The 144,179-nt window shown below is 27.0% G+C and overlaps 2 protein-coding genes and 3 long non-coding RNA genes across 7 annotated transcripts; 1 reads left to right on the forward strand and 4 right to left on the reverse strand.

Annotated features, from left to right (window-relative positions):
- Positions 1-33,914: 33,914 nt before the first annotated feature.
- LOC135930986 (uncharacterized) lies at positions 33,915-84,996 on the reverse strand. 3 transcript variants are annotated; one of them, XR_010572903.1, is made up of 3 exons: positions 83,583-84,996; positions 35,860-35,988; positions 33,915-34,134 (listed from the first exon to the last, which is right to left on the reverse strand). It is a non-coding gene; the product is annotated as an uncharacterized LOC135930986 (long non-coding RNA). The 3 variants fall into 3 exon arrangements; XR_010572901.1 differs by having other exon boundaries at positions 35,841-35,988; XR_010572902.1 differs by lacking the exon at positions 33,915-34,134 and adding an exon at positions 34,186-34,287.
- On the reverse strand, positions 55,412-55,860 carry LOC135922242 (uncharacterized). Its single transcript, XR_010570807.1, has 2 exons — positions 55,830-55,860; positions 55,412-55,542 (listed from the first exon to the last, which is right to left on the reverse strand). It is a non-coding gene; the product is annotated as an uncharacterized LOC135922242 (long non-coding RNA).
- Positions 84,997-88,332: 3,336 nt separating the features above from the next.
- LOC135922460 (uncharacterized) lies at positions 88,333-89,123 on the reverse strand. The gene is made up of 7 exons (XM_065456827.1): positions 88,996-89,123; positions 88,875-88,949; positions 88,766-88,827; positions 88,656-88,715; positions 88,540-88,605; positions 88,427-88,492; positions 88,333-88,378 (listed from the first exon to the last, which is right to left on the reverse strand). Exons 1-5 carry the CDS (start codon positions 89,087-89,089, stop codon positions 88,570-88,572), a joined length of 327 nt encoding a protein of 108 aa, XP_065312899.1. The 5' UTR covers positions 89,090-89,123; the 3' UTR covers positions 88,333-88,378; positions 88,427-88,492; positions 88,540-88,569.
- A 14,084-nt stretch (positions 89,124-103,207) lies between these two features.
- LOC135923515 (uncharacterized) lies at positions 103,208-103,528 on the reverse strand. The gene is made up of 3 exons (XR_010571238.1): positions 103,409-103,528; positions 103,319-103,373; positions 103,208-103,277 (listed from the first exon to the last, which is right to left on the reverse strand). It is a non-coding gene; the product is annotated as an uncharacterized LOC135923515 (long non-coding RNA).
- Positions 103,529-110,094: 6,566 nt separating this feature from the next.
- LOC135930923 (surfeit locus protein 4-like) lies at positions 110,095-132,957 on the forward strand. Its single transcript, XM_065467724.1, has 6 exons — positions 110,095-110,250; positions 110,292-110,421; positions 110,464-110,597; positions 110,856-110,899; positions 118,968-119,237; positions 132,138-132,957. The coding sequence occupies exons 1-6, from the start codon at positions 110,200-110,202 to the stop codon at positions 132,352-132,354; spliced, it is 846 nt and encodes a 281-aa protein (XP_065323796.1). The 5' UTR covers positions 110,095-110,199; the 3' UTR covers positions 132,355-132,957.
- Positions 132,958-144,179: the final 11,222 nt, after the last annotated feature.

Here is a 144,179-nt window from a genome sequence, read left to right on the forward strand (position 1 = left end):
TTGAATTTTTTGACGGAAATAGGTAAAAATATATAGTGTAAATATGTTAAATTAAAATTTCAGTGAAGATGTACCCTAGATAAGTGACAATTGTCATAATCGTTATTACTAAAGTTGTTTGAATTTTTTTGACGCAAATAGGTAAAAATATAGATTGTAAATATGTTAAATTAAAATTTCAGTTATAGATAAGTGACAATTGTCAAAATCGTTATTTCTACAGTTTTTTGAAATTTTTTTGACGCACATAGGTAAAAATATAGATTGTAAATACGTTTAATTAAAAATTCGATGAAGATGTATAATAGATAAGTGACAATTGTCATAATCGTTATTGCTAAAGTTTTTTGAAATTTTTTGACGCATATAGGTAAAAATTTAGATTATAAATACGTTTAATTAAAAATTCGATGCAGATGTATCATAGATAAGTGACAATTGTCATAATCGCTATTTCTAAAGTTTTTTGAAATTTTTAAGATGTTAAAATAAAATTTCAGTGAAGATGTACCATAGAAGAGTGACAATTGTCATAAACGTTATTTTTTAACTTTTTTGAATTTTTTGGGTAAAAATATATATTGTAAACATGTTAAATTAAAATTTTAGTGAAGATACTACAGAAAAGTGACAATTGTCATAATCGTTATTTTTAAACTTTTTTGAATTTTTTTGAAGCAAATGGGTAAAAATATATATTGTAAACATGTTAAAATAAAATTTCAGTGAAAATGTACCATAGAACAATTGTCATAATCATTATTTTTGAACTTTTTTGAATTTTTTTAAAGTAAATGGGTAAGAATATATATTGTAAATATGTTAAATTAAAATTTCAGTGAAGATGTACCATAGAAAGTGTCAATTGTCATAATCGTTATTTTTCAACTTTTTTGAATTTTTTTAAAGTAAATCGGTAAAAATATATATTGTAAAAATGTTAAATTAAAATCTCAGTGAAGATGTACCATAGAAAAGTGAGAATTGTTATAATCGTTATTTGGAACTTTTTTGAATTTTTTCAAGGAAAATAAGTAAAAATATATATTATAAACATGTTATATTAAAATTTCAGTGAAGATGTACCATAAAAAAGTGTCAATTGTCATAATCATTATTTGTGAACCTTTTTGAAAATTTTTAAAGCAAACTTGTAAATATATATATTGTAAACATGTTAAATTAAAATTTCAGTTAATCGCTATTTAAAATATTTTTGAATTTTTTCGCCCAAATGATCTGGTTTTTAGCCCACACCCTTCTATCAAATTGGGCTGGCTAGCTAAATAATTTAAAAAGTACTAACGGACCTTTGAAAAATTTTAACAATGGGCAGGCTAATAAACAAATTTTATTTGTTATTTAAAATTTATTAGGTAAACATTAAAAAATATATTCTTCATAATTTTTTTTTAAATACCAGATTATCGACAACTGTTGTGGATGTTATCGTCGGAAAAATCAATGAGATAAAAAAAAACTTGTTGGATTTGATTTGAAGTTATAGGGTCGAAGTATTTCGTCTTATAATTGATCAAATTATAAACATCAGAACGGTTTTCTGCAAAAAGAGAGTTTATTTTGAATGTGCTATATTATCCTAGGCATTTTGATAAAAATAATAGTAAAGGTATTTCTGAAAAGGCCTTGGAAAAAGTGACACAACAAATATATTGAATGTTAAATAACGTAACGAATTGTGTTCATTTGCCTGTGAATTCAAAGATTTAATAGCAGAATTAAATGAAACGGACGATATCGTATGAGCAGGTGAGGAGTCTAATGAAAAAGTAGAATAAGATAATAACTCAGAATGTGATAATAAATTTAACAATTGTTTAATATGCCTGTATGAAATTCTTAAAAGATACAATATGCACACAAGTGCATACACTAATTTATTTTTCACATATGAATACATTTCTTTATCATTTACTCAAGTTAATTGCGAGAGAACATTTAGTAAATTATAAAAAATAGGCAGAGAAATAATATAGACGAAGTAAAATTTGAATCGTTTTTAATGTTAGTTGTATGAGAACTTTTAGTGGAGATTGAACTAAAAGATATTGTTTATTTGCGCAAAGGTTCAAAATGAGATTTATCAACGTAAAAATTATATATTATCTTAATTCTTTTATTTAAAAATCATGTAATACATATAAAAAAAACATTTAAAAAAAAAATAAATATTGTTATTTTAAATTTTTTTAAATGGTATTTTAAAAAAAATAGGAACGCTTTTGAACACAAAAAATTTGGATTCATTTTGCATGATAATAACAAATAAAATGAATGAGTAAATATAAATAATAAAAAAATTTTTTTATATTATCATAAATATTTTGATCATAATTTAAATCGAATATTTTTTTATGCTTATTAAATTATGAAATTTTTAGTGCGTATAGCGTTGAGACTGAACCATTTATTTGTTATTAGATTATTTTAAAAAATAGATTTATTTTTGGAAAGAGAAAGTGGGTAAAAAAAAATTTTAAATTAAAATAATAATTTTTTTTTAAAAAAAAAACTTACTGGTGCCATCGAGGCGCTATAATCATTGAAATTTAAGAATAACATACAATTTACTATACTAATTATTTATTTTTTTATTATACAGTTTTTTAAATAGATTTTAATTTACAAATAGTTTACATGATATTTTTAATATATATTTTTAAATTACGTATATATGTTTTACTTTTAACGTTCAATAAATTGATTTAAATAAATAGTGTTAATCTTTAAAAAAAAATATATATAAATAATATATTTTAAATTGAAATAATTTAAAGAACCAAAAAATCTTACTATTGTTACAAATTTTAAATAACAATGGGAGAGAGAGACGGGGGAGGGATTGGTCATTTATTTTCTATTTTAATCTTTATTTTTCAGATCTTTTCTCAATTTTTTTCTTCTCAATTATCATTTAATTTTTTTAGTATAACCTAGCAATAATTAATTTTGATAAATAAATTTATAACTGAGTGCTCTTGGCATATTATATTGATATGGGTGGAAATTTTATGTCCCCAAAAACTTTTCTGCAATTATATATCAGTACCCCCCCCCCCCCAACACAAAATCTTACGAAAAAATATTCGAAATAATATTATCTAAATGTCAAGAAAGGGATTTATTTCCTGATCCATTATATATATATACATGGATTTCGAAAAGTTTGTTATGAACGAGGTTAAAACTTTGTCATTAATATGTTAAATTATTTATATTTGTTTTTTTAATTAGGGGATCACATTATAATCAGAAAATGATTTACCATTTGTGTCAAAGTACCCATAGGAAACTACAAAAGCTAGGTCTGGAAAGCCAATACAGAACCGATGAAGCCCTAAGCTTCTTTTGTGACATGAGGGACGGCTTAGCATTTGTTCCTTTATGTGATATTGGCAATGCAATGGCATTCCTGAGATCAGTTACTCCGACCAATGGTAAAGATATTCTTAAATATTTCGATAAAAATTACATTAATGGAGTCAAGGGAGGTCACAAGAAGCAATTCTCAATCCCAGACACGTCGAATTGGGCCTCGATTTCCTCCAGAAACTTGGAACGTGAATGGGAGCACCCTATCCGATGAAGAACCCACAAATAATCAATGCGAAGGTTGGGATCAACATTTTTCTTATACATAAAAATTTAATATAAATATTTATAAATTATATTTAGTACTTTTAATATACTAAAGAAAAATAGATAATTTTACAAAAATGATAAAAATAAACCTATAAAAGATTTCAACTAAAAGATAAATAATTCACAAAAAAATTAATTAAAAAAGAAGATTTTAAATTCTTATCAATTCAAATTTTGCTTAAAACTTTTGCATGAAAACCACAAATTAATTGTAACAAAAATAATATTATACACCTATTCGAAATATTCGTCCTCTAGTCGACTTAAGTTCACGACTCAAGTGGAAAACTCATGTTCTCGACTCAAGTCGACTTGAGTTCATGACTTGAGTTCACAACTTGAGTTTACGACTTGAGTTTACGACTTAAGTCGACTTGAGTTCACGACTTGAGTCGACTTAAGATTACGACTTAAGTCGATTTGACTTCACGACTTCAGTGAGTCGACTAAAGACTCAGACTCTGAGTCAGAGCCGGGTGAACTCGACTTTTTATAACATGGGGGTGCAGTTTTACTACTTGAAGCAATTACTACAAAGGTGTTTACCCCCATGCAAATTTTTTTAAAAATATTAGGCTTGACCCAGCCCAAACCCGGCCTGTACCCGGCTCGAACCTGGCCCGGCTCGGAGTTTGGGCTGGTACAGGCCTAATATTTTAAAAAATTCGGACCGGGTCTGGTCGGGCCTTTAAATTTTTGTTAAATATATCTAAATTTATCCATTTTATGTATAATTTTTTATGTAAAATAAAAATATTTGATTTATTTATAGAAACTAGACGCCATATAACATATATCTTTTATTAGGAATTATAAAAATGAATTTCCATATTTAAATAAATTCGGACCGGGTCGGGCCGGCAAAATTTTTTTAAAAATATTTCGGGTTAGGGCCGAGCCGGAAAAACATTTTTAAAGAAAATTTCTGGCCGTCACTAGAATAAAATGCTTCGTAACTCCCCCCCCCCCTCCATTTTAAGAGCCAAGGATTTTTTTACTAATAATTATATACTCATAATTTTTCGATTGTAATAAGGAATAAAATTTATTTTCAAAAAATTTGTTTTAACTCGACCCGACTCCAAATCCATCTATAACAAAAAATTTTAAGGCTTTATTCAATAATATACAATATTTTAAGATAGTTTACATTACGCAGATCAGAACGTATTGATAAAAAAAAAGGAAATGAAATTCATTATTATATAATATACTATATCATTTTTTGATTGATGAATTTATTGAATAAAATAAGATAATATACAATACACACGCAAATAATGGATAGTAAATAATATTATATATGTTTATAAAATATCATAATACCAGTCCTACAGTACAATTACTAGATGATATGAATTGTCCTAAGAGGATCTAAAAATTCAATGTGAGCGGGTTATTAATTGATGTTGCCTAGGTTGGTTTATAGATAGACGATAACCTCGTCTAGTATATATATGCATAAATAGTTTAGAAAAAATCCTGACATTTTTTCATACTCGGTAATTCAAAATATATTTCGGACCTGATTCGGACAGCCACAAAATTTTAAATTATTTTGATTTCCTAATATTTTTATGAATACCTTCAACGCATATAATTTTTTAGATTTTTTTTAGAAAAATATTCTTAGCAGTCAAATTAAATAAAATAATTCCGTAAATAAAATTCTCGGATTAGATCTGAATCTATGCAGAATTTTTAATTTTTTTTCCGGATCGAGCCAGACTTGAAAAAATAGGTCCAGTGCAGAGATCTACTACAAATTGTAGCTACATAATTAAATGTTTATTCATACGTATGGGGTAGAAAGTCCGCTCTCAAAACATTTTCTGAATTATAAAAAAAATGATAAATGTTTTATTTAAAACCTGATGAGGCTAAAATTAGGCTATATGATATAGCTAGGGTTAGTATACATATTTTTTTAAAAAAAGTAATTTTTCTCATTGTGGAAAATGTTTTTACAAACGGTATATAAATATTTTATTTTTATACATAATATCTGATCTAAAATGGATCATGTTTAGATAAATGCTATTTATTAAATATAAGTAAATCAATTTTTTAAAGTAAATATTTGGAACACGTGACTGTTACCTTAATGATTTTCCGATAATTACATCTATCCATTTTTAAAAAAAAACATCTCAGAGGATAACCGATAACTCAAATTATAAATGAAAACATTGTAAATTAAAAGATTTCTGGGATCGAAAATAAAACGGTAAATTCGGGAGAAGGTTATGAAAAGTTAATGCCAATTTAACTTTCATTACTAATAAATTTTGGACTCATTTTTTAAACGTTTGAAGGAAAATTCGTTAACAAAATAAAATTGTTTGAATTCCTTTGAGGATAAAATAAATTTAATCACATTTTTATATTTGTTTGTTGAAAATATATTTGAAAATATGTTTTAAAATACCAAATTTCGTTCTAACAAACCACTAAAAAATTATATCCAAATCTAATGGATTGACATATTAGTAATTTTTTGATTATGTATATATTCGAGATCTGCAAAAGTGGGCTCGGCCCGTACCCCTTAACCCGGCTCAAACGGGCTTCGGGCCGGGCCTATTTTTAAAAAAAAAATTGGATTCGGGCTGGATCGGGCTTAATATTTTTTAAGAAAATTCGTACCAGGTCGGGTCGGGCCTTAGAATTTTTTTTTAAATATATCTAAATTTATCAATTTTATGTTGAATTTTTTATGTAAAATAAAAATTATTTATGGAAACTACGTAATTAGTAAAATTAGTTTCTGTATTTAAATAAATTCTGGCCGAGCCGGTAAATTTTTTCAAAAAATATTTCGGGTTCGGGCCTGGCTGGCAAAACTTTTTAAAAAGATTTTGGGTTCGGGCCTGGCCGGGTTAAACTTTTTTAAAAAATTTGGGCCGGGCTTGAAAAATTAGGCCCGATAAGTTTAAATATTTTTATCAATTTTATTTAGATGCGCTTACGTTTAAGAGAGGTGCGTCGGCAGCGTGTTTTAGGTGCTGCAGCTTTGAAAAATTAATGGAAATTTATAAAAATGTATCACCTTATTTTTAAAAAGTAGCTCCAGGTCATTTATAAATTAGCACCTATTTTAAAAAATCTGATAGATTTTAAAAAATTGCTAATTTTAATAAAATGTTGTTAATATTCTAAGACTATTCTTGTAACAGGAGGATCACTTTATAACTAATTATAATTTTCTCTCTGCAGCATGGTGCAATAAAAATAAAAGGATGAATTTAAAAAGATGAATAGGAAAGACCGGGGATGGTTGGGACATTTTTCGTTCAAACCATAATAATTTTAATATTAATTGACTAATCTGAATAAGTGAAACATTTTTTGAACCCCAAAAGTATAGGCTATTTGAAATAATTATTCGTATTTTATAAAGATTATATTTTTTTAGAAAATTGGATTTAAAAAATAAAAATTTTTTGCCCTAACCATGACAGACTCTGTGCTCTTTGGGACACACATATGTGATAGTAGGACATTCATGAAATAGAGGTATAAATAAATTTAAAATCAATAATCCAGTAAGACTAAGGACTATAACACATTTGATTTTATAATTAATATTGTAATTCATAACCAATAACTATACAAAAAAATTTTTAGCAAAATCTGGGAAATTTATTTAAAAAATTTTTTTTACATTAACATAGTGAAAGATAAGTATTTAATTACATTTATTGCACATTAAAAATTATCAAATTATTTGGCACAACTTCCGTGTGCCCATCCATCACTAGTAAATGATAAAATGAACTAAAATGGCGTGCCCCAATTAAACTATGACCAACTATAACAGAGTCCAATAACTTTATAAATATCATCCAAAATCATATCAATTCATTTTTATTGATTCTGAAAGTTTGTCAGATTGAAAAATAGGGTTTAAACTTTCCTAAAATCTATTTATTAAGGTTTTTGAAGCTCTATTTATAAACATAAACGATAAAATTTGCAAATATTTTTATTACTTTTGATATGCCATTACAGATTTACTTCTGTAAAAATTAAAATACTAAATATTTTTCAAATATTTTTAGCCAATCATGTATGACGTAATTATCTATGTTAGGCTCAAATTTCCAGTCTTATAAAATAATAGATCAAATTATAATTGGAGTGTCCTAACGTTCCCCTGTCCTCAATGTACTCCAGTCTCCCCTACTCTTTATAAAATCAATACGATTTTCCCCTCGGATATATACTTGCCGGAAAGAAGAATAACTATTTCTTTTTAATTATTATTTTTGATCTTTTTTTAGCTTCAAAGTGTATTGACATCGATAGCAGAAATGTTTATGTTGGCATTGATAGGATTGCAACAAATTTCTCACGCTTTATCAGACTCGTTAAGAATACTTTTAAAAACGTATTAGACCCGATACCGATTCAAATACTAAAAGGACTGGTGGATAACACATATATACATTTCCCCAAATATATTCGATTTCGATATACATAAAATAATCTTCTCAGTTTTATTTGGTAATTGGAAATATTTGATAAATCATTAACAAATACTATATTAAAAATACAATTACATAAAATTATATAAAAAATAACTACTAAATATTATTATTTGATTCAACAATAAAACATTAAAGTTTTTACCAAGGAAGCATCCCCTCCTATCAATAAAAATATTTTTAGCAACTCTGAATAAGCTTTCAGTCGGTCTCCTAGAAAGAATGGTAGTGTTAGGTTTTCCAAAGACCTAGTCTCGCCCAGCACACTTAGAATGGTGATTAACACTGTTGTTATTTTAATTACCTTTTTGATACCACTATCGATTTTTTATCAGTTTTTAAGATAGTTTTTACAAATACAGATACATAGTCTAAAATATATCTAACTAAGATGCATAAAAGTATTTAGATACCGATGCATTTGATATAGCTATATTTTTATAAATGTATCTGGATTAATTTTTCTAAACTTATTTTAAATGTGCATAATGCATAATTTAGGATTCTATTGCTAATATTTAAATTTTGAAGTGAGCTAAAAAAATTATTGAGCTGATATCACATCTTTATATAAATATATAATTAAAATAATGATTGTTAGATTTTAACAATTCATACATAATATAACTAATTTATAAATATTGTTAGATTTTAATAATAAAACATTTTCAAAATTTTTATCAAGGCACTCCCGTTTACCTGTAAGATATTTTTAACCACACTGAACTCTTTCTACCAGGGTACTTTACTGCAGAGTGGTTGTTATATTTAATGAATAACAACTTTATATTGGTATAATTATAATCATTAAATTTATTAAAATCCCGACACTCATTTAAAAATAAATTATATTTGATTAGTGTCAAAATTTATATCAATATTAAGGGGTGACGAAAAATATAATATTAAATTATTTGATTTCCTAGAGATTGTTTTAATCTATAAAATTATGATAGGTATATTTTTTTAAATGAATCTAAATAAAATAAATTATAATATAAAATTTACCAGGTTGTAGTCATCAATTGCGTGTAATAGAATTTGTCTGATTGTTTTTGTAATGAAATAAACTTACATGTTATTAAATGAATATTCAAACATTATTTTATAAATATAAAAAACGTAAAATAAAATTATATCAAGATGTATCCAAAAATATAAATAGATACCTTTATAGTATCTAGATACAGGTAGAAATACTTTTTATAAACGTGAACCTATATACCGACACCACATTTTTGTATCTAGATACTTTGTCCCTCTTATTTCTATATTATATTCCTCCATCCCACTAGACCAAGGCGCACCATTAAAACCAATAGTGAATAATTTCATTGCAGTCAACATATATTTTAATTAGCTTTTATTTGATACCCGTATGTATCTTTTATGCTGTTAAAAATATTCCTGACCCTCCAAAACTTAAATCTGCTTACGTAAAGTGAGGACAATCTTTGCAGTCAAAAGATTTTAATTACTTTTCATTTGATTCATAGTTTTGTGTTTTAACTATTCATCAACCACCCCTCCCCCTTTTCTCACCACATGAAATTCCAGTCATTATGCCTAAGTGTAATATTTTCATTGTAATCAAAATATTTTTTTAGCTTAATTTGATAGCAATATTTTTTAGATAACAATACTGAATTTTTATGTTATCAAATTTTAAAAAAACTCTTGGTCCACAAAGACCCGTCTATTTAGAGTTAATATTTTAATCGCCTTCCCCTGTTAAATTAAATTATTACTATCTTACTCCTAACTTTATTTATCTTACTTAAGTTTTTAATTACACTTTATAAATTACAAAACATACAATTTAATACAATCCTGAACTTTTATTTCAATTTTTCCCATAAGTCAAAAATAATGTAAGAAAAATATAACCCCAATTGTATTCAATAATTTTATATAAATAATATCGAAATTTTATATTATCTTTTAAGAATCCAATAATTTTAAGAATTTTACAATGTAATTTAATAATCACAATGAATTTTTCAACATCAAAAAAAATTATATATTTTTTACATATCATAATAATCATATATTTTTTATTATTATTTGATTCCGACCAATCAACAATATGCAATATTGTTGATTGACGGTTGCCTTATATTAAAATTTAAGGCTACGACAATAATCACCTCCACCCCCCCCCCTCCACCAGATCTAATCAAATCCATTAAAGCAAAAGGAATATTTCATTTGAGTCAAAAGAAATTCAACTAACTTTTATTTGAGTATTTGATACCCATCGATTTATTTTATTGTTAAAAATTATTCTTAACTAAATCCGAGACCTGTTCACTTAGCGTGATGATTAACATTGCAGTCAAAAAAAGATTCCGTTTTTTACTTGATTATATCGAATCTTTATGCTATAACTCACTCTTACCCCACAAGACCAAACCCCATCCATTAAGACAATGGTGAATTCTTTCCTTTTATTCAAAAGATATTCTAATAAGCTTTAATTTGATACTCGTATATCGTTCTTTTTTGTTGATGAAGATTTGTGATCCCTCAAAAAACTCTCCTACTAATATTTTATAGTTAACTTTTATATAATACCCATATCGAATATGTTATAAGCCCCCCCCCCCTCTTCTAGACACTTATTAAGACAAAATTGAATAACTTTATTGAAGTCAAAAGATATTATATTAGCTTTAATTACATTCGTATGAATCTTTTATTGATAAAAATACCCTTTACTAAAAACACATATCAAATTTTTATGCTATAACCCCCCAGACCAAATCTCTTAAAGAGTGTATGCTAACATTACAGTGGAACAAGCAGTGGCGTCATTTTCTTTTGCCATCTTAGAGGGCTCAACTAAATAAATATGGGGGTTTAGCCCCCCCCCATATTTCCATTTTAAGAGGGTTTCAACTCGTTTTCCCCAAGCCTTCGGGATTACTTTTAATATCTTATATTCTTTTTAGATTGAGATTTCCAAATCCTGAACTAGTATTCAAAAATCACATTCATTTATTCTGCATATATACATGTTAAAATAAATTGAAGACATTGTAAGCTCTGCCATGATAATATATTATAACACAAAATATTTAAATGTATTGGAATGTTATAAATTATAAGACATTTAACAATTATTTGACAGACAAAATAAGTTTTCCTTATTGCAAATCATCTATTATTGAATAAATAAAAATATTATTTATAATAATTTTTTTCAATGATCAATAATCCAATGAATTTAATCATTCCTACTCCATGGTCGATCTTTATATTTTAACACGCTTTAATGCCGAATAAGATCTTTCATATGAGCGTGAATTAAATAATATAATTAATTCAATGCTAAGACATTTATATAGGTGTGGGAATACAGGGGCGGACTGGCGATGCCACGACCTCGTGGAAAAATGTTTCCTATTATGTGGAATTTGCCCCCATACCACCATTTCCAGGTCATCGGCCCGCATTTACCCGGCCTTCAGTTGGGCTTCCTTTAATGGCTTATTAATGTTTTACATATGTTTATTATTTCTTTATTTTTGGGCAAAAATGTAAAACGATGGATTAAACACAATATTACAGTTATCACATTTTTATCTTAAAAAAAGACTCATATGAAATGATAATCACATATTTTTAAAAATTGAACATATCAAATCATACTAATTGAACATATCAAGCGCCTAACCAATCGGGAGGGGGGGGGCAACGCAAATTTGGCTGTTTTCATAAATATCATTTTAAGCTAATAAATAATAAATATTTTACCCCCCCCCCTCCACTCCCCTGCCCCGAATCAAAATTTTACAAATATTTGAATATCAATTTTCCAACATAAAACTTATTATAAATAAATTTTATTAAAATTTCCTTTCCTTGTGAGTACATTAACATTATTCAAAAATATTAATAAAATGGAAAAATTTTTAGTCAAAGAGATTGAAACCAAACGGTTTATTTTATTATTATATATAATTATTTTATTAACAAAATTATTAGTGAGTTAGAATTAATAAGTATTTTTAATAATTATTTAATTATTAATAAATATCTATAATTTTTTAAATATTTTTCATTTTTACTTCCATTTTGTAGGACAGAAGAAGTAGAAATACAAAAGTTAAATAAGGCTTAGCATGAAAAAAAGTAATGTGTCGTAAGCGATATCATTATTGAATTCAATTGATCAATCAGAGTTTATCATTGCTGTTAGTTGCATCAATAAATTATTTTCCTATAGCTCATTACTTTGTAGAAATTTACAAAAACCAAATTTAGATTTGGTTCAGGTTATTAATTTGGCGGAAAATATATATGAACAGGTAGATACAATAAGAATGAATGTAGATGAATATTTTCCTAATATTTATCTAGACGTTAAATAGAAGGCTAAATTTTATGATATACCACTAATTAAACCTCGTCTAGCACATAGGCAATTATTGAGATGTAAAATAAATATTAGCTCAACTGAAGAATATTATAAAATATCCATTTTCATCCCATTCTTAGATACTTTTTTATCGCAAATAAAAGTACGGTTTTTAAATAATAAACAAGTCTTTAGCAATCTACAAGTTTTATTACCCAAAGATCCTTCTTCGGTTTCTAATGCCAAATTAAATATTTAGCAAAATTTTATTCCTATGATATTGATACAGAAATAAATTTATTCAGTGAATTCGGATTGTGGTATAAATATTTACTATGTTTAGCTATTTTACCTGAGCATGCTATTGATGCGCTCAATCGGTGTAAAGAAACCTTGGCTCAATTTCCTAATATTTTGAAGTTGTTTTATATTCTTACATGTTTGCCTATTACAATATGTACGAATGAAAGGACCTTTTCCAACTTGACGGTTGAAAACATATTTACGAAGTACTACTTCCGAATCTCAGGTAAATGGGTTTATCAACAGAGATTGTTCCAACGACAAACGAAATTCTTGATGAATTGGCAACATTCCCACGAAAATTAAAAATCACATTATAATTATAGTATTTAGTAAAAAAATTTGTATAATATTGTATTTGATAAGAAGTTAAAAAATACTTGTCTTTTAAATTATTTTCTAGTCAATATTTTATACACATTACTATTAGTATTTTCAATAAAAAAAATATATTCTATTTATATTGTATGAGAATTTAAGCTAAGGCTAGTTTCTAAAGCAAATTTTATAAAAAAAATGACATTAAACTTTATTTCAACTTTACATTTAAAAAAAATTTATTAAATATAATATATCTAACTTGAAATAATAAAAAATAGGCTTGTAATATCCATAAGCACGAATTAGTAAATAATTGTAAAAAATAGAAATATAATTATTATTAAATTAATAATTTAATAGAATAGCTAAAATATAAGACCTGGTCGAAGGCCGGAGGAAAGCTGGGCGAAAGTCAGGTAAAGGGAGTTTGGGGGCTTCGCCCCCAAAAATTTTTCACCCCCCCCCCCCACCCCCCCCCCCCCCCAAGAGAAAATCCTGGATACGCCACTGGAACATATAAAAACATATTTGTATCAAATGCGCAAATAAAATATATATTACACATATAAAATAATATTAATTGCACTTATAAAATTATTACTTATTTCACTATAAAATCTACAAACAATACATCATATTGCACCGAGTATAAGATACATATAAAATCAGGTATATTGCATATATAGTTTCCCAAATAGAATAAATAATGATAAACGTTTATATTATTTTTAAGCTAAACTAATAAATTTCGCATTAACGCACAGCTTTGGCGCAAATAAACAAATATTCAAGTTCTAATTGCATCAACAATTTTTCTTCAACGTGCATCAATATGAATGCCTCTAATTAATCGTGTCACATATATGCCCTTAGCCTATTTTTTCTAATGTTAAATTTGCTAAATGTTTTCACAATTTACTAATATATTGGCAAAAAATGGATTGATGTATTCAGTTGCATGCAGAGTTGGTCAGAAAGTTACAAATAGCCTTACTTACATAACATAATTCCCATGTTAAAAATACAACGAAGAGATGTAACTATTATATTTGTTTGTGTAACATATAACGTTTGTTTTTTGTCACTTTTATAACATTTTTACCTTTTTTTTATACAGAAATGAACGTTTTTTTAATATAAAAATAATTTTTTAAATATATAAAATATTTTTTTGTATTATTTCAAATGGTCGATTTACAAAAAGTATTGAGGTTAAAACTAATCATCTTGTGGGATGAGGTTGCCTATGAAGCTAATGTAATTTGCCTTGTGTATTATGGCGAGTCTTTGTCTTAAGAAGAAGCCTTCGCGAGGTTCTCTCGTAAGTTGGCGAATGTGAGATCCAAGTTCCTTGAAAAAAGATAAGGCACATTACCTAAAAGTTGTAAGGGTAGTGGAAATGATGGGAATGAAAATGTATTCATGAGAAATTTCAGAATATTTAGCTATTTTAAGTGACTCTTTTTTCTCAAGAATATTAAAGTTTTGGTTGGATGGTGCAAAAGTATCAATACACGAGTAATCCCAGACCAAGAATTGACTGCGCTTTCATGGAATTTGAGAAATCCCGTCAAGCCGTTTTCCATCAGATCTGAAAAGACCGGAAGGTTCAAGAATAGAGGGGATTTGAGCAGATCTCTAAGCTTTAAGGATGATTGAATTGCATTGATTATGTCTAACGATATGACCTTTACACGGACAGTTAAGATTATGTCTACCATTACCCAAAACGGCAGAACTGCAACCTGAACATGTGTGGGGTTGGGTAATTACAATTTAACCTGATGTTAATCGCGTGAGTGAGCTCGTTTTGGTTCAGTTGTAATTGCAAATTAACAGAAGGAATAGCTTCAAGTAACTCATGGCTTGAACTATTAAGCAGTAAGGATAATAAAGGACGATCAGATAATTGCATATTGAAGAGGAGTGATTCAACGCAGAATGTAATAATAGGCATATCCCAGTCCTTTTTATTCGATTCAGGAAGAGGGTGATCAGCAATAATTCGTGCCTTCCACTCGATGATTGCATCGTTATAAGAAGCGTCAGGTTTTAACGAAAGAGAATTTACTAATTTTTTGTTAAAGACAACTGGATATGAAGGCTGTTAAGGCGAGATCGGACGGAGATCTGATACCAAGACCCCCATCTTGGTGGGTAAAGAGGCTTGAATCCATGCAATTTCATCGAATTTAAGGTTTAGAATATTTTTGATAAGGGCTTTAATCTCATTTTCATAAACTCCGAGAGGAATGGGGAATTTAAAAATGGCGGTTGAACGAAGCGCATGAAGAATACGAGGAATATTGAAAAACTTTTTCACGAGGATAAAGGCTTTATGAGAGGGGAGTAGGGAAAATAAATCAGCCAACTCAAAAAGTGAAGTGTGGACTGAAGGAAGGAAGATATAGCAGAGTTACCACTAACAGGGGCACCTAAATGATAAAGTCCATCATGGGGTATTTAGTTTGAATTTATTTGAATTAGGTTCGATAAAATTGATAAGGATAAATTCAGATTTCTCAGGATTGATGGAGAGTCCGATAGCAGATCCAGCCTCCTGATAATATTCACGGCTTTATTGACCTCAACGTTGGAACCACCAAGGATACCATTATCGATATACCAAGTAAGTAAGGATAATAAGCAGATCGAATTAATGGATTTAATAAAGTCATTAATACCTAAACAGAAAAATAGGGAACCTAGAAGGTCTCCCTGTTGAATGCCCTCAATGGAAGGAATTTTAAAGGTATCAAATTGTAGGGTGGAAGGCTGTTGATAACAATAATAAAAGAAATTTGTGTAACCGGGAAAAGAGTACTAGAGGAACTCAGGAAGTCATATGTACCACCGCTTCACAGCCACCGGGGATCCCAACACCAAGTTGGAAGGGGCTTAAGAGACGTGACAGGGTTGCCATGTCTCCCCCCATCAGCGGGAGACTCCCGCAATTTTTTAGTTTGCACGCAGACATCTCTCTCCCGCAAAACTACCACAATTGGAAATCCCTGCAGAAATCTACCGCAATTTTTTAATTTCTCCCGCAATTTTTTTTTTGTATTAAACATTTTCAATATAAATAATAATTTTGAGAGACATTAATTGATTATTTTTATATTTTTAAAATTAATTTTAAATATATTCGAAAAACATGTCTAGTTTGTAAATTTCTTTCTATCCTGTTTTATTTTTATCCAATAATAAATCAACATCATTTCATTCATATAGGTCAGTACAGGGGTATATCAACATCGATTGCAATACAAAAATATTCTCAAAAATAATAAATAATACAGACGCAACTACATTTGCGGAAATCGTATACATCTATCATGTAGTTCAACATTCACAGAGCTATATCATCACAATGTGGGTCGAATCTTTTCTCATGATATTTAACGACTCCAAAATAGTGCAAACCTTACTTGTGGCAGAACAAAAATGAGCAAGGCTATCACAACACAAGTGTTTTAGTACCTGAATCCTAGAGGTCAATTCTAGACGATTTGAAAGATGGGCATCCATATACAATTCTAACAGAAGCATCTAATAAGGGAAATATTATTTCAACAATAATAAGACATTTCAATAAAACTGTTTCGGATAGTGAAAAATCCAACGATGTAGCTAGCACATAATGGTAAAAATAGCTGATTCAGGGTTATCAATGATTTGCATGTCAGCTTCTGCGCTAATAATGCCTCTGTAAATTTTGGCCAAAACCAAAGTTACCGAATTGAGGCAGCACAATAATGAATTAATACCAAGTGGCTGTATATGCCATATATTACATAATTCTTGCAAGAAGGCAATGAATGTACTATCTGTGGATGTCGAAATAATTGTGATGAAATGTTTTAACGAATTTAGTTCATCACCTAAAAGAGTTAATGAATTAAAAGAGTTGGTGAAGTGGTCTGACTTGGAATGGTGTGAGTTGTTGCGATATATACCTATCAGGTGGTTATCATTAATACCTGCCATAGATAGAATTTTAAAATTTTACGAACCCTTAAATATTTCTTAAATAAAAATTTTAAAAGCTGTCCTAAAATTTTGGAAAATTTTTTTGAAGATGAAATGGCAGAAGCTTATTTGGGATAAGTTTCACATGTAGGAAATCTACTTCCAGTTAATATTCAGTTGCAATCAGAATATTCTTTATTAAAAAAGATTTACAAAATCATGCTACAGCTCTGTTCATCTCTACAGTTAAAAATTGATAATAAATTTTATGGCGCTATTGCTAAAAATATTATATTAAAATGTTCAAATAATACTCTAATTAATACATTTTTAATGAAGCAGATATTTTTAAGACAATTTTAGAATATTTACAATCAAAATTTGATTTTAATAACTCTATTTACAAATGTATAAATATTATGACCTTGGAACAGAAACCATCAATTGATGGTTTTTATAATTTAATAAATATATTAAAAATACCAAAGACATTGATGTCTTGTTTGAGAAGATTGTAATTCTCTCTATTTTTTATGATTCGCCAAAAATACTTAAAGTTAGATGGTCTAAAAGCAGAGGAGAAATGGGTAGAATTTTTTCGTAATAACGATAAATCCCCATGCTTGGAAAAAATATGCGAGTATGTCTTCTCCTTACCTCATTTTAATGCCTCATCCGAGTGCATTTTTAGCCTGATGCGGTCTGCCTGGAAAAAGGAGAGAAATCGGATTGCTTTAACAACATTAGAGGCCGAGCTAATGGTTAAACAAATATATAATATGTCATGCCAGGAATTTTAAATATCTCAATAACGACGGTAAATATTTAGTTTTATTATTTAAATCTCAAATAAAATATAAATAATTTTTAGCAATGACGCCATAAAATTTATTGTCAATTTTTAACTATTAAGATGAACACATCTGCAGCATAATTTTGTGAATCTTTGTTAAGATTCTTCTGATTGCAACTACATATTAACAGCATGTAGTAGATTTCCTACATGTGAAATCATTCCTAAATATACCTCTGCCATTCATTATTGAAAAAAATTTTCAAAATGTTAGGATAGCTTTTATAATTTTTATTTAAGAAATATTTTTTTAAAAGTTTATAAAATTTTAAAATTCTATCGATGGCGTGTATTAGGAACATATCGCAACCAACATTGTGCTGACTCAATTCTGTAAATACATCTGTTTTTACCAAATTCACTGAGGCATTATCAGATCAGAAAGCTGACATGCAATTTCTCGAATCTGCTATATATACCATTATGGTTGGTTATGTCTTTGGATTTTTTACTATTTGATTGGAAAAAATTTAATAGTTTTATTGAAACGACCTTAATTTTGTTGAAATAGCGGAGGATCAAGGAAAATGTTTTAATATTTCCCTTATTAGATGCATCTGTTAGAATTGCATATATATGCCCATCTTTCAAATCGTCAAGAATTGACCTCCTGGATTTAGGTCCTAAAACATTGATGATTTCCTTGCTCTTTTTTGTTCTACAAGTATATACTAGAGTCGTTAAATATTATGGGAAAAAGATTCTACCAACATTGTGATGATAAATATCTCTGTGAATGTTGTACTACAAGATAAGTGATTACAATTGCCGCAACTGTAGTTGCATCTGTATTATTTCCTATTTTTGGAGTACCTTATTATGTATTTAAACGTGATACGTGATAATTGAGCGCCTATCCCTATAATGTTATACACACACACGCGGTAGATTTCCAATTGCGGTCGTTTTGCGGGACATTCGCATAAAATATATTTTTTGAAAAATTAAAATCGTTTTTTTTTATAAATTTTATCTTGTTTACATTCTTTTATATTTAAAAAAGTTCTGGTTTTTTTTTTATAAATTAATATGTTTTAATAAATCAAGAAGTTATTTTATTTTGAAAAATAGTTACCGACTTTGTATTTATATAAACTAATTATAAAATATAATAGGCAGATAATTAAGCCATTCAAAATCCCGGCCGAAGGTCGGAACATTTTAGCAATTTTTATATTTCTACCGCAATTTTCATATTTCTCCCGCATAATACTAAATTTCTCCCACAATTTGAAAAATTTGACTTGGCAATCCTGGACGTGAAGCATCATGCTTAATTCGAGATGATATCATCTTGGCAACTAAGCGACGAAAGGTAGAACCAATGGCAATTGGTCTGATATCATTATTGAAGTGCGATTAGCCTAGCACCAAAGAGGATAAGAGATACAAAGCTTGGAACTTCACCATTTAAAATTTTGTTGCAGAAGTTTGTTAATTTAGAAAGAATGGAAGTTTGTGAGCATGTAGAGGGGGAAGTGATGTCCTAGAGAAAAATGGGGCGTATGCCATCAAGCAAGACCATGATCAGAATCACGATGAAAGGAAAGAATAGCTTTCCTCACTTCTTCTGAAGTAAAAGAGAAGCACAAGTTGAGTGAGGTTGAGGGGAAATTGGGATAATGTTAGCTGTGGAGTGTTTTTAACATAACTTTATATAAGTGGGCATGGAAGTCTCATCCAGAGAGTCATGTGTAGACATAAATCTGAGTGCCCCTTCAATATTAAGATTGTCAATTTTCTTGCAAATCAGATTGGCCTTCATCTCAATTGGTGAGTGTTTTCTTTTATTTAAGACAGGCTGTGACATTTTGTATTAATGAAAATGAGGAGCCTTAATCGAAGCAGCATCCTTGATTTGCTGGGTAAGGGATTTATCTGAATTTTTGTCAGGCACTCTGAAGGTATTATATCCAGCCATTCATGCTCATTGCTAAAGTATAGCAATAGAGAGGATAGACATTCAACAAAAGATTTAGCAACAGGCAATCTAGCACCTTTGGGGATCCTTGAAATAATATTTAGTTTGGGATGGTTAAGAAAAAAATCTGAGAAACTGGAATTCGAATTGTGGAGTGGTGGAACAGAATTTTCTGGAGAGATAATCGAAATATTGGTAAGGAACAGAGGAACGAGCCAGAGTGTGGACATCTGAGTGAAGGAGGTCCATGAACTTGTAAGCATCCATCTTTTCTAATATGTTCTAATTTTTGACATGAGGGACAGATTTGTGATGACGACATAAAGATGATGATAAATTAAGAATTCATGTTGTTGAAATAATAAATTTGAATCCATGAATAAATATAAGAACCCCAAAACATTTTTGAATAATGAAATTATATCAGATTATTTTTGAATTATTTCATAAATAAAAATAAGATTTCAAAACATTTTTGAGTAATAAAAATTATATCAGAAAATTTTGTTGAATAAGAAAATTCTGAAACATTGAAAACAATATACATATATAAATAAGAATGATCAAAAACTAATTTCTTGAATAAAGAAATTAAAAGGTAAATCAAACTATGTCTGATTAGTGTTGTAAACGAACGCGTTCAAAATGAACGCGTTCGTGAACGAAGTTCGTTGTTCAAAATGAACGCGTTTGTGAACGAAGTTCGTTTTTTTGATAAAAGGTGATGAACGGCGTTCCTTTTTTTTTGACGAACTTTGAACGTGAACGCGTTCCTTTTCTTTGATGAACGCGTTCAATTTTACGTTCGTTCAATTTTAAAAACACTTTTTATTTTTATTTATTTGAAAAATTAATATTAATCCGCATTTTTTAACAAAAAAGTCTTATATTTTTATTTATTTGAAAAATTAAAATTTAATCCAAGTTTTTAACAAAAAAGTCTTATATTTTTTAATCAGCTGTTTTTACTTTTTCCTCGTTCATATTGCAATTAACGTACCATAACGTGCTACTGCTAGAGAAGATAAGATTAAAGTTTATTAATTTGAATATTTTATATTTTAATTTAATAGATTAGCATTTGCATGGATATAAATATTTCATCATCAGATTCTGAAAATCAAAATTCAATATTAGATGAATTAGAATTACCATGGCCCAAATATCAAAAATATTTCACTGTTTTAAAATCAAAAGTTAATTCAATAGTTACCAAATGTAAAATGTGTCTAAAAAGTATTATATCAGTGTCAACATCTTCAAGCTCCAATTTAAAAAGACATCTGATTGTAACATTAATTATTTTATATTATATAATATGTATAACTATATAGCCAGTTAATAATTTATTTTAATTGTTCTAAGTAAAAATAATTACATAATATATATATAGTTAATTATAATAAGGCATTTTAACATTAGTATTTAAGAAAAAAATTTTATAAATTTATTTTTTTATCGCTCTATTATATTGTATTTATAATTATATTATCAAAATAAAACTATTATTTTTTTATCATGGCTAATATATTGTGTTGAAAAATATAAGGCATTTATTTATATCAAATTAAATTAAAAAAAAAATTTATCATAAAATTTTGAACGCATGAACGCGTTCCTTTTTTTGAATTTGAACGTGAACGCGTTCGATTTTTTTAAAAATGTTTACAGCACTATGTCTGATCGGTTAACAGACAACAAGGAAATTCAATAGAACTGCGAATAGGATTTCTTCAATTTCATATCTATTGATTGTGGGATTTATTTATATATCTTTTTTTTATTTTTAAAAAAAATGACAGTCATTGAAAAAGTGATTATTTCAGCATAAGAGGACGATGATATTATTTTGGTAAAAACAAATTTTGTACAATTGTGAAAAAAACAGATTTTCGTTTTAAAATATTATCACCGTTTTACTATAACATTATATTAATTTAGAAGATAGAACTGATAAAAAGGATTTTTTTTTTATTTCCACAGTTGTCAAAGATAAATTGAAAGATATATCTATCTATCATTTGAAATAAATATATAACATAAATATCCAATAATATAAATAATTATTCATTACATTACATATTTACCAATCTTGTATATCCCTTATGGCAAATTTGAAAGACCAAACAGGGAAAAAAATGATCATTTGAAAAATTAGTTGAATTTTTGATAATCTTTGATTTTTATTAAATTAGACAATCAAATATTAATAAATTAGTTTTCGTTTCGTTATCATACTGCTTTTTGTTTTAGACTTTACAGAAAAATAAATCATTAAATTCTTTATCGCATTTTTCAATTTTTAGTTATTCGTGTTTTAAATTATATAACGAAGAATCTTTTTTGTAACTTATTGAATGATTAAATTTGCTTGACCTTAACTTTAATTTTTATTATTTTTATACTCTTATTCTTATTTTTTGTAAAACTAATTTTTTATTTTATTTTGGAAAAGCTTTTATGTTATTCAAATTTGTTACATTAAATTATATAATACGGATGCTATTTTGTAAAAAGATATAATATATTTTAGAAAATAATTTAATAAAAAATTCATTTTACCTTTCCACCACCATATTAGCATAATTGTTATCTAAATGAAGATAACATAACTATTAGTTTTTTTTTTGAAGTGACGATGGTAACTTGGGTTATATTTCATTATATAAAGTAACATTAACATGCACAACACTGATTGTGTACATATCATAGCATCAAAAATCTTATATAGACATATTAAACATTGAATACTTGGTTGAAGTTTTGTAATATTTCAATTACCTTACTATCACAAATTATATCAATATTTTCATTAACCTGAACAAATCTTTGTAAGTAAAGGCAAATGAAGACAATTCATGTCATAATTTGTCACTGAATGCATTTTCTAATTGTGAAACTCTTTTCAAGGGCCAAAAATATCTTAGATAATTTCATCAAAATGGATACAAAACTTCGCATTCATTATAACTCTTTATTCACCAAAAATCTTATGTTTGTTAAACTTTTTATGATTTGATCAATTGTATTCATCTAGTTCACTATACATCCTCCTTGTTAGACTTTTTCAATTCTTAGTATTTTATTTTGTATCCAGTTGTTATCTGGCAACATTAAATCAGGAATTTTATATTTAAATTTGTAGCTTTTTTTACAGGTTTATTTTGAATGAATGTGAAGGTTATAAAAGAAACAGATGACTTGGCTTCTTCAATTATTTTTCAAGCTGATAAATTTTCAATTTTGTTTGAAAATATATGCAAGCCGCCCCATTATTTCAAAAAAAATCAAAGATTTAACGTTATAAATTTGCTCAGATTCTAAATTAAAGATTTAGCTAATGATAAGTTTGGTTTTTACCTTATAGCAATTGGAAGTAGGCTCTCTTCATCATATAATTAACTAAGGTTTTTTCATGTGCTCACCACCTTGTTTCATCTATTTTTTTGGAGACTTAGCAGCCTCCTATAGCCAGATAAATATTTTAGCCAGGATCAACTGCTGTCTTGTACAATATATTTGCAAACTAATCGTTTGCTATTTTAATATTAAAATCCTAGTTTTACCTATTACAGCATTAATAACTTATTAACGGTTGTCTTTGATATAAAATTATTGAGAACTTCGTCCCTTGAATTTTGATTCATTGGGAATTTCAGCTTTCCTTTTCTACTTTGGCTTTTGAAAATAGCCTTTTGTTATGACTTTTCATCTCAAGGAAATTCCCATGATTTAAGTTTTTAATTTTAAAAATGATAGGTGTTTTTTTTGTAGTCTGATCCGCTATAGGATTTGTTTACTTTACAATATTTTCAGGCATATTATGGATATTATTGTATTTATAATTTTAAAGCTAATTGAATTCCATCTAAATAATAAATTATAAAATAATGTATAAAATTATAAATTAATCAAAACTTGACTTTTATTTAAACGGAAAAGCAATTTTTTTGAAAAAAATCCATAAAATAGCAATATCTTAATGATAATCCTCAAAAAATGCATTAATATGATATTCTAAGAGCTAAAAATGGAAAAATGATAACTCTATATAAAATACATGAATATGATAGACAAAACTTATATGATAAAATGAAATAATATATATATTATATATCATTTATAACTGGTCTCTTTTTTTTCAATTTTACTGATTGCCATCGACATTTCTCGCAGCCTCGTGTGCAAAATGTCCACTTGATCTTATGGCCAATCCGGCCCTGTGGAAATATATAGTTGACGTCAATTTTAAATCTATTAATTATTTACACTTTGGTTCGTGTGTTTGATTATAAGCTAAAATATTCCTTCACAATTGCGTATTCTTCCATTTGATCAGGAAGATTGTGATGCAAAATAAATAATCACATCAGAATTTTAGGAAGAGTGATGTAAAGTACATATAGCTTTTAATGTATTTGCGTTTTCATGGAAATTATAAAAATAAATTACAAAATATATTTGCTCCAGTAAATAATAACGAAAAATAAGAATTATTTCTAATTCTAACAGAGAAACGATATGAGATTCATCAACAGCCAATGTTGCTGGTATATCTGAATCTAATTTTTGCAAAATAACTAGAAAGATTAGAACACATTAATAATAATTTTTAAATATAAACATATAAATAATTGTATCAAATTGTAATGTATAAAATCCCCTTTTCCGCCATATTACGGTGGTGAATATTTTCTAGATGAAATTATTGCAGGAACTACCAGAGTAGAAAATTTTGATTTTCTACCATAGCATTTAAGATGTGCCTACCAAATTAATTTAGTGGCCACAGTTGATACTGTGGAAACTTTAGAAAATCGAAGCTTTATTATATCCTATCATTTCAAAAGTGTCAATCTTTGTGGAATAAACAAAATATGTTTACAAATATGGTCAATAATATCATTAAAAAATTGGGAAAATATTTTATATGTCCAAATATCACAAATTAGAATTCATATTATGAATTCATGGTATTGTTAGATAAAATATTTAGCCCAGCAAGATATTGATCATTTATGTGATAACATTGGGCCTATGCGCATCAACTCTAAGGAACGCAAATTTATAAGAATATAGCCAAGTAAATATCAAAATAATCGTTAATTTTTCAATAAAAAGATTTTAAGTTATAGAGTCTCTGGCAAAACCCATGAAGTATTGCAGTTAAACAGCTCGATATGTGCCAATTATAAACGGCTACCTCAATATTTTATCCAGAAAAATATTACGCAAGCCTAAAGATTTTGCTTATAGATGGTAAATAGACTTAGACATCTAATAGCGAAATCTCGAGGCTTATGCAGTATTTTTCTGGCTAATAATGATTTAGGCATTTTTAAGGAGCTCAAATCGATCATTTAACAATGCTACCTTGAAAATCCTCTCAAACTCCGACATTAAAATATATGAAGAAAGATATGGAGGTTTTTTCGGTATCCTTTGTGGAAGCTCAAATTGCTTTTTGCGTTTCAATAGCTCCTCCCTCCCACACGCCACACCCATATTAAGGAACTACTAGCTATCGTAGCGGCAGCAATGTTCTGTAAGAACTCTTGGGGAGGTGTCCCAGAGATCTTCACCTATAGTACAGTAGCCCAGGGAATCATCAGTAAAGGAGGATCACTAAGTCAAAGTGCGAGGTCATTGTATAAACTCTAATCAAGTCCATGGGATATTCCATAAGTGACACTTGCAAAGCATATCTCTTGGGTCGCTTTAGTAAAACAATTTAGTCGACAGACCAGGCAGGAAAAGGAAATAGGTTCGATCAGACCAGCGATATACATGGGTATGTAACGACACGGGGTTAATTGACATTAACCAAATAGGGGAATTTTTGGCTCAGACGTTAACGCCCATCATATTCCGATTGAGGAAATTGCGGATTCTTATTGGGAGGAATTTGATTCAAACTTTTTCGATATCATCCTACAATCTTTGTGCCCCTTCCCCCATAGGAAATTGTTCGCCAACCTGGAAACTCAAAGTAATTGATCAGAACTAAGAGTTCCCAGCATAATTTATATATATAAACTATGTTGTTGCTACATCAATTATTTTTTCACTTTTCCAGTTTAGCTCACTAAAAATTTCCCACAGTCCCTCTTTTACAGCCATTATAATTACATGTTCATTTCTTTGTCGTCATTTTTATTGCGAATTAATACATTATATAAATAAATAAACATTTGTATAGAGATATTGTAGAAAATAACTAAAGATGGATGCGGATAGTTGGAATTTACCAACCGGTAACATCTACGGGGTCTGGGGGGCGTCCTCGCGCTCTCAGGCGTCATATGTATTTGGGTTTTTTTTAACTCCAACTAGTTCTAAACTCATTTCAAAATTAAATGATTTTGCAGATTTCGAATTTTTCCAACCTCTAGATTCTTTTATACCTAGAATTATTAAAGGTTTATAATTTGATAAAAATAAATTATATAAATAACTTTACTACAAATTTTTAAGTGCTTATAATTATAATAATATTATGCTGCTATTATTCATCCTGCATTTAAATTAAATTGGAAATGGATAAAAAGGGACCAAAATAGAAAACTAAATGGATTAATTTTACAAGGAAACAAATTTTAAACAGAAATATACTTACCATCACACCAAAAATGATTTCCGATGATTTAGAAAATTTTTTGAAGTCAACCAAATAGATTAAATGGAAGAAAATATATTAGACAAATATTTTTTAACAAATAAACAATTCGAAAGTTATAGTATAATGATTTGAAAAATATATAAAATATAATACCCCTTTTCCCTCTAGTCTCATGTTGAGTGTTTCTTTAGTATTACTAAACAAGTTTTATGGGAAGAGGCATGGTTGTTTATCAGATTCAAATTTAAATTTTTTTTATACTTTTAAGGTCAAATTAAAGATTATAAATTTTTTTGATAAACCATTTTCTTTAAATAAAATGTATGGATCAAAAAAATATGATTTTGTTTTGTGTATTTTATTTATATTTTAAAAATCAAAAGAGCAGTTGCTCTCCTTTTCTTTAATTAAGAGCTGGAGCTAGCTCCTTTAAAAAACTCAGTAGCGAGAGTGGGAATTAGCGTCTTTTCAATTTTAAAAAGGAGTGTTAACAACTCTTTTAATCTGTCATTATAATATGAACTATCATTGTTAAAAAATAAGTATAAGTTAATGATTTTTTATAATGATTATAATGATAATTTTATTTTTTTAAAACATGTAAAATCAAAATTATTTTTAAAAATTTAAGCACACCAAATGCCTTCAAAAACTAGTTTAGAGCCTTTCAATAAAATATGCGGAAGAAAGTTGATCCATGATAGTTAAGCTATGATGTCTTTTAAAATTACGGCATTATAAAAGATATATCAATGTATAAAATATAATTAGAATTAGAAAATGGTTACAATGTTATAAAACAACTAACTAATTTGTTGATAATAGTTATTACATTTATCATAAAAAAAAAATTTTTTTAAATTTTGGTCAGATAAATAGAAATGTTTAGTAATTAACACAATTTTATTTTCAGAATTTTTCATTTTTTAACCAGGTAATTTTTCATTGTAATACGTTATACTAATTTTACACTTACATCTAAGTTCTTCCCTACTTTACAATAGTTCGAAAAAGAAGTAGATTGGTTATTTTACATGTTACTTTTCAAAGATACATAACGAAAAAAAATATGCCTAAAATTTGTTTATAAAAAAATAGCAAATGAAGACTAAATGTTTTATATCGAAAGAAATATCGAAAATAAAATAAATATGCAAAATATTTTATTTATAATCTTTTTAATTAAGAGATATTCTTATAATATGAAAAAAATTACAGGAAATGGAAATAAAAAAATGAATATAATACTTATTATTTATAAAAAATACTCTATAATTACTTATTTTATTCTTCTCCTTTTTTGAGTTATTTTAAATAAACATGCGCAGTCTCCCTCGCCAGTCAAATTTTAAAATCATTTATGTTCACGTCATGCTAGTGAATCAAGTAAATTTTTGCAACCCTTTCTTTGGATATTTTTATAAAAGCTTAATTAAATCCTAATAACTTTGATAGATAATTCTTTTCAAAATGTGTTTTTAAATCATGATCAGGGTTGCCAGGTTTGCCACATTTATTTGCAGACTACCACAATTCTAAAAATCGAAAATTTCCGAAATATACCACAAATTCTCCTATATTTTTAACTAATTAATTTAAAAATCGTCTTTAAAAATTTTATATAAAAATTTCTTATATCACTCCACAAAAAATGAACCTTTTATTACCTCTTTTCTATTGAATCCCTTCATATTAAATTTGTTGTGTTTTTTCTGATAACCAATAAAAAGTATTAGCTAATTTGTATAAATTTTAGAATGACAATTCTCATTAAAAACTTTTAAAGAAAAAATCCTTCTCATATTTTTATAAATATTTAAAAAATAAATCCGCAACTAGTATTTTTTTTTAGAAATTGGTTTACTTTGGGGAAAAAAGGGTTTGGGAGCGAAGCCTCCATAAAAAATTTGAAAATTTACCACAATCGAATAATTTTTTCATGACAACCCTGTTCATGAAACTTTAAATTTACATTTATCAATTTCATTTGCACGTTTTAAAAATTATAATTATATTAAATCGATATCACATGGCTCACTCATAATTATTTAACAAAGACAATATTTTAAGTGAAAATAATGAATCTAAAGTAAAAGTAAGTGATATACTATGATTTAGAAGATTAATAAATTTAATTTATAAAATTTCTCATTTATATTATAAGTACATTATAATATAATCTGATAACATTTAATAACCTTTTTTAAAATTTTATGAAGAAATAGATTATAATTTATTAATGCTGAATTATATGGAAAAAATAACCTAACTATCAATTAATAAACACTTAATATTTCAATTCAAGAAATTATATCGATAACGTGAGAAAATTAGTTCTCAGGTGGGGAAAAAATATAAATAAAATCTGATCAAAAAAAGTTAAAAAATAAATATTTTTAATTATATTAAGATTATTAAATAATAATTAAAAATTTTATCAAAAGAGGCTATTTATTTGAGTTCATTGAAAAGGAAAATCTTTGAATTGTAGACAAGGTAAACAAAACATGACATCCATATCTTATTTTCCCTCACTTTCCTATTTGAAAATTCTTTTGTTAATTGTTTAAAAATTGGATTAATGATTTTGGATATCAATGAAAAGAATGATAGGGAAATCCCCAAAATTACTTATTTTCGAGTATAAAACCCCCATGGTTTTTGCAATAATATTAATTATGCAACTTAGTTTTACAAATTGTTTGAATAGTAAAATCTAACTTGAAAAAAAATGCAAAAAGATATGCGTCGAGCGTGAGCAGTGGCGAAGACAATTTAAGGGAGGGGGTTTAACGTCCGCTTTAACTGGAAAATATGAGTAGGTAAAAATTTAGTTTACAAAGTATTTTGTTATATCTAGAAAAAATTTGCTTTTATTTCTTTTTAATTGATAAATTCCCTCCTTAATTTCTAATTCTATAAAATAAACTCAGAAAGTTCTTCTCTATTTAAAAAATTATGTGAAAAAACTTAAAATCTACCACTAAATAAAACTAGATAGATTTCATTTTATAATAAAATTTTCAAATAAAAAATTTGTTATAAATTATATTTAAAATAATTATAAAAATGATTGCTTGCTAGAAATGATATAATTCGTATGGAATCGGCGTTTGACCCTATTTTCAATTATAATAACGCGCTTAGTATTACTTTACTAAACAATCGCTCAACCTTAACGCTGGTAAAAAAAAACCTAGGGATGTGAACCCTTTGACAAAAAAAAGGTCCGGGTTGGGGTTCAGGAATATAATTTTAAAAAAGGGTTCCGGGTCCAAGGTTTGAAAAACAATAAGAAACGTTGACTCAAAATAACACAATTTTTTTTTTCATTTATTTACTTTCAAGATAATTTAAATGTTTTATTTAATCGCACAATCATAACATCTTCAAAGATATTATTTTTGAGATTTTCACGTAAATCTGACAATATGTATTTCAAAGAAGAAACTGCACGTTCTACGTTGACATAAATAAATAGCTATTCATATAATACATTATAAATTTATAAATTATTGTACTTGTGTCGCTGGTACACCCATTGGCATACGCAGCGGGGGGGGGGGCAAATCCCATCAATTAATTTCGATTTCAAGTTTTCCGACGTAATATTTACTCATTATTTTCAAATAGTGGCGTAATATTTATCTACCATTTTCAAATTTCTAGTCAAATAATAATTATTTCTGAAACTTCTTGTACAACAGGGAAAAAGAAATTGCAACCTTGTCCAGAGATAGAGTCTCTGCCATCAGCAGTAACAGCTTTTAAGGAGTTAGAAGAGTCAATTATTTGCTATTACTGAAATATCACAATGGCCTGAAAGAAATATTTCCTCAGAAGCAAGAAAATTATTGGATTCAATGCTTATTCCAAATTTTATTTCTCATTAGAATGTATTATTTAATTATACAACTATTTTAAGTATTACTTTTCAAAAACATGACTGACTTGATTAAGAAGATGAGAATAGCGGAGAGCATCTTATCAGAACTCAAGGAAATTAGGGCTAATGTTGATGAAGAATTTCACATTTTATATTTTATTGTTGAGTCAAAGCAGAGCTATACGTGTTTAATATTTGTCTCCCTCGACTTGTAGCAAGGCAAGCTCATCGTTAAAACATTAATATAGGATCAGTAGAAGAGTATATCTTAAATACAAATACATTTATAACCCAAATAAATGAATTTTTAATTCATCATGCAGCACTTACTAATCTGCAAATAACTTCCACAAAAGCCTTCCCAACCTTTTTTAGATGGTGATAGAAAAAAAAATATTTGTTAGATTTTTATTATGAAGATGTTAAAGTATCTTATGATGCCTTATTAGCTGAATAACTATGTTTATAAAATTAACTATGGTTGATATAGTCCCAAAAAATGCTATGGATGCTTTGCATTATTTCAAACACATTTTAGATTAAATTCCCAATGTATTAAAAGGGTTTATAAACTCTTCCCATTAGTAAACTAATGAGAGAACATTATCTTTTTTAAGAAGAATAACAGAGGCCTGCAGAAGTATCATTTGCAGGGCACGGCCCGGATTTTTTTTAAAGATTTTTTACTGCCCGGCCTTGGTTTTTTTTTAAAAATTTTTAGGCCCGGCCAAGCTTTATTTAAAAAAAAATTTAGGCCCAACTCGGCTTTTTTTAAAAAAATTTCAGGCCCGGCCCGGCTTTTTTAAAATAAAATTTTCAGGCCCGGCCCAGATTATTTTAAAATAAATTATATTTATTTTTGATTTTTATAACTAATAATAACGATTTCAAATATAAGCTATTTTAAAAAATACAGCCCGGATTGGGTGTTTTTTAAAATAATTCAGGCCCGACCTGGGTGTTTTTTTTAAAAAATTTCGGGCCCGGCCCGGGTATATTTAAAAAAATTAAAATACTGTCCTATTTTACATTGTAAATGTATAACATACAAAATGCAATTATTCCTAAGAAACTTTTTGTGTAAAGGCTCAAAAAATTCAAATTTCTATTTTGGGTCATTTAAGTGATTTTTTACATATAATTTTTTTTATAATTCACATTAATTTTAAATTATGTATTAGAAATAGTTATTAGTCCTAATAGATTTATGCTTGATATTTTTAAAAAACAATAATATTTCAAAAAATTTTATTACCCCCCCCCCCCCCAGACCAAATTCCTGCGTACGCGCCTGGGTACACCCATAACGATTCTAGATAGGATTCATAGTTCTGGATATTAAAATTTTTCTTCCCAGAATTTAAAAATATTTGCATCCTTATTCATTCGCTTAACCTGTGAAAACTTATCGATCAAAGATGCAATAGAAATTTGTGGTCCCCCTTTCATCTGATAATAATTTATTTTTTCTTATCTAAAAGTAAATTTTTAAAGTCATTTCTGTGTTATCACTATATCAAAACAACCAGTGATGTGGTAGAGTAACCTCCAATATGTTGTAACGTAGAGTGCTATTTATGTCATAAACTTTTAAGATGATCTTTAGCCATCTGTTTTTGCTCAATTATCAATATAACTTGATAACAAGGGTCTAAATATCTAGAGGTATATGGGGGGAGGGTTATTTGAACCAATTTTTGCCAAATCGGATAGCATAGCTCCTATGTTTTTTATTTAGATATCATAAAAACAATATATGAATAGATACCTAAAACTATACACTATAAAGGTGACTTATAAAAAATTTTAAGAATATAATCATATTTTTGAAATTTTAATTTTTACAAAAGTGGAAATTTTGTCCAACAAGCTCCAATATCGGGGTCAGGCAAATCACCACAAGGAGTTTACTAAACCACTGATTTTTTAGGCTATAGTTAATTTAAGTGCATTTTTATTTAATAATAATGATACGTATAGAAAAATTTATTGTTTTATTGTTCAAAATATCATACTTATAAATTGAGGCTAATTATATATAAAAATTGAAACTTAATTTTGGATAATTTAATAAACATTTTGGACATGAAAAAATTTATCGAAGTATGAACATGTACCATGTGCCCATCCTTGGCACATTCTGCTTTGGTACAATTCTTCACTGCTATGATGTTTTATGTAATTCAGTTTACAACAAAGACAAATATCTATGTGAATAATTTTTTTTACTATTTTTTTCTTGCAAATATTTCACTTTCTCTCTCTTGTGATATCTCATAAGTTTAACATAGGAAAACCTAAAATAAACATGCCAATAGTGGTAAATTTTACAACCCAATTTGGTGCTCAGGCCTGCTCTGAGAACGAACCCAGCATAGATCCGAGGTTCAGACCCGGGGTACAGACCCGAGATACAGACCCGGGGTTCAGATGAGTGGTCCAGACCTGGGGTTCAGACCCAGGGTTTAGACCCGGGGACCAGACCCGGGGGACCGGTGGTTTAGACGGGGTTCAAACCTATAATTTAGACACGGGGTTCAGGTGAATAATATTATTCCTAAATTCAAATAAAAATTGTAGTATAGAAATATCAAAATGCAATGACATTTTCTGGGGTTAGATAGTAAAGCCCTGCAAGCAACTCAGCTTAGGGTTAAAAAAAATTTAAACAGGACCACCTAGGGCTCAAATACCAAAAAATAGGATTAAAATGAGTTATTATATTGATTAGCCGAGCGATTATTTCCAGCTATACCATCCTAATTCTGAATTAGATACGAACTTTCTGGTAGGATTTGTTTAATTTTATCGCTATTTTTTAAACACGTAAATTTTTTCCCTAATTTTAGAAATGTATCAACATTAGTTCCTAAATTCGGTATTGAATGTAGAATACTTTTGAATCGTTTTTATTTATGGGAGAAGGGGGTGGGGTTATAAACAAGCGTCTTTTTGTCCTACCTATTCTGAAGTCAAAATATATAATTTACACTTTTTATATGGTTTATGTAATTGCCATAATTGGGTAATGGCTAAATACAGGCGAACTCGGCTCAATCTTCAGGTGCTTGCCGAAGAAAATCCGTTAACATTAGGGCGTTTTAATTTATATTAATTTCTTCCAAATTCGAGCCTCTAACTTTTTAAGAATCTCCGAAAAGCCAGAGTGATCGTTTTTGGCTAAAAAAACTTGGTCTAGCAGAATTTTTAGACGGCTAAAAATATATTTGATTTAAAGAATTTTAAAATTAAAATTGTCATAAAATTTAAAAAATAATTACATCTATTATATATATAATCGAAGCATTAAATAATTATCATAAATTCCAAATTGTATATTTTCTATATTGTCAAAACAAATGCAATCATAATAATATTCTCAAGATTCCATCGTATAAAATTTCATAACATTTAATAATCTTTTTCATAAACAAAAGAATCACATGACTCGAAAAAAAACATTAATCATATCTCGAAAAAATATTGTCCATATTAAATTCTAATAAATGATCAAAAAGAAATATAAAAATTATTATTATTTATTTTTATTAAATTTTCTTCTTTCTGTTTCAGGAAGTTACATATTTTTTCTTGACCATACATAATTTTCATTGAGCCGTAGCTACCCATTTTTTTCTTAACCATACGTAATAGTTGTCATTGTGCTGTTGATTATCATTTAATTTGACAGGATGTGTGTAGCTTGATTTATCCATTGCATCATTGGTCAGTCATGATCATTTTATCTTAAGCTTGATATCATTAATCCAGTATCATTATAGTAGATTGGACAGAATATTACAAAGAGTAAGTCAAGTTTTTTTTAAATTATATCCAAAATGTAATCATTATTCATTCTTTTTAACAGTATCCCCAGATACACTTCTTCCCTATCAATCATAATCCTAAATTTCAAATATTAAACCATTTAACAAGAGATCGTTTATTATATGATAAACTACTACTTTCCCCCTTTCCCTGGATCTAAAATAATATCAAATGACCAATTTTGTTCCTTTATATAACCTCCAAAATTTTAAAAATCAAATATTCTATAGCATGCGGGGATAGGGTAGGGGGTATTTTTTTTTCTCTCATGTATACACCAGTGGCGTAGTCATGATTTTCTCATGAGTGAAGGGGGGGGGGGGTACTGTGATAAATTTATGTGTAAAATGAATATATTTGATACCCTTTCCCTATAATTATAGTCTAATATTTTTTTAACAAATTATTGTTACTTTTCAGAAATAGTATTATTCTGATAATTGGCTCATACTTGAACTTTAAGCTGCAAATGGCCAATACTCAAAAATAATAATCCTCTAATAGTAAATGATTATAATTCTATTTTCCTACTCTTTTATTTAATTTTTTATTAGTACAATATAGGGTTTAACTTCATAAATTAATTTTTTTAGTCAAAGTAGTGTAGCCAGGATTTTCTTATGGGGAGGGGGAGGGTTTAAATGTTTTTTAGTAGGCTTTGGCCCTAATATCCCATTTTTTATGAACACTCAATTTCTTATATCTTAGATTATGTTAAAATTATCTGAAATATTTGCACATAATAAAATTTTAGAGAGTATTATAGATTTTATTTATTATATAAAAATAAAAATACTTTAGCATATAGTATTAATTGCATAATTTTTAAGAGTTAATACAAAAATTATATAAATGTTATAATTAGGAATTCAATTTACGAAAAAATTTGATGGCTAAAATAATTAATAATGTTTTGATATTTGGCAGGGAACAAAAACATTTCAATAAAGAGTTGCCGACTCTTGTCTTTCAATGAATCTAATGGGACAAAATCTTTTTAGTTTCTTTTTTTTGATTCTTTGAGTCAATTTTTAAAAAAATCTATTTTTATGGGAGTGTGGAGAGGGAGGGGGGGGGGGGTTTGAACCCCCAACCCCCTTCTCCCATGCCTACGCCACTGGTATACACTGATAAGATCATAATTATTTTAAAAAATAATAATAAACAAAAAATTTTTTTATCATAAAAATAAATCGAATATCATAAGTTATGTATTAAATATTTTCAGAGTTGGTTCTAAATCACAAGCTTCCTCTCTTTTTTAGCTATAGATATTCTATTAGTTAGCTACTATTTTTGTAAAAGTAAGTACCGATATATTTTTTTAAAAATGTAGCGCGCTACTGTTAACAACATAGATTATGGTGAATAGTTATAACGATGACGAAACTAGTGAAACAATTGAAAAACATATATCTCTCACTTAATTTATTCAAAAGGTAAAGCAAAAAAATGATATTCAGCAGCAAGAGTGGCATGATTATTGTACTTCATAAATATATTCATCTATGCAAAATCTTATTCAAATATCCGCTTATTAAACCCAATAGCGAGTATCAAAATAGCGATATATGATTATATCTTTTTATCTATTTTATATTCGTATTATAGTTATAATATAAATGTATACATCTATATTATAATTTTACGATGTTGTTACGTCATGTCATCACTACGTAGTGTCATCGTGACGTAGGGTCATCGTGACGTAGGGTCATCGTGACGTAGGGTCATCGTGACGTCATGTCATCGCTACGTAGTGTCATCGTGACGTCATGCTTTATTTATTTATTTTCGTAAATAATTGTTTTATTTTATTTATTTAAGCAGAAGTGGATAGAATGATGAAAATAATTATAAATTCTCTATATCAAGATATAGAAATAAACATTATTAAATTATTAAATTTAACTCTTTATATAATATTTTTTTTAGATATATCTTCATAAGCTTATATCAAATGTTGCGGATGCTCTTGATAAAATTAGATTTTTAGGTAAGTCATATATTAATAATCATTTACATAAATTATATTCAAATGCCTAACCTTTCATATCCCTAAGTTTATTTTGGTTTTCAAATATAATTTTTATTTTATAAGATTCTGTTTATATATCTATTGGTAGTTTAATCACAAAAGTTTGATTTTCTAACTAAATATGTCTTTCCTTGGATATTTGGGAAAATTCCGCTTGCTTTAAACAACTTTTTCGCAAGCCTGGGCTTGCAGGCCAATGAAAGTCTGATATTGATTGTATTTTTAACATTATGATTTTATAAATATTTTATTACAGCTCTCAACTACCAAAATTTTCATGATCGTTAGTTGGGCTTGGTGAATTTTTTTCAAAATTATTATGGCCTTGGACCTTGCTTGGGAATTTTTTTAATATTAAATATTAGGCATATGATCAGTAATATTTTTAAATATATATTGACTTAAAACATAGTATTTACTTGGTTTTAATGGATTGGACCTGGCCTGAAGAGATAGGTGGGTTATAAAGAATATAAATTGGATATTATTTTGAAATAACTGGTATCAACTATCATAAAAGTAAGGATTCTCATTCCCCGTCAATTTTGTCAGAATTTTATTGTGAAAATTTATGAAATAAGCTAAAAAATTTGTTGAATCTCGATATCACATTTATCTAAATATAAAAAATATCTACTTTATTGCTAAAAAGTTCATAATATGCACGCAAACAATTATTTGATTTATACTTCATATTAATATAATATAAAACAAAAGGTTATTTAAATAAAAATATAATAAATGGGAAAATATTTATAAGAATCGCTAGTTAAGATTACAATTTGATTAAATAGGATATATTATCTAAAAAAATAAATACATCCATATCCCGTTCGTAAAGGGAATATAAATTATCTATTAAAATATTAAGTTGAATATATTTTCGATTTTTTCTTATATTCAACCAGCTATTAATTTGTATATATTTGAGCTCACTCGAGTGTTGGTGACTTTTTAAAATATTTATTAAAGAATAAATATTAGGATGCGCGCAGTGTGTTTTGCGCTTCAAGCTATGATGATAGCCCTCTAGATGGTTGTTTGTCCTAGGACCATTAACTTGATATCTAATTATAAATTTATTTTGTATATACACATTAAAATTTTTAATACCTTGTCCATAGGCTATGGGGAAATAAAGCGTTAATGGAAAGCCATGTCAAATCCATATATTGCATAAATTGTATTAGCAAAGTATTTTCAAGTGACATGGCAAGACAAGACACGATGACCTAACTTCTGAAATATCTTCCTCCCGGCAAAAGGGTAAAGTAGTCATACGTCTGACTACTTTGTGGACAGTAGTATTGTCTCTATATTCTTTTGTTAACCCTATCCCTGACATTTTCGCCATATTGCTTGGGAAAAATGAAAGAAACAGCCTATAAAAACTTATAATAAATACATTACATGTAATAAATTAACCTTTAATGACGATTGTAAGGAAAACAAATCTTAAAGCTGATATTGCCGCAGCCTCATAATCAGTCTCCGTATCTAGGATTAAACATAATATTATTTTCACCACAGAATCTTAGAATTACTTGAAATAATTCTATATAGGTGGCCCTGGTTTTATCGGAAAGAAGGGCATAGACTATAGGTATCATAGTCTCACGATATAAGACATGAATTGTGTATAGTTGGTAATAAAGTCTTGGCACAACATAAAATGTGCCATCCATATATATGGTATCGTTATCACATGTTTCAATGATTTTTAGCATGCTCGATGTACCAAATACCAATATATCCCCCCTATTTGTGGTGATATATTCGGGCAACAGAATTATATCATCCATGGACTGTGGCAAAGTGGGCCGATTTTTTTGTAATAATCTATCTATTTTACTTTTTATTGAAATGTATGTGGGCATTGCCTCTATATATAAATTTATATTTGGGGTTTCCAAAAATCATTTGTTTAAAACTTTTTCATAAATATTATGCCGAGTTTCTAGAGGATTTTCAGCAACAACATCCTCTAAAACTTGATATGTCCTAAGCTTTTCAAAAACACCAATTTCATTCTGATGTTCATGCAAACCAGAGGTTATGTAGATTCCATCAAGTTTGCATGAAGCCTTGCAACCAACTATTCTTCAATGATAATGAACTCAATCACTTTTTTGATATCATGCCTATATAAATAATTTTGAAAAAATAGAAGTCTTTTTCCTTTTTGAGAATTTATAAACTGAGGATCTTATTAAATAGAAAAATTATATATTAATAAGGGCTCCAACATTATAGGAAAAATCAGACAGAACAAGATATTTAAAAACAAATAAATAACTTATCATTTAAAGATGTTTTAAAATTATTTCAAGGGCATGCCTAAAATTAATTTTAAAAATCTCTATGCTATATTAAATATATAGGGTTATAATATTATGTGACAATATGTATTTAACTAAAGCCATTTATAAATATATTTTTACCAAATGGTAAATCTTTAAATCAATGTTAAAATTATTGTAAGGATATATATATATAAATACCTTGATTTGCATTAGAAGTTTGAAGGGCTATTGAAACTTGGGCTAATTATTTTAAGTTAATTTTAATAAAAGTATACTAAAAATACCTTGATGTGTAATGGCTAGGGCAACTGAACTTGAAGGTGGAGGGGCCAGGGTTGGGCAGTATCGTGGATATTTGTATCAAAGATAAAAGATATAATCTTGTATCCAGTATCTAAGATACATATTATTTAAAAGTATTTGTATCTTAACCAACTTTGTATTCAAAAAGATACAGATACTTTAAAAAAAATTTATATTGGTTAATTTAAATAGTATTAAAATTTAAAATGATAATGTTTTAAGATTTAAATGAAAAATTTAATCAAAATTTAGATCAGAGACCTGCAGCGTATTTTAAATTTTTTAAATATACCCGGGCCGGGCCTAAAAAAATTTTTTTTAAACATATCCGGGCCGGGCGGGGCCTAAGATTGTTAAACCCGGGCCGGGCCTTAATATTTTTTAATTTTTACATTATGAGTTAATGGTTATAAGATTATATTATATCATAGTTATGATTAATATAATATTGGGTGATGGTTAACACTACCTAACAACCCGCAGATCGATCTAATTATTAATTTCCTGCAAATTTATTCAAAGTATTAATATATTTTTTTAAAATTCATATCTAAATTTTTACAACATATTTAACCAAAACAATCAAATAAAGGAATATCTTAAATAAGCCCCAATATTCAAGTATTATTAATATATTTTTTTATAATTCATATCTAAATTTTTAGAATATATTTTACCAAAACAATCAAATAAAGGAATATCACTTCTTAAAGTTTGTAATACCTTTCAAAGCGAAAAGGAGAAATAAAATTGATTTTACTTAAATTGAAAAATTTGTTTTACACAAGTATCATTTTATTTCTCTTTTTCTATGTCCCAAATTCAAGCAATTACGTATGTAGTCAGGGACAGATCGCAAAATGACGGAAAACTATATAAAAGATTATATTAAATTACAAGAGGCTCAGAGTAAATGAAATACCATCAGTCAAATTACGACTGTTGTTAAACAAACTGAATCGTTTTATGATAAATGGGGCGATGGTAATTCTGGTAATATGTCAATACCCGATGATGAATATTATAATTACATAAATAATAGATAAAACATTTAAGGTGGATAATTTGTTAGAGTGGTGGGCGGCTCATCAAAGCGAATTTCCAATTATAGCAAAATTGGCAATTCCTGCTTTAAGTGCAAGCTGTGAGCGGAATTTTTCCACTACTGGGAGAATTCTTGAAGAAATAAGAAGTAATCTTCAACCTGAAAAGCTAGATATGCTTCTCTTTCTTCATGATAATTTGTGAATTTTAATATCTTTCTTGAGTATAGGGTTTCGTCAATCATGCTGGTTTTTTACTTTGCAAACTGTCAAATATTTATTGCATTTATTATATTTGCCTTGAGTCATGAAAGTTTTTAATCCAACATTTTTCATTATTTTTTTTTACAATATTATATAATACAATTATCTTCTTTTGTTAAAAATTTATATTATAAAATAAATTATATTAGTATTGTGCAATTAGATTATATTTTCAAAATACTATTTATTATACATGCATTTTTTTAAATAGCGATTTATTTTTATTTTATAAATTAAATAGTAAATTAAATACAATATATTATATTCTCAAAATATTTTCCATTTTTATAAATTAAATATTAGTTTGAATAATAATAATAATTTTTAAAAATTTTATATCTAGAAAGAAAACTTAAATTGGTGCGGTTTCATCCGGTGGAAAATTTGAAGTGATAGAACGGTAAATATTATTTTATTTTAATCATATTTATTTACAGATTCTATGAACATTATATCTCAATATTGATAGTAATTATAACTTACACTAAAGAAATTAAGCTTAAAATCTGCCATCACCCACCTTTAAAGTAATTAAAGTATACTGTAATTTTTGGGTATAGGCTTTTTCTTTGTCCCACGCCTTTTAAATTAAAGCCTATAAAGGTTTAAGCAACATTTTTCGAAATGTTGTGCCTACATGTACGTGCGGCTTGCCCACAAACATGTGGAGGGCTCCTCATATTTTTACTTTTATACCCAAATTAAATTGTTCCAATTAGATGGAAATGAGGAAAACCTAGCGTAGCTCTGTTAAATCTTCAACGCTAGAGGGCAAAAGCGCTATATATCACGTATCACGTAATATTAGTTTTATTTTTTTTAAATGTAATATAAAATATAGTATATGACAAATATTATTACCATTTTTATGAATATTAGTTTTATTTTTATAAATGCAATATAAAATATAGTATATGCTCAATATATCCATTTATAAATAACAGTTTTATAATTTTTATAAATTCAATATAATATTCTCAAAATATTAGCTTTTTACATGTATTTTTTAAATAATAAGCGATAATACTCGTTGAAAAATATGGTAAAATACCTCATAGGTAATTTTTGTATATACCAGGTCGAATATAATTTTAAAAAATTCCGAGCCGGGCCTGAAATTTTTAAATCCGGGCCGGGCCGTAAAAAATTTTTTTTAAAATATCCGGGCCGGGCCTTAAATTTTTAAATCCGGGCCGGGCCGTAAAAAATTTTTTTTTAAATATCCGGGCCGGGCCTAAAAAATTTAAAACCGGGCCGGGCCGTGCAAATGGTACCTCTGCAGGTCTCTGATTTAGATATTTTAAGATAATTTTTGATATATGACGTTGGTCGTCATATAGCAATTTGCTAACAATTAGAACTACATATTTGAATCGTTTTATATCTGTCTATTTTTAAATTATGGAAGAAGAAAATAGAATAATATGTTTATCTTCGTCTTCTGATGATTCTTCAACCGAAAATTATAACAATAAATTTAAGCTAAGCATACTTAATGGCAAATTTTTTGAAGTACTTCAAGATAATCATAATAAAGAAATTCATCGTGACTTTGGTATTGATGAAAAAGTTATAGCAACTGTTACAGATTACGGCTCTAACTTTAAGAAAGCTTTCAAGGAGTTTGGATATTCTATGGAAGCTGTAGAGAATGACTTTGACATCAATGATGATGAATGTATAGAATTCGAAATCATTGAAAGTTTTATTTAATATTTCTTTAAAATTTATTATGATATTGTAAATTTAGTAAAAATTTTTATTCAAATAATATTATTTATTTAAGGGTCTAAAGAAGCCTCAATAACATTGCCTCAACACATTCGTTGTTTGTGCCATACGATAAGTCTAATTGCTACAACAGATGTCGAGAGAGCTATTTAGGATTCTCCTAACATTTCTAAAATTCATCATCCTGCAATAGCTAAATGTACTAAGCTATGGAATGCAAATAATAGGCCTAAAACTGCAAAACTTATCAATGTTTTAGGAAAACAATTAGTTACACCTTGTTGCAATAGATGGAATAGTTTGTATGATAGTCTTCATAGTTTAATTAAATTTAAAGGCGAACTTCTTAAATTATGTCAAAAATTAGAATTTCCTAAATTAAGAGATATTGAAATTCAATATTTAGAAGAATATTGCAATATAATGGCCCCATTGGCTATAGCGATTGACAAAATACAGAGTGAAATCAACTGCTATTATGGAGAATCAGCTCCAATTTTAAATGTCGTTAAAAAAAATTACAAATTTAATTCAAACCAGTCTACAATTTTGCAAACCATTAGCTATTGCACAATTTTAAAAGTGCATTTTTGGCAACTATTCCTCATCCCTATTTTAAAAATCGTTGGATTGATGGTGAAAAAGAAAAAATATACCTTCAGGATTTGTTATTACATGAAGTTTATTGTTTTTAAAAATAATATTGAAATTAATACTTCAACAAAATCTTCAATTGATGAAGATGATGATTACTTTTGCCTTAAAAGTACCACATCCAATTCTAATAATTCAATAAATGATATTGAAATAGAGGTCCTAAATTATATGAAAGATGGCAGGCGGAGTATAAATATGTTAAATAGTTATAAATATATAAAAGAAATATTTATTAAATATAACACAATATTACCCTCCTCAGCCCCCGTTGAAAGATTATTTAGCTTTGCTAATATGGTTAATAGACCTCGTCAAAGAATGAACGATAAATCATTTGAAAAATTAATAATATTAAAAAATAATGCTGATATATGATGCTGATTTATTATTATTTACTAATTATATAATTATTAAATGGAATATCGCATTATCTTTTATAATAAATTTGTTATTTTCTACAATTTATTTTAAATATTTTTTTATAAATTTATATTATAGATAAGAAAATAAAGCTTTATACATTTTGATTTTGACTATTTAAAGTTTTTAAAAAAGTATCTTGTATACTTTTTTTTAAAAAAAAATACAAGTATTTTGTATCTTATATCTTATTGAAATTTTTCTAAAGTATCTAGTATCTTGTATCTTAAATTTTTTCTTTTAAGCTTTCACCTTTTCTGGTGGTAAGCTCCTTAACTTAATTGTACGGATATATATATAAATACCTTGATTTGCATTAGAAGTTTGAGGGGCTATTGAAACTTGGGCTAATAATTTTAAGTTAATTTTAATAAAAGTACACTAAAAATACCTTGATGTGTAATGGCTAGGGCAACTAAACTTGAAAATGGAGGGGCTAATGCTAAATCTTTTAATCAATGTTAAAATTATTGTAAGGATACCTTGATTTGCATTAGAAGTTTGAGCAGCTATTAAATTTTGACAGTCTAAAGAATGCTGAGTGGTGATAATTAAATGTTAAAATTTTTTTAAAATTAATATATTAATTTTTTATTTAAGATATTTTAAAAAAGTTTTTTTTTCAATTTTTAATTTAAGATATTTTAAAAAAGTTTTTCTACAAAATTTTGTATTAGGGATAAAATATAGGAATTCTACATTCCGCTACGTTTATATATTGGGCAAATACGATAATAGGCATGGAAATTTTTTTAGCGATTTAGAACGGGAACCATTTTTATGTATTAATTGAAATCAGCTGGAGATGTCATTAACAGATGATAATTTGTTTTACTTCCAAATATAATATAAGTAAACATTTTTATAAATAGTATGGTTATATTTTTAATTATTATTTTCCCTAGGAAACTTGAATCTCAATCAATAAAAAAAAATAGCAAGAATTAATGACTTTATATAATTGTAATTTACTAATATTATATTTTTTTAAATATTATAACTTACCTTGATATAAATTGTCAATATAACGAAATTATAACTTTTATTAATTAACTACTTATATAATTTTATTGATCAAACATTTTATTTTATAAAAAGCATTATTTTTATTTTCATTCATTACAATAATATAGTCATATCTTTTAAAATAAGTTTAAATTCTTTGCTTATAATATGCAGGTAAGCAATATCAACAATTTTTATTCAAATTTGTTAGCAATCTTATTATTTACTGTATTAAATTATATATATCTAAAATGAAGATTCCATATAAGAATATCCAAACAAATCAGACGCTGACACACTTTTTTGGGTTCCATATAAATTACATTTAATTTTATAAAACTTAAAAAATTAAGAGTTTTATTTACTTATGAAATATGGAACTAAAATGTGTCATCATCAGATATATTTAATGCCTGGCCCAACCCAAAATTTTCTAATATATATTGCAAGAACAATTTTTGCCAAGTTAAATAGCTCTTAAAATAGAAATAAATGTACATATATAATATGTTTTCATATAGTATAAATCAGAATATTAGCTCTAAATTTCTTAAAGCTTTAAAGTTTGAAGATGGAAAATATATATGAATCAAATAGAAAAGTCAGCATTATAGGCTTAATAATATCAATGAAAAGTATTCTGGGTATTGGGAATGAATTATTATTAGGACCTAATCCCAAACTCAAGTATTTTATATATTTTTCTTATTTATTTTCAAATATTTTCTTACCTCTTAAGACTAACCATAATTATTATTAATTTTTTTTTACTTTTCATATTTTAGTTACGTTTTAACCTACAAAACCTCACAAGATCACCTTGAACTATTTTTTAGTTGTTTACGCAGCAGAGGAGGTTTTAACAATAATCTTTCTGCATTAATTACGATCGGCCGTAAAAGACATCTTGGTAGCAAAACTGGAAGCCTTAACAACAGATAATTGTATTCCAATCTATAATACTATGTAGAGATTTCCAGAAAAATACTGACAAAAACAACCATATTAATCTTTATGAAAATTTGTTAACATTTGTTCCAAATATTTCGACAATATCACTCTACCTTGAGAATGTATCAACCTATATAGCAGGGTATATAATACGTAAATTAATATCTGAAAAAAAGTAACATGTTATACCTGTATAACAGCGATGATGGATAATCATAATCATAAAAATAGTGATGTTTATAATTTGATAAAAATAAAAACCAATCAGGGGTTAATAATTAAAATATATTTTCAAAAGGATTGTATCATTTTTTTCTAAAGTAAATCAAAATATTTTTGATGAACTTATTGATCATATTCTTAATCAAGAAACACTATTCACCCATTATCAAATTCTTATAACATTAATAATTGAACATTATTTGCAATCCGATTTTATCATTATGGTGTTAATCAAAGTAAAAATCTAATATCAATATTCGTCAGAAATTGGCCAAAACAATTTTATTTAATGGCCAATAAATAAATTTGTATATTATGATTAAATTAAGATTAATTTATTTAATTGTAATATTATTAGACTTATATCGTGACCATATATTTTTAAATGTTGATATTATATTTTGTTAGGAATATTTATTATATCTTATAAAAATTTTAGATTTATATTGTGTAAATTTATATTGTGACTATATACTTTTAAATATTGATATTTATATTTATACCCATTTGCGTCAAAAAAATTAAATAAACTTCAAAAATAATGATTATGGCAATTGTCACTTATCTATAGTACATCCTCACTGAAATTTTAATTTAACATGTTTACAACCTATATTTATACCAATTTTAGTCAAATAAATTAAATAAGCTTCAAAAATAACGATTATGACAATTGTCACTTATCTAGGGTACATATTCACTGAAGTTTTATTTAAACATATTAGCAATACTTATTTTAACCCATTTCTGTCAAAAAAATTCAATAAACTTCAAAAATAACGATTAAAACAATTGCCACTAATCTAGGGCACATCTTCACTAATATTTTATTTAAACATGTTAGCAATATTTATTTTAGCCCTTTACATCAAAAAAAATTAAAAACTTTTAAAAATAACGATTATGACAATTGTTACTTATATATGTTACATCTTAATTGAAATTTTAATTTAACATGTTAAAAATACATACTTTTATCCATTAGAGTCAAAAAAAAATCTAATATTTTTAAAAATACCGATTATGATAATTGTCATTTTTCCAATGAACATCTACTTTGAATTTATGATTTAACATCTTTACAATATAAATATTATTTTTACCCTTTATGTCAAAAAATTTCATAAATGTTAAAAAATAACGATTATGAGAAATGCCACTTTCCTACATCTTCATGAAATTTAAATTTGACATTTTTACAATATATTTTAACCCATTTGGGTCGAAAAAATTCAAAAAAACTTTAAAAATAGCAATTATGACAATTTTCACTTTTATATGCTACATCTTCTTGAAACTTTAATTTAACATGTTTACAATATATATTTTTACCCATTTGCATTAAAAAATTCAAAAAACTTTAAAAATGTTGATTGATTGACTTTTTTATTTAACTTAAATTGTTATTATAGCCTTAAAATATATTTCGTTTAAATTGTTTTATATATATATATATATACCTTATTTTATATTTATTTTTAGTATCATTTTTTAGTTTTAGAATAAAATAATTATAACTTAAAACCGTTTTTATCACCATCGTTATTGTTATATAACATGGTGCCCCGGAATGATAACTCACAATGATATATAAAAAATCTCATATATATTGTGCATATTTTGATAAATGATACACACACAAAATTATGACATGGATGATTCAACTGGGAACGAGAATTACTAAACTTAATATCAAACCAGACGAATCTATCATGGATACGAGTTGTTATAAATAGAAATGATTACTAAAATTGGGTATATGAACTTACAAGAACCAAAATGATAGTTAGACAATAGGTTGTGAATTCTATAAAGTAAAACCAATGACGATTTATAAAATATTCTAAATCCAAGTAAAAAAAAAGGAATTATTATAAAATTCCAATATAACTTAATAAAATAATTTAATAAATTTAAATATAAATCAGTCATAATTATATGAATACTTAGATAACCTTAGAAAATATTTACTTAATAATGAATTAACAGTTAAATTTCTTCATGACCTGCCCATTGATATTTATCGTATTTTTGATTTCTGGGATTATGACCAAATGTGGGAATTAACTAAATTGCTTAAAGATAAATTCTTAGCCACAATTAAAAAATATTACGTAAATAGGCCGCATTAATTCAATTCCCAGATCATTATAGATTTCATATTGACAAAATTCCGTCTAAAAAAAAATTAATACTAGTGACATAGGTATTATAATAATAATAGAAATAATAATTATAACAAAAGAAATTATAACGATTATAAACCTAATGAGCATTTTAAAAACAACTTAGGACGAAACTTTGTTAAAAGATATGATATTAAATAATAAAAATTGCAACAATAATAATTTTAGATATTATGAAAATTGTAATTGTAGAGACTATCCCATGATGAGAAAAATAAATTAGACAATAAATATGATAAAGAAACACATTATAATAAAAGAAATTATAAATCTCTTAGTAATGAAAAATTGAAAAATATTGAATTAAAACCAAATATTCAAAATGAAAGAGATTCTTATAAACTAATAGAGATATAAATTATATAATAAAATTTGAAATATTCCTGATTATAGAAAAAAAGGAAATAAACATTAAAGAAAACAATGAAACAAAGATTAAAGAAAATAAAAAAATTAAAAAAAACTCTTACTAAATGCGATAAAAACAATTGAGACTTATAAATTTGAAGACAATTAAAAGTATCACGAAGCCATATAAAAACTAAGCGTCTTCATCCTAGAATAATACTCAAGGATGTGATGAAGAGATCTTTTTCTAAAAATTTGAGGCTCAATAAATTATTTTTTACTAAAAACATTTTTATGAATAATTATTATTACAAAATACTTTTTAAATTAAAAAATAAGGGCATAAAGTTTAAATTTCTGAAGAGAGAGATGGATGTACAGACGCAGCGTCTACATGGCCGGGGAGGGTAGGAGACAAATGCCTCTAAAATATATTGGCATTTTTGGGGGTAGGTATTGATTTTTGGAAGTATTGATTTTTTGGGGGTAGGTAATGATTTTTGGGGGGTAATTTTTGATTTGAATTATAATCTTTTTAAATCCATTAATTGATACGATTATGATGGTTATCGTTGATTTTCTGACAAATGTCAATTAAAGTAAAGATATTTTTCAATTAATAAATAATATAAACTTTCTTTGTGAACCATTTTCATTTACCATTTTATCAAGTTAATATTTACACATTTCCTATTTGGTACTTTTCTTAGAGGTTAATATATTATATTATGTTTTTTAATAAATTTATAGGTTTTTTTAGCAGGATAAATTTTGGAGGCAATTTTTTTAGTCATGCTTAAAAACATATAACAACAAGCAAAGAATAATAAAAAACATAATATGTAAAAAATAATTAATTATTTTATTCTAGATGCCAAATAACAGAACCTTATTTAAAGTGAAATGTGATTATATTAATTGTAAAACTTCTAAAATAAGAAGTGACAAGATACATGAACATTATAAACATAAACATCCTCATGTAAAGCCAGCTGATATGATATTTACAAAGGTAGCCATCAAAAGAGATAATAATATTTGGGTATCCTTAAATTGTGATATTCCATATAATATAACAAATGGACTTGAAACCCAGTTGCATAAAAAGATAATAACATCTTACTTCCGTAAAGTAATATTTTTAATTTATTATTGTAAATAAAGACAATAAATATTATTGAAAATATACCTTATATTTGTGAATTAATAGAAACTGATTTTTTATTTAAAATTTTACCAATATATTAAAATAAAATTAAAGTAGGCAGGGTATAGAATAGTAAATTATATGTTTTATTATTAAATATATTTTTTAACTGTTTATCACACTATTTTTATATCTATATCTTTATAAAGTTCAATTTAACAATATGTTTAATAGGTAAATTAATGATAATAATTTAAAACCAAAGTATTAAAAAACTTATTAAGTTAATATAATGTAGTAAAATAATAAAAGTAAGGTAATGTTAATTTCTAAGAATTTTTAAATTTAAATCTTTTCATCTTTAATTGAATTAAGATTTCAAAGTTCTTTTACTTTTTTTTAAATATAAATTTTATCCTTAAAATATGAATGGATTCAACTAATTTCAAAATATTATCTGTGTGAATTTCATCCCCTTTATTTACATTATGTGTTATATTATATTAGGTATGTTTATATTATTATCATTGTTTATTTAGCTATTAGAATTTCTTTAGATAATATACTTTTATCATAAATTTCACAGTTTTATTTATACTAATTTTTATTTATAAGATTACTATTGTTTTTACAGTATTATAATATCTTTTATGATTTCTTCATGTGATCGCAGTTTTATATTAATATGCATCTATTATGCCTATGAATCTTTCAAGTATATTTTCAAAATGTTTTAACATGATCTTCCTAACAAAGACATTTTATTAATGTTTATGATTAACGCGTTCAAAATTTGTGAATTCCCTTTTTATTCTTCATTTACTTGTGCTGTACCTATCACTTGTATCGTCTTGCCATTGTAACCTTATTACTTTATGTTGGACTTGATAATATTTTTAATGCCTGTTTTCTCAATCATGTTTTCTTATAGAATTAAAAAATTTATTAAAAACTTAATCATAATGTAGTTAAGAAAAAAATTACCATTTGGCTAAAATTTAATAAAAATATAGTTTTTCTTAAGGAAGCAAATTATAACTCCTCTTTATCTATAGAAAATCTCAGTTATTGAAGATTCACAAATTGTATTATCTCCTCATCCAATCCAGTTCCAGTGAGGCGCTTATATTGCATGATGAGGTATTTAATTTAAATACGAATTATATGATAACTTTTGAAGGAAATAAATCATGATTATGAGGTTATTCAAATATTTCCAACATTTATTAAAAACTTAATTATAATGTAGTTAAAAATTAAATGACCATTTGACTGAAATTTAATTAAAAATATCATAAGTAAACAAATTATATTCTTTATTTATAGCAAATCTCCATTGTTGAAGATTCACAAATTGTATTATCTTCTCATCCAATCCCCAGTTCCAGTGAGGCGCTTACTTCATGATGAGGTATTTAATTTAAATACGAATTATATAACTTTTGAAGATAATAAATTATGATTATTAGGAAATTTAAATATATAATGTAGCTAAGAATAAAATGACCATTTGGCTAAAATTTTATTAAAATATAGTTTTTCATAAGTAAACAAATTATACTCTTTATTTATAGCAAATCTCCATTATTGAAGATTCACAATTTGTATTATCTCCTCATCCAATCCCCAGTTTCAGTGAGGCGTTACTTTGCATGAGGTATTTAATTTAAATAAAATTTATATAATAACTTTTGAAGGGAATAAATTATGAGAATATTCAAAGTCCAAGTCTTATTCAGCTATACAAAAAGAAGGAACCAAATGACCCATTTCACTTCATATTATTTAGGATGACAAATATTTTGATTAATTTCATAATTGCTGTAGGCCCATGTCAGCCATGTACAAATAAATTTCAATATCCTGTTACTCACAAGAGGTTTTAAATAATATATAATTTTCATTAATTTTTACCCATCCATTATTTCTATAGCAGTATTTATTTTTTTTACTTTTTAAACAGGAGCATGAAAATAACCTTAGAAAGTGGTTCCCTCAACCCCAGAAATTAGCTATCTTATAATACTACTTTAGACAAAGTCTTTGTCTATATTGTATTATGTTTGGTGGCCCTAAGTCCAATACTTCTTAGACTCAACTTGGAGTAAATAATTGGAAAAACATTAAGCGTGACTTAGAAAGACACGAAGCATCTTCTCTTCATAAAGATTGTGAATATGCAAACATGACTTGGCTTACAAATAAGGGCATTCAAGATCATTTGCTATAATATAATCATGGAAAATAGTAATATAGTTCATAATATTATCGATGCCATTATGTACCTTATAAAATGTAATATAGCCTTTTGGGGTTCTAATTCGAATGAAAATAATTTTATGTGCCTCATAAAATTAATGGCAAAAACGGTTCAAACTTTACGTGCATACATGGCTAACAACAAAAAATTGCATAAAATTTCGAGACCTTATATAAATTTGCTGAAATAACTGAAATTATTAACATAAAAATAACAAAAAGCATTATTCAAAAAATTAAAGAGAATCGTGCCTATAGCATCATATTAAATGAAACATATGATGTGTCTAAAAAAGAATGCATAGCTTTGCTTGTACGATATATAGAAGATGATCTGCATCCACATCCTGTATAAAGGGTCATACATGTTTTTACAACATCAGAAACCAGTGGGGAATATATAAAGAAACATGTTTTTTCTAAGTTTAATGACCTTGGTCTTCCTCTTGATTATTTGGTTGGACAAAGTATGGATGGTGCAGGGTATATGAGAGGAGTATACAAAGGAATGCAGGCTTTAATATTGAAAGAGGCTCCAAAAGCCATCTATATTTGGTGCCATGCACATCGGCTAAATGTAGTAGTTGCTCATGTTTGTGGATGCAAAATTGAAATGAAAAAGGCAATGGGAATATTAGATGAGTTATATAATTTTATGAATGGAGTTAGACGTCAAGGTGTGTTCGTTAAATATAAATTTAATTTAACATTTTATAATTTCAATGAAAAATATACTATAACTCATTTTATTCTAATATTTTATATAATAACTCTATTTACAATACATCTTTTTAATTAATTAAAAGGTAATATAAATATGTGGAATCAAGCTAAATATACCTATTTAAAATTACTCGTCTTATATTTTTTACAATATTTTAGATCTTTTTTATAGAAATATTAATATGCTATCTTATTTAATTCACTTATATATATTTTATGAAAATAAAGTGAATAAATATCAACCAAATTATGAAAAGATTGCATTATTTAAATATAAGTAGATTATCACCTAAAAAAATTTAAAATTTTTTTTCCCTAAATAGGCTTGAAAGATTGTAAATAGAATAATGTTGTATGGTTATATATGATGGCTTATTATAAGATTTTTTAAATAAAATCACTATAACATCGTAGGTCTGTAAATTCAGCAGCCGAAGGCCGCGGGATTTTTTTAGGTCGGTATGGGTAGATTTTGGAGGGGGTTCGCCTCTATCAAATTTTCTGCCATTCTTTTATAAAAAAAAATACATAATATAATATTGATTCTTTTCTGTTTATCTAAAAGATTATATAACTTAGTATATTAAAACATGTAAAAATAAATTAAATACTAAAACATGTAAAAATAAATTAAATACCAAAACATGTAAAAATAAATTAAAGACTAAAACGCAAAATAAAAATAAAAACGCCAAAAATATCATATAAAAAATAAAAACGCCAAAAATATCATATAAAAAATAAAAACGCTAAAAATATTATCTAACAATCTTGTTGATTTATCATCCTTTTATTATTTTAACATCCAAATTTGATCAATTCTCTAATTATTCATATATTCTGAAATCCTATTTAATAATGATAATTTTACAATTGGTGATAATAACAATTTTGTAAAATTGACAATGATAACGACGGAGCTTGACGACAAGCCAACGTACTCAAAACGATATTAACAAACCAACGTGATAGAATCAAGCCAACGACTACAGTGACTTATGAACGACTTGAACAATCAAAATGAACAACCATTTGAACGACATATTTTCCATGATAGCTCAGATGGATTATGGGAAGGCTTTTCAGAAGAAGGGGAATGTTGATTGATTGACTTTTTTATTAAACTTAAATTGTTATTATAGCCTTAAAAATATATATTTCGTTTAAATTGTTTTTTTTTATAATACATATATATATACCTTATTTTATATTTATTTTTAGTATCATTTTATAAGTTTTAGAATAAAATAATTATAACTTAAAACCGTTTTTCTTACCATCGTTATTGCTATATAACAAAAAATAACGATTATGATAATTGTCACTTATCTATAGTATATTATCACTGAAATTTTTTTAACATGTTACAACTTATATTTATACCCATTTGCATCAAAAAAATTCTATAAACTTTAAAAATAACGATTATGATAATTGTCACTAGGGTACATCTTCACTGAAGTTTTATTTAAACATTTTAGCAATACTTATTTTATCCCATTTACATCAAAAAATTTTAAAGACAACCATTAGCGTCAAAAAAATCTAATATGTTTAAAAATATTGATTATGATAATTGCCAATTTTTCAAGGAACATCTTCATTGAATTTATAATTTAACATCTTTAAAATATGAATATTGTTTTACTTTTATGTCAAAAAGTTTCAAAAATTTTTAAAAAATAACGAATAATAAAAAAATTACCTTAAATATAATAGAAATGCCCTTTACTCTCAATTATATAACTTAACAACCCAAAATAATTCTTTCTAATAATATTAAATAAATACTATTGACCATTAACAACGATCCATATTTAACATAATTATCTTTATTTCCAATAAAACCATAACAATCTAACATAAAATATGTAGAAAAATATAATATAATATAATTATCCAATTCTTCATTTCTCAAAGGTCCACAGATGACATCCAAAGGTCCACAGCTGACATCAAATCCAATATCTCCCAATCTCCCACTACGGGTTTTTCCAAACAATGAAACACACCCCGTGATCTCCATCTCCTCTTCTTCCCCCAAGGAAAACTTAATTCCCCTGTCAGAAAATAACTGACATTTGATGTATTATATTAAATTTATTTCTTCTTTTTTTCAACAGTTACAACACGCCCACCCTTCACAAGCCCAGCGTCCCTCTCTCTGTGGTGTTGTTGTATCGAATCACCTCTTTGAATTGTATCGAATCACCTTTTGGAATTGTATCGAGACGCCTTGAAGACGTTCAGGGAATTTGTCGAATCGTCTTCCCTTATAATGATTTATAATATAATATCGCCAATACCTTTCAATATATAATCGCGAAAACACATATTATCAATAATGACCTGTACATTGGGGTATCTGCATTTATAATCTATGCAACATTAATATGGACAATGTAATATCAGCAAAACATAATACTTCATTCATTTTAAGATATTTGGGAAATATGAGCTATAATACACATTATTTGGATATGATTCATGGTAATTAAGAAATAATGATATTACATATAATAATGTAATGTGAACATATTGTCTGTGTGTGAAATGCAATTTCAACACATGTAATTTTCATTCTATCATGTGAAAAAAAAACAAAGCTACATCTTTATAAATATTTCCTAAAATGAATATAAAAATCCATCTTTAGGTATTAAAAATAATTGCGAAACTTGGCCGAACAAAGATTAAAAATAAAATTACAATACATACGTATATAAATACATTTAATATTATATATGAAGGAACAAATATATAATATGTAGAAAATACAATATTTTCCATCTAGGAATTACTCAGTATCCTAAGAAAAATATACAATTTCTACCTAACTCTGTCATCACAATTAGCACAAATTCACAAAAATGTAGAATGCAAAGTAACAAAAATTGATAATATAATGGGCTATATGGTATATATGTAAAGAATTTTTAATATACCTTCACAATATAAAATAATTTGAGTCTTTTCTTTAAAAATATGTTCATAATTAAATAGTAAAATGTGATGTGTTATAAAATTATTAAAAAGATTTAAAAAAATGTATTATGCAGCATAAATTTACAAAAAAAAAACTTTCCCCAGTATGCAAACTAAACAATATTCTCACTTCAAGGCATACCCATCAACACGGGCTGACCTTATCTGTAAAAATATTTTCCCTTCACATCATTGCATACCACACAAATAATATAATAATTGCAAATAAAACTTCTTATAAAAATTTATAATTTAAAAAAAAAATATATATATTAAATATAAAGATTTCATAATTTGGAAAAAAAAAATATTATACACCATCTAATGTATCATACAAATTCCTATCCAATTTATATATACACTAAATGCAGACACTAAATCAAAATAACTATCCACATCTAACATTATAGATATTATTCTTACTTCATCATACTTCAATTCCTTCAAATTCTCATTCATAATTAAATATATCATATGTTACCTATACAATATATTAACATTATAAATAATAATTCATAGTTAAATATATCATATGTTACCTATGCAATATATTAACCTTAATTAATAATAAATTATCCCATACATATTCATCCCTTTACAAACCCAAAATGCATAATTAAATAATACACACTTTATTACAAAAGTCTATATCCATATATATTTTCATAAATTTCACATATTTAAATATTTAACAATCCTTTCTGTCCTGCTGTTCATGAGGTCTTTCAGCTTCCTATGACGGAATACCTATAACACCATTCAATGAGTTTTAAGGCATACCAAATAATGATCAAGATTATATGTACCATATACATCTAGACATAAGATAATATACCAAATATTACTGTCTTAAATTCCTGATCTTATTTCCATATTTCTGCCTAATATTCATTACATACTTTCTATCTTACACCTTTTAAGTTAAATATAAAAGTATAGAAATCCTTAAACTCATGTATTTGTATAGTTTGTAGTACATTGCATTGTCAAAATTTCTCTTATGTAATATGTATACAACAAAAATTTTGTTTTACTTTAAAACCGAATCAACCCACTCTTTCGATCCTGGTCAGCTGGCAACAATAAAAAAAACTGAATAAACGGATCTGAATAATATTCTGAAATTGATAAATAGATCTAAATAATATTCTGAAATTGATAAACGGATTTGAATAATATTCTGAAACTTTAATACAAATTCTTTATTTATTCTAAAAGCATAAACAATATAATCTTGTAAGAAATTTTTCCCGAGAAAAAAAATAATAAATATAAAATCCTTTTTTTTCTCTATCATTCAATCTTCCTGATTGACATTTTACATTAACAAATGAATTAATATTATAAAAATTACAATAAAACTAGGACAATAACAATTGTCACATTAAAATATTTTCGTTAAAAGGATCATATAAAATAACATAAAAAAGATATAAATACTTTTAAAAAAATTATTTAGAAAAAACCACATCTTTTAATATATTAAAAAAATAGAAAATTTTACAAAGATTCTAAAAAAAAACTATAAAAGATTTAGCTAAAAGATTGTTTATTTATAATAAAATTTCAAAAGAATTCCTCAAAAATGATTCAAATCAAAATATGTTCAACAAGTATTTATATATTATAAGGCAAAATCTTTGTTGATATTGAAGATAGAAATATTAATAACAACTTAAACAATTGAAAGATGGTGGTTAGACCAAAAATAACATTAAAAAATTACGGGACGGGCCGGCCCTGAGTATATAAATCACGGACTATGTCTAAATATTTTTAAAAAAATTCTTGCCAGGCCTAATTTTTTCTTTTGAAAATAGAATCCTGGACGAAATTTTTCTATTTTAAAAATTCGGGCTATGCAAAGTAACTCTGCAGCTATCTGATATTAATATTTAAAAAACCACCTTTTAAAAATGTTTAATAAAAAAATTAATTAATATTTACATCAAATTCTATGAAAAAAATAAAGAAGTAAAATGTTGAGTTAATGAAAGATTATTTATCAAATATCTTTAGCTTAAAAGAAAAAAATGATTTATATTTTAATTTATACCTATAAAATAAAATAACATGTACAAATAATATTTAAAAACAAAAAAATAAAATATTATTAAAAAATATATATAAGGGTTATAATTTATTTACAAATTCTAAATTTGTGTTTTTTTCCATTTATAGCATTGGTGGGTATATAAGAATAAATAATATTAAATAATAATTTATAAAACAAATTCAATATAATAATAAATAAAAAATATGAAAAATAAATCAATCCTTTTTTTAATGTTTTTTAAAAATTATTATATCATTTTTTTAAAGATAATTAAAATATGTGGTTCCGATTATTTGGTTACTGCCATTCTCGAGGGGAAGGGAGGGGGGGGGGGGGTGTATAATATTGTTTTTATGTTATTTTTTAAGATATTTTTAGGAGAATTTTGCCTATAATTTAATTTTTTTTGTGGTAATTCTTAATTCCGCATATTTCAAATATTTTTAGGAGAATTTTGCCTATAATTTAATTTTTCTTGTGGTAATTCTTAATTCCGCATATTTAAGATATTTTTAGAAGAATTTTGCCTACAAATCTATTTTTTTTTTGTAAAATATAGGAATTCTTAATTCCGCATATTTAAGATATTTTTAGGAGAATTTTGTCTACAAATTTAGTTTTTTATTTAAGATATTTTAAAATAGTTTTTCTTATAAATTTTTATTTAAAGATATTTTAAAAAAGTTTTTCTAGAATTGTAATATGGTTAAAATATAGGAATTCTTAATTCAGCAGCGTATGGGGGAGGGAGGGGAGTAGGAGAATTTTAACTACAAATTTAACTTTTTATTTAGTGAAATTAAATCTATTTATCTTAGATATAATGGGTTAGAACAAGCCAATTATTTCTATTATCGGGTCAATAATTCACGAAATTTTATTGATCCAAATGACAGATCAATCAACACCCAAAAAGTCGAAAGGTTTTGGCGGGTTCTAAAAACCAACTATAAAAGACTTGGGGATAAGGATAATAATCATGAATATCTACTAGAATATAGATATTTTTTAGAAAATATAGATTGTTAAATCGTTTTGCTATTTTTATTCATTTTATATATCACTGCATTAATTTCAATAATAAATTTCAATTTAATGAATAAAATTGGGAATTTAATACTATATTTCGTGTGTAAATCTTAATACTATATTTAATTGAGTCATTTAATACTATATCCTTCACTAGAAAGGTTAAAAAAATCACTTAAACTTCAAAGGTGGGGTCTATTTTATCCCTAATACAAAATTAAATAAAAATTTGTAGACTTCAATAAAAAATTTAATTTGTAGGCAAAATTCTCCTGCCCCCTCCCACCTTCATATATAAACGATGCGGAATTAAGAATTCCTATTTTTTTACCCCTAATACACAATTTTGTAGTAATAACTTTGTCAAAATATCTCAAATAAAAATTTGTAGAAAAAACTATTTTAAAATATCTTAAATAAAAAATAAATTTGTAGGCAAAATTCTCCTAAAATTATCTTAAATATACGGAATTAAGAATTCCTATATTTTATAACAAAAAATTAAATTTGTAGGCAAAATTCTCCTAAAAATATCTTAAATATGCGGAATTAAGAATTCCTATATTTTACCACAAAAGAATTAAATTTGTAGGCAAAATTCTCCTAAAAATATATTAAATATGCGGAATTAAGACATATTTTACAACAAAAAAAAATAAATTTGTAGGCAAAATTCTCCTAAAAATATCTTAAATATGCGGAATTAATAATTCATATATTTTTATTTTACCACAAAAAAAATTAAATTTGTATGTAGGCAAAATTCTCCTAAAAATATCTTAAATAAAAATAATATAAAAAACAATATTATAAAAAAAAATAACATTAAAAAAAATATATATACCCCCCCCCCCCGAGAGTGGCAGTAACCGAATATTTAATATGCATAGTCTTTAAAAAACAAGAGTCTGCCATACCGATGCAATATGTGTCGTAGATCTTTTTTAATTATGGGTTCTTCCTTTTGGCTTGAGCCTAGTCATATTTTGACTCAAAATTAAGCCGAATTTAAGGCTAAGCCGGCTTGGTTCAGACGTTTATAAATAAATTTCGGCTCAAAAGTCGGCTTGAGCCAAGTCATAAGCCGACTCGAGCCCGCCGACTAATTTGGCTCAAAGAGCCGGCTTGAGTCAATTTTCGACTAAAAAACTAGATGAGTTTGGGGTTTTGCTGGCTTGGCTCAGCAGTTTAGCAACACTAACACTAATCTCAAATAAATAAATTTCGCCTTAATAATGAGCTAACGACTTGGGCCAACAGGCTTGAGCCAACGGGCTTGAGCCTTTTCGGCTAAACCGGCTTGCCTCAGCCGTTTAACAACACTATTTTGGACCAACTCCGAATTGTAAAAATGGGTCTCTTAAATCTACCGTCGAAAATATATTATTACCTGAGATCCTATTTTCAGGCCAACAAAAGTTGGTAGTAAATCGTTATCTATCGCTAAATATTTATTAATAGTTAAATTAAAATCTCCGCAAATTCGTATAATACCGCATTTCTTTAACATAGTCAGCGTCTACATGGCAGAAAATTTTATGGAGGAACCCCCCTAAAAAATCATTCCATACCCCCCCCCCCCCCAAAAAAAAAAATAACTTTCAGCTACCTTCGGTCACCATATTCGCTAAACCCCTATGCTATAGTGATTTTGATAAAAAGAATCTTATGTTTAGCTACCACTTATAATTTGACAACAAAATTTTATTTACATCCTTTCAGGCCTATTTAGGCTAAACCCCAATTAATTTTTTGTTGGTTATAATCAGTGTCGTTAAAGTAATATAGCGTGTTTTTTCAGTAGCGATAGCTTAATCGTGCTACTTTAGAAAAAAATATTAGCTATAGAAGTAGCTGGCTACTAATATGAAAAGTAGCGAATACACATAAAAATTATTGAAATATATTTATATAATTCTATAATCATATTCTTTTTATATAATCTAATTTTTTTTTAAATTTTATATTTAAAAATCTCAATTATAAATATAGTTTTCAAAATAAATTGAAATGTCGACGATAGAGATTAATATTGAAAAAATTTGGGTATAGATCATATCGACAAATTAATTTCCCTGGAAAATGATGATGATATAGAATTTTCTTTTCCTGATCTTGCAAAATATTTTAAACTCGATAAAAAAAATTAACATAGGGTATAAATTTATGGTATACCGAAGGTTTTATCACAAATATGACTACTAGTAGCATCAACGAGATGAAAGTAATATCAAACAAATTTAATATCGATTTGTAAAGCCCAATCTTTAATTTTAAAATAAAATTTGAATCAAGCTGTATCTTTAATATTTGAGAAAGATGAGTTTATTTGAAAATATTTTAAGGCCTAGTTCAAACATATAAGATATTAATCAAGAACTATAGTATAAATTAAAAATTACAATAAATAATTAATATTAAATTTTCATTTTATCATCAGATTCAATATTTTATAAATTATTACCTGGATGTTAAACGTGTTTAAAATTAACCATATCTATTAATAGATTTTATAAAAACATGATAAATACTTATTGAAATAAATATTTTCAGATTTTAAACAATTTTAGTGAAATAGATAAAATGTTAAAGGATGTTGACCTGGCCAGTCAGCAAGCATGGCCATTTATGGCACTTATCCCCTACATAATTTTTATTTTAACCATTACTATTATAATTTTAGACACATTAAAAAAGGGATGATTTTTTTGGAATAAATAGTATTATTTAAAATCTTTTAGACGCATTTTTTTAAATCTATAAAATCAAATGACAATTTTTGATGATTTTTCTTATATAAAAAATATATGTTAAATTTAATATTGCATTGCCCTCAAGTGCTAGGGTTGAACGATTATTTGATTATAGATTATACTTTCTGATAGACGCGCTCTAGGTAAGGTGACAGTATGGAAATGTTATTATTTTTGGGATGCGATGAAAAATAAATAAATTATATATATATTTTAAATTTTAGTCATTTTTATTTGTAGAAAACGAGATGCGCAAAAAATATTTTAAAAAAATTCAAGGAAGAGTTGCTTGGGTCTCTCCATTGGGATTGATCATTAAATGAGAAGAAAATATAATCTAGGAATAGTCAATAACTTTGGACGTTTGCTAATTATTAAATAAAGAATATAGTTAAAATTTGTTTACCTACTGAAAATCTTATTTTTAATAATAATATTTAAAGTATTTTGCTAAAATTTTAAATGATTTATTATATCCTTAACTGATATATAGGAACTGAAATTTATTATTTAAAATATAGTATATATTATTAACCTCTATACTTTTAGAAAATTATCAAATAAGCATAATATTAATATTTTAAGTGTGAAATTGCAAAATAATATGGTAAATAAATAATTAAAGAGACTTAAAATTCAAAACGAAAAAATTGTTGATAAACAGATCACTTTTTAATTCATTTGTCAGAATAAAATCAACGATAAACATCATATCATATAAGTTATTGGATTCAAAAAGAATATAAATCAAGTGATAGACTACCCCTCAAAAATAAATACCTATTCCCCAAAAATTAATGCCTACCCCCAAAAAATTAATATCAACCCCCAAAATTAATACCAACCCCCAAAAATGCCAATATATTTTGGAGGCATTTGTCTCCTACCCACCCCGGCCATGTAGACACTGAACATAGTAACTGTTGGTGTAGCCCGATTGTAATTATTGTGGATACACATTTTAAATGACTCTTTTGTCTAAATGTCTGTCCAACTCACAGCGTCTACATAAACGGGGGTGGGGGTAGGAGCAGTTTATATCTTATTTTTTTGAGGGGGGTAGAGGGTAGGCGGCCTTAATGCGGGTAAGATACTTTGGTGGGGGGGGGGGGGGTTATCTATTAAATTTTGAGATCAAATAGGACAAAATTTATTGCTGTAATAATTAATACTTTTATTTTAGACCTATTATAATACAATTCATCAGCCAAATCTATATATTGCAAACAATAATAGACATTATTTCCCAAATAAAACATTCTGCTATCCTTACAAATGTAATTTAAAAGGTTTAAACATTTTCAGCAAGCTCATTATGCTATAATAATGAATTCATTGTAAATGATTGGGGTTTTAATTGAATTTATTATCTAAAAAATAACTCCTTTATATTCACAAAATGTCGAAATTTGGTAGTAGAGATAAAGTAATTTAAGTTATTCTTTTTAAATTTTGTGATAGAGTATCATATAATTAAAAAGGTGAAATTAAAAATAGGAAAAACAGGGCCGCCATATGTGGCAAATTTTTTAGGGGGGTAGGCATAGAGGGGGTTTGCACCCAGTAAAATTCTGTCATGTAGACGCTGCGAACTCAGCCTCAACGGTTCGACGCAGCGGAAATGAACTCTTCTTATAGGTAAAGATTTGGTAATGATTGTATGCGCATAACTGTTTGCTGGAGTTTTAGTTCTTTTATTTTTCTTAGAAAACTTGAGGAAATTTTGATAAAAAATTAATATTTATATATTTATCTGAAATTCTTCCAGAAATTTATATCGAGTTTTCTAAGGAAAGACATTCCAAAAATAAGATAATCATCTTCTTTAACTGAATAGGTAACAAATTGGAAATGTTTTTACCTCGACTTTAACTCTGAATTTACCCAACATTTCGATTTTTATATTATTTTACCCCACTAGTTTATACGCGGCAATAGTAATGGTTTGCCAATACGTCTCCAAGCAACTTCATCTATCACAATGCAAGCAGGGCCTGTATTGAATTGCATTGTAAACCCTATATCATTTATCTTCGCATTAATGGTAGCTTTATTAGGAAACAAAAGGCTAAGTGTATGTGGCAGAATCATCTGTATGGCATGAATTCCATAATCGTTTGTAATATGATTTGCCTTACCGCAACGAAAGCAGATGACTTATTTTATGAAGTTAGGTTTATAATTATATTTGTAATTATTTGGAATATAATTATTTAGATCAAATTTGTTAGCATTATAACTATTATTATTGAATTTGTTTCCCTTATTAAAACTATCTATTGGAATCTTGCCTCGGCTTGTGTTTTACAATTTTGTTTACCTGGGTTTATTTTTCCAATGGAGACACTGAGAACGCTATACGCACGGTATCTTAGAAAGTGATAAAGTTACGGTATACTTTGACCGAAACTCTTTATCCAACTCACACATCCCTCCTCCTATGATAAAAATGTATCTTAAAAGTTTATCATAAGGCGTTTTTAAATTACATAGTGAGTAAATACCTTTAATTTGATCGAAAAATCTATAATAATTTCTCCCCCTCTTTTTGAGATATAAAAATTATTCATATGTAGGAAAATATTAGAGATAGCCTTAAATAATTTCTCCAAACTATGAAGTAAAGTTATTTAATGCTCTTTAAATTATTTGAATAATGAATGTTCTTAATATTAATTAAATATTCGGTAACGATGCAGTAGCATATGGAAGATAACTGTCATAAATGAGTGACATATTTGATGATATTTATTGCGTGAACATTAATAAATAAATTGTGCAGGTTCATTATTAGACCGTATTTTAATATTTTGTTTTATTTTATTTTTAGATATCGAAATTAAGTTTTGTTAAATCATAATGAGATTGTATTTTATGCGCTTCCCTATAAAAGGGAAGCGAAATATTATAAAAATTATTAACTATTTTATTTTTGTTTTTAATATATTTTTTTTTCTTGGTTGTAATAGTAAATTTTGAAATAAAATTATTCATTTTTTGTGTGGGAAATTAAATAAAATTATTATACTCGGAGTTTTGCTTTCTATTCGGACTTATACGGCACAACGTAATAGTTGGTGCCGTGACCAAAAAATTAAAGTAAGAACAATTATTTTTATAAATTATTTTTGGGAAAACATTTTTGTGGAGTGTTGTGGTGGATAAGATTGCCAATTTGAAGAACCGTCAAGAACAAGTACCGTCAAGAGCAAGTACCGTCAAGAGCAAGTACCGTCAAGAGCAAGTACCGTCAAGAGCAAGTACCGTCAAGAACAAGAACCGTCAAGGACAAGTACCGTGTGTAATAAGGGACCGTTTGGGGTTGAAAGACCGTCAAGAACAAGTACCGTCAAAAGAGGTGACCTTCGAGTGAAAATTTTCAAAGACGTAAAGTACACGGAAGTGCTGCCCAAATTTTTGCCGATATAAATCTATTAGACGAAAATCGAAAATTTACTGAAAGACGTAAAGTACACGGAAGTGCTGCCCAAATTTTTGCCGATATAAATCTATTAGACGAAAATCGAAAATTTACTAAAAAAGTAGAGTACACGGAAGTGCTGCCCAAATTTTTGGTTATATAAATCTATTAGACGAAAATCGAAAATTTACTGAAAAAGTAGAGTACACGGAAGTGCTGCCCAAATTTTTGTCTATATAAATCTATTAGAAGAAATTCCAAAAAAGTTTATTAGAAAGCAAGTTACACGAAAGTGCTGCCGATTTTTTTTTTCAAAAGACGTCAATACACGGAAGAGATTAAAGATTAGCGGAAGGTTTTGATTTTTTTTTTGAAATTGATAAATGTATATGTGTATTATTGGAGTTTTTACCTTATTGATTTTATCTTATTGTCTGACATTACAAGTAGTTAAGATATTTTTGGTGAAATTAATTATTAATTTTTTGTGAATATTTTATAAAATTTAGTGTTGTTAGAGAAATAAATTAGGAAAAATTGAAATACGTAAATATTTTAATGAAGGGTTTTAAAATTACAAAATATGTGGAGTTGCAATATAATGTATTGGGAGCGGTGGTAGTGTTGATGATATGGTTGTGTAGTTTATATTTTGGAAGGAGAATGCGAAGAGAAAGGAGTATTAGGATTCGTGGGCAATCGTTGTTGGTAGAGGGGCATAATGGAGAGGATGATAGGTTGGGGAGAGTGACGTGGTTACCGGTTCAAGAAATAATGAAGGGTTGGGTCAATAATGAAGAAATTGACCGGTTAAAGAACGAGAGGATATATGACAGACATTTGGATGTATACCGTGGACGTCAAGATATGCCAAGGCCGTTCAACAGTGGGGGACAGAGAGGTCGGAATGGTAGATGTTATAAATGTGGGGAGATGGGTCATATTGCGGTGAATTGTAGAGATGTCAAATGTTTTGCGTGTGGGGAGATGGGACATATTTCGACATATTGTCCGGGCAGAGCAGAGAGAATACGTTGCACGGGTTGTGGAAGATTTGGACATGTGTTAAAGGATTGTCGAGTGGGAAAGGTGGAAACAAGGGCAGGTTTTCCACCGAGAGGAGAGTCGTCGGGGGTAGTGAATATGAGGAGTATGTCGGAGATAGCTGGAAAAGAAGGAAAGGATATTGGAGAGGAGATGACGTGTTTCAAGTGCCGAGAAAGGGGACATTGGGCCAGAGATTGTAATAAAGATTGACTATATGATGGGAAGGAGAGTAAAATAATGACCGTGGCGTTAGGAGGGGGCAAGAAAGAGTTGAGAGTTAAAATGTTGCAGCAGGAGGTTCAAAGGGAGTTAATGTATCTGCCGAGTCCAAGGGTATGGTTCGATATCAACGGGAAGATGGTATCTATGTTATTTGATACCGGAGCAGCTATTTCGGTGATGGGATATGAGGATTTTAGAAGACTTTGGCCGGGTAGTAATATAATTAGAGACGTTATGCAAGTGAGGCAGTTTGATGGATCGGAGATGGAGATGATGGGAAGAGTGCATATTGGGGAGGTAGGAAGAGAAGGATGTAAAATGTTGGACTTATGGATAATTAACCGAGACGTTGAGCCGGTGATGGGATGGGATTGGATTACAAATGTAGGGCCGAGGTATGGATTCTGGGGAGTATTTGCCCGATGGGGAGTATTTGTGGCGATCGAAGAAGATATTCGGGAAGACTTGATAAATATGGTCCGAGTGAATGAAGAGAAGAGAATGTCGAGAGAAAATTTGGAATGGATGGAGGGCCGAGATAATATTGAAGTAGACGATGGAAGATCCATGTTTTGGGGGGAAAGTGAAGAGAATGCGAGAGAATATATGTTGGGGAGAGGTCCGATTTATGTAGATGGAGAAATAGGAAATGTCCAAGACAGTAGATATGGAGTATTGAGGCCGCTGGTTAGTGAGAAGAAGGGAGAGAATTTTGTAGAACAAGGAGTTGCGAAAAATTTGTGGGGGTGTGGAGAGGGAATAAAGGATGTCCAAAAGGAGGTGGAGAAGTTAGTGGAGAGGTATGGAGAAATATTTGAGGAAGAGTTGGATTGTTTGAAGGGTTATGAGGTGGAGATTCGGATGAAGGAGGGAAGTGTGCCGAAGTATTGTGCTGTACGTCGTGTACCTTTTGAATGGAGGCGAGAGGTAGAGCAAGAGTTGGATAGATGGGTAAAGGAAGATATTGTATGTCCGGTCGAATATAGCGAGTGGGCGACACCTTTAGTACCGGTGAAAAAGACTAATGGGAAGTTGAGATTATGTGCAGATTTCCGAGTAACATTGAATCCGTGGGTAGTGGAAGTAAAATATCCGTTACCGAGGATAGAAGAGATATTGGCGAATTTGAAGGGAAGTTTATATTTTTCGAAGGTGGATTTTTCTAATGCGTATTTGCAGTTGAAGGTAAGGAAGGAGATGCAGAAGTTGCTGACCATAACTACGCCCAAGGGACTATTTGCGTTTAAGAGATTGCCGTTTGGGTTGAGTGTTTCGGCACCCATATTTCAGAGGACAATGGCGGCCGTTTTTCAGGGTTTGGAGGGAGTATTTTATTATATGGACGATGTCTTGATAACAGGTATTACGCAGGAGGAGCATAATAGGAGGCTAGAGGAGGTATTTTGGAGAATCAAAGAGAAGGGATTGCGTGCTAGTAGAGAAAAAAGCGTGTTTGGAGTAATGGAGGTTGTTTATTTGGGTCATCGGATTAATGGAGTAGAGGTTAGACCGTTGGATAAGAATATGGTGGGTATTGCAAACATGTTGAGGCCGAAATGCAAGTCGGAAATACAGTCTTTTCTGGGAATGGTTAACTATTATCACAGGTTTGTAGAGAATTTTGCGGAGATAGCGGCACCTTTGTACCAGTTGTTGAAAAAGGGAGAGAGATTTGATTGGGGAGATGAACAGGAGGAGGCGTTTGAGGAGTTGAAGTGCCGGATTGGAAAAGAGCCCGTCTTAGTGTGTTTTAATAATGAACTGGAGGTGATATTGGCGGTAGATGCGTCTCAAAGGGGAGTAGGAGGAGCGTTATTGCATCGTATAGAAGAGCTGGAGAGACCGGTGTTATTTTTTTTCTAGAATTTTTAGGGCCGCGGAGACGAGATATTCGGTAATTGAGCAAGAGGCATTAGCTGTAATTTTCGGATTGACAAAGTGTCGGGAGTATTTGATTGGGCGTCGTTTTGTAGTCTATACGGATCATAAGCCGTTGATTCATTTATTCCGGAAGGATAACAAGGAGTTGATGATGTCGCCGAGGTTGCAGAGGTGGTTATTGATGGTGGGTAGTTTTGACATGGAGATGAGATATCGTAGAGGCCGAGAAAATTATTTGCCGGACATAATGTCGAGATGCGGAGCAGGGGAGGATGTGGAAGAAGGTAGTACAGAGGAGATGTGTAAGAAGGAGGTAGCGATGGTCATGGTGGTATCGAGAATGTTGAAGGGAGGTCCGGTAACGTGGGAGGAGATTCGGAAAGAGACGCAAAAAGATAGGGATTTGAGTCGAATAAAAGAATGTATAATGGGCCGGAAGCCGTGGAAAGAAGGAGATAGAGCTTATAAAAATGTTGGAGGAGAATTGACGGTGATGGACGAATGTGTAGTCCGGGGAAATAGGGCAGTGATACCTGGGAAGTTGAGAGGAATGGTTTTAACAATGTTGCATGCAGGTCATCAGGGAATGGAGCGTATGAAACAATGGGGACGAGAATATGTATGGTGGCCGAGGATGAATGTGGAGATTGAGGAACTAGCAAGACAATGTGTAGTATGCAATACTTGGGCCAGGATGCCAGCAAGAGATAGAGAAGGGACTTGGCCGAAAACAACGGAGCCATGGGAGAGGGTTCATGTCGATTTCTTCGAGTATGAAAAAAAGGATTATTTTCTAGTGGTTGATGCATTTTCTAAATGGGTGGAGTTTGAAGTTGTAGGAGGGTTGACAACGCAAGTAGTGGTCAGAAAATTGAAGAATTTGTGGGCAAAGTTTGGAGTGGCTAAATCAATCGTGTCTGACGGTGGACCAGCGTTTAGTAGTGCAGAGTTTGCGAAATTTTGCAAAGAAAATAGGATACGGCATATTTTATCTCCTCCATACCACCCAAGCTCCAATGGGCAGGCAGAGCGGATGGTGGGGTTGGTGAAAGATTGGTTACGAAAGGCAAAGTATGGGAAGGGAGAAGTATGGACGTCGGTGATGTATTATAATAATAGTAGGAGGGGAGAGGATTTGTCTCCAGCAGAGAAGTTTTTAGGGCGCAGAACGAGGATTGGGTTAGATGCTCTGAGGCCAGAGTCTGAGGGTCCGAGGAGAGAACGGGAGGAGGAGGGACTAGCAAAGTTTATGGTGGGACAGTCGGTGTGGGCGAGGGTATATGGTGAAAAGGAGAAATGGCGAGCCGGAGTTGTGATGGAAAGGGTGGGAAAAAAGTTAAGTCGGGTCCGTTTTCAGGATGGTAAGGTTGGTGTAAGACATGAAGATCAGATACGCAGAGGAACGGAAGCGGGGCGAAAGTGCCAGGGGCAAGAGGTCAACGAGAGGTCCGAAGTTAAAAAAAATATATAGGTCAAGGTCACGGGGGTGGTGTAGGTGGTCGTTCCGGAAGGCGGAAGGGAAAGGTGAAGTATGATATAAAGAGGGGTATATATATATAAGGTGGGAATATAAGTCAAAGTATGATCGAGTCAAATTGTAAAGAAAAATTATAATGTATCAGAGTAAAATAGTAAAAGGAAAATTGTTTTTTTTTAATTTTTTTTTGTGTGAAATTTGGTGGAGCTGAAATAAATATTAGAGAAATGTTTAAAAAATGTTGAATTAAATAAATTAAGGAGAAATAAATTATTTAAAAAAAAAATATTTTTTTGGAAGGTTAAATAAAATAATGTAAAGGGAAAAGGGTTTTGAAAGTGTATATTAAGTAAAATAAATTTTCGAAATATATTTGGTGGAATAAACCGGTAACGAAGAAGGAATAAGCGGCGGAATAATATTGAAGCGAAAATAGTTGAAGGTTCTTGTGGTAAACGGAGGGGCGGAGGCAGGAATAGAATGGGTATGAATAATGGGAATAGGTGGATGGGATGATGTAATAAAGAGAAGTATTGAGAAAAATAAAAATTAATTTTAAAAAAAAAAAAAAAAAAAAGTAATGGTAAAAAAAAAATTAATAACGGGGTTAGGGTTGAGTGATTTGTATTATAATGTTTTTTATATTATAATGTTAATAACGGGGTTAGGGTTGAGTGATTTGTATTATAATGTTTTTTATATTATAATGTTGTATTTTGTTGGCAGGGAAGAGTGAATTAAAAGGAAAAAATAATAATAATAATAATAAGATGTTAATAAAGGGAGTAATGGTTGTTTGTTGTTTTTAATTTTTCTTAAGAGAAAAATAGTAGGAGTTAAGGTTAAATGATAAAAAATATAATAAATAAAAGTTTTTCTGTTAACGAAAATAGAGAGAGAAAGAGGAAAAAAAAAATAGAGTTAGGAAGATGGGGTATTGAAATATAAAGGAAATGATTTACGAGTAAGAGAGTGTTGAGAAAAGGAAAATTTTGAATAAGTAAGAGAAGAAGAAAACATAAAATTCATAATTTTATTCGGTAGAGGAAAATATCATTTTATTCGGTATGCCGATTATTAATAAGTAAGTCGTTATATATATATATGCAAGGAGAGTGATGAGGAAAGGGGAGGGAAGAAAAGGGGGAAAGCAGAATAAAATAAAATAATAATAAGAGAAGGTAAATGATTATGTGATATAGATATGTAGACCTGGGTACTCATTTGATGCGAAATACGATAATTAGTGCGGATATGGAACCGCTTGCTAGTGAATGGAGGGCTTTAGCCCAGGAAGGCACGAGATCAATGGAGGGGAAAAGAAGACCATCAGAGCACTCAAGGGAAACGGTACGTGAAGAAAGAGACAGGGTGATATGTTATGGTTGTGGAATGGCGGGACATATCCGCCGGTGGTGTCCCAAGGAACGGTTTGATACTATGGGAGGGCGAACCTGGAAGGAGTCGGAGCCAACGTCCGCATCTTCCGATAACAGAGCAATACAATCAGATCAACGAATGGCGTCGGACACGCCAGTGTTACGGGTAGGAGAAGATGAGTATAGGCAGTTGTTGGGGCCAACGAGGTCCGATAAAGGGGGGAAATGTCATAAATGAGTGACATATTTGATGATATTTATTGCGTGAACATTAATAAATAAATTGTGCAGGTTCATTATTAGACCGTATTTTAATATTTTGTTTTATTTTATTTTTAGATATCGAAATTAAGTTTTGTTAAATCATAATGAGATTGTATTTTATGCGCTTCCCTATAAAAGGGAAGCGAAATATTATAAAAATTATTAACTATTTTATTTTTGTTTTTAATATATTTTTTTTTCTTGGTTGTAATAGTAAATTTTGAAATAAAATTATTCATTTTTTGTGTGGGAAATTAAATAAAATTATTATACTCGGAGTTTTGCTTTCTATTCGGACTTATACGGCACAACGTAATAATAACCTTTTAGAAATTTAATATCTCACAATTTTTTTCTCAATTACTTATCTAGCTTCCATCATGTCATTTAGGAATCACCACCATATAGTTTTATGATTTGGATTGGTCGTTTAAATTCCTTTCTCCAAGAATTGTTGATTTGGTTGCCTATAAATTTTTTCTTATTAGTCCATTCTATAAAACATCGTCTAAAAATGGTAACAGAGTATATTAGTTTCTTGACCTTTTATTAATGTAAGTTGCAGGGTTGGGCAGTATCGCGGATATTTGTATCTAAGATACTTTTTTTAAATTTTGGAAAGTATCTTGTATCCAGTATCTAAGATACATATTATTTAAAAGTATTTGTATCTTAACCAACTTTGTATTCAAAAAGATACAGATACTTTAAAAATAATTTATATTGGTTAATTTAAATAGTATTAAAATTTAAAATGATATTGTTTTAAGATTTAAATAAAAAATTTAATCAAAATTTAGATATTTTAAGATAATTTTTGATATATGACGTTGGTCGCTGTCTATTTTAAAATTATGGAAGAAGAATATAGAATAATATGTTTATCTTCGTCTTCAGATGATTCTTCAACCGAAAATTATAACAATAACTAAGCATACTTAATGGAAAATTTTTTGAAGTACTTCAAGATGATCATAATAAAGAAATTCATCGTGACTTTGGTATTGACGAAAAAGTTATAGCAACTGTTACAGATAACGGCTCTAACTTTAAGAAAGCTTTCAAGGAGTTTGGATATTCTATGGAAGCAAAAAATTTATTCAAATAAAATTATTTATTTGTTTATTCAAACCAATCTACAATTTTGCAAACTTAGCTATTGCCATAGAATATTTTTTAAATAAAAGATTTAAAAATATATATGATTTTGATAACAATTTTAAAAGTGCATTTTTGGCAACTATTTCTCATCCCTATTTTAAAAATCGTTGGATTGATGGTGAAAAAGAAAAAAAATACCTTCAGGATTTGTTATTACATGAAGTTTTAATTGTTTTTAAAAATAATATTGAAATTAATACTTCAACAAAATCTTCAATTGCTGAAGATGATGATTACTTTTGCCTTAAAAGTACCACATCCAATTCTAATAATTCAATGAATGATATTGAAATAGAGGTCCTAAATTATATGAAAGATGACAGGCGGAGTATAAATATGTTAAATAGTTATAAATATATAAAAGAAATATTTATTAAATATAACACAATATTACCCTCCTTAGCCCCAGTTGAAAGATTATTTAGCCTTGCTAATATGGTTAATAGACCAAATCGTCAAAGATTCGATAAATCATTTGAAAAATTAATAATATTAAAAAATAATGTTGATATATGATGCTGATTTATTATTATTTACTAATTATATAATTATTAAATGGAATATCGCATTATCTTTTATAATAAATTTGTTATTTTCTACAATTTATTTTAAATATTTTTTTTTAATTTATATTATAGATAAGAAAATAAAGCTTTATACATTTTGATTTTGACTATTTAAAGTTTTTAAAAAAGTATCTTGTATCTTAGATACTTTTTTTAAAAAAATACAAGTATCTTGTATCTTATATCTTATTGAAATTTTTCTAAAGTATCTAGTATCTTGTATCTTAAATACAAAATTTTATATAGTATCTGTATCCGAATACAATTTTCTGAAAATTTCTAAGTTGCTAATTTTATAATATGTAGTTTTTAAAAACCATTATCAATTGAGGCATATGTATGAATTAATTAACCTTTTTTATCACTTGTAATTTTTTAGACGCTAAATTTTTTTTATATTCGAAAATATTTTATACTGTAATAAATAGATTTTGTATTAAAAAATAATATTTTTCGAAATGTCTTATATTGTTTTAATTATTTATATGGTAGTTTATTTTGTATGCATAATATAATAAATGACAAAATATGAAAATCTGAATAAATATTCAGAGTTAGCAAATTTTTATAAAGTATAATATATTAATATAAAACCTGGCCGAAGGCCGGCAAATGGGGGTATGGGGGGGGCGAATCTCCCCATAAAATTTTTTTTAGTTGAGCCCCCTGAGATTGTAAAGGCTAGCGACACCCCTGTAACGATGTAAGCTATATATGATCCTTCTTTAGTTTAGGATCAAAAATATAAAGAAGAGTTCTAAATCATATACATAGTCCTGAATGTTAACATTCGATTTATAAAATTTCGGAATATGGAATTTTTAATTGATAATCTATCGTCTTTAATCAAAATTTGACTAGATGTTGATGCGTCTTCGCATTTCTTAATAACTATCTACGAATCTTTGTTAGACATAGTTTTATATCTTGCGTCTTTTTAACTTTAATCTATCGTCAATAAATGTTTAAAAGGTTAAATGAAAAGTTTAGATATTTAAATTTTAGCAAATTAAGCTTTAATATATATTAATCGAAAATACATTAATGATTATATCATTCAGTTAACATATCATTGAGTTAACTATAACCTCAAATAAAATATAATTTATTTATACATTAAATCGAACAAGGAGAATGTATAGACGCCCTCAAATCCAATTAAGATTTTTACTATTGAATATTTGGTCTAATTAATTAAATTATGAATCGCTTGACCCAATGGTCGGCGAATGGGGAACTTATAACTCCGTTATGATCGATCCTACCCTGAACCCGGTTGAGAAAGAAGGAAGGATAGTCGGCAACATAAATCTCACCATCAAAAATGACAAGTACTATATATTTTTCAAACAAGAAACCTTTGGTGATCCTCTTAAGCGACATGTGGGCCTTATCAAACTCAAGTTGATTATCCTCTGACCAGGAGGAGTGATCTTTAGATGATCAAAGATTTAAAAGTTTTACCGAGGGACAAAATCGCTAGACATAATAGATCGTAATATTGGAGTATGTAAGGATGGTGCGCAGGAGATCGTTAAGTTCCTGGGCAAGATTCAATCGGTAAGGAACGTGAAGTTGGCGTATCTTTATCACATATCAGCAAAAATATTGTTAGGGAAAATTAATTGGAGAGAGTGGAAACAATGCACCGAGCAAGAATCGGAAATATGAAACAGTGCCGTTGATATTCTCAGAAAAACAAAAGGAGGCAAGGCGATAAAAAGGAGATCTGCATGTTGAATGAAAAAGTCCGAAATTGTGCCAACTAAAAGAAAAGGCTCTACAAAATATACTATAGTTCTCAAGACCCGAAAGGCAGGAAAGCTTACCAGGTGTAAAAATTTAAAAAAGTTAATTAACACTTTTCAAGACCCACTTCTGTAAAATCTAGCAACGCATCTGCAGATATGTTCTTTTCTGTGTAATGGTTTAAGTTTAGGGTACAAATGGATCTACTCAGGAAAAGTCTCAAGCTATGAACTCACCCCTCTTACATAAGATTTTAATGAGCCATTATAACGCTTGCCATTTTTTTTATAAACTTAAATATAATCAACCGTGTTGTGTTTTATATTTTATTAAGTTTAATTTCATGTTTTCTAATTGAGATCCTAAAATTGTCGAGAGGGAGTTCCATATTATCATGGTTAAGAGGCAGCCTCTAGGGAGTTGTGGGTCATTGGCTCATGAAGGTTTAGAGGGCCCCTTCTCTAGCGGATGACACTATTGATTAATATGCAGTGTGACTGTCATATTTCGATTGATGTCATTTGAGAGGGGTACCATTTTTCTTAAGGTCGCATGAAATTTAAGTTTTGGACTAGTGTTTTGAAATAATCCTGGTCTTTAGATAAATATGTATCGACTATGGAAGCAATATCCATTAATGTGTTATTCAGTTTATATATAAATTTCTTAGATTTCCTCTATAATCACAGAGTTAGAACTAAAAAACAGCTCGAAAAAGTCGACTCCATGGAATCAATTTGATTGAAGCATATAATTCCAAATAACTTTTAAAAAAAGAATAAGGACATCATATTTAATATTGTCTATTAAAATCATCATCATGCATATATAATATTATTATAGGATTATCTCATGATATTCAAATTTATAAGAAATTATACAGAGTAAAAAATGTGGGTTGTTAAATAACTCATTAATTCATCTAAGTTCAATAAAAATAAGTAAATATAAAATTAAATAATTTTTAATATTTCTAAGTTTATATTGGGAAAAAGGCTATATAATTTAAAACAAAATGTTTGAAAAATATATCGATTTTTGCCAGAAATAAAACTTATAAAATGTAGATGAATTAGATTGCGACACTTTAACATTTTGAAAGTGTTGCCATATCTTTTCAACAATGAAAATCTTTTGGGTACTATAATAAAACGACACGTTATTAGCTATTTCAATATATATATATATTATTAATTTAAAAATTATCACATCATATTTATTAATTTTTTAATTCGAATTTTCCATTCTTTTTTTTATAAAATATATAATAAATAACATTTAATACAATTTATTACATTTCCTTCATACATTAAAGTTAGATTTCCTCAATAAACCTCTTTGTAGATTTACGGTTTCTTGATGAACATCGTAATGCATTGCACTGCTTCATTTTCTGACACAACCATTTCTGTAATTTCCAAAGAACTTTCATGATTCGGAATAATTAAATGAAATCTTAGCTGATCTTCATGTTTCCGCAATGTTCTTTCGGGAGTTTCAACAATATAAGAATATAACCCTGTTCTTTCTTTGATCATTCCCTTTCTCTAACCTTTGGTGTTCTCATTGTTTAACCACACAGGTTGTAAAATTCCAAATTCACTCTCTTTCAATTGTAAATTATGATTATGACTTTGTCTATCAATTGCCTTTTCTATTTCATGTTCAACAGTTGATCTGATCCAATCCAAGCTAGTTTTCAATTGTCTACCAAACATAATCTTAGCAGGAGATCTCCCTGTAGAGCTATGCTCCCACAATCGATAGGTTGTTAAAACTGTATCATAATTGACTCCCTCGCCGCATAATATTGACCTTTCAAAGTTTGTATTGTACGTTCAACCAATTCATTAGTTTTTGGATGATAGGGTGCCGAACGTATATGACGTATGTTATTTAAATCACAATACCTACGAAATTCCCCAGATAAGAATTGTGGTCCATTATCTGACACAATAAAAAGAGAAATTATAGGCTTGAAGATTTAATCTAAAACGGTTATTAGGATGGTCGCAGGATAAAAATTAGACAGAAAAAAAGACACTTTATTTTCAATCGAAGAAAAATGATAGTCTTTATTGATTATATTATTAGAATATTGACGTTGATGTCTTTTTATTTTATAATATGGTTATACAAAAAAAGGCAAGTGGTAAAAGAAAATGAAAATATATATCAATATATATATTTAATCGCCTTGAGATGTATTTATATACATGTTAATTTCATTGAATAAAAAGATAATATGAACATATTTAAATATACAATTACAACAAATTGAATAAGCGAAATATTTAAGAAGTATTTAATTATACAATGAATTACAACAAATTAAGCGAACATGTAACATGCACCACCTCCCCAAAAATATATATATATATATATAAATTTAAGTCTTGAAAACACAACATGGTACAAAAAAATGGGGAAGGAAAGAACTCGTTTAGCATGCGGGAGGTAACTCTTATAATGTTAAATGAGTAATAGGGTTAATATTTAATGTTACAATAATGGTTTCATTAGAAAAATAATACCCACCTTACATTAAGATTAACAAGGAATTATATAAAAAATAATATATATATATGGGGATAGTAGGAACTACAATTGGGAAGGGGAATTATTGTCATTATTTCCTTATATTGGAATATAATAAACAATTACAATTGGAAAGTAGAATTATTGTCATTATTTCCTTATCTTGGAATATAGTAAACAATTACAATTGGGAAGGGGAATTATTGTCATTATTTCCTTATTTTGGAATTTAATAAACAATTACAATTGGGATGGGGAAATTATTGTCATTATTTCCTTTTTTTTTGGAATATAATAAACAATTACATTTGGTAGGGGGAATTATTGTCATTATTAACAATGTAACTTATTAATCATAATTATAATAACTAGGAAAAATGGAATATGTATGATGTTTTAATATTTGTAACCAACAATATATAAGTAAAAAAAATATAATGCAATATATTCCTATTGATAATTTCTAATGTGATCAATATGAACAAAGAGAAACTTATCATCTACCTGAATTTCCCAAATGACGTTACTAATTCTCCCAACGACAATCCCCACACGCCATTCTTGATTGGAGCCCACTTTAATAAAGACAGAGTTGCCTAATGTTAATTCTCTGAAATTTATTCTTTTTACATTGGGTCTATTATCACAGTCATCGTCTTTTAAAAAACTCCATTTCCATCTTAACTCCCTTCCGAATAATCTAAAAGCAGGTGATGACTTAGTAACCGCATGTTTCGTGTTGCGAAAATTTAACAACACATCTTTCAAAATGTCATCTCAGCCTCCTAATTTACATATCATATTTTTTGCTGATCGTACAGCTCTTTCAGCCATACCATTTGACGCAGGATGGTATGCAGGGGTATATATATGTAGAATTCCTTTTTCTTTTAAAAAGTTATTAAAATCAACAGACCTAAAAGCTGGTCCATTATCTGATACCAATTCTACTGGATACCCAAATCTGGAAAAATATTATTTAATGCCATGATGGTGGTAATCGCATTAATGTTTTTCACCTTAATAATCTCTAACCAGCAAGAGTACCCATCAATAATTACTAATCCGTAAAATTTTTTAATAGGTCCAAAAAAATCAATATAGACTCGGTACTAGGGTTGTTAGGTTGTACTCAATAATTTTGTTTAACTTTTGGGAGTTTAGGCTCATTGATCATGCACATATTACATCTAAAAATCCTTTCTTTAATATCTTTATTGACTCCTGGCCACCAAAAATACCTTTCCATAGTATCTAACATCCTATACAACCCAATATGTCCCTCAAGTAACACACTAAGAAACTTTTTTCTTAACCTTTGAGGAATAATAACTTGTTCGCCCTTAAAAATACAATCATTCTTAATATTCAACAACTTACCGAATGCCTTGTAACGTTAATCAGCATATCATTTTAACCTTTTTCCAACACAATTTTTTTAACTTGGATTAATTCTGAATCTAAAAAGGTTTCTCCTTTAATCAATTCTAAATTGTTAATTATTCTTACATCCTTCATATCATTATTAACATTAACAAAACAAATGATATCTTCCTTAATTAACCTTGATAATCCATCAGGAATGATTTGATCCTTACCCCTCCTATAATTAATGTCAAAATCAAAACCGGCTAAACAAAAAGCCTATTTCTGTAATCTTGGAGACATATTATAAAGCTTAACTGGATCTACTCCAAAAAAATTCACCAGTGGTTTATGGTTCGAAAAAATTTTAAATCTCCTACCTACTACATATTCTTTCCATTTTTTTTATTGCCAAAACAACAGACAATCCTTCTTTTTCAATAATTGAATATCTTTTTTCAGCTCCAGCCCATGCCTTAGACTTAAACTCAATTGGCCTTTTAAACCATCTTCTTCTACATGAAATAAGATTGCACCCATGCCTTTATTGGACGCATCTGTTGAAATAAACAATTCCTTATTTCTATCATAATGTGCAAGAATTGGTGCATTACACAATTTTTTTCCTAATTTCGTAAAAACTAGTTCTTTAATTGATTCCCCAACAAAATTTCTTACCCCTTTTAAGTAAATCATATAAATTAGCTGCTAATTTAGAAAAATCTCTTATAAATCTAGAATAATAATTCATAAGACCCAACCAAGAATGTAATTCATCCTTATTCTTAGGTTCGGTCATTGTAATTATAGGATCAATTTTTTCTTTGATTGGCAGTATGCCTTTGTCACTTATTAAATAACCTAAATATTTTATACTCTCTTTGTAAAACTCACTTTTTTTTATATTTCCAATCAGCCCAAATTCCAACATTCTTTCAAACACTCTTTTCAATTTATAAAAATGGTCTAACTTATGCTTACCAAAAATTAACAAATCATCAAAATAATAATGACCCCCTTAATATCAGCAAATATTTCGTCCATAGTCTTCTGGAAATAAGCAGTTGATACTGTAAGCCCAAAAGGTAGTCTATTAAATTGAAAAAGACCCTTGTGGGTGGAGACGGTCAGAAATTTGGAAGTTTCTTTAGATACGGGAGTCTGCAGATACGCCGATGTGAAATCTATTTTTGAAAAAAACTTTCCATTACCTACTTTAGCAATTATGTCATTAATCCTTGGAAGCGGATATTCGAACCTTTCTAATTGTGGGTTTACAGTAACTCTAAAGTCAGCACAAACTCTCAACGTATTATCCTTTTTTTTAACTAACACTAATAGAGTGGCCCATTGTGAAAATCTGACAGGCTTAATTACTTCCTGCTGGCGCCATTGCTCTATAGTGTTTTCTAATTCTTCTTCTAAATCGAAGGTCACTCTCCTGGCCTCACAAATTTTGGCTTAAAGTCATTTTTTAATAAAATATCTATTTCCAAATTTTTGACTTTTCCAATTCTATCATTAAAAACACAATCAAATTTCTTAATTAGTTTGTTGATGTCACAACTCTCTTCAAAATACCCTTTTTTAGCAAATAACGATTGAATGACATAATTTTTTTTATAAAATTTATCAGTATCTTTGAAAGGATTATTAAAAGTTAAAAAATTTACCCTATCTCCTATCTCATTCTTATTAATAGTGTTTATATCAACGTTGAATTTGATTATGTCAAATTCTTTAATCCGGTCTTGACCACATAGCGGTGGTCCCTCCCTATCCAATACATACAAATTTAAATATTTAATTGTATTCAAATATTTAACCTTAATATTCGAGACCTGACCAACGACTGTGATAGGAGAACCCTCATAAGAGAATAATTTTTTAGAACAATTTTCCAACTCAAATTCTTCATAATTCTCCAATTTTTCAAAATCTTTAATGGGCAAGGACAACGTCTACATGGCCGGGGAGGGTAGGAGACAAATGCCTCCAAAATATATTGGCATTTTTGGAGGTAGGTATTGATTTTTGGGGGTTGATATTGATTTTTTAGGGGTAGGCATTAATTTTTTGGGGGTAGGTATTGATTTTTGGGGGGTAATTTTTGATTTGGATTATATTCTTTTTAAATCCATTAATATTGATGTTAATTTTCTTACAAATGTCAATTAAAGTAAAGATATTTTTCAATTAATAAATAACATAAACTTTCTTTGGGAACCATTTTCATTTACCATTTTATCAAGTTAATATTTACACATTTCCTATTTGGTACTTTTCTTAGAGGTTAATATATTTATATTATTTTTTTAGCAGGATAAATTTTGGAGGTAACTTTTTTAGTCATGCTTAAAAACATATACCAACAAGCAAAGAATAATAAAAAACATAATATGTAAAAAATAATTAATTATTTCATTCTAGATGCCAAGTAAGTAACAGAACCTTATTTAAAGTGAAATGTGATTATATTAATTGTAAAACTTCTAAAATAAGAAGTGACAAGATACATGAACTTTATAAACATAAAAATCCTCATGTAAAGCCAGCTGATATGAAATTTACAAAGGTAGTTATCAAAAGAGATAATAATAAGTGGGTATCCTTAAATTGTGATATTCCATATAATATAACAAATGAACTTGAAACCCAGTTGCAAAAAAAGACAATAACATCTTACTCCCGAAAAGTAATATTTTTAATTTATTATTGTAACTAAAGACAATAAATATTATTGAAAATATACCTTAAATTTGTGAATTAATAGAAACTGATTTTTTATTTAAAATTTTACCAATATATTAAAATAAAATTAAAGTAGGCAGGGTGTAGAGAAAATAAATTATATATTTTATTATTAAATATTTTTTTTAACTGTTTATCACACTATTTTTATATCTATATATACTTTATAAAGTTTAATATGTTTAATAGGTTAATTAATAATAATAATTTAAAACCAAAGTATTAAAAAAACTTGTTAATATAATGTATTAAAATAATAAAAGTAAGGTAATGTTAATTTCTAAGAATTTGTAAATTTAAATCTTTTCATCTTTAATTGAATTAAGATTTCAAAGTTCTTTTACTTTTTTTTAATATAAATTTTATCCTTAAAATATGAATTGGATTCAACTATTTTCAAAATGTTATCTGTGTGAATTTCATCCCCTTTATTTACATTATTTGTTATATTAGGTATGTTTATATTATTATCATTGTTTATATTATTATCATTGTTTATTTAGCTATTTTAGATAATATACTTTCATCATGAATTTCACAGTTTTATTTATACTAATTTTTATTTATAAGATTACTATTGTTTTTACCGTCATTAAAATATCTTTTTTGATTTCTTCATGTGATTGCAGTTTTATATTAATCTGCATCTATTACAGTGGCGTAGCCAGGATTTTATTATGGGGAGGGGGGGGGGGGGGGTTAAAAAATTTTTTGGGGGGCTTCGCCTCCGAAACCTCCCATTCTTTTGAACACCTAATTGCTTATATTTTTGGATTTGTTAAAATTGTTTTATATTTTCATATAAAAAAATTTTAGGGTATTTTATTATATATTTTTATTAATTAAAATATTTTCAAAATGTTGATATTTTATATAATACAGATTTTAATATTAAAAATTATAATGTATAAAGACTCTATTTAAAAAAAGTAATTTTTTATAATTATATAAAATATGTGTAATTCTTATGCAAATAATGGTATTTAAAAAAATATGATGATATTATCTTATAAATAATACTTTTTTTACAAAAAAAATTGAGTATATATTAAAACTAATAAAATTTTATTGCTATTTTTTGATTTGAATTTAAAAAGAGAGATCTACTTTTCTCTGAGATTTTGCTAATTCATCCAGAATCAAATTTTTATCTAAAATTATCTCCTTGTAAATATTCAATAGGGCTAATCCATTTAAACGTTTTTCACCGGTTGTGTTTCTTAAATAGGTTTTTAACCTTTTTAAAGTTGAAAAAGACCTTTCATTAGTGCAGGTACTAATTGGCAAGGTAGCTGAAATAATTAATAATGTTTTGATATTAGGCAGGGAATCTAAAATACAATTACACATGGAAAGAGCCTGCACAGTGTAATATAAATGTAATTGTAAAATAAATTTAAATTGAAAATTATATTAACTTTTCGTTTGTAAATTACATAACCTGAAGGATTGAATTCATTATATATATATACGTGATATTTTGTATTAAATACTTTTACTTACTTTACTTATTTTACTTATTTAATAAAACACTTCATTGGCGACGATTTTTTTAGAGAAGATTTATTTGATTTATTAAATTTAAAGTAAAAGACTCAATGGAAGTAGCTCCTATTAAAGTTAAAGATTCAATGGAAGTAGTTCCTATTAAAGTTAAAGACTCAATGGAAGTAGTTCCTATTAAATTCCATATTCCAGAATTCGTCAAAGAAAAAGTAAATATTCAGGACTACTTATTTAACTTGGAGTTAATTTATAAAGTAAGAAATATTATAGATTTAAATACAAAAAAAGACCTGCTTTTAGCCTATATCGGAACAGACAATCTTATCAAAATTAAGAACTTTCACTTTCCAATAAATTTAGAGATGATAAATTATGATACTTTAATAAAAAGCTTAAATTTGGTGTTCAAGGATAGTTCGAGCATTTTCGTAAATAGGAAAAAAAAATTTTACGCTAAAAAGATGCAATGAGACGATTATTGACTTTTCAATTAGGGTTAAAACTGTCTGTTCTCTTTGTAATTTTAAACCGCCTTTTGATGAACTTTTAAGAGATATATTTATCCTAGGAGTAGGCTTACCTGAGTTGGACAAAGAACTTCGGTCAAAGAATATTGAAGGCAATATTACTTTTGAAGAGACTGTGCGTTTAGCGATCGCGCTGTCTTCGTTGGAAAATGAAACCCAGACTGAAGTTAATTAAATAATTAAAAATAAGCCAACACAGGGTTCGAAAAATAATTATTTTAGAAATAATAATTATACAAACGTCAATAGATTCAATAATAATAAACACTTTAGTAACAATTATATTCCTAATAATAATTATAGACCTAGTATCAAACCTAACTCTATTCAAAAGAAAGTGATATGCTTTCGTTGCGGTAAGGCAAACCACATAGCGAAAGATTGTAGAACCCATGCCATACAAATGATTCTGCCACGGACAAATTAATTTAAACTTAATTTATATAAGTTAAACCTAATTAATTTTGAATTAATTATATTTAATATATAACAAACTACAATACACATTAAAAGATTTTATCTCAATTTTATATTAACATTTTATTTATAATGGTTAACTTTACTTAAAAGAGCTCACCCCTATTAACTTCGGAGATTTACTCACCGCATTCTAAAAGAATTATTATCATTAAGCCAGCTATAAAAGAACAAAATGAATTTCACCTTAATAAAATTTAAGTAAAAATTTATTTTCAAATAAAGCAACCATCGATGCGAAGATAAATGGGTTGCAGCTAGCTATGGGGTTTGATACCGGCGCCGCGTGTAGTGTGATTGATGAGGTCACCTGGAATCGTATTGGCAGACTACAACTATCACCGGCTTATAAATTAGTGAGATATAATCATATCCAAATCGAAGTACTAGGTAAATGTACAGTAGAAGTCAAAGTAAAAAATATTTCGAAATTTTTACTTATTTGGGTAGTTAAAGGATAGAATTCCCTTATTTTTGGGATGCCTTTCATTAGAGAATTTGATATAAAACTAAAGGAAGAAGTTCGTATTAATAAAATAAATATGAATGTTCCCTCTTTAAATACGATTGCTTCAAAATTCCCTCAAGTTTTTAAAAAAAAATTAGGTGAAATCAAACTGCAAAAGGCAGTCATCCGAATAGAACCGAACACGTTACCGATTGCATTACCAGCAAGAAGAGTTCCTTTTCCGTTGCGTCGAACCATTGAAGCTGAGTTGGACAGACTTTTAGACGAAGGCGTTATCGAGAAGGTGGATCCAACAAGAACTCCAATCACTTGGGCTACGCCAACGGTTAATATCTTAAAGAAATCCGGTGCCGTATGGATATGCGGAGATTTTCGTTTAACATTCAACAAATATCTAACGATCGATAACGATTTACTACCAACTTTCGTCGACCTAACAAATAAAATCGCGGGTGGTAAAATATTTTCAACAATAGATTTAAGAGATGCATTTTTACAATTCGGAGTTAGTCCAGAATGTAGGGACCTTTTAGTAATTTCGACACATGTCGGTTATTACCGATACCAAAGAATTCCATTTGGTTTGACTAGCGCTCCGATAATATTCCAACGCTTTATGAAAAACCTATTAAAGGGAATTCCTATGGTTAGTGTATTTTTAGACGACATAATTATTGCAGGTGAGAATAATTCCGATCACATAGTTAATTTGGAAGAAGTATTAAGAAGATTTGAGAAGGCTGGACTGACCACGACGACCAAATTAAACTCGGAGAAAAAGGTCATGTTATTGACAGTTTCGGAATTCACCCTACAGAAGATAAGATTAGCGCTATAAAAAATTTTAAAACACCTTCCAATGTTAAAGAACTACGTTCATTTCTTGGAATAGTAAATTATCATGAGGCATTTATTAAAAATTTGCATTCTATTTGTGCGCATTTACACTGACTAACGAGTAAAAATGTTGGTTGGTTTTGGTCAGCTAAAGAAAATGAAATATTTACTAAAGTTAAAAATATATTGTCAAAAGAAGATACAATAATTCCTTATTCAGCCGATATCCCTGTCGTGATTTCTTGTGACGCTTCCGAAGATGGTCTAGGAGCTGTTATTGCACACCGATTTCTTACTGGCCAGGAGAAACCGATTGCTTACGCATCGAGGACACTTTCGGAGGCTGAAAAGAATTATGCCACAATTGACCGGGAGACTTCGGCGATCATGTTCGCTATCGAGAAGTTTTATCAATATATTTTTGGAAGACATTTTATCTTGGTTACTGATCATAAACCATTACAATATATTTTAAGTGATAAAAGAGATCTTAACAAAATAACAAATAACCGTTTAATACGGTGGGCGACGAAACTATTAAATTATGATTATGAGATAATATATAGACCAGGTAATCAAAATAAATGTGCCGATGCTCTGTTCCGTTTGAGGGTAGAGAAAGCAAAAACCAATGAAGTTACAAAAAAATTCGAAGAAGAAATCAGAGGATTAAAAATTAATTTAATAGAGGATTTATCTTTCACACGCAGTAAAGTCGTAAGTGAAACGAGCAATGATATAAACCTAAAAGAGATTATTAAATTAATAAAAAATCATTGGCGACGATTTTTAGAGAAGATTTATTTGATTTATTAAATTTAAAGTAAAAGACTCAATGGAAGTAGTTCCTATTAAAGTTAAAGACTCAATGGAAGTAGTTCCTATTAAATTCCATATTCCAGAATTTGTCAAAGAAAAAGTAAATATTCAGGACTACTTATTTAACTTGGAGTTAATTTATAAAGTAAGAAATATTATAGATTTAAATACAAAAAAAAGACCTGCTTTTAGCCTATATCGGAACAGACAATCTTATCAAAATTAAGAACTTTCACTTTCCAATAAATTTAGAGATGATAAATTATGATACTTTTACTTACTTTACCTATTTTACTTATTTAATAAAACACTTCATTGGCGACGAGGATAGAGAAAGGATGGAAAACGCTCTATGGAAACAAAAGTACTACAAAGATAGAAGTGTTGAACCTCGGGAGTTTGAAAAGCAGCAAAAAGTTTGGATAGCAAACGAAAGGACCAGGGTGGCATGAAGGAAAAGTGTTACAACGAAAAAGCGCAATATTGTATGATGTGGAATCAGAGGTGATCGTTAAAAACAAGCATGCAGATCAATTGAGGGATGCACATACACAAGAGAAGGAAATACCCGTTACGTTGACCGAAGAAGTGGAAAAGGCAGAACATGAGAATACAACTCTTGAAAAAAGAGTTTCGAAACCCCCACTACGTTATCACGATGAATTCATTTTATAGTGGGGAGAACTGTAATATAAATGTAATTGTAAATTGAATTTAAATTGAATATAATATTAACTTTTCGTTTGTAAATTACATAACCTGAAGGATTGAATTCATTGTATATATATACGTGATATTTTGTATTAAATACTTTTACTTACTTTACTTATTTTACTTATTTAATAAAACACTTCACAGAGCATTTTTTGGTCTCAAAGAATACCCTACTCTGTCAAGATTTTTATACCAAAATTCGACATCACAAAGTAACTTATCATATGAACCTACTAACATTAGCATAAAACTCTGAGATTTTTTTAATATCCTCTCGTGTTTCAAGTGCAATCAACAGTTTAGACTCAACCGGCAAAAGAAAATAAAAGCTTTTTAATATATAATTATGACTAATAAATCTTTCTTTTAATTGAAATAAAAATGTATCAATAAGGGGAATAAAAATGTTTATTTTATAAAAATCCTCAATCGTAGATGAATCAATATTTGATCGATTGGATTGTCTAGAGACTACTCTAGGTTTAAAAATTTCAATTCCAAACATATTAGCAATCTCCTTTACTTTTCATATATTTCATGAAATTTTTCATCCACATTCTCTCTGATATTTGTTAATATTTCAACAATATCCTTTGCTCTATTCATAATCTCCCTTAAATCCAAATCAATTTTTTGTAGCATTGTGTATAATTAAATAAAAAATAAACACATTGAATTGAAATTAAAAACTGTGGCTTAATAATAGCCTGCAAAAGATTTTCGGCATCTGCTGAATCTTTTTCCTTGCTTGATATATAAAATTCTAGTGCTGCAAAGACAACATCATAGAGTTCAATAAAGAGTTTCACCGACTCTTGTCTTTCGATGAATCTGTTCGGACAAAATCTTTTTAGTTTTTTTTTTGATTTTTTGAGTCAATATCATGATACGTTTGAATAAATAACTCCCTTTTTTGGGGTGGTGTGAAATAGCTGCAAACCAAAGATATTGTTTCTAAATTTTTTAAAATATATTAGCATTATTAAAGATAATACACACTAAACATACATAATATGTTATAAAAACTAATAAATTCTAATTAAATTAAAATATTTTTACGTAAACTGTTCCTGATGTCCCGAATTTCACATGCCTCAGATATCATTAAGTTTAAACAATGTGAACTACAGTGAACATAGAGGGCGGTGTTGTAAAGCTCTCTTATTCTTGACTGCACACCTTTAACATGACCACTCATCGAGGGAGCTCCATCATATCCTTGGCCTCTCATCAAGTTTAAATTTAAATCTAGGCCTTGATGATGATATTATTTCTTTCGCTATAGTCTCCGATTTAGTGTCATGCAATGAGATAAATTGAACAAAGAGTTCCTTCATTTTAAATTCTCCTGACTCCAGATAGATAAACCTAATGGCTATAGATAGTTGCTCTATTGGCCACGTCAGATGTCTCATCAGCTAAAACACTAGAAAAAGGTGCTGCTTTCACCTTTCTTGAAATTTCATTTAAAATGAATTTATTGCATATAGAAATAATCTCATTTTGTATCGAAGGACTTAAATAAGTTGCATTTTTGGGAGAGTTAATAAAAAGATTTGTATAAGTTTCATTATTATCACATAATAGTTTTAACAATTCTTTAAAATTTCCTTCGTTATTATTGGAACATATTGTTGTTAATGGACCAGAGAATACTCTATGTGCCCTTAGTGCTAGGCCCTGCTTTCCTAACCAAATAATAGCATCAATAATTATCATTATTCTTTTTCTATCATTTGTAACTTTTTTCAATTTTTGTTCATCTAAGATTTTGGATATTGATATTTTTTTGTTATTTGCTATTGCCTTTAAAATGTCTATTATTTCGCATGAATTTATGTGATATGTGTTTTGTTGATGGGAATTAAAATTTTCTATGGCATCTTTCACCTAGTATACTCGGTACTTACCAATGTCTTAAGTTTTTGTAACCTTTACCAGCATATTTTGGCGAGAAAATAACGCACACCTTACAAAAAGCCCCTTGCTTTATGGCTGAGTAGGCAAGCCACTTATATTTTTTTAGCCATGAAAATTGGAATGTTAAATTTCTCATATTTAATGATACTGGAAACTTATAACCATTCCCTGGCTCCCAAATATTATCAATGGACCTTAATTTTTCATTATCATTATGAAAATTGTGGTGTACATAGGTTGCAATATCTTTTTGACAAAGGATGTCTATATTTTTTTTAAATTAAAAGTTCAATATGAACTGTTTTAAATATAATAAACCCAATGATCTTATTTCTTATAGCACTAATCAAAAACACCCCAAAAACCTTATCTGAGTTTGTTTAAAAAATTAGTTAACAAATATAAAATATATCTTGAATAAGTATAAGTGACAAAATAAAAATGAACTATATAATATAAAAATATTAAACAAAATATTATACCTTGATCAAGAAGTGAATCTTTCAAATTTGAGATGCCAAGATATGTTGGTGATTTAACTATTACAATATAATAAATATTAAAAAAAAATATTAACAAAATATTAAACCTTGATCAAGAAGATGAATAGTCTGATCTTGAAAATTTGAGATGGGAAGATATGTTGGTGATTGAACTATTACAATATAATATAAAAATATTAAACAAAATATTAAAGTTATACCTTGATCAAGAAGTTGAATAGTCTGATCTTGAAAATTTGAGATGGGAAGATATGTTAGTGATAGAACTATTACAATATAATGTAAAATAAAAATATTAAACAAAATATTATACCTTGATCAAGAAGTGGAATAGTCTGATCTTTCAAATTTGAGATGGGAAGATATGTTGGTGATTTAACTATTACAATATAATAAATATTAAAAAAAAATATTAACAAAATATTAAACCTTGATCAAAAAGATGCTGATCTTGAAAATTTGAGATGGGAAGATATGTTGGTGATTGAACTATTACAAAATAATATAAAAAAATATTAAACAAAATATTATAGTTATACCTTAATAAGTTGAATAGTCTGATCTTGAAATTTTGAGATGGGAAGATATGTTAGTGATTGAACTATTACAATATAATGTAAAATAAAAATATTAAACAAAATATTATACCTTGATCAAGAAGTGGAATAGTCTGATCTTTCAAATTTGCGATGGGAAGATATGATGGTGGTGATTGAACTCTTACTATATGATATAAAATTAAGTAAAAATATTAAAGAAAATATTATACCGTTATCATCACCATCAGGAAGATTTTCCAATGTAGTATTAGGTGTAGGATGTGATTTGTTGAAATATGAATAAATTAATGATTGTTTTCTCATATTGAAAATGAGAAATATATATTTTTATAAAATGGAATATGACAAACTAGACAACTTTTATGAAATGCAAAATAATATAAAATTTATTTAATAAATATAAAATTTATTTAATAAATATAAAAATAATCAAATGTTTTGTGTATATCTATTATTATTTATAATAAATTTAAAACACAAAATCAAGCGTTTATTAAGAATTTATTAAATTAAAATTAAAAAATTTTAAAAAGGGACCCCCCCTATGCCTACGCCACTGATCTATTATGTCTATGAATCTTTCAAGTATATTTTCAAATAATTTTAACATGATCTTGCTAACAAAGACATATTATTAATGTTTACGATTAACGCGTTCAAAATTTGTGAATTCCCTTTTTATTCTACATTCACTTGTACTGTACCTATCACTTGTATCGTCTTGCCATTGTAACCTGATAACTTTATTTGAACTTGATAATATTTTTAATGCCTGTTTTCTCAATCATGTATTCTTGTAGAATCAAAACATTTATTAAAAACTTAATTATTGTAGTTAAGAAAAAAATTACCATTTGGCTAAAATTTTATTAAATATATAGTTTTTCATAAGGAAGCAAATTATAACTCCTCTTTATTTATAGAAAATCTCAGTTAAAAGATTCACAAATTGTATTATCTCCTCATCCAATCCCCATTACAGTGAGGCGCTTACTTTGCATGATAGGTATTTAATTTAAATACGAATTATATGATAACTTTTGAAGGAAATAAATTATGTTTATGAGGTTATTCAAATATTTCTAACATTTATTAAAAACTTTATTATAATGTAGCTAAGAATAAAATGACCATTTGGCTAAAATTTTATTAAAATATAGTTTTTCTTAAGTAAACAAATTATACTCTTTATTTATAGCAAATTTCCATTATTGAAGATTCACAAATTGTATTATCTCCTCATCCAATCCCCAGTTCCAGTGAGGCGTTACTTTGCATGATGTATTTAATTTAAATAAAATTTATATAATAACTTTTGAAGGGAATAAATTATGAGGATATTCAAAGTCCAAGTCTTATTCGGCTATACAAAAAGAAGGAATCAAATGACCCATTTCCCTTCATATTATTTAGGATGACAAATATTTTGATTAATTTCATAATTGCTGTAGACCCATGTCAGCCATGTACAAATAAATTTCAATATCCTGTTACTCACAAGAGGTTTTAAATAATTAATTTTCATTAATTTTTTCGCATCCATTATTTCTATACCAGTATTTATTTTTTTACTTTTTAAACAGGAGCATGAATATAACCTATTATAGAAAAGTTAATATATATGGTTCCCTCAACCCCAGAAATTGGCTATCTTATAGCACTACTTTAGACAAATCTTTTGTCTATACTGTATTATGTTTGGTGGCCCTAATTCCAATACTTTTTGGACTCAACTTGGAGTAAATAATTCTAAAAACATTAAGCGTGACTTAGAGAGACACGAAGCATTTTCTCTTCTTAAAGATTGTGTTAAGCGTGACTTAGAGAGACACGAAGCATTTTCTCTTCTTAAAGATTGTGAATATGCAAACATGACTTGGCTTGCAAATAAGCGCATTCAAGATCATTTGCTATCAAATAAGCTTGATATAATTATGGAAAATCGTAATATAGTTCATAATATTATCGATGCCATTATGTACCTTATAAAATGTAATATAGCCTTTTGGGGTTCTAATTCGAATGAAGGTAATTTTATGTGTCTCATAAAATTAATGGCAAAAATGGTTCCAACTTTACGTGCATACATGGATAACAACGAAAAATTGTGGAGAAAAAAAATCAGATAAAATTTCGAGACCTTATATAAATTTATTGTCATATGGCCACGTGAAAAAAATAACTGAAATTATTAAGATAAAAATAACAAAAAGCATTATTCAAAAAATTAAAGAGAATCGTGCCTATAGCATCATATTAGATGGAACATATGATGTGTCTAAAAAAGAATGCAAAGCTTTGCTTGTACGGTATATAGAAGATGATCTGCATCTACATCCTGTAGAAAGGATCATACATGTTTTTATTTACAACATCAGAAACCAGTGGGAAAAATATAAAGAAACATGTTTTTTCTAAGTTTAATGATCTTGGTCTTCCTCTTAATTATTTGGTTGGACAAAGTATGAATGGTGCAGGGAATATGAGAGGTATACAAAGGAATGCAGGCTTTAATAATGAAAGAGGCTCCAAAAGCCATCTATATTTGGTGCCATGCACATCGGCTAAATTTAGAAGTTGCTCATGTTTGTGGATGCAAAATTGAAATGAAAAAGGCAATGGGAATATTAGATGAGTTATATAATTTTATGAATGGAGTTAGACGTCAAGGTGTGTTTGTTAAATATCAAATGAGAAAGTCCAAGAAATCTCTTAAAAGAATTAAAAACACAACAAGGTATTGCAAATGTTTAATTAAAGAGAAAAATAAAAATGTTTATGTATTTTCAAGAGATGTCAATCAGATTATTATGTTTGTAATAATATGTTTTTATTGTAAAAGTAATAATTTTATTCAGTCGGTGATTTTAAAAAATGAATTGTATATTTATGAATTGGAATTTGAATTATTTGATATCGAATTTTATGATTATACTGTTGGAATTTATTAGATTTTGAAATAGAGTGAAAAATTGAAATAAAATTATTTGTAGTGAAAAATTAAAAAATATTTTACAAGGTAAATAAAATATTTTAATAAAAGTTATATATTTTCAGAAATTGGTCATCATCCTACAAATCTGTAGAAATCTTTTTAGATGTTTATGAACATATTTTAGCATCATTAGTTGAATTAAAAGATTCTAATGACCCAAGCACCTCTTCCATTGCCGATGGATTATTATCCAGAATTAAGGATGAAAATTTTATATTAAGTCTATTTATTTTGAAAGAAATATTGAAATGTACACATGAGGCTTGTATTGAAATGCAAGCAGTTGGTAATGATTTGGCTATGGTAACCAAATTAATACAACATACAAAAAATGAATTACAAAAACTAAATTAGTTACTATTTGTATATATAATTTTAAAATATAGCTAATGGAGACAACATTTTTTTAAATTACATTCCTTATCTACTAGTTTTTTGAAGAAGAATAATGTAATAACTGATTTGTATAATATGAAATCAATATTCAAATTGGATCAAACAGAATTCAATAATTATGTTGAACAAAAAAAACAAGTTGAATAAATTAAAAATTTTAAATTATTATTTATTTTTATAGATATAAAATGGAAATATTTTTCCCTGTGCTAAATGCAATACCACCTAAATGATCGATTTAATTATGATTGTTTAAATTTTTTATCACAAATATCCATTTTTACTCCTCTGTAATTATGGATAATGAAAAAATAGAAGGATGGCAAATATCCGAAATTTGTCATACTTATCAATTGGATGTCCAAAACATTGTTGATGAATATAATGATTTTCGCTCTTTATATTTGGAGTCTCAATCAATCATTTTTTACGAAGATTTTTTGAAAGTTAAAAAGATGGACGCGTTATATATTGATGAAAGTAATTTATTGATATTTTATTTGTAATTGTATATAATTAAAGGTATTGGAAAAGATAAAACTACCGAAGATAATATCAATAGCGAAATCATGACCAAAATAAAAAAAATGGATAAAATACTCTTTTATATTTCCATACCAACTTTTAAATCAATTAAATTCTTATTCTAATTTAAATTTATTATATAAATATTTATTAACCCTTCCTACAACTTCCTGTTTAGCCGAAAGAGCCATGAGTAAAGTAAAAATAAACAAAACTCGAATGCGGAATAAAATTTCGGACCCATTTTTAGAAAATTTACTGTTAATATCCAGCGAAATAGATGTTTTTGAAAAATTTACAATAATGATATTATAACACAATTTGCATTAACATCTATAAGGTTATCCAAATTATTAATAAAATAAGTTATGTATCTTTTTCACAGCGAATATATACGCTTTTAAAAAATAAAAATTATTTTATAATTTCAATGCAAAATATACTATAATTCATTTTATTCTAATATTTTATATAATAACTCTATTACAATCATGTTTTTAATTAATTAAAAGGTAATATAGGTATGTGGAATTAAGCTAAATATACCTATTTAAAATTACTCGTCTTATATTTTTTACAATATTTTAGATCTTTTTTATAGAAATATTAATATGTTATCTCATTTAATTCACTTATATATATTCTTGAAAATAAAGTGAATATCAACCAAATTATGAAAAGATTGCATTATTTAAATATAAGTTGATTATCCCCTACAAATTTTTAAAAATTTTTTTCCCTGGATTTTTTTTAGGTGGGTGTGGGTAGATTTTGGAGGGGGTTTGCCTCCATCAAATTTTCTGCCATATAGACTCTAGAATGTCACCGAATAAAAAAAAATGGACATTCTTCTTTTTCTAAATAAATTTCGATTTATAGATTGTATTTATTTTTGTTATTAATATGGATTATGAAATAAGAGAAATAAATAGAATGAATTCAAAAAAGTGTGAAATTATAGCAATAGTTTTGAAAAATTAAAAAAAATTGTGAATTATCGGGCGTGACGGGCCTGAATCAAAATATTGCTTGACGTGAGCGGGTGGGTCGGGTCGGAAATTTTTTAGTGGTAAGCGTGAGTTGGCGTGAATTTGTTTTATTGCCACCGTGAGCGAGCGGGCTGTGAATAAAAAATTAGGCCCGCGCCCACCTCTGATATTCCTCTATTATATAGAATTAGTTACAAAATACTAGATAAAATTCCACTTTTACAGACATATTTGACTGTTAGAAAATATATTACAGTTAATATTTTAACAAATTTTACTAATCAATGCTCTTGATAATAAATATAGCAACAATTTGCATTCAATTATTTAACATCATCTATTTATTTTAAATAAAAATGATATTTAAAATTAATCTTCATAATTCATCCCACAATGTCTTTAAAGATATTTTCTGATGTCCTTATCAATATTTTATAGTTTTCTGTAAAATATATATCGATATATTGGTAAAAATTACTTGATTGTTATGATAATTGAAAAAAAATAGATATACTGTAAATCTACGACATATAATATTCCGGTATGTCTAAATACTGTGTTGCTAAACTGTCTTGCTAAAAATCAATTAATTATAATCAATCATAATTTGATGATATAATATCTTTTAAAAAAAAAATTTTCAAAACCATTTTTTTTATTTTACATAAATCAATTTTAATTTATTAAAAAATTGATATTAAATATCAAATAATTTAAAATTCTATTTTTACTTAATATTATTGGAAAAAAAATATATTTACTAGCTTATTACAACTTATATTTTATTTTTCAATTACAAAATTTAACAAATTTATATCCATAGGAGGGCGTTAAATACATAAATATGAAAATATATTCTTAGGAAACCAGAATAAATATTGGATAGGGCTTTTTTTGTATTTGGGTGTAAATACAAAAACCTAAAAAAAAATTAAAAAATAGAGGTTTCTTTGAGATTTAATTAATGATTAGGTTTAGAAGCGAAAAATAGTAGAAAGTTTGTAAGGAACATATTGCTGGCGTTATTGTTCAAAATCTCTTCATTTTTGATTTATACGTGTATATTTAGGTGTTAAACATCATCCTAAAAAATATTTTGAAAATATTATGATTTGACCGAATGGCGAGCTCAAAACCGACCACTTACTAAATATTCGATCTACCAAATTTGGTAGTAATATTATTTGGAAAATGTTCATTTTTCGTTAATTTATCTATAAATACGTGCAAATCATTATCCCAAAAAATATTTTATAAATATCGTGATTTGACAGAAAACCGATTTGAAACCGGCTCAATGACTAAATATGTCTTGCTGGCGTTATACATGGAAAATCTCTTCATTTTTGGTTTATACGTGAACAATAACGTGTTAAGCATTATCCTAATTAATTTTTTGAAAATATTATGATTTGACCGAATGGCGAGCTCAAAACCGACCACTTACTAAATATTCGATCTACCAAATTTGGTAGTAATATTATTTGGAAAATGTTCATTTTTGGTTAATTTATCTATAAATACGTGCAAATCATTATCCCAAAAAATATTTTAAAAATATCGTGATTTGACCGATAACCGATTTGAAGAAATACTGTCTTGCTGGGGTTATACATAGAAAATTCTTCATTTTTGGTTTATACGTGAAAAATAACGTGTTAAGCATTATCCTAAATAATTTTTTGAAAATATTATGATTTGACCGAATGCCGAGCCTAAAACCGACCACTTACTAAATATTCGATCTACCAAATTTGGTAGTAATATTATTTGGAAAATGTTCATTTTTGGTTAATTTATCTATAAATACGTGCAAATCATTATCCCAAAAAATATTTAAAAAATATCGTGATTTGACCGATAACCGATTTGAAACCGAAATACTGCTTTGCTGGCGTTATCCATAGAAAATTCTTTATCTTAATAAATATTTTATTTTTTATCTATTATATAATATCATATTAATCCAAAAAATAAAATATAATTTTATTAAATTAATGTCGATAAAAGACATTTGATACAATAATTATACCAAAAACAAAAGCGAAAAATAAATATAATTAAACGAGGATCAGATATCCCTAGTATTTTCATCTATATATATATCATCATTTCCTCACATATTTTAAAAAATATTTAACAAAATAGAAATTATGAATAATCAATTAAATTATGCGTTGTAAAAAAAATATTTTAAAAAAATTTGGTATTTGTGATGATATGAATAAAAATTAAAAAAAATTAATATTTGTATGCGATGTCAATAAAAAAAATTTAAAAAAATTTGGTATTTGTGACGATATGAATGAATAAAAGTTACAAAAAATTAATATTTAAAAAATTTGGTATTTGTGACGATATGAATAAAAATTAAAAATTAAATTAATATTTGCATGCGATGTGAATAAATTTTTTTTTAAAACTATGATTAGGATGAAGCATTGTTTCGATACAAAAATCTATTGTAAAATTAAAAAATTGATTTGATATATATGAAAAAGAGTACGACGATTAGGGCCTTATTATTTTTCAATTTTAATTTTTTTTATTGATACTGTTCTATTTTTTTTTATTCTAATTTTTTGACATGGTTTTTTAGAATTTTTAGGCTTTAAAAGTATTAATTCCACGCATGATGACATGACATTTTCTCTTTCCCGTTTTTTACTTCCTTTTATTAAATTTTTTACCTCTTTTTTTTTATCTTCCTCACTAAATTTCTCCCAAATTGATAAATCTATCTGAAATGACTTATACCCCTCAGCCAAATAATATTTTCCTTTTCCTATCAAAGCTCTTTCGAGATCTTTTTCTCGTATTTGTACTTTATTATATATTATATCAATTAAATTAATTAAATTACTTGATTGCCAATTTGTATAACTTTTAAATACATTATAATTTTATTTTTTATTGGGATAAACACATGATGTACAAATTTTTTCTAAATAAATGTTAATATATTCTATAAAAAAATAGTAGTGATTATTTTCGTAAATTATTAAGTTTATCAAAAAAAATCTCATCAGAATTGGAAAATATCAAGCCATTGTTACCAAAAATTAAAAATATTATTTTATTTCTTATTACTTCGGGAACCCCCTCTTTATCTCTCAAATAATTTTTAATAATTTCTTTTATATGTCTTGTGCATAATAATTGAACAGAATTCGGAAAATTTTGTTTTATGGAGGTATGTAGAGCTTTTTCATCATCTGTCCCAAAAATTATATTGTTTTTATTAATTAGATTTTTTTAAAAAATTCCCTCTAAATCTGAAAAGAAATTATTATAAGTTTGATAATCTGCATTCCCATGCAAATAAACTGGGCCGAGAAAAATTGGATAGTCATTAGTAGACCCAAGTTTGATAGACTTATGCTTACTGAAGCCGTAACATATAAATCACTGAGATTAAATGTACGATCGAAACCAAGGATTGATGGATTATTTTCTGCACACATAATTTTATATTTTTTATCATTAAGGGTGTATAAAGAATAATAGAAGTAATTTTATTTTTTCTATGTATTACACTTTGTACAAAAGGGTGCTTTTCAATATTAGAAATTATATTTAATATATTATCAGAAAAATTATTTGAACAAACTATTTTATTTTTTCGATTGATATTATATTTTACATTTCGGAGCTGCTTAATATTATGAGGACTCGTTTTAAAATCATTATTTATAATTAAATTTTTATATAATTTAGGAATTTTTTCAGTGAATACTTTTCTCAATTTCCCTTAAAATAGTTGGATGGGTACGTATATACTCTTTTTCATATTTATCTTCATTTATAACATTTACTGGATAAAAACCTAGATATTCAACTAAAACACGTTTTTTAAATTAAGTTTAGAGGTATTATCAAATTTATTTAAAATACTAATTTTTCTTTTATAGTTTTCATCCCTTTTTAAATAAGTATAATATATATTATATATAAACATGTAACTTTTATCTGGTGATTTAAGTATTATGTCATAGGTTTATTATGCCTCCTAGTATACTTGCAAAGGCAATTATTATTAAAAACATATGGGCCTAATATATTATTTTTATCTAAGAAATAAATATTTTTTTTTAAACTGGATTTGACACTATTCCAAGCACCACAATCATCAACATATGCATTGCGATATCCAATATTTTTTATATTATTAGTATTATTAATTATATAATATTTATTATTTTTGATACATATTGGTATAGAATTTAAAATATTTTTAGGATCTAGTAAAAGCTGTAATACCTGTGTAGTCTCGATAAATGAATTTTTTAAGATGATATTACTACTATCGCATGGTAAAAAATTTTTATTTTGTGAAGAGTTTGATGATAAAATGTTTTTTATTGAAAAATTAGTGAATTTTTGTTTATTAGTATATTTATTATCATTAATTGGGGAAAATTTTATATTATTTAAATTTGATTTTATAGGTGTAAATTCATGCGATTCTTTAATAGATTTATTATCATAATTATCATTAATTGGAGAAAATTTTATATTATTTAAATTTAATTTTATAGGTATAAATTTAGGCGATTCGTTAATAGATTTTGTTTTTTGGGATAATGATTTGCACGTATTTATAGATAAATTAACCAAAAATGAACATTTTACAAATAATATTACTACCAAATTTGGTAGATCGAATATTTAGTAAGTGGTCGGTTTTAGGCTCGGCATTCGGTCAAATCATAATATTTTCAAAAAATTAATTAGGATAATGTTTAACACCTAAATATACACGTATAAACCAAAAATGAAGAGATTTTCTATGTATAACCCCAGCAAGACAGTATTTCGGTTTCAAATCGGTTATCGGTCAAATCACGATATTTTTAAAATATTTTTTGGGATAATGATTTGCACGTATTTATAGATAAATTAACCAAAAATAAACATTTTCCAAATAATATTACTACCAAATTTGGTAGATCGAATATTTAATAATTGGTCGGTTTTAAGCTCGGCATTCGGTCAAATCATAATATTTTTAAAATATTTTTTAGGATAATGTTTAACACCTAAATATACACGTATAAACCAAAAATGAAGAGATTTTCTATGTATAACCCCAGCAAGACAGTATTTCGGTTTCAAATCGATTATCGGTCAAATCACGATATTTTTAAAATATTTTTGGGATAAAGATTTGCACGTATTTATAGATAAATTAACCAAAAATAAACATTTTCCAAATAATATTACTACCAAATTTGGTAGATCGAATATTTAATAATTGGTCGGTTTTAAGCTTGGCATTCGGTCAAATCATAATATTTTTAAAATATTTTTTAGGATAATGTTTAACACCTAAATATACACGTATAAACCAAAAATGAAAAGATTTTCTATGTATAACTCCAGCAATTTCGGTTTCAAATCGGTTATCAGTCAAATCACGATATTTTTAAAATATTTTTTGGGATAATGATTTGCACGTATTTATAGATAAATTAACCAAAAATGAACATTTTCCAAATAATATTACTACCAAATTTGGTAGATCGAATATTTAGTAAGTGGTCGGTTTTGAGCTCGCCATTTGGTCAAATCATAATATTTTCAAAATATTTTTTAGGATAATGTTTAACACCTAAATATACACGTATAAATCAAAAATGAAGAGATTTTCTATGTATAACTCCAGCAAGACAGTATTTCGGTTTCAAATCGGTTATCGGTCAAATCACGATATTTTTAAAATATTTTTTGGGATAATGATTTGCACGTATTTATAGATAAATTAACCAAAAATGAACATTTTCCAAATAATATTACTACCAAATTTGGTAGATCGAATATTTAGTAAGTGGTCGGTTTTAGGCTCGGCATTCGGTCAAATCATAATATTTTCAAAAAATTATTTAGGATAATGCTTAACACGTTATTTTTCACGTATAAACCAAAAATGAAGAATTTTCTATGTATAACCCCAGCAAGACAGTATTTCTTCAAATCGGTTATCGGTCAAATCACGATATTTTTAAAATATTTTTTGGGATAATGATTTGCACGTATTTATAGATAAATTAACCAAAAATGAACATTTTCCAAATAATATTACTACCAAATTTGGTAGATCGAATATTTAGTAAGTGGTCGGTTTTGAGCTCGCCATTCGGTCAAATCATAATATTTTCAAAAAATTAATTAGGATAATGCTTAACACGTTATTGTTCACGTATAAACCAAAAATGAAGAGATTTTCCATGTATAACGCCAGCATGACATATTTAGTCATTGAGCCGGTTTCAAATCGGTTTTCTGTCAAATCACGATATTTATAAAATATTTTTTGGGATAATGATTTGCACGTATTTATAGATAAATTAACGAAAAATGAACATTTTCCAAATAATATTACTACCAAATTTGGTAGATCGAATATTTAGTAAGTGGTCGGTTTTGAGCTCGCCATTCGGTCAAATCATAATATTTTCAAAATATTTTTTAGGATAATGTTAAACACCTAAATATACACATATAAATCAAAAATGAAGAGATTTTGAACAATAACGCCATCAATATGTTCCTTACAAACTTTCTACTATTTTTCGCTTCTAAACCTAATCATTAATTAAATCTCAAAGAAACCTCTATTTTTTAATTTTTTTTTAGGTTTTTCACATGTATTTACACCCAAATACAAAAAAGCGCTATCCAATATTTATTCTGGTTTCCTAAGAATATATTTTCATATTTATGTATTTAACGCCATCTTATGGATATAAATTTGTTAAATTTTGTAATTGAAAAATAAAATATAAGTTGTAAAAGCTAGTAAATATATTTTTTTCCAATAAAATTAAGTAAAATTAGAATTTTAAATTATTTGATATTTATTATCAATTTGTTAATTAATTAAAAATTGAATTATGTAAAATAAAAAAAATGTTTTTGAAAAATTTTTTTTTAAAGATATTATATCATCAAATTATGATTAATTGCTTTTTAGCAAGACAGTATTTAGTCATACCTCGTTAATATGAGCATTGAATTTTAACATTAGATATCGATTATATGAAATAACATAACGATTATCCATAGGTTTACCGGAAAGAATTGTAATACCGTTAGCTCGCCTTTTATAATATGGATACCCATCAATATTTGGTCTTGTTTCCATTTGAAAATCCTTAGGAAATTTTTTGGTACATATCCCATTTTCCATGCAAGGCGATTTGGGGTTAAATATCCCGCAAGGACCATGTATCATAAAATGGGTAACAATCTGAAAAAGTTTAGGTTCGAGAATTTTATCTGGCATTTCGGCACAAACAAATTTATCTATAGCTTGAGATGTTTCAATTTTGCTATCTAAGTTTAAAATAAGAAGTATATGGGCATGAGGCAAACCTCTTTTTTGGAACTCGATTGTATATAGCCATAGATTTACCAAATAAATTTTTTTTATTTATATCTAACAATAATTCATTTAATTTCAATTTAAAAACACGGGCTATTAAATCTGGTCTATCTGTAGGACTTTGCCCCGGAAATAGATTTTCCTTAATTTCACGCCAATTAGGATTGCATGTAAAAGTAATAAACAAATCAGGTTTGCCAAATTTGAGCACAATGGCCATTGCATCGTGATAGAGTTCTCGCATATTTCTTTGAGAACCTTGAAAAGATGATGGTAATATTACTGCTTTACCGGGAATTATATTGTTTGACCTTGTTTACAAGTAGTCCATTAATCCAGAATATTCATCTATTCGTAATTTTGGCTGATTTTGTCTAATAAAATTTAAATTATTCGCCTCGACCTGTAAATAGGAATCAACAATATATTGTTGTGATAATATCCCGCAAAAAGGATTGGGTTGAATTCATTTTCACGAATTGCTAATCTAAATATTTTAAACTGTAGTAGTGAGATATTTGCCCTTGTACGCCCTGTATCTTCACTCTTTAAATCTGGTTTCCAACCAGGGTCACCAAAAGGAAATAATAGAGGATATACCATTGGATCAAGATTAGGGCTTAATATATTTATCAGATCACTACCATCAACTCGAGGATAGACCTTGATATCCCGTTTAAATGGGGGTTCACCATCATCATTTGTAAAAATCATAGCTACTTCATCTTATGAGTAAATTTATGCCCTAATTTTGCGTAACATATTAATTTACTATGTTATTTATATATATTTTAAATTATCTATATTATTTTATATAGATAAGCAATATACCTAGGAATCCAATCTTATTTTCTATTTATTTTAGGATAAGTCCATTTCAATTAAATCTAACAGAGACAGAGAAAGGATCAAATTTAAAAATATAATTTACATCTATACAAACAAAATGATTATATTATTCATTTGCCTCCAACTATTCTCATTTCTAAAAAGGTTTTATATTTTGTTTAATTATTATTTATTGCTATTTAAATATTAATTTTTTTAAATTTAACTTTTTTGTTTAATTATTATTTATTGCTATTTAAAATATTAATTTTTTTAAATTTAACTTTTTACAAAAGAATAGTTGAAAGCAAATGAGTAATTAAATTATTTTGTTTTAGAATAATAGATGTAAATTTTATATTATTGAGATCCTTTCTCTGTTGTGAGATATAATTTAAATTGACTTATCTTAAAATAAATGTATAAAAAAGAATATCATATTTTTTTGAAAAGATAGGATTCCTAGGTATATGAGAATTTATTGTTATTCTTATCTATATAAAATAATATAGATAACTTAATATATAAATAACATAGTAAATTATTATGTCACAAAAAAATAAGTTATAAATTTACTTATGAACAAATTATTACATATCCTTTATTGGTTGAATTTTAAAAAAAATGAATATTAAATTAAAAAGAATATGGAAAATAAGGTTACCTCTTTTATTGAAAGGATAGGATTATTAGGTTAAAGAGAATTTGTATTTTTTATTGGTATTCATCTATCTAGTTAAAATTTACCTATAAAAATTAAAAATTTAAATAGTCAGATAAAAGGAAGAATCCATACTTATGACTCATAGATTCTTGAACTTGGTTAAGAGTCAATAGTAGGTTAGGCAGTGCTAATTATATTTAGCCCATCATTAGTAATTTTAATTTATGTGTACAATAAAAAATCATTTGAACTAAATTTTTACTCATTTATTTGCAATTTTAGAAAAATTTTAAAATAACCCCTGATCTTAATAAATATAAATTTCTGAATAAGATCCCATTAAATAGGAAAATTTCTAATTATCCAACATTGAATAAAGGAGAAAATTATTCCCCATTAATCTTGATGGGCTATCAGCTAGTTTAATATATAATGATACCAAATGTTAAATTTATACATAAATTCAAGAATTAAAATAGTCTTTAAATAAATATCTTATTCCTCTTGAATTTTTCATAATCAATAATATATTTTACAGGCATTTTCAACTGAGCACTTTATAGATTTAGAATTAATGGCAAACTTATCAGTAGTTATGCCAAATGTGCATTCAATCACTATAACTTATAATGTTTTGCTTCTGGACTGGTATTTTTCATAGGATAAGGTTTCATAGTTTTTTAAGGTGTTTGATATTGGTTTTTCTAACTCTAAAATAATTAAAAATTATTTATTAATATTAAAAATTTACTTTGATATAAAGTGCTTACCATCTAATGAGCCAGGTCAAAATATTTTTGTGCAATCTAAAAATATATTAATATATCTAAATTTATAATACCTTCTCCCAATGTTCTCTAGTTGGAACTGGCATATGAATAACTTTTAAAGTTTTCCATATGGCATCACATACCTCTGGAATGATGGAAACTTTGCTTATTCTGCTTTTTAACTTGGTTTGTTTTTTCTTATATTGGTAGTTGGATTTTGTTGAAAAATCTAATAAAAATAATATAATTATATATAAGAACTGAAAAAATTATACTTGGTTGCTGGATACCATTGCTTTGATATGAGTGAATGAAATGGCAAGTGTATGAATGCTGATCTTGGTAAGGTGATTACTATTGGACCGATTAAGCTATAATTATTTTTATTGGACAAATATGTTTTAAAAGAAAATTATTGGCTAAATTTGATTGACGTTTTTGAGGATTATATATAGATTATATATATAAACCGTAATTGAAAAATTATAAAATAAATGTGAATTATAAAATATAAAGTGGATATAACCACGATATGAATCACTTAATTGACCCAAAATTGAAATTTGAATTTTTTGAGCCTTTAAAATTTATATATAAAGTATAAAAAATTTAAATGTTGGAAATCTATATTATAATTTTCCGATGTCCTCACTACGCCATCGTGACGTCATGTCATCGCTACTTCATGTTATCTCTACGTCATGTCATCGCTATGTCCTGTCATCGCTACGTCATGTCATCGGTACGTATTTATTTATATTTTTTTTATTTGTTGATTTTATTTTTTCTATACAAACAGACATAGGCGTAGCCGGGGGGGGGGGCAAGGAAAAATCCCCCCACCCCCTACAGAAATTTATCACTTATGTGAATATCATTTTAAGCTAATAAAAAATATCCCCCTTAGTCCTCCTTTACTCCCTGACCTCCCAAAATATATGCATATATCTTAAACAATAATTTGAAAGAAAGAATGTAAAAGTTGATATTTTTTTTAAACTAAAACTATTCATCATAATTTATGCATGGAAATAAGCATTTATATGTAAAAAAAGCTAATGTTTTTAAAGAAATGTAATATAAGCCAAAGATAAGTCTTAAGACAAAAGTGAAATGTATTATAATTGTAATAATAGATCCATAAATTACTAAATAATATAATCAGGGCCGTAGCCAGGAATTTTCACTTGTGGAGGCCAAGTGCTTACTTGGGGGGGGGGCACTATTTTTTTAAAATCAAACAAATAATTACGCATTCATAGAAATTTTTCCCTATTTTTATTAAAAAAATTAATAACAAAATAATACTATAATATGAATATACAAAACAAAATAATACTATAATATGCATATACAAAACAAAATATTACTATAATAGAATACGGCGATTTTTATTTTTAAATTTTAATATAAATGAACTAAGAGATAAATTCTGCGTTATTCTTTTTTCATACGCCATTAATACTAAATTTTGTTTACGTTTATCCTTCATAGACTCTCTACTGCTCAAACTCTCTTTAATGTAGAGAACGAGGCCTCACAAGAATCCGTTGATATCCCAATGATTATCGCTGCTGAGTAGCATTTATATAATTCTTTAAATGCATGATTATATTTTTTTTTTATATATAATATGTGAGATATTTTCAAAATTTGATTTTCTTTAGCTTCCGAAGCTATCAATCCTTTTGCTATCTTCATTTCATGATGCAGTGTTTCCATATTTAAGTTTAACAGGGATTTTGATGGGGCCATTTTATCTGTTAAAAAATAATCAGGATCAAGGGGGGACAATGTATTAGAAGATGAAAAAAGATTAATCATCTTCTGTAAATCGGTTTAAAAAACGATCCACAAAGTTATCTATAATTTCATAATATATCCTTTTTAAAGAACTCCAATTGGAGTCTTTTTCACAATCGAATTCTAGTTTGCTATCAACTAAAAAATCTTGGAAATTTTTAGGCGTTTACGTACCCGTGATGCTTTTTGGGGAGTTAGATTAAATTTTGATAAAAGTTTTTCAGCCTTAATCATAATCAAAGCAAAAGAATTATCACTTCTTTTATTTTTTAATATATTGATAGTAGAATCAATACAATTTTTAGCATCCACTAGATTAGTACCTATTGATTGTAGATACTTATTTAGTGGATCTATTGTAATTAATATCTCATAAATTATGATGGCTAATATAATGTAATTTATATTAATACATTGAGATAAAAGACCAGAGGCTTCGACTAAATCATGAATTGAAACCTCTGAATTAAGAGTTCTATTAGAAAAGTAAAATAATACTTCACCAATAGCCTCAAAATTCTCATAAATAATGCGAGATGTTTACAAATGACCAGTCCACCTCTGGTCTAAAAGTCTCTTAAGGGTGTGGCCTGTATATTTACAGGATACGTTAAAACGCCTGGAAAAATTATACAATGCATTTGATAAATTAAAAAAAATTAGAAATAATAACAATATTATTATACCAATTTTGAACCACAAGATGCAACTTGTGGTTGTAGCAATGTATAAAAGGAACATTTTTATTAATTTTTTTTTGAAGAAGTGTTTACACTCCTCCATTTCGGCCAGACATAACGTTTGCACCATCATATGCCTGGCTTATTATATTAGCTGAATTAATATTTAGATCATTAAGTTGCTTTAAAATGCAATCTGTAATGCTTTTAGAGAAAGACACTCTAAATTAATGATTCCTATTAAATTTTCTTGGATTTCTCTAGAAAAAATATAGCGAATTATTATGCTCAGGTTTTCACAACCTGAAGCATCTTTTGTCTCATCAGCCTTAAGACAAAAAAAAGGCATCTCGCTTTTATTATATTTGTCTGAAATATGTTCAAGCACCATATCTGCCATAATGGATATTACTTCGTTTTGAATCTGTGGTGATGTATACTGGGCATTTTGGGGTATAAATTTCATAAATTTTTTTAATTCAGAATCTTTTTGGATGGTGTAGGAAAACATTGCTATAAATATCCCAGTAGAATAAATTATGTTTTCATCTTTTGCAGCATCAGTAATATTTGTTGAATCAGTCCCACGGAAAGGTAGCTCTTGTATGCTAAGAAATAGCATCAAATCAAATATTGATTTAATATAATATTGATTACGATTAATTTGATCACCTCCCTACATTTTAGTTATTGTACCTTTGTTTTTGTTTTGATTTTTATCATGCCATATTGTAATTGAATTTAAATGAGCTTTTGAGCTCTCGTGTTTTAGCAGTCCCTTCTTGGCAGCTAACGCATTTTTCCAATTTTTGATTCCCGTTTGTCCAAATTCATCACTTGGATTACACAAGTATTTCCTACATGGAAAACAAAAGGCAGCGTCAGTTTCTACATTATACTCCAACCAGTCTCGGCCTCTATAACATGATTTTTGAAATGATCTTTGCCTTCCATGGATATCTTTTTTCGCGTAATTGTTTAAAATGTTATACACAACAAAAAAAATGAATGAATGATAATTTAATATTGGGTAAAAATAAAAATAAAACAGGATAGTAAAAATTTTACAAACTAGACATGTTTGTAGAATAAATATTCAAAATTTATATTAAATATATAAAAATAATCAATTCTAAAAAAAATTATCTAATTGGGGGGGGGGGCAGAAAATTTTTTGGGAGATTTTTTCTGGGGGCCAGGTTTGGGGACCAAAATTTTTTTCAGGAGGCCGGGCCCCCCCCCCCCGTGGTTACGGCCATGAATATAATATATAAAATATATTTTTTTATAAAGTGAGTAATTTTAATTTATTTATCCTAATAAAACTAAAATATAATTATAAAATTATTGATAAAATTAAATCATAAATTAAATAAAAAAATTAAAGCACAATCAATACAAACAGTGGAATTATATATGTCTTAGATTTACAGTATATCAATTTTATCAATTATCATATGACAATCAAATAATTTTTACAAGTACAAATTATATATTTTTCAGAAAACTATAAAATATTGATAAGGACATCAGAAAATATCTTTTAAAGACATTGTGGGATGAATAATATGAAGATTAATTTTTACTATATTTTTTTATATAAATAGATGGCGTTAAATAATTGAATTCAAATTGTTGCTATATTTATTATCAAGAGCATTGATTAGTAAAATTTTTAATATATTAACTGTAATAATTCTCTGGTGTCAAACACGTCTGTAAAAGTGAAATTTTACCTAGTATTTTGTAACCATTTCTATATAATAGAGGAATATCAACTATATGTCTACTTACTTATTATATATAAATTTCTTATACTTGTTTGGAATAAATTATTACCATGCTTTTATATTAATGTATATACAAGTAATTTATTATATTATACATTAACTGAAAAATATAATTCATATTTGTTCCAAGCTTATAAAATAACCTTCTATCTTGTAAAAATATTTTATGACTCTATATAGACTAAGGTAACCCGGCCGAAGGCCTGGCAAAAGCGGGCCAAAGGCCTTCCAAAATGGTGTTTAGGTGCGAAGCCCCAGAAATGTTTTAAATCCCCCTTCTTAGGAAAATCCTGGTTACGTATATGCAAACAGATAATCCAAGTTTTCTATGCAACTATAGGATGCCATATTAAAACCTTAAATATTCTTATAATTTATCATCACAAAATTTTACAACCTATGCAAGTATTGGATATCAAAGTATTATATTAAATATATCTATTCACAAAATATTATAACTTATGATTTATTATTTATTTTTTTTATACAAACAGATAATCCTATAATTTAAGTTTTCTATGCAACTGTAGAATGCCATATTAAAACATTAAATATTCTTATAATATATCTATTTACAAAATATTACAAATTATTAATATTTTACATAGAAACTCAATTTAGATTGTACGTCAGAGATTTTTTCTCCATAACTTAATTTTTGGAGTTATCTCCAATAATACGAGGTAATATTTATTATTTCTTATAATAATATTAGGGCAGACCTGATTTTGTTATGATTCTTTGTGTATTTTCCATTTTATATTTTAACAGTCTTTTTTTTATAATATTATATTTTAAATAAAAATGATATTAAAAATTAATCTTCATATTATTCATCCCACAATTTTGTTAAAAGATATTTTCTGATGTCCTTATATTTTATAGTCTTATGTAAAATATATAATACGCTCTTGGTAAAAATTATATGATTGTCATATGAAAATTGATAAATTAGATATACTGTAAATCTAGGACATATAATATTGAACTGTTTGTATTTTGCTTTTATTTTTTTAATTTAATTTATGATTTAATTTTATCAATAGTTTTATAATTATATTTTACTTTTATTAAGATAAATAATATAAAATTACTCACTTTATAAAAAATTATATTTGATGTATTATATTATTTAGAATTACATGGATCTATTATTAATAATTATAATACATTTCACTTTTTTCTTAAATCTTATCTTTGATTTATATTCCATTTCTTAAAAAACATTTTTTGTTCACTTTTTTTATATATAAATGTTTTTTTCCAAAAATGTATAAATCATGTTTTACATTCTTTCTTTCAAATTATTGTTCATGATATATGCATTCATTTTTGGGGGTCAGGGAGTGGGGGAAGGACTAAGGGGGATATTTTATATTATTAAGATGATATTGACAAAAAGTGATAAATTTCTGGGGGGGGGGGGTGAAATATTTTCCCTTGCCCCCCTGGCTACGCCTATGACAAAATATGAAATTCAGAATAATTGTTCATAGCAAATTTTAAAAAGTATAATATATTAATATAAAACCTGGGCAAAAGCGGGCTGAAGGCTAGCAAATTAGGTAATAGGAGGTCAAAGCCTCCTTAAAATTTTTTTAGTTGAGCCCCCTGAGATTGTAACCATAAACTGATGGTGTAAACGCTCGTCAATATCATTAAGATAATGACAACTCTTGCCAATTATTTTTGTTACCAAAATATGTTAAAAATATATCTTTATATTGACATGCAGATGGGCTTACGTTTTTTAACCGAAAACTGGCTTCCCATTGAAAAAAATATCGAAAAATAGAAGATTCGCCATCGAATTTATCAAATTTAAGCGTAGATAAATCCGCCAATTCTCCTTTATCCGCCAAATTTTCTGAATCTCATTTTAAGGAATTATTTCCATTTAAAGAATTATCTCCATTTAAGGAATTATTTTCTCCCATTGCCATTATAATAAAACGACGCGACTACTTGTTAGCTATTTTAAATATCGTTTATTAATTTCAAAATTATCACATCATATTTATTAATTTTTTAATTCGAATGTTCCATTTTTTTACAAGATATAATAAATAACATTTAATATAATTTATTACAGGTACAGTATCGCGATGCTTTAATAGTGCTGTAAATAATTATAGACTTATACTTGTCTAAGTAGTCATATTAATTATTAATAAAAGCTTATTAATCTAATAAATCGTCATGCTTATAGTTTACATCAATAATTTATTTAGATTTAAACTTTTGTTGATTAATTATATTGAATATTCTATTTTATTTTGTATAAGCATATATAAGATGAAAGAATTCTTTAAAATACCCCCCCCCCCCTTCTCTCATTTAACGTTCCCTATTTTAAATTAAAGTGTAAAATATTTTACTATTACTAGTATATTTATTTTGAATTCCATTTCATTGATTTTTTTATGCCAAAGGAAAGTTATTATAAATGTTGTGTATATATTTATTGATAATATTTGCATCATATATACACAGATAAAAATAAAAACTAGGACAGTTTATATTTCAATCAATTATTTCAACTCTCGGAGGATATTAATTTTGTAACACGTTTACCAATTATTTTAGTTTATGGTTTCGCAAAAGGAAATTTTAAACAAGGCTGAAGATGTTGCTGATGAAGTTTTTAATATAAATTTATTATAATAAATAATATATTACAGATTTTAAGACACACTAAACATGTTCTGCCATTTATTGCTAGATTTTGCCTTGTTAGTACGTTTGTGGAAGATGGCTTTAGAATGTGGTTTCAATGGGGTGAACAAAGAGATTATATGAGTTCTTCATGGCGTACGATCAATTATACCATGTTATATTTATAATACTATATAGATTTTGGATCCTTTTTTGGGTCATGCTTTGTCATCATTAATTTACTTGGACAATTAGTTCCTTCAACCTTAATTTTAATCCAAAAATACACTAAAGTGGCTGTTGGAATACTTTTTGGAGTTGTAATCTTACAGGTTATATTTTTATTGTACCTTTAGATTATAGTGAATTTTTAAATAGATTAACTGAATTGATTTAATATTCAAGCTACATAATTATTTATATGTAAAAACAATATTTTACTTATAATATTTTTAAACAAAATCTTGAATATATAAATAATTTTATATTATTCACACATCCTATTGGAAATGTTGGATTATGATATTTTAAGATTTTTTCTTATGCTAATTTATAATTAGTATATATATCAATAATTTATTTTAATATAGACAATTGCTTACAATATAATATGGGATCTCAGATTTTTCCTAAGGTAATATTCTTATTAATATTATTCTTAAGTTTTAGCTAAAACATAAATATTTCATATGGTGCCTTTATTTATTAATACAATAATAAATTTATGTTAGTTAAAACAAATTGTGTTTTGTATACAAAACTATAAATTTGCAAATAATTTGTTCATCATTTTATTGATTACTTAGTTGCCTTTAAGAAGTTTTTTGTGTTAAATTATCTGTTAGCATTTTTTGTATTTTTACTAGATCCCTAAAAATTTAATCTTTTGGTCTGAGCCTGGCTATTAAGTTTTATTAATTTATAAGATCAAACCAGCCCAAAATGTATTTTTTTAGGGGTAAGCTTAATCCAAAATTTTTAATAACAAATTTTGGTGACTCACTGAAACTTGGGGAGATTTTTAATATTTTTTTTATTTAAAAATAATAAATATGCGATCATGTGGATATGGCTGAAAATTTTTTGATGTAATAATAATTCAATTCAAAGTTTAATTACAAAAGTTTTAAGAATTTCATTAGTCTTAACTTAATAGCATTTAATATAGCAAACACCTTTTTCATTTTTAATGTAAAATTATAGAATTGTTAAAACTTTTGCAATATTTTATTTTACATTAGATAGAGTATATTATTTAAGAATTGTAAAAAGGTATGTGCTATATTGGATGCTACTAAGTTAGGACTATTAAATCAAATACTAGATAATTAATCAATTTAGTTGAAAAACATAATATGTAAATTGATAATATAGATAATTTTAATCGTAAGGAAAAACATAAATTTATATCAATTAAGAATTTAATTAATTTACTTAAATTTGACATATTTTTAATATTACAAAAATAAGAATATTCACACATATATATAAATGAGAGGAATATTTTTTTCCAGGGATGTTTGTTTTAAGATCCCTCAATAAATGCTCAATATATTGAGTGTGGGTTGATATATCATCTGGGCTTATAAAGTTTCTGCTGTGATTGACCGAGTAATGATCATATTCATTTTCATTAAGATTGTTATAACTTTAAATATATTAAATTTTAAAGATTTGTGCTATCACATATTTATTATTTTTATTAACAAAGAAAATATTTAAAAAAAATAATATTTAAAATTTTCCTGAGTTTCAGTGAGTTACCCAAATTTTAAATGATATACCTTTTTTAAAAGTTAAATATAATAATCCCAAAAAAATGTTAATGTTCATTTTATTTGGCTTTTATTTATTTCTCCGGTTTTATTTTTCAGTATAATAACAGAATTATCAGTATTTTATTAATTTCATGAGTATTCATAATAATATATCAGTATTTTCAGGTTTATTATAAAATGTTCAGTAAATATATCTTTTTTAAGTATTTTAATAGATTTATCAGTAAATATATTTATACTAGTTGCTAACCCATCAAGAATGATGGGAATAATAAAATCATAAACTATTACAGGTAAATTTTTTTTGCGAACATTCAGTGAATTTTCTAAAATTTGGAAGTAAATTCCATTAAATAAGGAGATTGTCTATATAGAAAAATCTGGTAGTAATTGAGGCATCGGCAATAGCCAGGATAACCTGATCAAAAGCATGTCGCTGTAAAACATTAACTCCTTACATAAAGATTTTATGAAAGTAAAAATTTTTTTTTTATCTCAACCACAATATGGGAACTTTGCAAATAGTTTAAAATACCTATTTATCAATATCTTCCCATGCCAGAAAATTAACCTTCCTCACTAATCCCAAGTACTTATTATAAATTAGATTTAACAAATAAATTTAAATTATATTTAGCCAATTGAAAAATAAACATTTATCTCATATTAACACCCCAAAATATGCCAGTATTCTCAAACAATATTTGAACTCTGGAAATGACATACAATACCAATTTATCAATATCTACCTACATTTTTAAATATTCTGTATCTTAAGAATCTCAAATAAATAAATAAAGTTTGCTTAGTTAATAAAGAAAATAACTAAACATGTGTTTAATGACTGTATCTTATATGCTGGGGCCTTTGGCAGATATACTATTATGTCCTGTTGTAATCATTTCGTTATTAATATCAACATGTGAAATGCATATTGAGTATGGGTCAGTTGAGACTTTAAAATTATTTTCTGATAACCAGGGGTAAACATGATTTAAATCTTGTGCCAACCTGGTGGTGATTTATTCTGTAATCTATAAAAATTAAACATCTTTTTAATTACTGTCTCCTATATTTTGGGGCCTTTGGCAGATGTACTATTATGTCCTGTTGTAATCATAAATTAGATTTAACAAATAAATTTAAATTATATTTAGCCAATTGAAAAATAAAAATATATCTCATATTACCACCCCAAAATAAGCCAGTATAAAAATTTTATCTCATACAATATTTGAACTCTGGAAATGACATACAATACCAATTTATCAATATCTACCTACATTTCTCAAATTAATAAATAAAGTTTGCTTAGTTAAAAAAGAAAATAATTAAACATCTGTTTAATTACTGTCTCTTATATGCCGGGGCCTTTGGCAGATATACTATTATGTCCTGTTGTAATCATTTCGTTATTAATATCAACATGTGAAATGCAGATTGAGTATGGGTCAGTTGAGACTTTAAAATTATTTTCTGATAACCAGAGGTAAGCTCAAACATGATTTAAATCTTGTGCCAGCCTGGTGGTGATTTATTCTGTAATAATATCTATAAAAATTAAACATCTTTTTAATTACTGTCTCCTACATTTTGGGGCCTTTGGCAGATGTATTATGTCCTGTTGTAATCATTTCGTTACGATTTTTTTAATTAAAATAAAAAATGGTTGATTTTAAAATGAAATAATATAAATAACTATAAACCAATAAAATAAGAGCTTAATAAGCCAATAAAAATAAAGATTAATAAGCCAATAAAAATAAAATAATATAACAATAACACATATAAGAAAGATTATATTACAAAATTTAATATAGAAGGTGGCTGAGTGGGAAGAAGTTTGCCTTTAAATCGTTAAGTCATGGGTTCGAATCCCGTTATATACAAAAAATTTTCTTAAAATTTAACATTAGAGAGATATAGTCTCCATCGATTTATTTATCATTAAGAAGATAGGAAAGTTGATAGGGAAAATAAAAATTAACATTAAGAAGATAGGAAAGTTGATAAGAAAAATAAAAATTAACATTAAGGAGATAGGAAAGTTGATAAGAAAAATAAAAATTAACATTAAGGATATACGAAAACGCTCATTTCTTGATTACGGTGATTATATATACCATTATTTAAATTATATTATTAAAATGATTATAAAATACTATTAAAATAAATTCATTATTTTTATAATTATTGAAATTTATAAATTTTTATTTTGTTCACCACTGGTGCTTAGCACCACTTTGCTCTCCCTTCTGTTCCCAAAGATTGTTGCTGTTGAGTTCACTATCATATTTTTTTATTTTGAAAGTTATTTATAAATAACTGGCACCAATTAGAAGGGAAGAGTTATGCATTGCTTAGCACACCTCTCCTCCCCTAAAAATTATTACACCTCTTTCAATTTTGTAATAATTTAATGAATTTTTCATGTTTTATACAGGTGATACCAAAATAAAAATTGATTTGGACCTAAACCCTTTTCAGTCTTTAAATTGTAGCCTATGGTTCGGTCTGTTATTTAAAATTTGGTTTGATCTTTGGAAATCAAATTCCAGACCAACTTGCAACTTTAGTATATATAAACTTACATTGGCAATTTGTTTCTTCTGATTCATTTTATATTTTGGCCTTTTGTAAGTCTGTTATTTGCAATTTAGTTTGGTCTTTGGAAATCGATTCTAGACCAATCTATGACTTCTACATTCTCATTGAGTTTGGGTCAGAGTTAATACATTGTTACAAATTTCAGTGTGCTAAATACTCTGTAGGTTCCTTTTTGCACCTCAGAAGATATTCTGCCTTCACAATTCTCTTTTTCCTTTACATGTGGAGACAACCTTTTAGAGTTGGAACAATAGCAATTTTCAAATATAAAAGTATTTCTCAATCTCTTCTAAGGATCATTAACGTTTCAAAGTTTTCTATACATAGCTATCAATTAATTAGCACATCAAAGATATAAAACGTTAATTTATCGATGGTGCAATTCCCGGTATCTCATATGGACGACCATTATATGGACCTTATATAGGGTGAGTAATAAATCTGAAAAAATTGGCACTTCTGTACATGAATATATCTATTAATTAGCAGTCAAAGTTATGAAACATTAATTGACAGTGCAATTTCCGGTATCTCATGTGGACAACACTATAATATGGACCTTAAAGGCTATTATTCCATTGAAAATTGTTAAATGACACCTAGAGGATGTGAACATTGTTGGTGATATAGATTCTCTGCTTGAAATATTTTATAACATCCATATCTTTTTCTTTTAATTCTATATCTCTTCAAAAAAAATTATATCTTTAGTTTTTCTTTTATAAATATTTATTTTAATTCCAATTATGGTAATTATTTATTATTTTGCCAATACGTTCTTCTTTAAAATACCTATTTAATGGGTTGAAGCACTAAAACGTACTAAATACGAACTAAATATCAGATCTAATACTTCCAGAATTTTGGCTATAGGCTGATATCATACTTATTTAGCTATAATTCCTTTAATTTTTGGTGGTTGGGCGAGATTAATTAAAGAATTACTAAGTCAGGTACTAAATATTTGCACAACCCAGATATTTAACTCTTCTATATTTTATATTTTGGCATAGTTCCAGTTTTTTCTTATTTTGCTAATAAATTTTATTTGATTATACTGTCTACCAAGCGGATTAAATTAATATGCAATTAAACACTAAACGTTGATAAAATTTGAGAATAAATGCTTTCAGTTACAATTAAATCGTAAGGTTGGCCAAAATTTATTGCTAATAATTTTTCATATATACTGGTTAAAATGCACTTGGTAACCTTGTGAGAGCATTAGAGGTCTGCAATGGGAGTATTTTTATTCCTTCCATTTTGTGGATGGACACCAATTTAGAAAGTTGCGAAGTAGCGCACTAATAATATGTTTAAAATTAGTTCAGAAATCATAATCTTTTAATATAATTTGAAATTTATATTTAAATGTCTAGTTTTTGTCGACGATGGATATTGACTTGAAATCTGGTCGGTCCAATTTCCTAAGCATTCACTCCTGTTATCGAGGTAGGCAGGGAGTTGGTTAATAAATTTTATTTTAAAATATTAAAAGTATCAAAATATATTTATATCTGTAACTCTAGTATCAAATTCATAATATATATATACAATAAATTTGAATAATAGTCTTTAAATGTTAAAGGTTGTTTAACTTACTATTTTTAAATACGAGTTAAATTAAATATATGAATACCAAATTGGATATATTAATCTTTATAAATTTATATAGACAAATCGTATAATATTATTCCTAAATTTAACTAAACAATATTTTATATTATTAATTAATGTTAATACCTCTAGTGTTTTTAAGCTCTCTTTAGGGCCATTCCACGCCAAATCGATCACGATTCGGCCGACCTCTTTTAAAATTGTTAAAAATTTCTGGAATTATTTAGATAGGTAAAAGAGTGAGAAAGCTGTTTATTTTAGCTCGCTACCTGGTTCTCGAGATATAGGGGCTCAAAGGTACAAAAAAGAGCCACTTTGGAATCTGTAAAATTTTTAAAATGCTTATATCTCAAAAACTATTTATAGTAAAAAATATTATAATATATCATTTTGTAGGTAAAGAAATTCTCTAATTGGCTAACAAAGAATAATAAATATTGGCGCCATTATAGGCTTTTAACATCCGGTTTGCCTAAATTGCTTTACCTGTATTTTTAAGCAAAATAGTGAGTTTGTTTTCGAATTTTTTTATTGTTTTTTATTTAGACACCTCTGCTAAATATATATACAATATCAAAACCTTGGCGACGCTATCGACTTTAAAAATTGACAAAAAAATAGATGGCGCTTTATGAAATTACGGATTATGGTTAAAATTTTGCTGCTAGCTTATCAATAACCAGATATTTTCCCTTTTATTAAAAAATTTTGATTTTCTATTAAATATACTAATTAACTGAGGAGCAGAGTGGGCATATGCCCATTAGACACTTAATAATGGAACAAATTTCCCATAATAAATATCTTTCATATAATTTTTTTAATTTTTAAGGTGTCTACAATTTCATCGAATTTTTCATTATTTGATGAAGAAAGATAATGGTATAATTTCAGTCGTTAAAACTTTTTTTTACTCTAGATATTTTTTTCTTCGAATATTTCTTTTCACATAAGCGTTTTCTTTTAATGAGAGATTCCCCATTTGATTGTAGGGATATATTAATGTTATCAATAGCCTCTTGATTAATTATATGAAGGGGAGAATCAATATCTACATTGTCATTTGAAGTATAAGGAATGTTTGATAATTTTTGTCGCCATGAAGAGCATATTAACATATCTAAATTGAATGGTAAATTTTTTTGGGTCATCCAAGGTAGAATCTTTCTTAGATTCTCGCGATAATAAGCATGTCTCTGTAGATTAAATGGGTTGCAACATTTTAATATTTGGTACGTCCATCTGTGATATATAATAAAATTTTAATTGATTTACACCTAGAATACATGTTTTTGCATTCTCCAAATCCAGATTGTTATTGGTAGACAAACTATAAAATTAATCTGAACGGACAGGTCAAAATTATTTCTCAGAAAGAGAGATCGTTTTAAACAATTTATTTTGTAAAATATAATCGAATATATGCCTAATATTTTTACTGCAGCTGTTATATATTATCGAGCTAATAAGTCATTCGCTCGCTATAGTAGCAAAGTAGAGATCTAAAAAATGTAAAACATTTTAATGATAGTGGGAGGGGGGGGGAGGGCAGTACTGGAAATTTTTATCACAATTCTAATAAACGTATCAATATTTTCACTTTCCTTAATAATAATATTTTTTAACCATTAGCGCCATCTACTTTTTTCTTCAATTTTTGGTAAAAATGTATATTATGGAAAAGTCGATAGCGTCGCCAAGGTTTTGACATCGTATATATATTTATAAAAGGTGTCTAAATAAAAAGCAAAAAAAAAATTCGAAAACAAACTCACTATTTTGCTTAAAAATACAGGTAAAGCAATTAAGGTAAACCGGATGTTAAAAGTCTATAATGGCGCCAATATTTATTATTCTTTGTTAGCCCATTAGAGAATTTCTTTACCTATAAAATGATATATTATAATTTTTTTTACTATAAATAGTTTTTGAGATATAAGCATTTTAAAAATTTTACAGATTCCAAAGTGGCTCTTTTTTGTACCTTTGAGCCCCTATATCTCAAGAACCAGGTGTGTTAGAGAACTAAAATAAACGGCTTTCTCATTTTTTACCTATCTAAATAATTCCAGAAATTTTTAACAATTTTAAAAGGGGTCGGCCGAAAAAGTGCCTTTGTTGATCGATTTGACATGGAATTTTAATGTTTTTCTATATAAAATTTAAATATTTATATTTTTTATATATAATTTTTATTATATTCTTATTTGTTTTTTTAAAATATATTTTTTAAAATGATATAGTTCACATTTGTATTTATTTTTTTAAAATTTGAAACCGCTTTTTAAAAATTTATTAAAAAAAATGAAATTTCTCCTGAAAAATATTTGAAATTTACCCTCCGCCCAATGTTTTAGAAATATTTTTAATCCACCCAATTGTTTACATTTTAAGCTCATCCACCTTAGTGTGGGCTGGTCGGCTAAAATTCAGCCCATTGCAAACCTTATGGTTTTTAATCTGTGTTTTTATAAATTATCTATTTTATCGCACTTTTCAGTGTTGTCTTTTTAAAATAGGTTGACTTTATATTTTATATTTAAAAATAATTCGTATAATAAAAAAGTTTAATCTCTAAAAAAACGTCTGGAATAGGAAAAGCTAAACTACGATATTTTACTATATTGCAACTTGTCTCACGTCTACTAATTTGAGCACTATTTTTGCTCACAATGACAATATACATATATTTTTTCACAGAAACGTTGCGGTGTGCGGAGGTCTGTGTCTAATCCTTGCAGAAGATCACGATCGGGCCGATAATCAAACCCGTAAGAAGACTGTTTTTGCTGGCATGCCTAGTGTTGGGGGCAACAAACCCAAATCTTACTTTCAATTGGCGGGACGAGTTCTACTTGCCACCATGTTCGCCACCCTAACCAACGTGGTTTCCGTTTCCACATCATGGACGCCCGTCGCTGCTGCTATGCTCATGGGTGGATCGGCTCTCATGGTGCTCGTCGTAATTGGGTAATAATTTATGCAATCATATTGATGAATGTCTTATTGGAAGACAATTATAATAAGAAGTCGATAGGTTAAAAAAACCAGCTAATGGGTAGATTCTTGTCCGTGTCAAATTTGAACATTAGATCAATTAAACGAATCCTTGATATCATGTTTGACTAAACCTAGCCCACATCATACCTTATCTCCTATTTAGTTTAGGTAAAACTAAAATCAGACTATTCAATGTTCAAATTGTATTACTATATGAAACTTTATTTAAAAGTTATCGTATAGCCCACCAATCTCTACATGACATGATATTCACTGGATACACCCCCCCCCCAACCTATACCTGCCCCCTCCTTAAAAAATTTCTTCCATCATTTATCACATCTTTTTAATTATAATGGAATTACCTTCATAAATTTTAAAAAGAATAACTTAAATTGTTAATGCTCTACTACCAACTAACAAAATATGGTGAATGTAAAGAGTTATTTATTAGAACATGAATTCAATTAAAAACCCAACCCCCACATTTACAATGAATTCATTATTATAGTATATTGTTTGGCATGAATATAAGTTTGCTAATAGAATGTCTAACCCTTTGATTATCAGGAAATTATTTATAAATAGTTTTATTTTGAAAATAATGTCTCTATGATTATTTACAATTAGAGATGTAAATTTCCCGGGAAAATTGGTTCATGGGAAATAACGGGAAATTAATAAATAACCACATAATACACTTTAAACCTTTCATTTTTTTATTGAATAACTATTAAATTTGGGGAACTAAGGGAAAATAAAATAATTAAACAATAATGATAAAAATACACTGTAAATATTTCGTTTTTTTATTGAATAATTTTAATAATTACAAAAAGCATGTATTATAAATTACATTTAAAATTCATGGGATGCTAATGTAATAGTATCAACATCGTCATGGGGTACAATTGAAATATCTATCACTTGATATTGATAAATCGGAATCTGAACCTTTTGATGATATCCTGAACATGATGTATTTGTATGATCCTTTAAATATATGTTATGCCTGATTGATATTAATTTTTCAACTCTTTCATTTTTTATTCTATTTATCGTTTTTGAATGAATTTTTCTAAATGCTGACCAGATTCTTTCTGACGAAACACTTGAGGGTGGTATCGAAATACATCTTATTGCCACTTGACAAAGGGATTGATTTGTACTAGTGTTGTTAAACGGCTCGATTTGAGCCGATTTTGAAAACAGCTAACTCATTATTTTAGCTAGAAAAATTTGTCTAAGCCTCGAGATTTTGTTAATAGATGTTCAAACCTTTGTGCCACCTATGAGCAAAATCTTAAGGCTTGCATAATATTTTTTCTAATAAAATATTGAGTTAACCGTTTTTAAAAATCGGCTCAAATGAGCCTTTTAACAACACTAATTTGTACACAACCCCTTTTACCATATGAGTGGTTTGGAATGTATCGATCTCTCCCAAATGCCAGATTCTTTATATAAACCTTTTTTTGAACAATATTTTGCTAAATTACCCATAATTTTTCTAATATCGCAATTAATTTGGCTTGAAATAATATTTATTAAATTTAAAGCTACTGTTAATTCGCTGTCTGTTAATATCACATCATAATATCTAGGATCCAGAAGATTTGTTGCATAATGATATTCTCGGCAACAAAATTTATTTCGTTTATTAATATGCATCTTAACATTTTCAAATCATTTTCATTAAAGATAAAAGTTGAGAATTAAATTTATATTTTATATCCCAAAATATTTCTGGTACGTCAGAATAATATCATTGTATCCAATTCTACAATTATAATTTTGTTATAAATAAATTCCAAAAAAGTCAGTACAGACTAGTTTATCCCAGTATCCTTCTTTGTCCAATATATACGCCTTCGTTGTTTGTCTATAAATAAACTTGAAATTGCAATTTCTTGCAAAACTTCCTTATTTTTGACAACACTTTACAACCAGGGATTCGAACCGAACCTGAACCCCGTTTATAAAATTTTCAAAACCCCAAACCGAACCCAGGAAATTTACTTGAACCCAGCTTCAACTGGGTTCAGTGTATTGTTTATTAAAATCATATATTAAGATATTTGTATAATTGTAAATACAAATATTAATCATTTAATTGAGATTTTATAATATTTTCAAATTTCTAATTAAGTGAAGTGTTAAAAACTTTTAAACAACTTTATTCATTTACGCCATTTAAAATTTATTCTCAAAGATTTCTATTGGAGTGTTAATAAATTTTAACAATTAAATTCATTTACGCCATTTATTTTTAATTTTTAGCTAATTCTCAAAGATTATTTTAGAAGAAAATAAAAGTGAACAAATCAAAGTAAAAATTATTATATTGGATATTGTTAATTTAAAGAAATACGTCTAAATAAAATAAAAGATTAATTTTTTATATCAAGTTTATTTATAGTTTTTTAATTATGATTTAAATATAGATTTTTTTTTATCAATTCAAAAATGCTTAAACCCAACCTGAACCCGGTGTAACGTGTGAAAATGATCTGTGAGATTTCGAAATCTCACACCATCAAAATCCCATGGATGGGTTGTGAGATTTTGATTTAAATGGACTCCAATGTTTTTGAAGCGATAAATTAAAAGTAAAAGTTTTCATGACAAGTATTTAAAATTACTAATATTATAATATAGTGACAATAATTATATACACCCTAATTGTCTAATTATAATCTTTGATTGCTTTGATTTGTTTCATTTTAAGAGTTCTTTTGAATTTTTAGATTAATAAGTTGAATACTGGGATATATCAAATAAATAAACACCATTAAGCAATAAAGTAAAGGATTTATATAATTTCTATTTTTAATATATATATATTAAAATGCATATAATTGAATAGTCGATTATTTATAATTATATACAAATAAACTTGAATATTATAATTATGTAGCGTAGTCTTATTGGTTATATGTTACACTACCTACCTTCAAAATCTTGGTTGGAATCCCCGTACATACCTTTTTTTAAAATTGAAAATCTGATTGTTTTGTTCTTTTTATTTTTCACAAAATTCGGCATATCTTATAACCCAATGCTGCCTATCTAGTCTGCATTTTATATTTTTAGTCTGTATTTCATACCAAAGAGTGGGGGTGATATGGTTCAGATTATTTTAGGCTATGTGGGTTGCCTTGGCAATATATGAATATTATATTTATTATTTGTAAAGGAAGTAAAAATATCCTTACTAATATTCTAATTTACACAGTATGAAATTTATATAATAAAAACAAATTTAAGTTTAAGGTCCAAAATCGAAGACTACAATCTCATAACTATCCAGATTTGACCTTTCCTCAGATTTCCTATATCAATATTAATTTATGATACCTCCCTTTTCTACCTTACCTTCTAAAAATCATTACCTACCATTTTTAAATAATGCAAAGAAATGGTAAGATAAATTCTTAACTTAAATGACTTAATCATAATGCTTATTTTGTTTACCTAATATAATATTTTTAAAAAAATCCATCTCTATATTAATTTATACTTATATATGGATTGGGTCACATAAACTAATAAGCAAATAGACGAAGAACTTTATTGATATAACTATTTATCATATAATGCACATTATAATGTATATATAGAATTTTATTTATAAACTACAACTTTCATAAAAAAAATATATCAGCTGAATATAAAGTATAATATGAAAGAAATATATATATTTTTATAATAAAAATTATTTGATCCTAATAAGGAAATATAAATAATGCTAGATGGATGATAAATTATTGCAAAAATATTTATTATGAGGAATATAAATTATAATATGAATGAAGTATTTATATTTTTATAATAAAAATTATTTGATTCTAATAAGGAAACATTAAATAATGACTTGATGGATGATAAATTATTGCAAAAATATATATTATGAAAAATATATCTTATAATAATAAAGTATTTATAATTTTATAATAAAAATTATTTAACACTAATAAAGATGTATTAAATAATGATTAGAGCGAAGATAAATGATTGCAATCAAAAACATTTTCGAAATGGTTTCCTCCATTTTTTATATAAATAAAATTATTTTAAAATTTTTTAATATTATCGCGAATATAAAATGGGTCATATCGGGCCCATACAAAGTTATTATTATATTTTAAATATGTAAAAATAGGAGTATTAAGCATTGTGGCCATTGCCCTGACTTCTGTGTCAGAAGCCCATATCCGTCCTGTCATAACATTATTTACGATTAGGGTTGTGCCGATATTAAATATCGGATCGGTATCTATATTTAGCGTTTTCCGAAAATATCGGATCGGGCCGATACCTGTAAAAAACCGATCCGATCTTTTTACTTTTCTTTTTTTATTATTTTATGTTTTGTATATTTATTTGACATTATTATAATATTTTCTAAATAATTTTTTTTAAATTTTATTTCTTTTTTAAAATAGATTTATAGTATTTTAAAAGTTTTATTTTATAAAAATAAAAAGGAACACCCAAAGTTTTATTTATTTTAAATCTTTTAAAATAACGCCAATTTTTTTATTTATACTTTAAATAAAAGAATTTTTTTAAATATGGTATCTGAATTATGGAAAATATTTTACAAAGGACAAAGATAATTTTGCAAAATGCGTTATCTGCGGAATCATCTGAGTCTACCTTCAATACGGCAGGAGACATAGATAGTCCATATCGTAGAAGCTTATTTCCAGAAAATCTAGAGGCTCTCATATTTATTAAAAAGATCTAATATATTATAATTTTATAATTCCACATAAAATGGATATATCATTAAATATATATTTTTTTATTATAGTCATAATTGTAGAAATAAAAAAATTAAATTAAATTCATAATTCGATTTTTTGCATAAAAAATATTAATTTCTTAATTACATTTGGTTCACACGGGGGTGATTTAAAATCAGTAAAAATATCGGATCGGTATCGGATCGGTTTTGAAGCAATATCGGATCGGCGAAAAATATGTGGATCGGCACAGCCCTATTTACGATATATGTTTTTATATCCATTTTTTTATTTGTGTCATAAATGTAATTCTGAATTCCTTTTTCCATCTCAAATGTTAACATAAATTGTGCCAACCATTGCCTGAGAATAATATGGGAATTTTGAGCCCCTGTGATCTCCACACTAATCGCCCTAAATTATATAAAGTAGAATAAAATGAAATTTTATATTAATATGTTCTACCTATAAAAACAATTCCCATCACCTTCAATTTGCCCCAAGATAGTTGGTTCACCAAGTTGTTTACCATAGTCTACATCCCGACAATGTTTGGGAGGCTTTAGAGCATATATTTTGGCATGATATTTTTCCCATGCTTTTGTTGTAGGGAAAAAATATCGAGGGATATTTTCTAATTTATTTAATATCATAATATCATCCAATTCTGTATACATAATTAATTAAAAAATAAATCAAATACATATCAGAAATAACATACTTATGGGAGACTTTGGATCGATAAAATCTGTATCAAGTGGAAAATTTTCATCTTTAAAGCCAACATTCTGGGAACCACTGTCAATAGGAGATGTATTACATATATCTTCACACAGATGTCTGCTTATAAAAATATTTTTAAAAAATTATCATATCATTCAAAAAATAATTTGAATATATATCAAAAATAACATTAACTATGGTAGACTTTGGATCGATAAAATCTGTATCAAGTGGGAAATTTTCATCTTCAAAGCCAACATTCTGGGAACCACTGTCAATAGGTAATGTATTACATATATCTTCACCCAGATGTGCTACTTATAATTTTTTTAAAAAATTATCATATCATTCTAAAAATAATTTGAATATATATCAAAAATAACATTACCTATGGGAGACTTTGGATCGATAAAATCTGTGTCAAGTGGGAAATTTACATCTTCAAGCTGAACATTTAGGGAACCAATATCCAAAGGCAATACATTATAATAAAAACATTTAAAATAATTATAATGATATTAAATATTAACCTTTGTATCTAAAAATATTTTTTACTTTATAAAAAAAATGTGATTTTGAAAAAATCATTACCATTTTCATCTGGATCTTCATTTTTTCGCACAATAAATTCTTTTAGATTGCGTAGATTATATTTTGTTTTAAAAATAACATTATTTGTATTAATTCATATTGATATACAATAAATAATTTATATAATATAATGATTACCCTTATCAAATATTTTATTGATCAAATAAGGGCCAATCCAGGGGTTCAACATTTTCCCCCCTTTCCTATCTGACCTTTTATGATTCCATGCAAGAACCTTTTGTCCCACAACAAAAGATTTTGCACCATTAGTCCTCTTCTCATAATCCTTTCTCTGTTTGAGCTGAGCTGTGCCAATATTTTGTATAGCCAGCTCTGTTATAGATGCGCCATTTTTATATCTAACTCTTCCCTTAGACATTCGTCAATTGTTATTTTTGCCATGACCTCTGGTAAGGCTAATACATCATTAATTTTATTTTGTAAAATATAATTATAAAGATTATCTTTACTGTAAGAGAACGTCGCGGTTTCTGACCATACATCAGTTCTTAGGGTGAAAATACCGTAGAAGAGTGTATGCAAGAATTGTAGGTCCCACACACCCCTACTAAAGCGTCCGGCCAGTCAGTTGGGATATCCAAAACCGATTTTGCTATTCGGTTCTGGATTGTCCTATTAACTCTCTCAACCAAACCATTTGCTTGTGGGTGGTAGGCGGAGGTTATTCTCTGTACTATCCCACAATATTTATCTGATCATTTATCTGAATTTATATATTTTAGTTTTATTAAATTAAAAACAAATAAAATTCAAAGTTAAAATAGATATTTTTAATTTTATTACTTCATAACATTGGTGGGTGTTGACAATAATGTATAAGGCTTTTACAATAGATTTAGCTGTTTTATCCTTTATAGAAATGGTCATTAAATATTTTGAAAAATAACATATTGCACATAAAATATATTTAAAATTTTCTCTAGACTCTGGCATCTGGATTAAATCGATGCCAATTTGATACCAAGACTTTGGTACTACCTTTATATTATGCAAAACATTAGAAGTTTTATCAAAACGACTGTTTGATTTTTGACAAACCTCACAGAATTTGATAAACTCCCTAATGTGCTTATTGCTTCCTAACCAATAAAAGCTATAAAAAAAATTAATTAAGATAATGTTGCAAATGTTTACTTTTCAGTTATTATTTGATTAGTTTTATTTATCCCCAGATGTCCTCTCATGGAAATACCTGGAACTGTAGATACACCCCCCTCATGTATCATTTTAATTATCTTCCTTTGTTCATCTCCTGACCATATAACTTTTCTTTCTTCTAAAATAATATATCATTAAATTATATAAATAATAATAAGCAGAAAAAATAAAAACAATCAATGGCTTAAAGATTTATAATGCTAAATAATAATGAAAAATTGCATTGAAAATTTTATATTTATACATTATAAAGTATCTGACATTTACTTTCACCCAAAGTGTTAACTTCTGCAATATTAAATTTTATATTTATAATAATATTAGGTGATATTGCAGAAATAATAAATTTTATGTGATAATCTAAATTAAATTTTAGTTGTATAAATAGCACTTATCTTATAATGCCTATATGTAAAATCTTAGTAAATATCAGAGACCTGCAGAGGTACCATTTGCACGGCCCGGCCCGGTTTTAAATTTTATAGGCCCGGCCCGGATATTAAAAAAAATTTTTACGGCCCGGCCCGGATTAAAAAAAAATTTCAGGCCCGGCTCGGAATTTTTTAAAATTATATTCGACCTGGTATATACAAAAATTCACCTATGAGGTATTTTACCATATTTTTCAGCGAGTATTATCGCTTATTATTTAAAAAATACATTTAAAAAGCTAATATTTTGAGAATATTATATTGAATTTATAAAAATGGATATTTTGAGCATATACTATATTTTATATTGCATTTATAAAAATAAAACTAATATTCATAAAAATGGTAATAATATTTGTCATATACTATATTTTATATTACATTTAAAAAAATTAAAACTAATATTTAATTTATAAAAATGAAAAATATTTTGAGAATATAATATATTGTATTTAATTTACTATTTAATTTACTATTTAATTTATAAAATAAAAATAAATCGCTATTTAAAAAAATGCATGTATAATAAATAGTATTTTGAAAATATAATCTAATTGCACAATATTAATATAATTTATTTTATAATATAAATTTTTAACAAAAGAAGATAATTGTATATAATATTGTACAAAAAAATAATGAAAAATGTTGGATTAAAAACTTTCAAGACTCAAGGTAAATATAATAAATGCAATAAATATTTGACAGTTTGCAAAGTAAGCATGATTGACGAAACCCTATACTCAAGAAAGATATTAAAAATTCACAAATTATCATGAAGAAAGAGAAGCATCTTTACCTTTTCAGGTTGAAGATAACTTCTTTTTTCGTCAAGAATTCTCCCAGTAGTGGAAAAATTCCGCTCACAGCTTGCACTTAAAGCAGGAATTGCCAATTTTGCTAAAATTGGAAATTCGTTTTGATGAGCCGCCCACCACTAACAAATTATCCACCTTAAATGTTTTATCTATTATTTATGTAATTATAATATTCATCATCGGGTAGTGACATATTACCAGAATTACCATCGCCCCATTTGTCATAAAACGTTTCAGTTTGTTTAACAACAGTCGTAATTTGACTGGTCGATGGTATTTCATTTACTTCCTGAGCCTCTTGTAATTTAATATAATCTTTTATATAGTTTTCCGTCATTTTGCGATCTGTCCCTGACTACATACGTAATTGCTTGAATTTGGGACAGAGAAAAAGAGAAATAAAATGATACTTGTGTAAAACAAATTTTTCAATTAAAAGATGCTTTATATTAAGTAAAATCAATTTTATTTCTCCTTTTCGCTTTGAAAGGCATTACAAACTTTAAGAAGTGATATTCCTTTATTTGATTTGTTTTGGTAAAATATATTCTGAATTATAAAAAAATATATTAATACTTGAATAAATTTGCTGGAAATTAATAATTAGATCGATCTGTGGGTTGTTAGGTAGTATTAACCATCACCCAATATTATATTAATCATAACTATAATATAATATAATCTTATAACCATTAACTCATAATGTAAAAATTTTTATAAAAAATATTAAGGCCCGGCCCGGGTTTAACAATCTTAGGCCCGGCCCGGATATAGTTTAAAAAAATTTTTTAGGCCAGGCCCGGATATGTTTAAAAGATTTAAAATACGGGCCGGGTTTAGGGCCGGGCCTGCAGGTCTCTGGTAAATATATTAAATGTTCTTATATATATATAAACATAAAATATATTAAAATAATTTGAAATAAAAAATACACTTACATCCTAATTTACCTATAAAATAAATTAATTAAGACTTTAACAAATATATGAAATGTTCTAATCAAATTTAATAATTCTCCTAAATTTAAAAAAATAATTAATTTATTTATAAGCCCATATACATTATGACAATTTGAAATAAAAATATATCTAAAAATTACTTTCCCCTATCATGTAGTAAAGATTTTCATCTTTTATCTTGTAGGCCGTGCTTTTTTAATAAAGTTAGATTTATTGACATTAAGTGGAATTTTTGAAAATTGTAAAAATTCATTTATTTTGGAAAAATTATCACTAAAAATATTTATAAAATATAATATATATTGTTAGTTAAACTTTTTATACAGGAAATATTCCTTTCTTTAATTAAAATGTATTATATAGAAATATTTTCAATTTGGCAGCTACATTAAAATCTCACGTTTTAAATTTGAGAAAATTTAATCCATATTGAATTCGTAATGTGAGATTTTAAAAAAATCCATGAGATTTTTAAAAAATCCATGAGATTTTGAAATATTGAATAGCCATGAGATTTTGATGGTGTGAGAATTCCAAATCTCACGGCAATCACTTTCACACGCTACACCGGAACCAAACCTGGGTTCAAAAATATTTCCCTGAACCAAACCCGAAACGAATCCATCTATTTTTTAAAATCTCAAACCGAATCCGGGCTAAAATTTTGCCGGGTTCGCATCCCTGTTTGCAACATTATAGTAAAGCCTCCCCATCATGTCGGACTGGAATTTTTAAGGAAGATTTACAGTGAAACGAGTGTTAAAAATCAATTAACAATAAAAGTGGGTAAACATAATAAGATTTTATTTTAATTTAATACATATTGAAATTAAATATGGACAAGCAATTAATTAACAAGAATCTTTGAAAAAAAATGTGTTGGAAATTTAATAAAAAATAAAAAAATGTGTTATAGTAAAATATTTATTAATTTTTTCAAATTTTTCTTAAATTAATATAAAAACAATGTTTAATATAGAATCTTTATTACCAATAGTAATATTAATTTCTCCAATTTAAATGAAAACTCCCAATCTTCATCGAGAATTCAAAGACCATAAAGAATATACAAATATTGGAATAAAGAAAAAATAGATATAGTTATTAAAATGTTATCAATGTTTGAAAAACAACAGATGAAAATTAAAAACATCGCAAAATACAAAAATGTCTACAGCATTGGTCCATAAATTTAGACGGGACACATTCCCAGATATAAACGGAGATCCTTTAAAAGAATACAGTATTCAAAAAAGAGGATGTAAAAAAAGATTCTTCCGTAATTGAAAGATACATCATTAGTTTATTGTTGCAAAATAATACTCTTACTTTCCAGAAGATAATAGAAAAGTTACCCCCTGGTAGTCCAAATACGAAAACAACAATTAGCAAATATATCAAAAATATAGGTTGGTCGAAAAAAAAGAGCTGGCAAGGAGCCTGTTAGAAGAAATACTCCTGGGGCATTAATATTCGTCAAATCTACTGTGTAAAGATCTTAAATATCCCAAGAGAAAAATTATATTTCTTAAATGAAACTGGAATAAACTTGCATGTTGTACCAATTTACACCTGGGCGCCATACAATGTCCGTCCAATAATAAAAATCCCATCCTTTAAGGGTAAAAATGTAAGCATTCTTTGTACAATTGGAATTGGAGGTAATCCATTATAAAATAATCGAAGGAGCTTATAATGGGTTATTATTCCCTATTTTATGACAGAGTTTATCAGTTGTCTTACCACCAGATACTATTATTGTAATAGATAATGCATCTATCCATAGTTGCCATCTTATCGATGCTTATAAAGATAGGATTGAATACCTACCACCATATTCACCTCAACTAAATCCCATCGAAATTTTTTTAGAGTATTGAAAAATAAATATGGAGCAATCAATCCCCGCCCTAATTCAAGAGATTCACGGAATTATTCCTTATGATTTTACTAACTTTTACAATCACATGCAAAGCTATTTGGAGTTGAGTTATCGTGGGCAACTGATTAATTAGGTAATCCTTTTAATTGATTTGTATTCATATTAACCTTTTTAATTTATAAAAAGGTACCATCATCAAATTCGTGGAACAATGGAATATTTTGATAAATTATAATTATTTTTATGTATTAATTATTTTATCGAAGTTATTATAAATATATAGTATCATATTTTTATCGAAATAAATGGATACAAAATTCCAAAATAGATTTAAGAAATTCTAAAATAATCAAAAAGACTTTTAAGATCAAAAAAAAATTTACATTTTTTATCACATAATTTCTTTTTATTATTTAAAAACGATTAATCTTGTTAATTAATTGCTTGTCCATAATTAATTTCAATATATATTGAAAAATAAAATCTTATTATGTTTACCCCCTTTTATTGTTAGTTGATTTTTAACACTCGTTTCACTGTATATCCTTTCAATATTTGCCTTTCTTTAAAAGTTGCAATAAAATACCATTAAATTTTATATATTTAATTATTTGTTTGGTTTTTATATCTTGTGGCATAAATCTTTAATAAGCAGATTCAAGTCATGTGCTGCTTAGACATCTTTGTTGAATTTGGGAAATTATATGTCAATTGACAATATTTGCATATTTATATATACCCTTTCTTGTTATTAGCTGTATCTTTAATAAAATGTTGGAAGTTTTCCGAGGCATAAAATATTACAATCATATTAATTTAAATTAAACATCAATAATTATTATATCAGTTATATAGTATGATTAAAATATCCTTATATATCAAATCTAAATATATCATTAATTATTAATAATTCTATAATATATCATATTATATATATGAGAATATAATGTTACCTTTGTTTTATACTTTTAAAATTATAGGTTTGAAGAGTTGAACTAATAAAAAATAAGTTTAAAGACTCACGAGGAAAATAAAAATTATTTAAAAATGTGATATAATAAATCAAATTATAAATCTTAATTTTTTAATAAAATATTATATTTACGTTATTTCCCAGGAAATTTCCATACCTTTACAACTCTATATGCAATATATAGATTTGTCGATGTATAGCGATATTATTGTATTATAATAGGTCTATGATAAAAGTATAATTTTTACAGCAATATATTTTACCCTATTTCATCAAAATTTTTTTATAGATACCTCCCAATAAATTAACCTACCCCTAGTTACCCTCCTTGAATGCCCACCCCCTTAATAAATTGGAAGCAAACTGTTACTCCCCCCCCTTCCCTTCCCAATCATATAGCCACTAGTCCACAATCTACTCTAAAAAAGGTTTTTATTAAAATAACGATCGAGGTTTAATTTTAAATGGCCAAAAAGCACTTTCTCATATTTGATATATACTTACATGCTTAATATATATTTTTATTCGATAATTTTTTTTAAATTACATTCTGCTCGTTCTTTTAGATTCAAGACAAAGTTAAGCGCCTTGGTATTGGTGGCTTGGCTCTCTGCTCTCAACCTCTACGTCAACGATTGGTGGAGTAAAGCCGCCAATTCCTATGTCCGCGATTTTATGAAATACGATTTTTTCCAAACCATGTCAGTCGTAGGAGGCCTTTTACTGGTAGTAAGCCTTGGTCCAGGCGGGGTGAGTTTGGATGAACACAAAAAACGGTGGTGAAATAGCAATTTTTATTAATATAATTACATTCTTTATTTGGGTTTGACGTTTCAAGGTCTTATTTTTTATAATTATGCAATGTTTTTTTTAAAGCAATTTGTTTAATTAAAAATTGGATTCTTATTTTATATTATTATATCGATTTTTATAAATGACCGAGTTTTATTAATTTTAAATTCTTGAATTTAAATAATTAACATGACACATAATTTTTTTGTTCGTTGTGACCGTTTAAATCGTATTATTTAATTCCTAGTAATATATTATATTATCATATTTGTTATAATTTATATAAAATATTTTTTACCCAAAACCCGATGTTAAATTTTTTTCATCATTATTATCTTGTTGCTCATTTGTTTTAACTCGAACCCAATCAGATTGTCATTCAAGTTTGTATTTTTAATGTTTTAAAAGTTGCTTAAAAAAAAATTTAATGACCAACTTCTAAAAAAATTTGTCATACGAGACAAAATCGATTAATAAAAAAACGTTTTATTACCTTGTACACTGTATATTTTGTTTATTGTACTATATTATATTATTGTTAATATATTCATTATAATATTTGTATTTGCGAAATATTAGAATTTTTAAAAAAATTTTTACCCATACAAAATAATTTATATTTTTTTAAATAAAGAAATTAACTTTTGTTTTTGTGTGTTATTTCAAACCTCTTTTTACCTATATATAATAGTAATTTTTTGCTAAACATCAGAACTAGTTAGAATTACTTTTATTTTCCTTATATTTAAACTTTTTTTTTGATCAAAATCTTAATGCATATGTTTAGCAGTTTATTATGTTCAATTTTATGATGTCACTCATATCTAATAACACTAATAAAATCTTAATAACCCTTTAGCGATTTTCATTTCATGATGTAACGTTTTCATATTTAAGTTTAATAATGATTCTAATCGGGTCATTTTATCCGATATAAAATAATCAGGGTCAAAGGAATACAACGTATAAAACACGATAGAAGATTATAGTCATCTTATGTAAATCTATCTAAAAAACTATCAACACAAACAAAGTATAATTTCATAATAATTCCCTTTAAAGAACTTCAATTGGAGTCTTTTTCACAATCAAATCGTAATTTGGTCTCGATTAAAAAATCTTGAAAATTTATAGGCGTTATACCTACCCTTGATGATAGTGAGATTAAATTTTGCTAAAAGATTTTAACTCTTAATTCTAATCAAATCAAAATAATTATCCATTCTTATATTTTTATATTGATCGTGGAATCAATACAATTTTTAGCATCCATTAGATTAGTACCTACTGACTGTAGATACTTATTTAGTGGATCTATTGTATTGTTATTATATCTCATAAATTATAATGGCTAATATAACGAAATTTATATTAACGCATTGAATAAAAAACCAGAGGCTTCGATTGAATCGAGTGGAAACCTCTGAATTTAGATTTCTGTTAGAAAAGTAAAATAATATTTCACCAATAGCCTCAAAATTCTCATAAATGATGCGAGATGTTTTTAAATGAAGTCCACCTCTGGTCTAAAAGTCTACTGGATACTTTAAAATGTCTAAAAGATTGGAAATGATAACAATATTATACCAATTTTGAACCACAAGATGCAACTTGTGGTTGTAGCTTATAAAAGGAACCCTTTTATTAAATGTTTTTTAAAGAATTTGCACGCCTTCATTTTGATAAGACATGACGTTTGCACAATCATATACCTGTCTTATTATATTCGTTGATATTTAATTCATTAATTTGCTTTAAAATGCAATCAGTAATGCTTTCAGTAGAAAGACACTGTAAATTAAAAATTCCTATTAAATTTTCTTGAATTTCTCCAGAAAAAATATAGCGAATAATTAAGCTCAGGTTTTCACAATCTGATGCATCTTTTGCCTCATCAGCCTTAAGACAAAAGAAGGCACTAACTTTTGTTATATTTATCTGAGATATTTCAAGCACCATATCTTCCATAATAGATATTATTTCCCTTGGAATCTGAGATGATGTATATTGGGCATTTTTGGGTATTACATAATTTTATTTAATCCAGGATGGATGGTGTATGAAACATTGCTACAAAAAGTCCAGAAGAATAAATTATGTTTTCATCTTTTGCAGCATCCGTAATTTTTGTTGAACCAATCCCGCGAAAAGGTAGCTCCTGTATGCTAAGAAATAGTATCAAATCAAATATTGATTTAAGATTATATTATCGCTTTTATTTTAAAAAACTGCAATGCACAGTTATAAAAATAAAACAAAACAATGATTAAAATACTATAGAATATTAAAATTATAAATGACATACTACATCTAAAAATATATAATAAGAAGAGAAATTAATAAAATAATTTAAAATAATATATTTAGGTATGGTCGACTAGGCTTAATGACCCATGTATGGATATACAGTTGGATCGAGAAATTTCAATTGATATTCTTTGTCGAAGGTAAAAGCCTACTTTTGGATCGTGAATAAACGTAACCTTATTACGGTTAATTTGTTGGCTTAACAAAATTGTTTTTATATCAATATTTTCTTAATAATTCTAAAATTATCACTGCTATTTTAAATAACTGGTTATATTATTATAATAATATTGTGATTGAATTAATAAATAAAATAATTATCATTGAAATAGTACAATTTAAACGTGATTAAGCGCCTATATATTGTCATATACAAACACAATGATAAAATATGAATGAATGATGATTTATTATTGGATAAAAATAAAACAGGATAGAAAGAAATTTACAAACTAGACATGTTCTAAAAATATAAAAATAATAAATATAATATACAAAAAAATTTTTTAAATGGGGGGGGGGGGGGGGGGGGGGGTCGGAAAAATTTATAGGGGTCATTTTTGCAGGCCAAAGATTTTTTCTGGGGGCCATAAATTTTTTTAGGCTCTGTATATGTTGTATATATCAAATCAACTGAAGATTCAACCTGACCCTCTTCGATTTTTTTAAAAATTTGTATGATGGTAGTATATACATACACTAACTAGTAAATATAAAATTTTTATTCTCAACTCAGCTTACTTCATGATGGCTATCTTTAGAAACGCAGAAATTCCAAAATACACTATATTTAATTGTTAATATCTCTAAAAGTATTTAAGCTAAAGACCTAATTTAAATTTTATTAAATAGCTCTAAAATAACCCTTTAATATGATATAAAATTTATTATATTAAAAATAGATCTATTACCAAAAACCGTAAATGGCTATAAAATAAAAATTGCTCTTTTTTTTCTTTCAAATATATTTTACAGATAGACATTATATTTCTTATGTTTGTACAAAATCCTAGATTGGAACGAGTACTGGGCCAATAGTTATTACACTTTAAATATAAGTAGTATGGCCTAAATCCTTATTATACCAAATATAGAGCAATTATTTTTTTTTTAAAAAATGGGCGGGCAATATATGTGAAGAGCATTAAAACTAAAATCCTAAAAAATAACCAAAAATAACATTTACCAAATTGTATTGTATTATTAAATATATGACAAAACGCCTTAATTTGGAAACATTATAATAAATAATAAAATTTTGTAAAAAGTAATCAAGTAACAACTATGATTATAAAAAGTGAACTCAATAATCTCTTCACCCCACCTAAAGATTTATATTCGTCTCCCCCCCCCCCCAATTCTTAAATTGGAGATTTTTGACCTGACAACTCTGTGAATGAATGATGTAGTTTATTTTTCTTTGCCCGATAATTAATTATCTTTGTGATCGTTACAAATATATTTTAATTTTAAAGTTTATTTTAATCTATTTATAATTAATTATCAAACAAAGTAATTATATTGGCATAAAGTAATATTCAAAATTAATTCCAGCAGTAGCCATTTTTCTAAGAAATTAAATTAACATATTCATTATCCAATTTATTTATTAATTTAAAAAAAAAATTATATAAAATTAATAAGCATCTTTTATTTCTTACCAAAAGAATTTAAATGTCTACTTATTTCTATTCCAGTAAAGTGCTGTAACCCCTTTCGAATAAAATCTCATTCAGTACGTTACGATCTTAGAGGTGTTTTACAGTGGATGATACAAGTGAATTCTGGCTTATCAATTAATAAAAAATTATAAAAATATTCAACAAACCATCTTACCTTTTACTTCTACCATCCCTATCACATTACCTTCTATTTCTAACTTACCTTCTAAGGCAACACTTCATTTATTTATGATTTATAACCGCCAAAGCGATATCATCAAACATGTAAGTTACGGAGCTATATCAGATTGTCTAAAACACAATACTTTATTCCTTATTTATTTCAAATAAAATTAATTCTATTTTTGAAAGAAAGATTTGATAAGATTTCAATAATTTTTTATTTTTCTGATGGAGCTGTTACCAAGTATAAAAACAAAAAAAAACTTGTAAACCTCTATAACCATTATAATGATTTTGGGATCAAGGCAGAGTGACATTTTTTTGCAACTGCACATGGAAAAACACCTTGCGATTGTTAAAGGAAATTACTAAGAGGTCGGTGGCTAGAGCAAGCCTGTAACGTCTTTATGAAAATCATATGCTAACTCCTATGGATATATAATAATTATGCGGGAATTAATATCCCAGGGATTAATTATATATTTGTCAGCAGAATTTAAGAATGGAAACCAATCTTGAAAATAGATTTTTAACGGCCAAACTAATTCCCGGGACACAAAAATATCTTTCATTTATTCCAGAGAAGGAAAAATGAAAGTCAAATTTTATTTTAATTCATTAGATTATTTAATGTATGATATTATTTAATTAATATGTTTATTACAATATTAATTTCCCATTGATCATGTAATATAAATAATTAGCTAAATAAAGTTATAAAATATTTTTACAATTATTTTCTTTCTAAAATAAAATAGCCAAACTTATATGTTAAATATGACACGATGTCTACTAATCTGCATAGGGCCTATTTTTTCTAACACGGCCCGAAAGATTTAAAAAAATATATATCCGGCCCTATCCCAAACGAATTTCCTTTTATTTGTTTCGTAAATTACTATACATTTGGTATAATATAGGATTTAAGCCATGCTACTTAAATTTAAAGTGTCTATTGGCCCAGTACTCGTCCCAATCTAGAAGTTTGTACAAATATTAAGAAGTATAATGTCTATCTGTAAAATATATTAGAAAGAAAAAAAAGAGCAATTTTTATTTTATAGCCATTTACGGTTTTTGGTAATAGATCTATTTTTAATATAATAAATTTTATATCATATTAAATGGTTATTTTAGAGCTATTTGATAAAATTTAAATTAGGTCTTTAGCTTAATTACTTTTTGAGATATTTAAAATAAAATATAGTGTATTTTGGAATTTCCGCTTTTCTAAAGATGGCCATATCTCATGATGTAAGTTGAATTGAGAATTAAAATTTTATATTTTTACTTGTTAGTGTATATACTACCATCATAAAATTTTTTAAAAAAATCGAAGGGGGTCAGGTCGAATCTTCAGTTGATTTGATATATACAACAAATATATACATGGTGAATTCCATATCAAATCAACCAAGGTTTCAACCCGACCCCCTTCAATTTTTCTTAAATTTTATATACTGGTAGTATATACTATAACTAAGAAAAAAATGAAATTTTACCTTCCAACACTGTTTACCCGCTAAGATATGGCCGTTTAAAGCGGAAAAATGGTACATTTTTGACAAAATGCACCTCATTTATTTTGAAATATCTCGAGAAATAATTAAGTTAGAAAAATAATTTAAAATTTATTTTGTAGCTTAATAAAAGTTCTTTAAAATGACATAAAAATAAATATGATGGACATTTTATTAATATCGAAAACCGGATGTGTAAAACCGGAAATGGCCATAGAAAAAAAAGGTATTTTTTATTCAAAATTTTTTTTCTGTAGATAGATATCACACTGCTTTATATTTGTACACAATCCTAGGCTGGGATGAACATGGGTTTAGGAGTTATCACTCTTTATATGGCTAAAATTGAAATATCATCATATTTTAATTTAATGAATAGTTATGAAATAATGATAAAAAAAATTATGTCTAAATGACAGGCCCTTACTTTTTTTTAATCTTTATCAAAATTTTTGAGAAGTGGCTGGAATAATGAGCTTTGTTTAACACTTTAGTTAAATTTTATCTCGAAGTTACTTGACAAAATAATTCTAAACATATTTATAACTTTATTTGCCTCAAATTGCATTACATATAATACAATCAAAAATTTATAATTAAAATATATCATATATTATAATCATTCAAGGAATTTTAATAAATTATGACTTTTGTTTTCGTCTAGGGGAATAAAAGCTTGGAACTTTGTGTTCCAGAAATTCTCTTTGCTCTCAAAAATCTGCTTTCAAGATGACTTTCTATGTTCATAGATTCATTATTGCTCACAAATATATAATTTACCCCATAGATATTATTTTTTGCATAGTTAAATAAATCTATTGTTGTCAATGGACGTTGCAAGCTTGCTCGAGCTGCTAACCGTTTAGTAACGGCCCCCAAAATGTCGCATGGATGTTTACCTTGTGCGGTTTCAAAAAATGTCACTCAGCCTTTATCCCAAAATCATTTTCATGATTGTAAAGTTTAATGAAACCTTTTATTTTTATATTGGTTACTGCTCCATCAGAAAAATAATAAATTTTAGCCACTCTATTAAATCTTTCCTTCAAAAATACGATCAATTTTTAAAATAAATAAAATGCACATGCATTTTGCATTAAACAATCTGACATCACCACTAAATTTACATGTTTTATTATATTGTTCTCACGGTTATAAATTATAAAATAGTTGATAGTGTTAAATCCTTATGCATGGTTCTACACTACAAATGCATAGTTTTCTGAAAAGTCTGCAATAACTAAGAATTCGCCAACATTTAAATTGAATTTTAAAAATTTTCGAATTAATGATTATCGTGAAGCTATAAACAAATGAGGAATTAAATTGTTTAATTTTTCAATTAAATAATCTACAATTTCGTCAGCGGATTTTGTCAGTGTTTCGAGGGTAGTTCCATCAACTGCTATCCATTGTTTGAATGTTTTATACTTTTTGTAGATTTCATTTCTAGTAGACTCTTATATTTTTTTATTTCTTGAAAAGATAAAACACAATTATTTTATAAGAAAAATTATTATTAAAAATACGCAATGAAACAAAATCATTCTTATTACGCGAAAAAAATTAACTAAAATCAATATATTCAAAAATAAATGATCTAGTTTTCCTCTTTTTCATATAAAAATAAATTTCATCCTTGACATTATCTCTTTTTCATATAAAAATACAATATATCCTTGACATTATTGTAATAATAATCCACTAACATAATAATAAACATAATACTACAACAATAATCTATAGAATTCTCGTCAAATAATATATTAAGCCTTTCTTTTAATTTTGAATATATAGGGGAAAATTTATTGTTAAATTTCAATTTTGGTAGATTATTTTATGCTAAATAAAATATTTAAAACTATTTTGTCAAGTAATTTTAATATCGAGATAAAATTTGACTAAAGTTTTAAACAACTCATTATCCCAGCCATATCTCAAATTTTTTTTATAAAGATAAAAAAAATAAGGGCCTATCATTTAGACATAATTTTTAAATTAACATTATTTCATAACTATTCATATAATTAAAATATGATGATATTAATGTTAAATTTGTTCAATTTTAGCCATATAAAGAGTGATAACTCCTACATGTTCATCCCAGTCTAGATTTTGAACAAATATAAAGCAGTGTGATATCTATCTAAAAACTTTTTTTTCTATGGCCATTTCCGGTTTTACACATCCGATTTTCGATATTAATAAAATGTCCATCATATTTATTTTTATGTCATTTTAAAGAACTTTTATTAAGCTACAAAATAAAATTTAAATTATTTTTCTAACTTAATTATTTCTCGAGATATTTGAAAATAAATGAGGTGCATTTTGTCAAAAATGCACCATTTTTCTGCACTTTAAACGGCCATATCTTAGCGGGTAAAGAGTGTTGAAGGTAAAATTCATTTTTTTTCTTAGTTATAGTATATACTACCAGCAGAGTTGTTAAAAGATACTTTTTTAATGGATCTAGATACAGATACAACGTCTAAAATAATATCTAGATACAGATTATTTCATCAAAAATCTATCTAGATACAGATACAGATACCACATTTTTATATCTAGATACAGGATCTAGATGCTTGTATCTAGATCCTTTAACAACTCTGACTACCAGTATACAAAATTTAAGAAAAATTGAAGGGAGTCGGGTTGAAAATCGACCTTTTTTTGTTGATTTGATATGGTATTCACCATATATATATGTCGTATTGGGATATGGAATCATGTGGAATTCGGAATCCCAACGGATTCAACTTGAATCCCTACGTTTTATTCGGGATCTTTTTTTTTAAAAAAAATTAAAAAAATATTCCGAATCCCCATGAAAAAAAATAAAATAATTTAATTACTTTTTCTTCTCTTTTTTTTGCGGCTGGCACCAATGACATTAATACTATAGACTGCCGATCATAATGCTAAAATCAAATTTGAAGTGGCAAAAATTGAAGTGACTGGTGGCCATTTTGTGTTTGTATCTTTTACGAAAGAAGCATATGATAATTTCATAAATTTCAGGTATATTTTTATTATGTTTATATTTATAATATATATATATATATATTCTAATTAAACACCAATTTATTATTTATCTTATATATTATAGTATATATGAATCAAATAAAGGTCACTACTGAATATTTTACTTGAAATATTTTTGCTCTTTATTAACATTTGCAATTTATTATTTAATAATGAATATCTTTTATAAGAATTCAATTTAATATTTTTTAATTACTTAAAGATTTAAAATGGTAGTATATTCCTGAGGAAACAAAATTTCCTTTCATAAGTATGATATCTCAAATTAATTATTCTATAGTAAAAATTATTTATGGCAGATTTCCTATGAAAGAAAATATTATTACAAAAGTGGACCCATGCTGTGAGAACTTTAATGTAACAAAATATAGTAAATTATGTTCAAAGCATTTTCCACCAGATTCATTTATTCCATCTGTTACAAATCATGTTCAATTAAGAGAGGGAGCAATACCATCAATTTTTAATTTTCCAAAGCATCTTCTAAAAGTAACAAAATAATGAATAATAAATTATAACATGCAGGTTCCTAGAAGCCAGATTAATTCAAAAATACATGAATATTTTTTTTTATAGAAATCAATTCTAGATTTCTTTTGTATTTTTATAATTTATATCTTATGTCTTTTATGTTTTATTTTTGCTTATAATTATGTTATTCCTTAATAAATATAAACTATCCATTTCAAAATATATTTCTTTATTTAAATTTAATTCACTAAAGTATAAAAATCAATAATGTAAATATATATCATGAAAAATACAAATAATATATATTATGTTATATTTACATCAAATAAAATAATTGTATTATTATAATTAATATGTATCGCAAAAAGAAAATATTATTCTTATAAATCAATAATAAATACAAATAATATATATATGTTATATTTATGTCTAATAAAATTAATTTATTATAACCAATAGAAATTTTCAGATAATTTGTTTATCACCTATAAATATTTAAGTTAAATAACATATTTTTATATTACTTGGTTTATTGCCCTTGAAAAAGTATAGCCTTGTTTAGTTTTTGCCTGATATTTAATTGTAATTTTTGATTTACTTTATTACCAAAATGATGCATTCTTATGTGCAGGTATCTGAAAATAAATTTTTATTAAAATCAAGTAAATATTATATATACCTTTTTATTATAAGTCTTATTATAATTTGATAATGACTTAACCCTGCCTCTTGATCAAACATATGATCTTGCAGGTCACTAAGGATATTTGTGCCTAATATTTTTGACAATATTAGACATTCTATTTTTTTAACAGCATGTCTTTTGGTTATTTCATCTACTTTTTCAAAAGCCCTGAATGAGCTCTCTGTTATTTTGCATAAATTTGACATGGGGGGATGGTATTATCAATCCACCATAATTCTTAATTTTTATTAATGTATAATTATTGTCGTTTGCGGAATTATCAATTAGGGAATGTAAACAGATATCACATCTAACTTTCTTTTCTTCATATTCAGTAGTGACCTTTATTTGATTCATATATACTATAATATATAAGGTAAATAATAAATTGGTGTTTAATTAGAATATATATATATATTATAAATATAAACATAATAAAAATATACCTGAAATTTATGAAATTATCATATGCTTCTTTCGTAAAAGATACAAACACAAAATGGCCACCAGTCACTTCAATTTTTGCCACTTCAAATATATTAATCGGCAGTCTATAGTATTAATGTCATTGGCTGGCACCATATAATTAAAAGGCCAAAATAAGGGATTTAAAAAGAGAATTTAAAAAAAGTAAATAGTATAAAATTAAGGCATATAATGAATGAAAAGGGATGAGGTTATGATTCCATATCCCAATACGACATATATAAAAAATATATAAGATTCAAAATAACTGAACTAGCCCTTTCTACAGAAACTTACTGAACCAGTTTAACCCTTTTTTCTAAAGGTTCTTTTTACTCCTTCAAAAAATAATTATATTCGGTTACGGAAAAAATAAATTTTTTAAAAAAATATATTTAAGGGGATTCGGAATCTTTTTTTAAAAAAACAATTAAATTATATTTTATTGCCGTCTGGCTGGCACAGTAAAATTTTATTTTTTAGAGGTATTTAATATGTATTACTTTTACGCTTTAAAAATATTTTTTGGTTTTAAAAATTTCAAAATAAGGGATTTAAAAAAAAGTAAATAGTATAAAATTAAGGCAGCAACAATTTTCGTTGAACATTTAAGCAGGGACGGTTACGGTTCAGTATGTAAAAAATTATAATGGTTACGTTTTGCTTACGGTTCTTTTATAAAATTGCAAATTTTATTAAAAATTTATTATAACTCACGCCGTGATCCACCGTTAACACGATGGGTCAAATGTAATTTCACGGCCCGCGCCCATCTAATCATAATTATTAAATTGTTTAGATAAAATTTTTTTCCATTGATAAAATGGTTAAAATTATTAAGAAATGGATCTTTCATAGTATTAAGAAGTCTTGGCAGTATATGAGGTAGTAAGAATTTATCATCTCTTATATTATGCATGTGTAATTATTAAATAAGAATTTGTATTCTTTTGGTTAATATTTTTAGGCATATTTTGAAATTGGTAAAATAATTATATGACAAGTAATCAACCTAATTTGCTAAACATCGACCAAAATTTATTAAAATGTAATAAGATAAGACCCCCCATTTATTAATAAATTTAATATGTATACGGAATCACGAGGTCCAGTCCTATATCATAAACCAGAAATCACTTGGTTATGGAAGTAAAACAATAAAAGAATTAAATAAATTTTTTTTTTAAAGTACCCCCATTCAAATTTTTAGAAGCAGTTGCTTCGGACCCTCACCGTTGTAGGGGCCACTGATCCCCGGGTAGGGTTCACTCGTTCCCAAAAAAAATATAGAAAAAATAACATTTTGAAATAGATATATATTTTTGAAATTTAAAACGACTATAAAACTAATAGAGCTGAATAGAATGAGATATTTGCTGCCAGTAATATTTAAAATTTGGACAAATACTTAATGGAAATGTTGTTATTTTACATCTTATCCATGTCGGTATATTCTTTGATTGGATGAGTTGCACT

The sequence above is a fragment of the Gordionus sp. m RMFG-2023 genome, chromosome 1 (genome assembly GCF_954871325.1).
Source record: "Gordionus sp. m RMFG-2023 chromosome 1, tfGorSpeb1-WG-v2, whole genome shotgun sequence".
NCBI classification, from domain to species: Eukaryota; Metazoa; Nematomorpha; class Gordioida; order Chordodea; family Parachordodidae; genus Gordionus; species Gordionus sp. m RMFG-2023.

Excerpts from the sequence above, each read along its gene's own strand:
- LOC135922460 (XM_065456827.1), bottom strand. The coding sequence starts at position 89,089 with ATGAGAAAACAATCATTAATTTATTCATATTTCAACAAATCACATCCT. Across the intron at positions 88,950-88,995 it reads TCCTGATGGTGATGATAACG|TAAGAGTTCAATCACCACCA; the intron begins GTATAATATTTT and ends TATATCATATAG. Across the intron at positions 88,606-88,655 it reads TCAGCATCTTTTTGATCAAG|TTAAATCACCAACATATCTT; the intron begins GTTTAATATTTT and ends ATATTGTAATAG.
- LOC135930923 (XM_065467724.1), top strand. The coding sequence starts at position 110,200 with ATGGTTTCGCAAAAGGAAATTTTAAACAAGGCTGAAGATGTTGCTGAT. Across the intron at positions 110,900-118,967 it reads GATCTCAGATTTTTCCTAAG|AAACGTTGCGGTGTGCGGAG; the intron begins GTAATATTCTTA and ends ATTTTTTCACAG. Across the intron at positions 119,238-132,137 it reads ATGGTGCTCGTCGTAATTGG|ATTCAAGACAAAGTTAAGCG; the intron begins GTAATAATTTAT and ends TCGTTCTTTTAG.